This window comes from Polistes fuscatus, unplaced genomic scaffold (assembly GCF_010416935.1).
Source record: "Polistes fuscatus isolate 324 unplaced genomic scaffold, CU_Pfus_HIC Scaffold4, whole genome shotgun sequence".
NCBI lineage: Eukaryota > Metazoa > Arthropoda > Insecta > Hymenoptera > Vespidae > Polistes > Polistes fuscatus.
This window is the reverse complement of record NW_025113118.1, coordinates 3,121,989-3,266,167: the sequence shown is the minus strand read 5'-3', so window position 1 is coordinate 3,266,167 and position 144,179 is coordinate 3,121,989. Positions and strand designations below refer to the sequence as shown.

Genomic DNA, 144,179 nt, shown 5'->3' with positions numbered 1-144,179 from the left:
TACCTGTTCCCATCCCTTTCGCAATTTCACAATGCCTAAGGGAGAGTGTGGCCAATATTTGGAACCTCGGTCAAGACTTTTACTTCTTACACGTTTAATTTTCTTTTTTTTCTTCTTCTTTTTTCTTCTGTTAAAGGAAAAAGCAGAAAAGCCGGTAATGCTAACATGACGACCAATTATGTGGGTGTTTAGCTTCAACGAGTTCTATGTTGAAAGATAAGATACCCAACGAGGTCTTATTTGCGTTATACGTGTTTGTTTTATATTATTATACTATTAATATTTAACTATTTCATTAGTATAACACAATAAATTTGGTATATCAAATACGAAAAGAATCATTTTGTCGATATTTTTCATGATTGTTTTAGAAATCAGAATGTACGTAGAATAACTGCGAGTGCAGTAACGAACAAAAATAAGAAAAATCAGAAAATATTTTTATATTATTACTATTAACGTTTAATACCTAAAGTTTTGTCAACAAAGATTTATTTCATTGGTATAACAAAAATTTGTTAAATCAAATACGAACATATTAATCCTTTCGATGATTTTGATGATTGTTTTGAAACCATGAACGTACGAAAAATAACTGCAAGTGCAGTAACGAAAGAGAAAAAATCAGAGAAGAAAGCGAGCAAGAGAGAAAGAGAAAGAAAGAGAGAGAGAGAGAAAGAGAGAAAGAATTTAGTATAGTTATTTGACGAGGTGGTTTGCTCGTCCTCTATTCGTTGATCGTAGGCAGGTCGCAGGTTACAATAGGCTGATGAACACCTACAAGATGATGTTAAGTACACACCTATTATTGGTATTGAACACACCACACACCTACACACACACACACATACACAGAAACACATACGGAAGGGAACCGTTTAAACGGTCACGGACAAGGACAAGGTAAGGAAAGGCTTGGTCGGGTGCGCGCGAGCGCAACGCTTACGAACAAACCGCACGTGACGCACTCTCAGATAGGAACAAAAAAAGAAAAAATCAAAAGAAAAAAGTATAGGTGGGGCAAACGTGACGGCGATGGTAGAGGGGCCCACCAAATATAAGCTTAAGAGATTGCCCGATGGACCACACGAAATTTCACTACGCAACCGGTACGAGTTTCGAAAACTAGGAAAATAATAATAATAATAGTAATAATAATATAAAAAGGGTTTTCGATTTTATTGGTAATACTACTCCGTTTGAAAAGTATATTCGTTTCATTTGCTTTCCGACGCGCGGGAAAATTTTCTTTTTTCGTTTGCATTTCTTCTCAATCGATCGATCGTTCGGTGTGACAATTAATTGGTGAAAGAAAACCGGGCAGGGAAAAAAGAAATGACGAAGTTAATAGCATTCGTAATATATTTAATTACCATCGTTGTTCTCGTAAACGGTCAAACGTTGGACGAGTGTCTACAAAAGGACAGCATATCATGCGTGCAAAAGAGCATCTACAGAAAAGCAAAGGAATTCTTTGATAAGGACAGTTTGGAGATATTACCTGGTGTCAATTTGGTCAAGAGTCAGGATCCTAATTCGGAAGGAAGGAATGCAAGATCAAACAAAGATATTATTTACGATCGAGAGATCGATAGTGCCAATGACGTAGCCGAGAGGCAAAATCTTCTCGAGAATTTCGTCGGAGAGGAAGCCAGTAATTATTTAACCGGACGTAGTTTGAAGGTAATACGCGTTTAAATGATCGTATCATTCATTCAGAGATTTTCTTTTTACTTTTTTTCTCATTTCGATTCTCCCAATCAAGTTCGAACGATTCTTTTTTTTCTTTTTTAATTCATTAATATTATTGTAATGGAATTATATTGTTTATTCATATATACATATATATATATTTTTTTTCTTTTCTTTTCTTTTCGATAGATTAACTTTGCGCCAGTATTTGAAAAGATCGGCGAATCGGCACGCGTAATCACCGATACGATGCCACAAGAAATTCGTCAGGCAGCCGACGAGATTGTAGAAGGTAAAAAAGGCTTGCTTAATTACAGGCAGAATACGTTTTAAGTATTTTAACATGTTTTTCAAATGTATAATGAAAATTCTTTTGAAAATAATATTCTTATCATAGGTTGTATCTATTTTATAATCGATTTGTACATTTTCTTTTCAGGACGAGTAAGAAAGTTAAAACTTTTGAAAACGATATTACCTTTATTGATTGCTGCCAAAGTTAAAATCGGTGCACTGGCTACCGGGGCTTATTTGTTAATCGCATTGATTGCCAAAAAAGCCATAATCGCGTCACTCATTTCGATAGCAATATCTGCATTTATCGGTATGAGATATCTTTGGTCATCGAAATCTGGCGGTGGTTTTACACCATATAACAGTGGTTGGAGTGGTGGAATCAGCAGCATAGGTGGTGGTTGGGCACCGCCTGTTTCTTCCGGTGGATGGGCCACTTCCGGTTCAGGGGGTTGGGACGACGGACATTACGCTCAGAATCAAGCATATTCGAGTTATCATCATCGACGATAGTTTTATTCTTTTTTTTTTATTTCAACTGATTTGTCGATGATAACAATCCCCTCCCCTCCCCCATCTCATAATCTTATTATTATTATTATTATTTCGAGTATCTTTCGTTATTTCTGATTTATTTTGTTTGTTTGTTTGTCGACAAATTGCGACGGGAAAAGGAACAAAACAAAAAGAAAATTTATATTTTAATTTATTTATGTGTGTGTGAGAGCGGGAATCATCATCCATAGTAGAAAAAAGAAAAAAAAAATAAATTAAATCGTTAGGAAAGTAAACGATAATATTATATTCTTGTACATAATAATAAATGATATCAACATTTTTGATCTTATTATATAGCCACGTGAGCGTGTTCAACCAATCGGAACGGATCAATCGAAACGCATAAGTTACTCTCAAGTATTTTTTTTTTCTTTTTTTTTTCTCTATTTATCCACACGACGACACGAGTACGTATAGCTGTTGCATATTCCGAATGTGTGTAATAATCCATGCGAGAATTAACTTTTTCCTATTCTTTTTCTATTCTATCTCTCCTATCATCGATTTCCTTTCCTCTTCTTCTTTCTCTTCTTCTTCTTTTTCTTTCTACTCATCGTAACTCTCAAAACCATCTAGTCTACCATCATGGATGTACGCATGAATTCCGTTAACCTACTATAGCCGGTATACTAATCAATCTTGTAATGCTCACTGTAATTCTTATAATATAATTTATATGAAAAAAAAAAAAAAATAAGGAAAAAGAAAACAAAAATATACCATGCATTTATTTATAACCTTATACGTAATCCTGATATATATATATAAGTTTAATAGTTTTCCACGAAGATACTAATTGTAAGATTAAGTTGGAAAGTAAAGAAAGTATTTTTTCTTTTTTTTTTCTTTTATATATATTTTATTAGTTTCTTCATACTACAATCGGTTATGCATTTTAAATGTTATGAAATATAAATCGAATGTCGATTTTACACTTGCACTTTGCTTATGCTTCACTCGAGCGTAGAATACCGTAATAAGTATAAACGAAAATGAAAGGTTTTAAATTAAAGTGAGCACGACTGGAGTAATAGTGATTCACAATCTTATGTTTCACGCATTCTCGCGTGAAAGAACTTCGAAATTAATTTGAAACATCGTTAAAAGGAGTAAGTAGAAATAACGAAATAAAAAGAAAAGAAAAGAAAAGGAAAGAAAAAAAAGAGGAAAAGAAAAACAGAAAAACATTAAGAAACGAACGAATCGATGATAACGGGTCGTTATTTTTGAAACAGGTCGTTTCTTCTCCGATGCATCGAAATCTCCCTCCCGCGTGTCCGTGTAAAATCGAACTGGCCAGCTAAAAGAGAAATCATTCGTCTACCTCGCATCGAACTTTCCACTCTTCCGAGAACGCCCGAAACATATTTTTTATACGAGTGAAATTGCCATCCAATGAGAACGCGTTGTTCGTCAGTAGTCAGTATTATAAATGAAGAACAAACAAATAACGAATGAATTAACAAATGACTGTTATTCTCGATATTTACTTCAACTCCATCACGCTTCGTGAAATTAAATGTCCTTGAACTAGACCGACGTTAAAACACAAATACACTGTGAACAAATATTTTACGAACGAACATCGTTTCCAGAGATTGATATTATTCATATACGAATTTAAACATAAATATATATATTATATTTTTTTAAATTTATTAATATAATTATATATAATATAATATTTAATTATTATATTTTAAAAATTTTAATTTTAATATTATATATATATATATTTAAACAAAAATCGTACATACATACATATAAGTTTAAAACCAATACAATTTTAACGATGCAACTTTAAAATCAGCTCGAGAAAACTACGTTTTACCACGAAAGAGAGAGAGAGAGAGAGAGAGAGATCAATGAAATATTTTAATTACAAGAATTAATCTTTTAAGATTTGAGAATATTTTCACAAAGAAAAGAAAAGAAAAAATATGCATAATCAGGGAGTCTAATTGAACGGAAGAACGTCAGGTGGTCAACACGTATCGTATAATATAATCAGTAAAACGGTTTAAGAGGGGAGGTAAGGCGAAAGTGCATGCATGGTGGTCGTGCATCCGGGCTTAAACGTAAGAAGTACGGTGCTACTACCTACGTATATCTCTCGAGGTTGAGAGGTCGTGTTTCACATTTGTTGTTCTAAATAAAACGTCTAGAAAGAGTATACGTACGACGTTTTCGTAGTCTTCGTGTGCATCCTACTAAATCTTTTCGAAGACCAATGTTTCTCTCTTTCTCTCTCTCTTTCTTTCGTGACGGCACACGAGCAAGTCCCAGAGAGGACAAATAAATGGTTTGGAAAGGAGGTTGTTTGTTGGATCGAAACTCTCTTTCGTTCCTTCCTCTTTTCTTTTTCTTTTTCTTTTTTTTATATATTTAATTTCTTTCTCTCTCTCTCTCTCTCATTTTTTTTCTCTTTCATTCTTCCTTCTACTCCTCTTTTTCTTTCTTTTCTTTTTCTTTCCCCCTCTCTACCCCTCTCTCCCCCTTTCCCCCCTAATCTTCTTTCTTTTATTTATTTCTTTCCACGGACGTATTAAAGTCTACCCGTGTTCAGGTTACGGACAAAAACTATTATACTTGAACGATAGGTATGCGCGGCTTAGTAAGCGTTTTCTAGGACAGCACGACGAATAGCACTATGAGAAACGGTCGTTAGCCTTTTATATATGCGAAACAACAAACTGGTCAATTTATTGGCTCAAACTAATCGACTTTCCGAGAAATTGTCTTTCTTTTCTAACGAAACGTATATAGAAAGAAAATTTATGACAGATTCTGCATACAGAGGTGGGTATTATTAAATCTCGTAGAAGAAACAAAAAGAGGTAAATTTTTCAATCGTTAAAAGATAGATCGACATCAACCTCCCTGATTTGTTTTATCCTTTAGGGTGAATAAAAGATTCGTGAGTTTGTTGTATTATAAATTGCATAAATGTGCCCATAATTATGAAAGTGATTTAAGTCAAAATTAAAAAAAAAATAAGTTTATCAGTTATTTCACAGCACATTATATTTTAAACTCAATGAATTAAATGTAATTTTCACGATATTGTCAAAAATGAATGATCAGATAGTGGTTGTTATTTCAACATTATATGGAATTCATTCAGTGTTCAAATGTAATCTTTCAAATATCTCGAAACAAGAGATATATGACTTAGACCATTTTCATAATTATGGGCACAAATGGAAATTAATTTTGGAAATATTAATTGAACTTTTGTTACACCTTAATATAATAATGTATAATCATAACTCGTTCGAATATATGAAAACCGAAAGTACGATATTACGGCATTGCAAGTTTCTTTGGAATTTACTCGACCGAATAATCCATCCGAGCTTAGCACGATTACGACAAATACGGTCAGGAGCGTGTTTTTCTTGAAACGGTGAACGTTTTAGAAGAGGGAAAGGGTCGTCTTTTTCTTCTTCTTCCTCGTTGTCGTTGTTGTCGTACTGAATATCGATCGAATAGAGTAGGAAGAGTCGTCGTTTTCTTGGCGTGTAACGAACGCGGCACCAAATGAAAAAGGTGAATGTCACGCCTCGTTACGTTTTCTTCTTCTTCTTCTTCTTTTTCTTCTTCTTCTTCTTCTTCTTAGCCGGATGGATGGATCGTGCGAAGGAAGGAAGGACTTACGAGAAAAAAGAGACACTGGAATTACTTCGAAAGCAAGAGGAGTGAGTAAGTAGCAAGTAAGTTACTTTCATTCGCGGCGAATCTTCACGGATCGCGGATTCCCGTGTTGCTGCTGCTGCTGGCTGACTGCTACTCTTGCTGTTGTTTCATTATTTCGTTTTAAGTTTCGTGAGAAATCTTCTATTCGTTTTATAAACCTACTTGGTTAGTTGTAATCTTTGATCGCGTGTAAGTCGCGACGAAAAAATAAACCGAAGTAAAATCAAACGAGATATGAAATATGAAATAGGATCACGAGAAACGGTATAATAATTCATTTTTTCAAATGTAGTCATTTAACAATGAAGACGGATGAATACATTGAGGCACCTTTATTCGAGTTTTCTCCATTACCGAGTTTCTTTCAACGAGTTTTGCTATGCAAACGTTCATATTCATTACTCGAGTAGAGTCATAAAGTTCACGAAACTAAGAAAGAAACAGCCTTTTTACATTGTATCATACGTCACGATTCATATTCACAAGTAAGAAATTCAATCGGTGTCTGTTGATTCTGACAATGAGTTATTAGATTTTCCAATACTTATGCGTACATACCTGTAAACGTTAATATATTTTCGTCGTATTATACACACACATCGGTTATTTAATTTGAATAAAAATACCGGTAGGCATATTTGTTTGCTTTCTTTTCGGTACGACCGAATTCCCCGATTAAATCGGTCAAACCGATTCGCGAAAACGTACGGGGAAAGTCGTTTGATTTCCCAATTACCGTTTTTTTCAAATAAAATATTATATGTATATATATAAATATACGACGATAATGAGACGTTCATTAAGAAAAAAATATCTGACACGATTGATCTGAATTCAGTTAGAATTAATAATAAATATAGAAACGTGTCTGTCGTATTAAAAATGTTAAGAATAATACTTTTCAATAAATTTTGTGTTTTTTTTTTGTATCAACGTCTCGAAAACGGCCGAGACACCTTTCTCGGACACCTTGAACTTAACCGAGGCTACACAAGGCTTTCGAAACGTCGTCGTTGACGACGATCTTCGGCCCAGACCGTTACCTCTTCCGTAACTTTCAACGTTGGTTGCTGCGAAGGAGGTAAAGTAAGAGCTCGGATGTCGTTGAGAACGGGGACCTTGCATTTTCAACGTGTTTCAATTTAATTGATGTCAACACGGCTAATTGTTCCTTCACCGAGTTAACGTCTAATTGCTTTTTTCAAACTGCTATTTCTTTTATCATCTTATTTAACATTTAACTGTATTACCCTTCTATCAAAACATTTTATCGTATTTTTTCTTTTTCTTATTTATCACCGATACTCAAACTTATAATTTCCAAAATTCTTATACGATTGTTGTACTATTATTATTATTATTATTATTATTATTAATAAAAAAATAGAAGACGAAGAAGAAGAACACTTCTATGAGAAATTTATCGATCAATCCAATGCAAATTAAATATAAGTGAAAACTCTCGTAGAAAAATCGAGAGGAAAATTAATTCCATCGTACCGATTACTTTCTAAAAGAAAAACCCTCTTTTAGAGTTGTAATGTACGTTTCAAACGAGGTCTTCCCCAGCCCCTCCTTCTTCAGATGTTAACATTTAAACGCGTAATAATCGCAAATTCGTGGAAAGTGGAGGATAACGTTCGTCCGACACTAATGATTACCTCTACGCATGATGTGTGTTACGGCAAAATCTCCGGGAGAAAAGTGAGCCTAAAGTGAGATCGTTAATTGCTTTTCACGATCGTCGGGAAACGAGAAAGGTTTTCTTCTTTCTCATCAAACCTCCGATTCTTTAATATTTTTATTTCGCCCGATTTTCGAGATTAAATTTCGACGATATCAAAATTTTCGGAATTCTCGGATATCTCGTGAGTTCACCATTTTGAGATGACGAAAAATGTGAGGGAAAGGAAAAAAAAGAGAGTAGGGTAAGGAGAGAGGGAGGGAAGGGGGAGGGGGCAGGAGGGAGGAGACCGGTGTCGTGAGAGCAAGTGAATGAACCTCTAAGTGTGTAAGTTCGTGTCACGAGTAAGAGAGACGGAAAGCAAATCGGAGATGAAAAGCGAGAAGGAAAGAAAAAGAAAAAGAATGAGAGAAAGAGAGAGAGATAGAGAGAGAGAGAAAGACCAAATCGAACACCCAATGCTTGACCCAGTTGTAAATAGGTGACTGGCCTCGTTACCCGTGTAATATCTCGCATCCATCATCTTCCAAAGAATCTTTCGTTGTAGAAACGACACTACCCGAGACAATTAACTAATATCATAAGCTCAATTGGATAATTTGTAATAAGGACAATTTGATTTAATTGAATAAAAGTGAATATGTAAATATTTTCATATGATTTTTCGTATTTTATTCGATAGGTTACACGTTACGACGAAATTAACGATTGCAATTTATTGGAAAATGAATGCTTTTTTTTTCCCAACGAGGAAAGGTATCGTCACAATCGATAAATATTTGTCTCGGGAACGTTTGAAAGAGGTGGGAAAGTTCGTCATTGCGATTTGAACGGAACAAAATAGACGTACGAATCAACCGTATTTGATAAATTTTCAAAAAAAAAAGAAAAATAATCGTAGATTAATTTCTACGATTAAAACGATATAATCTCGCGAATAAGAGAATGAATAATACGAATGTGTATATTATAAAATCGTATGGGAATGTACTATATGTTATCAAAATAATTCCAAATGAACGAGTTGGTCCGTTAAAACCCGTGTGAAAGATCACACGGGAGCATCGTAGCTCGTTTGCGTCTACGTCGAATCATCGAGATTGTCCTCGTATCGTTGAATAAAACATCGAAGTAGGTAAGTGTCCCGGTATATCAGAGGGAAATAGCCGGATGAATAGAAATACGACTTTTATTTTTTTCTTCGCATTTACGTAGAGATATCAAGATGAACACGCATAGACAGGAGAGAAGGGGGGAGAAATATTTGCAAAAAGACATATACATATGTGTGTGTGTGTGTGTGTGTAAACAATATCCTGCAAATAATTTCTGAACAACGTTCAATTACAAAAGAAATGAAAAAGAAAGAAAAATTATCTTCCGTATAATTTTTTTCATAGAAATCGTAGAAATATATAATTCTAGAAAATAATAATAATAATAATAATAAAAGAAAGAAAAAAAAATGATGCTCTGCCGGCAATAACGCGTGTGTGGCACATTTCGGATCTCTTTTTTTCCCCCCCACCGCCACTTTCAACGTCAGCAGCACGTTGCGATGAAAGAGAGAGAGAGAGAGAGAGCTTGCCAAAAGTAAGGATAGAAGATAGGATATTAGAGTTTTATGGAAGTGGAAGGATCGAAAGATCCTCAGAGGTGAGGATCAGGTTGTGTAGTGGTGATGGTGATGGTGATGGTGATGGTGATGGTATGGTAGTGTTGGTGTTGGTGTGGTGGGGGATCGACGAAAGAATCATGTTGCATCGGTTGGAATTGAGGGAAAAGGAAGGAAGGAGGCAAAAGGAGGCAAGATCGGGTGGGGAGAAAGGGGAGGAAGTGAGAGAGCGTGTATTCGAGAATGAGAGAGAGAGAGAGAGAGAGAGAGAGGGAGGAAGGCCTAACTCCTGATGGCCCGAACGAACCGTGGGCCCCACGGATTCTTCTCCCCTTTCGTGTGCAATACTTCGGTATAAAAGCAAAGGAACCTCTTTTAGACGTAACACACGAGACAGAATCTGCGTTACTTGAAGATACGTCCTTCGTTCTCTTAAACGTTCATCGTCAAGGAAGTTAGACTGAGAGGAAAGAAGGAAGGAAGGATCAAGAATAAGAAGAAGAAGAAGAAAATAATAGGATCTTTATTGAAATTAGACGGAATTTAAAGGGAAAGTTCCGTCCCCTTCCACCTCCTGCCGAAATCGAGTTGGTTCGATAGGAAGGAAACTCGATAGAGAGAGAGAGAGAAAAAAAAAGAACGATGACGATGAAAAAATCAGTGACGATATTGTGCCTTATTTTGATGGCGTGCCTGAGTACGGCACTGCCGACTAGCGAGAAGAGTAACGGAAGTGAGAACGATTTAATGGCTACGATATACAACGATTGTCTCAAGAAAGAATCTATCAGTTGTATAAAATACAAGGTTTTCGCATACGTCGATAAAATGTTGGCAGACAAGGATGACATCACGTTGTCCGATGGGATCACCGTTGTTAAAACTTCCAACGCCGAGGAAGGAGCACCTAGGTCTGTTCGAAGTATCGTCATCGTGATCTTCATCATATATTATCATCGTGAAATTAGTTTTAATTTGAATGAAACATTTAATTACGAAGTGGCCAAACTAAAAGAATTTGTCGAGTTCGTTCGACGAACTCGAGTAACGTTCTATCTTAACCGTTATCGTTTTCTTTCATTCGCAGATCTATCGAATCTACGGATCTGGATACTCTCCTCTTCGACAGACTCGGCCGGTTCCTGAGGACTCATTCTGTCAAGGTTGACCTAAAAGGTACCGATATTTTGGGCGTCATAGAATCTGCTGGCCGTAGTCTCGAAGATTACAGTGACAATACTGTCGAGGGTCGTGGTAAAAAAAGTGAGTAAATAAAATCATTATCCAACGTATTTCATTTGATTTCATTTATTTATTAAGATGATTTAATATTATATCGATATTTAATTTACGTTAGACGAGATCTAACGCGCGTTCTCTTTTTATTTCTCTTTTGCTTCCTATTTTAATTTTTTTCTTTTTTTTTTTTTCTTTTCACGTGATATTTATAATTCAGACAACGTTAAACCGCAGTCTTGAAATACATTAGTCTTTTTAAGTTTATTTGAATATTATTATCGTATTTACAATCGTGAGATTGAAATGAAATGATCTATAATAAGAATAATAATCCATTAAGAGAATATTCAATTATCCTTTTATTATTCGTAAGAATCCTGTGGTTAGAACGGGATAACCGGTGTCAGCTGTATTACGCGAATATCTTATAGTAGCTTCCTTCTTTGTCTTGTGTTCATGCGATTCGAAAGATCCAAGAGGAAAGGAGGGAGTTGTTTGATGCCGGTCACAGACGTTGACCCACTGAGAAACTGGTTCCGTTTCCCCTTCAGGCAACTCTATGTAATATATATATATATATATATATATATAAAGAGAGGAGGGGGATTAGGAATCGATTGGGGGATCGATTGTAAGCAAGAAGATGCGATCGAGAGGGAGAAGAAAACATTTTTGACATACTTTTTTTCCTTCCGCGTAGTATTTCATCTTCATCTTTTGATTTTTTTGTTTTCTTTTAATTTTTTAATTACGATATTTCGTCGAGGAATTCACTCGAAGTTACGAGAAACGTGGCGACCTTGATTCGTTATGAACTTTGACCGGCAACTTACAAACCGTATTATATAGTAGAGACCATGATTTCTATCTGTTCTTTACCAAAGACTAGAAAAGATAAGATCGTTAGGGACCGTGAGAGAGCATTCTTGTTCGTGTAAAGGAAGTTACTTAAAACTAACCATTGATGTTTACGACTTTAGTTTATTCTCGTCCGAATAACAGTATTTGCAATCTAGTTGATCACCCGATGGAGCCGATTACACGTGAAAATAGTAGGACGATAAACTAGAGTTCGGAAAGTAGGCTTTAGACGAATAATAAGCTTTTTAAGATGATCATTGGGGTACCGTTTTGATGATAACCGAATGAAATTTATCAAATGACTATGGACGCGAATATATTTTCCAATTATTCTAGTTGAATTTTAAAATCAATCGATAATAAGTTTAATATAAATATGTTGTCGTTTATTTTTTGAATGTGTTACAAATCAATTTTCCGTTGTTTCGAGAAAATCAAAGGTTCGCGTATTGGTCGATTCAAAAATATTCATCAATTATTTCAAGTCTAACAATGTTTCTATTAATTAATTAATATGTAATTTGATTATATAAATTATTGTTAAGCAAATTTAATTCAAATAATGTATATTTACGGGCTACAAATGAACTTAAATCACTTTCAAAATAAACGATCCGTACAATTGGAAGTTCGATTAATTCGATTGACCGATAAATTTATTCGATTGATATCTAAATATATAATTAATAGAAATTGAAGTATTATACTTATTGTCTCCTATAAATTGAATGTTTTATTTCATTAAACTATATTATAATAATAATATTTATTTCAGGGAAAGCACAGAAAATCCTTGGACCGATTCTTATGGCAATGGCGTTCAAAGCTGCAGCATTGTTGCCACTTGCATTGGGTGCAATTGCATTGATAGCAGGCAAAGCACTTTTGGTTGGCAAAATAGCACTCGTTATCTCGGCTATAATTGGATTGAAGAAATTACTGAGTTCTCAGCAGAAACACGTGACGTATGAAGTAGTGGCACATCCCCATCACAGCAGCAGCCATGTTGTTAGTCACGACGACGGTGGACACGGTGGATATGGTGGTGGTGGTGGTGGAGCTGGTGACTATGGTGGTTACTCTGGTGGCAGTGGTCATGGATGGGCCAGAAGTCTTCCACAAGATGCACATGAAATTGCCTATCGTGCTCATCAACCTCAACAATCTCATGCTTGATACTGATATCGTACAAAAAACACCCTCTTGCCAATTTTTTTCTCATCCCACCCCCTCCACTCTTCCCCTTCTTTTTTCTTCTCGTCGTTTCTTTATTCCTTATTTTTTTTCAGGGATTCTCAATTTTTTCGTTACGCGAACGTTTTTCTTGCCATTATTTTTCCTTTTCCTTTCCTTTAATTTATCTTACTCGATCTACTTACTTCTATTTTATTTAATTATTATTTTCTTTTATTTTTTTTTTTTCATTCCTATTCTTATTGTTATTCTTCTTAATTTGATCTTATCTTTTATTTTTCTTCTCTTTCTCGGATTCTTTCTTTTCTAAACTTTTTCATGGGGGATCTCGTTAAATGAATTTACGGAAACGGAACGAACGTTAACGTTCAATATGAAGATCGTAATATGAAAAAGACAGAGAGAAAGAGAGAGAGAGAGAGAATCTCTTCTACCTTATCCTACAACATCTTTCTTTCTTTCTTTCTTTCTTACCTTTACTATCTTATTTTCTTTTTTTTTTTTTTCCATACCTTCCTCCAACGTTTTATGCGTACTGTTCGCTACACTGATCGGTAACCAGTATCGCCGTGAAATACTCGTTGTTACATGTAATATGTGTAAGTTTTAGACGAAGATTGTTATTTATTATTATTAATATTAATATTATTATTATTATTCGTTAATTGTATTATTAATGTCAGAAAAAAAAAGAAAAATATTTATTTATCTATACGATTGTTCGAAAATGATGATAATTGATAAATGTGATGATAACATTATGATGATTAGGAATGATGCTGATTCTTTCTTTTGTAATAAAAAAAAGAACAAAAAAAAAGAAAAGAAAAGAAAACCAAAAAACCAGAACAAAATTACACGCTTCTTCTCGAAAAGAACAAAACAAAAAAAGAAACGAACAACAAGTATTTAAATGAGGGGTGAGGGTGAGGGTGAGGGTGAGGGGTGTTGGGAGGGAGGTCTAAGGAAGAATCGTAATTACTAGATGCAGACGATTGTCCGGTATTCGCAGGAATGATCGACTATACTTCGAGAAGCGCCACTATTTATACGAACACCGTTTGCATTTTCGAGGTCACGTGGAGGCAGCCAACGATTGTACAGGAAATTCCAATTGAATGCACTTGCCAACATTTCCCATAAGATTTTTTTTTTTCTTCTTTTTCAATCTTACAATTAGAGAATTTTCAGGAATAAGCAAGTAGGATAGGTAGGTAGGTAGGTATGCGATCGCGATTATGTTTCATTATTAAAATGAATCTGTGCTACGGTGTAGAGTGTTCACTTATGTATACAATGGAATTCAATCGCATAGGAAATTTGTTTCATCGTAATGTACGATTAAGAGAAGAGAATCGTTTTGCATTTCGTTATTCGTACTATGTAATAAGAAAGAGAGAGAGAGAGAGAGAGAGAGAGAGAAAAGAAAAAAAAATAAAAGAAAAAGGAATTTCTCTCGAGTCATGTTGTTATTTGATTTCCAAAAAAAAAGGAAAAACTATCGATGAAAGAAAGTAAGAAAGGAGAAAGAAAAAGGTGGTTTCATAAGATGAAAGAAAAATTTCTGACTCGTTGTTGTGTGGCAGTCCTTTAATTATTAAAAATTGACGTATCGTGTGTCGTGCATTTAAAAAAAAAAAAATTAAATCAACTAACCCGACCTAAATGGGAATCGAAAGGTAACATCCGATAGGTTTAATTTTGATCAGAAAAATTATACGGACGGTATAAAAGATTAAAGAAGAAGAATAAGAAGAAGAAGATGATGATGATGAACAAGAAAATAAAATAGAATAAAAAAAAAAAGAACAACGACAAAAAAGAATATTTATACTCGCTTTCGCCAAGCGCGAAACACACAGGAGAGATCGTTTTCACGCAATAGCATTTGAGAAATCGATAATACGACGAAATCCTGTTAGCGATATCCGTGAAGGAAAGAGGAGAAACAGGTAAGATAATGTAGACCTTGATCTCTTATTTCCATGCCGAAAATTATACAGCATCCATTCGAGTGAAATATACATATATGTATACGTATATGTATATGTATATGTATATGTATACCAAGAATGTTTTTGATGTTACAACGTGAGTCCGTGAACTCGACTATTAACTCTCGAGTATTATTTTCTTTTCTCCTCTTACCACGGATCAACTGTGTGTATGTATCTTCGTTTACGTGCGTCGTGCGTTTTCACTTGGTGCGACCCAGTTTTACAAACTCGCATGCTCGCTCGCGCGCATCACAACAGAACGGAGACACGGATCTGTGAGGGAGGAAGTTCAACGAAAAGAGATGGATTTAAGTATCCTCGAAAGAACCGTAACGAAATTCCGCATATACATATACACACACACATATATATATATGTATATGTACATATTTTGATTCGTGTATGTGTGTGCGTACATGCGAGTTGTTAATTAATGCTAAGACTTCTTTGAGAAAACACATTGAAAATTTCTCTGGACAATTTAATCCCGCCTCCCTGCCCCCTGTCCTCCCCCCTTTCATTCAGCATCCTCTTTCCGCATATTTGTCTACTTTTCGCACACCGAAGTTCCTTTTTTCTTTAGATCCGCGTTTTAAAGTCAGGCAACAGTTTATCAAATTTTCTGGATGCATGCACGAATGCGATAGTTAACGAGCATGACAAAGCGTTTTCTCTACGCGAGGGAGCTTTTGTTTTTTTTTTTGTTTGTTTGTTTGTATCCGAGCGCGTGCATTTTTTTTCTTTTTTTTTTTAAATATTCAACGTTAAACTCGGTGAATATTTTTTCTTCAGTTAATTCAATTTTGTTTCTCTCTAACATATATTTATAATATTCCAAAACAGGTTAGAGAAAATAATATTCACCGATTGAAATCGAAATCGAAATCGAATGGAAAATATCCGTGTCAGAAATCGAGAAAATACTATCGCATGGATAAATACTAACATTAAAATGAATCCCCGCGAATAGAAAGAAGTCTACTTTCATCTCTCTCTCGAGAGGGAGAGATGCTGCTCATTTATTTATTTATTTATCTTTATTTTTCCGTCTAGGGGGAAGGGAGGGGGTGTGCGAGAGCGGAGAGAAAAAAAGGAATACGGATCTCCGGCACTCTCTAAAACAGATTCTACTACAGTTAACAGCTTCCCTCCTTTCGTTTTCGTTCCCTTTCGACGAATCGGAACAAATAGAAAAATTGTGAAAAATAGGGTTGGCGAATGCGACGCCGGTGGGTGGAGTCATTGTCGACCAGTCGCAAAGTCGGATTCAAATACGAATGGAAAAAGAAGAATAGAATGATCCATAAGGTAGGAGTTTACGAGCCGTTCAACCGGTCGGCTTTTAAAGCGAGTAGAAGTGAATAGAAGAGGATCGGTTTAATCGTGCGTGCTAAAGTAAAGACTAGAACGTATATTATGGTGGTGGTGGAGGTGGTGGGGGTTGGGGGGTTTATGGAGGATATTGAACATTCTCTTGAACAGGATTACTCCTCTCCGTTCAATATCCTCACTCCCCAACCCTCTGTGATCGTTGGTTCGTTAGAGTATCATAAGAATCGTGTTCCGGTGCAACGAGCAAACCATAAAAATGGTATTGCGTTAGATGGTGGTAAAGATGGTCTGTCTGTACGGGTTTAGAATTGAAAAAGTGGGGGGAATATAACCGAGTACGGAGGTACACCTGAACCAGATATATAGAGCTAGGGCAGGGCTTCCGTTACGTACAGTCCACGTAGTGTGTGCTCTCAAGATACACGCATCCCGGTGCGATAGTCGAAGTAAACCGGCTGCTTCTTTCTCATTTCCTCTACTCTCTGTGCTAACCGAGACCAAGTTTCAAGAGTCATTTACAAGGCGTTAGCGACAACGAAATCAACAACTAAGTAGTAGTGGGTGGGAGAAATAGTGGGGTCAAGAAGATAAAAACATAAGATTCGCGAGAGGATCAGATTATTTTCTTATTCGACACTGTGCGGTCGGAAATATCAACGACTACGAAAAGCGGAAACAGCGGAACAAGGGTAAGAATTTCATTAATTTACACATTAACGTTATATTGTTTTTTTTTTTTAAATAATTATTTCTTTTAATTTTAATATTAGATCGAAGAGTATATCCAACGAATTGATTTGAGTCTTGAATTTTTTCAGTCTAATAATATTTTACAACTCGAGTTTGTTAAGAATAGTTTTGATCGTTGCAGATAATACCAAAAGAGTCGATAGAAAATGAAAGACGTTGTACAAAGTCGAGTTGTCCTCCTATCCTGTATTGGTATCTTCCTGTTAGCCACGAACATGGCAAGGTCGGTCGAGGCAAACCCAACGTCCAATTCAATCGAGGAGGATACGGCTAGGTCTAGCATGAACAGCTTCTTCAACGAGATGCGTTACGTTTATCAGATTTACAAAGAGTGTTCAGGTGAAGACGCCGATATCAGTCCTTGCTTGAAATTGAGGTTACTTTCAGCAATGGATAGGGTTTCGAGGAGCGCCCAACTCGACGTTGCCGATGGCGTTACCTTTTTAAGGGAAGGTTCGGTGAAAAATGATGACGAAGAAGTACCGAAATCTTTGAAAGAAATCGAAGCTAATTTGCCGAGAGCTTTGGATGACAAAGAAGATGCACTTAACGGGATGATCTTTGACAGGATCGTCAAGTTTTTCAAAAGTCACACGTTGAAACTTAAATTAAACGACATCGAGGAACTTCAACGTAGTTTCAGCGAGGAAGGTAATAATATCTATGTAAATAATTGTTTCGCGTTATTTATTTTTAATACGATATTATTTTTATCATCACAGGTAGAAGGAAAAAGAATAAGATGGGTGGACTAATGGCGATACCTTTGTTGATCGGTGGAACTCTTGTACCATTGGCTCTCGGTGCTCTGGCACTTTTGGCTGGCAAAGCATTGATCGTCAGTAAATTGGCCCTAGTCTTGGCATCGATCATCGGTTTGAAGAAACTCGTATCTGGTGGACACGAACACGGACACGAGGTTGTTCAAGTTGCTGCTGGGGGACACGGATCTAGTGGTTGGGCGAGGTCGAGTCATGAACTTGCATATCCTGCATACAAACCATCACCGATATAAATTTAGTCCCCCCGACCGACGTTAATTTAAATCGTAAAATTACTTTCTAATCTCTTCGTCATTTTCTTCCTTTTCTTTTTTTTTTCTCTCTTAATATTTAACTTCCAACACATCTCTCATTTCTATAATATCTTTTTTTTTTTTTTGTATAGACATACACACTAATTATTTCCTGTACATCTCGTCCTACTTCCTTCATATTCTTTCCACGCACTTTAATTTCATCGATTATCATAATCATTTCGCAAATATTTATTATACTTAAACAACCATGCGTGGTGATAGCGGACCATCCATTTTCATGTCCATCGCGCTCGTGTAAAACACGTCATGTATATTTCGAATAGAAAAAAGAAAAAAAAAAGGAAAAAAGAAACCGAAAAACAAAACAAAAAAAACAAAATGAAAAAGAAAAAACGAATAAATCGATTAAAACATATATAAGATAAAAATTGATGATTAATTAAAACATTACAAATAATCTGTTTTTTCCTCCTGTTTCTAACATAACACCATTTTCTCATAATAGTCCATAATAAATTAAGTATAATTTCGTAAGTATGTCTATTGACCGATACTGTTTTCACGATTTATGTAAAAAAAAAAAAAAGAAAACACTTAACGCAATTATCCGTATAATGTAATCGTAAAATAATTAGAGCCTGACGAAAATAATATCAACCGAAGTCGTTATTTTCAAAATGTCAATGATCCTTGAACGAAACGGACAGACAGACAGACAGACAGACAGACAAACAAAAATAACAACAACGACATAAAAATATAAATCGATCGTTTGAGAAGAAATCTGTAAAGAAAAAACATTTTCCTTCAAAATTCCTGGAGACATCGATGCCGGATAAGAACGCATCGCGGAGACATCGATGCGGGATGAGAACACATCTCCGTCTCTGAGAAGTCTGGTCTCTCGTAGTCGTTTGAGAAAACGCGGAAGAAGGTTGAGAAACAAGCAACAGAGAGAGAGAGAGGGGGGGGAGGAGTGATAGAAAGAGAGGGAAAGATAACTCGTTACCTACATACGAGTTACGCGACCAGTCGACAAAGTTGCAGGAAAGACGGACGTACGAAACACACGCACCTTACGTTCGTCTGTCTCCATATCCGTCCCCATACACACACACACACACACATCTACATATATATACATTTACGATCATACATGAATATAGACGAAGAAGACGTAGGAGACAGAAACACACGTTGAGAAGTAAACCAGGCCGAGCAGCAGCGCGAATCCAGCAGCATGGTCAGCATCCATGGCGGGCTTGTATTCTTTTCAAGGTGCGCCTAACACTCTCTACCCATCGTTGGAGGCCTCACTTTGCCCCCCTCTCCTTATCCTCCTTCTTCTTTTTATTTTTCTTTCTCAACTTGACGCAACTCTCTCTCTCTCTTTCTTGTTTGCGCCTTCTCGTTCTTTAAGGTTCATCGATCTTCAAACGTTACTTACGGACCAACCGAAGTCCCCCTTTTTTCTTTTTTATTTTTTATTTTATTTCTTTTTTCTCTCTTTTTCTCTCTCTCTCTCTCTCTCTTGAAGTATAATCTTTCTCTCCTTTTTTAACATCCTCAGGCCCTTTCTCGTTCCATCTTTGAAAGTAGCTCTCCGATTACTTGTTTTAAAAACCATACGGCGATCAGTTTCTTTATTCGGTGAAACTTCGACGACGACGACGACGAAGACGACGACGAAGACGATGATTTTTTTTTTCGTTGCCAAGGAAGAATCGTTTTTTTTCTTCAGTCCCTTTTTACACGCTCGAAATATTCTACGATCGATGTTCTATAATTTAATGTTTATTTCATTATCTACGATATAATTATGTTATTTTCAATAAAAATATCTTTATTTATATATTTTTCATTTGTTTTTTAATATACGAAATATCTTTTTAATGTGTATCTTTTTTATCTACAATGTAGACAATTTTACTAAACATTATCGTAAAAAATATTTTTCTACGGGGATATTTACGATTTAATAAAATATCATTAATTGTTACGTTTTAATACGTACGAAAACACACACATGCGTAAGTATAATATATTAATTAACGAATATCCTAAATTATATCTTTGGATTGTAAAAATATAGTAAAACTTCGATACATAACGTTTGTATGAAATTCTTTGAAAGAAATTTGATATACTCGTTGAAGTTTCAATTCGTTTCTAACTAACATAGTTAAACAAACAATGTGTTTTAAAGAATACTTTTCAATATATATATATATGAATATATATATATATATATATACAATTTAAATTTCAATTCGCATATTACGATTTAAATGTCGCGTAATTTTCGTTGTTTCTTTTTTTTTTTACTTAAGCACGATATCTCAGTATTTTTATTATAGTCATTCATACGTATTCGTGTGTACGCCCATCCTTACTTCCATTTCGTTCATGGGATAGCAGCAGAAGTATCGTCGTCGTCGTCGTCGTCGTCATAAAACGCGAAAGTTCTTTCTTCGCGTGCAGATGAAAGACGGCAAGTGGAAACCAAAAGGAAAGGGGAAGAAGGAAAATAAGAATATATGGAGAGAGAGAGAAAGAGAGAGAGAGAGAGAGAGAGAAGGGAGAGATGAAGATCCGAGAAGGTAACGCGGAGTCCTCGCTTCGTGGGGGCCTTGACCTGACCTCGATCCTCGCTCGAGTTCACTCTCACCGGCGTCGTCGAGAGGAAAGTGTTCCATTACCAAGCTTACACATCGAGTATTCCACCACCGGATTGACATCTTCGAGATTAGCTTTTTCTTTTTCCTCTGCTTGTGTTTCCTTTTTTCGAAATTATTTCGTCTCTCTTTTTTGGTTTTTTTGTTTTTTTTTTTTCTTAACAATCATTTCTGACATCTCTGAATATTTCAATATTCGTAATAAAAATGATTACTAATTGTAAGTTATGAAAGGATATAATTTTCGAAAATACGTTACAGTGATTTTTTATTAGTGAGAAAAATATAATATACGGCAAAATTATGAAGTATAATAAAAGAATATAGTAGAAAGGAAAAGAAAATGAGGATGACACGAGAAATGTCGTCCGGTTCTAGTTTATTTAATCTATATAATTAATTATTTAATAATAGTATAATTATTTTTTATTATTTTATCTAGTTGAGAATTACACACTCACACACACACACACACACATACACACATACGATATGCGTCTAGTTATCGAGTCGTCGGAAAGAGTTAAAGAATCGAAAGTTTAATTATACCTCACAGAGAGACACACGTACACACACGCACACATATATCTTACTAACAATAAAAATTTCTCTGCTGTGAAAAATTAAATAAATACGCGAAAAAAATATGAAAAAAAATATAAATAAATAAATAAATAAATACAAACGATATAACACCAGATAGATAGATCGATATATTAGAATTCTAATTAATTTGAAAATTTCGTTGGTTAAATTTTTCAACGAAAATTTAAGGGGGGGGGTAGGATTAAAAAATATCTACGAGTATTCAGAGAAAGTCGATAATAAAAACGTTAGAGATTATGGTTCTTTTTTTCTATCTCTCTCTTTCTCTACAGATTTGGTGTGTTCCGTTACTATACATTAATATATTATTTTCTAACGCATCACCAATTCTAATGTCCATTGATATCGTACCGACTATTTTTAGAATAAGAACCGAATTAGAGAAGATGGAAGAGGAAAAGAAAAAGAAAAAGAAAAAAATAAGAAAGAAAAAAAAACAGGTGAGAAAGCGTTTGGAGGTCATGGGCGAGAAGCGGGCGCGGCTCTCATTCTCGAAGAGAGGTCTTCTCTTTGGCGTGGTCCCAACTTGTGTGTACGCGCGCGCGCACACGCGCACGAAGAAAAGAACGCGCGCGCGCTTTACATTCCATGGAAAACCGTTAAACGTTTCGCGCGCGACAGCTACCAATGAATATATTATATTTATTTCAAACGTCGTACATTATACTCCATGTCGAATTTGTGTCATTATGATTGGAAAAAGAACAAAAAAAAATGTATATATATATAAATAATATATAAAATAATATATATATATTATTATTATATATATATATGAAATTTTTATCATTTAAACGTTCAAAACGATGATCACAAATCGTGATCGTACGTACAACGAATTTCATCCCGATTACTTTTCTAAACGAGGATTTTAATATACCGGTCAAGGTTGTCAGGGTGAAATTAATTAAACGGAATGTCGAAATACTTGGGCCTCACCCTGGACCCCTCCCCCTATCGCCTTCCCATCTTCTCCTAATCGTGAATTACAGTTATTAGAAAAATTCATTTGATTATCTTGACGAGAGTTCGTATCTTTATTCGATGACCTACTTACCGTGGGGTGAGGGAGAGACGGGGGGATTAGATTATTTTTTAGTCCATATTAGGAATCTGTTGTATAATTTTGGAATTCCTATTTGACCTAGCCTAACGTTAATTTTCAAATTTATATTCTAATAAAAAAGAAAAGAAGAATGAAAGAAGGGGGAGAAGTTCAATCTCTTAGCATCGATTGGGAATTATTGTGAGAAACTTCGTTTCATATTTGGAACGGAACTCATCGATATATATTCGATATATCGATATATCGAAGATAGGTCATCGTCGTCTGACGAAATTTCTTTCTTTTTTTTAATTTAAACATTTTTTTTACGGATGTAATAAAACGTACGGGATGATCGTGAAACGATCGATGACGAAAAAATGTGCGTGCTTTCTCCGTTTAGCCCAAAGTAAACGTATGTAATATTCTATCGTTTGATCGTAAAAAAAAAGAAAAAGAAAATTATCGCGAAAAAATTTTTTTTATTCTCAATTAGACAAATCTGTTTAATTTGTTTTTTTTTTCTTTTCCTACGAGATAGATTCTTTATTTTTAGACTCCCACTTGTTTTCTCTTCCTTCAAAGTATAACGGAATGGTAAAAAGAAATGAAACGTTATCTTGTTCAATTGAAAAATAAATAATATTTATGCTAATATTATTGAAATTAATGTAATTCGTAAAACAATTTGAAAATTTGGGATCTCAATTCTGTATTATTTTAAATAAAAAATATATAAAAGTATATAACACGAACACAGACAATAGTTAAAAAAATAATTACTTTAAAAACGATCTGATCTATTCCTAATACAAAAGTATAATTATTATTATTATTATTATTATTATTCATAAAATCATATTGTCGATAGTTTTAAACATTGACAATGAGTGACGGTCGAACTCTTACCGGAAATGCCTGAGGAGGATTGGCAAGTGTTCACGGTTGTATCGTTTCGATATCTTTCGGTGCCTTTGACCTGCCTGCCTGCCTGCCGTCGCTTAGTCTCTCAACTTCAGATTCGACGAGACACTGTATTCGAGTTGGGAAAAAAAAGAAGAAGAAGAAGAAGAAGAAAAAAAAAAAAAGGACTGAGAAGAAGAAACTCGATGATGCGTGGGCACGAATACTTTTTCTTAGCTCCTCCTCCTTCTCCTCCCTTTCTCCTTCCCCCTATCTCTCTCTCTCTCTCCCTATTTATCATATTCACAGGTTTCTCTTCTGTAAGTTGAAGAAAGAAAGAAATATTGGTGTGCAGGGCATCCGTTGTATACACAAACGAGGAGCTAAGTGAGTATGCACACTGCAAAATGTGTAAAGAAGACGAGGCGGATGAAGATGAAAAATAAGAAGATGAAGATGAAGATGAAGATGAAGAAAAAGATGAAGATGAAGATGAGAAATAAGAATAAGAAGAATCGATGAAAGAGAGACGTTAAAACTGGTGGTGGAGGTGAGTTAAAAGTGATCCGAGCAGAGAGGATATTCGGTTGAGAACGCCTCGAGGAGAACCAATAGCTCGAATGGGTTGTAAAGTCGTCAGGTACAGTGGTAACGGCGGAGGTAGAGGTACCGGTGGCGGTACCTCTGGTAGTGGCGGCAAGGTACGAGGGGGGGTCCTCAGTGGGGGCCATCAAAATTTCAAAGACGTACGCGGACCCCTTTCGCGACGAGGATAAAAGGCAGCAATCGTGATTCTTTCGGGCAGTGTCGATACGATCGCCGTAGTAGTTCGAACATCTTTTCGAGGAACCATTCGGGTTGATACATTCAACATATTTCTAACAATTAGTAACAATAATAATAAGATAGGATCGGATTACCAGATTGAAAAGAAAAAAAAAAGAAACAGATAACGCGTCGCGAATAATTATTTTTCTCTGTGCGTTTATATTTTCTAATTTGTTGGTTGGTTCGACTGATTAAAAGAATCGAAGGGGAAAAATAAATATAATAGAAGATGTCGAGGATTTTCTTTTCGATCATTCTTGGAGCGTTTTTGACGGTAGTAGTCTATGGTGCACCAACTACAACGACACAGGAGGTGCCTCAAAATCCATCGATTCTCGAAGAAGCTTTAGACGTTTACGCGTCTTGTTCCGGTGAATCGGATCTTTCGGTTTGTCTCAAGTTAAAGGCGTTACGATTCGTCGATAGAGCTGCCAGAGCAGCTGACATCAATGTCATCGATGGATTCAGGATTGTACAGACAGAGGAAGCTAAGAGCAATAGGTAAGGGATTTTCTTTTTTTTTTTTTCTCGAAAGTTCCGGTGCTTTTCTTCAATTGTGTAACATACGAGAAACGAGAAGTTATTATAACACACGTAACATGGATTTTATTATATTATCGATATTTTTGCTTCCTTTTTTTCTTTTTTTTTTCCTAATGTTTAAACAATAATTATTCCGGGGCGGGGGAAGATTGATAACGTGTCTGTTACATGGATTTGATTATATTATTGATACTTTGTTTTTTTTCTTCTTTTTTTTTTAATGTTCAAACAATATAATCGTTCATTGATATTTAGTAATCGGAAGTGTTACGATGTGTTTTTTCTTTTTTTTCTTTTCTCATTTGCAGCCGTGCCGATAACGCGAGATCTTACAACGATATAGAAAGTACATTACCTAGCGAAATCGAAGCAAAGGAAGCTGCGATAGATCAGGCCATCGTTGACAGAGCATCCAAATTTCTTTCGACGCATACAATTGAATTAAGTCTTCCAGAAGATTTCTCACGTTCATTGGACGAAGGTAATTTATTAAATACAATTTATAAAATCATTTCAAATCGATCGATCAAAATATATATATACATATATATATACACACACACGCAGATTTTCATTAACGATATTATATTTTATTTGTTACAGCTCGTGGAAAGAAAAAGAAGATCGTGAAATCCCTGTTACCAATTTTGTTACTCCTCAAAGCCAAAGCAGCCATTTTGCTTCCGTTAGCATTAGGTGCTCTTGCATTGTTGGCATTCAAAGCTCTCGTAATCGGCAAGATTGCTCTTATTATCAGTGCTATTATCGGACTTCAAAAACTCTTGGCTAGCAAGAATCAAAGTTACGAGGTCGTAGCTCATCCGGTTCACAGTCATGCTCATTACGAAGCTGATCATGGTGATCATCATGGTTGGGCAAGATCCGGTGGATCTGATCTAGCCTACAGCGCTTATAAACCATCAGAATAGAATTCATTCGAGACTACATCACAAGTCACCAAAATCATTATTTTAAAAACGTAACGAAACAAAACAAAAAAACATTCATCTACCTTCGTACAAATGAAACGATAATCGCTGCTTAGTACTTGGCGATAAATCGTTCGAAACAAACAAAAAAAAGGGTTGCCTAAGCTGTGCTGCTCTTAAAATCCTTTCAACTTCAACTCATTACCATCGTCGAACACGTTACTTTCAAACATTTAATTAACACAAACGAACATTCGATGACGAATGTTAATTTCGAAAGGCGGATTATCAATCCAATTTTCTCTCTTTCCTATACTTGACATTTTTTCTTTTTCTTTTAATTCATTGGATTTTAAACACTCCATTACGTACGACTCGAACGAACTATTTCTATAGAAAAACAGAAAAATATCGAAGAAACATACACGACGTATCGTTAAATCGGTGTGCTAAATGATAAAATATTATCTATGATAGATTTAGGGTTATTTATTCGATCAGAGTACCGTGAGACACAGTGTATAGAACAAAATAATTGAAACGTTAAATGATAAAGAGAAAAAGGAAAGGAAAGAAAGGGAGATAAATGAGCAATAACGAGACCATAGGATGATTCAATTAATGATTTCGAGAAGCACGAACTTTAATATCATTCGCTTAGGAATAATGGCATTTGCCATTCGTCATTTCGTTGCGCGAAGTATCATCATCATTCATGGGTAAACTAAACTGCTTTTGAGGAAGATGATCAACAAGGGGATTATTCCTTGTATCTTCGTCAAATGTTGTTTTACTCAGTTGCAGTCAATACTTACGCAAAACCTCTCATCGCCACCACCCCCCACCCTCAGTTTTAATTTAATGAATAATTATTTATAAATCGACATAATCATGTGTGTCGGTTAATCCTCATGTAATTCACTTTCTCTCTCTTTTATCTCATTATTTATAAATAAATTGTTATTTTATATTAAGAAAACGTTACGAATATTATTTTATCATTTCTTTCTGGATTTTTTTCTCTTGTTCCCCCATCCCTCTTCCTTTACCTTAATTCCGAATAAAAACAAATTCCAATTGTAACTTAATGTATTATAATTATTATCATTATTTTTTTTACCGATGATCAGATGATCAATTAATCGTCCTATCTTTAGTCTTTTTTTTCTTTTTTACGTTTGACTCGCATGACAAAGTAACGAGCTCGTCCATATTATTGTTATGTTAATCTTCGAAATAAAAACGCACTCCTCTTCGGGTGCATCCGGTGTATCTGAGGCGTGCAACAACTTGCTCGAACGAAATAACAAACGAACGAACGAACGAACGAACCTATTGTACTTTCGCTTACTTTGAGAATCTACCAAGTGAAACCGATTGTTCTGTCTTATGGGAACACCCTTTTTCTCCCCCTTTTCATCTTCCCCCTTATTTCGTAGACTATATATCACGGTGATCCTACTCGTTAAATCGACAGTATTCTATGAGAATTCGACGACAAATTCTCTTTCATTTTTTTTTTTATAAATATCGCGAGTTTTCTCTTCTTCATCTTTTCTTTTTTTTTTTCTTTTTTTACCTAGAATCATAGAGATACTCGTTGCCATAATACCTGTGTATTTCTTACGTTTAACAACGAAATTAGCCTAGATACCGGATAATACGCGAGATCTACACATTGACACACGGTGTGTAAGAAACTTTTTATTATCATTATTATTGTATCGTATAATTCTTGTTCTCATTTCTTCTCTGAAGTAGAAGAAAAACTTTCGTTGTCTTCCCCAATACGTTTCTAATATCATCTACATACTTTCTCTCGAATAACGGGTAGAGGAAAAGAGAAAGAAATAAAAAAGAAAGAAAGAGAGAAAGAAACGAAGTAAAAGGATGAAGAATCATTTTCGTAATCTCTACTTGTTCGTTCTCGTGTCAACGGGAATCACGGTTATCATGGAACCCAATGAACATTTGGAGGATACCAAAGAGAATTTGTTGAATTTCAACGAGGCTTTCGGCACGTGTCTTTCGAATAAAGAATACGGTACCTTAGAGTGTGCGAATCGTGCCACACTCAGTGTTCTTCAATCTTTTAACGAGCAGGACGAGCTCAATTTTGGAAATTTTCGTTTGGAGAGAGCCGAAGGTTACGGGCGAGAGTTGCTCGAACTCGATTACGATCCGAACAATATTCAAAACATTTTTAAAGCGGCCGTCAGGCTCATCGAACGTAGAAATATGAAATGGAACTTGGATCGTTTGTATCCGGGATTACGGATGCGCGTAGGACCGATGATTAATGCAAACGGGGTTTTAGAATTTGTATTGGACGAAATATCACCTTCTTACGACGACAAGCAATCCGGGACAGGTTGGTAAGAGATGCAGTTAGCATTTCAAGTGTGTCCGAGTTTTTGGATCATCGGGTTACGTGTTTATTATTCATCATCTATCGTATATATATATGTCACCGATGATTTTTGATCAATCAAATTTTACCAATCATTTTGTAATATTATCTAAATCTCTCTCATATTATATTAAAATGATTACTTATTTTATTCAATTCGAATATTCGATTTGATTTTCGTTAAATTTGTACGATTAAAATACACGTAATTCGTTTGTCGTTCTAATCGTTAGTTAACTCTTACAATATATTTTAGCACGGACACGAACCCCGTTTCATTTCTAAGACTCGTGGGTTCGAGTCTCGGCTAACTTAACACCTGCTTTCGAGAATTACCTGCAGCAGGCAGCACGGTCAAGGCCACCGAGTTTCATGTACCATCATACACAAACGAGTTTTATTCCATTTACAGGAAGACAACTGACCAGACACCTGCTACCTTTCCTCATGGGGTTCAAGTTCAATCTTGTGTCCCTCATACCAATACTCTTCGGACTGTTGTTAATAGTTTCGAAAAAGGCTTTGCTATTGATTAAAGTGGCACTCCTAATAGGCAGTCTTTTAGGTTGGAATTCGATGTATAATACGTCACCTGTTCATAATCCGTCTATTTTTTATGGGTTTAACGGATACGATCATCCCTACGAGGATGGTCAAATCAATACAGGTGGACATTTTTACGATCATTATCATCATCATCATCATCATCCTAATTTTCAATATCGACCTTATCGCGTACCAACAGCTTCCAATTTTGAATTTACACCGTACGATCGACACGTTGTCAGAGAAGTGGTCAATGTTTACGATAACGTTGATAAGACGGATCAAAATACTAGGGCTAGTAAAAATTTTGCTTGGACGGCAAAAAGTTGATCGATTTCATTGCGGATTCTTTCTTTTTTTTTTTTCATTCTTTTTAAAAGCCAAGCCTGGTGATGATGATGATTATGATGATGCCACGCGTATTCCTTTTACGCGATGGAAGAATGCACGATGTAATATATTTGCTGTTTGACTGCACAAGTAAACGAACGCTTGTATCGCATAGCTACCGATCGTTGCTCGGTAATGTTTGCGCATAATAGACGCAGATAAGTGGGTAACTGTTTTAACTCGTGTTCTTATTTTTGCTTAAATATATATATATGATAGGGGAGAGCTTATTTTTCTTTTTTTTTTTTTATCATAGTACCGTTCAAACATTCATTTTCTCCAAACGTTACAAACAAGATGATATTACGTATTTTAAAATATATATATATGTGTATGTATGTATATATTTTACATTCGTAAATAATTGTAACATTCATTATATATGTTATATAATATTTTCGTATATATATATTTTACATTCGTTAATAATTATAATAAAAATAATTATATAAAATGAGAAGAATATTAATTATTGTTTCAATAATGATCCTTACTAGTAAAAATTAATATTTTACAATCCCCCAAAGGAAATGAAATAAATTATACTTGTTTAATTCTATACGAATACGTATATGACATAATTTTATTTTATGAAATGAAAATTAATCGAAAATTTGTTGACTCGACGATTAATAAACGATTGAACGTATTTTTGTTATAATTTTATTGTCGGTTTCCAGGTTTCTTTTTTTTTTTCTTTTTTCTTTTTTCATTGATAAGCAGGAAGGATCTCATCGAAGATATCCTTTCGCGTTTTCACTTGCAGGAAACATTTAGTTTCCTTTCGTTATTACTTCGTCCATTCTTTCGGTCATCTAACAGTACCACCTTTTATTTTTTTTCTCCTTTTTTTTTCGGCAGGAAATTACAGAATTGAATTGCCTCCCGGAAACGCTTGTTTTCTTTTCTTTTTCTTGTTTTTTTTTTTGGCAGGAAAAAAGCATACCATTACGACAAATAATCTTAAGCTTTTAACATAACAGTTAGTCCACGAAAAGTGGTGTTTTTGAAAAAAAAAAAAATAAATTAACGTAAATCTTTGTCTTGAATTAATATACGAACAGTCAATGATAAAAAATTCAATCATTGAAATCTAACTTAATTGTTAACTTTTAGAAATAAATCTTTTGTTTATTCGATTATTGATGATTATTTTCAGGTCGAACGAATTGAATGTTTTATCTCGGGAAAACAAAAGACGATTGGTAGTTACGATATATAATTAAAGTTAATCGAAAAGTTATGGGTTAAATGTAAGAATACAAAAAAGGAAAAGAAAAGAAAACTAGTAGTTAATCGTACAACATACAATTAGTATAGTTTATAATGTTTTAATAGGAATTCCGGATAGATAATGTATGGTTATCAAATAAAAAAAAATACAAGTGCGTATAATTGCTTATGGTTGTTTCAAGAATGTAGAACGTTACGGCGAATAATCGGTGTCGGTAATAAATTAACATTAGTTAAGAAATTCGAAAATTAATTGATTATAAATAAAAAGACCGAGATGGGGGATAAAACTTAATTACTATATTTACTCAGTGTGTTTGTATTAATTTTTTTTTGATTTAAAACATTTATAAAATTATACCCATTGACGTAATAAGAAAGAAAAAGAATTTATACGTATTATATATTATTTTATTCTAGAAATTTATGAATTGGCCTATAAAACGACGATACGAAAGTTCTCGTTAAAACGATACTAAACGATAATAGAAAAAAGAAAAAAAGAGAAAAGTATAATAATTCGACCGAGTTATACATACGCTCACCGAGCACAAGTATTTTTACTAAAATAGATATTATTATTATTATTATTATTGTCATTTTTTGAAAATAAAAAATACTTACATAGTCCCATTTTCTAAACAATTTAATATCCATTCCTATATATACGAAAATTAATTTCAAATACCGTTAAGTATCACATTTTCTTTCATAAATGAAACGTAAAATAAAAATAGATTGATAGTGAAATTAATCGAAAGAAAATATGGATTTGTTTTGTCCGATTGTTTCTACAAAGCGAAAAGTTTTGCTTATTCATTCATAAACGTTTTACATCTAAACAAAACAAAACAAAATAAAAATAAAAAGGAAAAGAGAGATAGATGATAAATCGAGTTAAACGTAGAATTGCAGTACTCTTCCGGAAAGTTTTAAGGCTTCGTTTGGTAAGAAGGTCGGAGGGATACTTATTTACGGGGCTGTACTAGAGATCGATCTGCTTCAAGGGGTTTTCCTCCCGTAGACGGGCGAGGCGTTAAACAGCGCGTGGATCGTGTACAACGATTCGTAAAAAGGAATTACGTTAGTGTGAGTGTAATTTAGTTGGTGTGTTGTACGGGTAGGAGAGAAAAGAAAATTTACATTCAACTCTTGGTTATATATAAGACCTAGACCGTTCAAGATCTCGTAGATTAGTTCACGTTATCGAGAACGAAGGAACGTTTGTTCGGCAAACGGATTTATTGTATAGTAAAAAAAAGGAAGTATTTGTATAATAATAATAATAATAAAAATAAATTAAGAGTTCGCGCGCACGATATTCGATCGCGATTTTTTGTTTTTGTTTGAAGTGTATTATTAAGAAAAAAAACAAAACAAAAAAATGAAGAAGAATCGTTACAACGATTTTATTATTATTTTCGTATTTTATCTCGTTGGTATTTGTCATCTCGTTAATGGGAAAAGCGAATACGCCAAATTATTCGAAAAGTGTACCAATGAGAAAAATACTTTCGATTGTTTGAAAAGGAGAGCATTGGATATACTCGACACTGCGATTGACGATGATTCCGTTTACGTTTTGAATGATTTCGTTACGATAGAAAGAGATCCTTCGTCTACGGTTAGAAGTAGCAGAGGATTGAAGACAGTTTTTAATAATGGTAGTCTAGATGAACAATTGGATAATAAATTTCACGAGTATTTGTCGTCGAGGAGTTTGCGTTTGACGATACCTGGAAACACCTTTGAAGGTATTCACGATAATTTTGTTCATTTGTTTTTCCTTTTTTTTTCTTTCTTTTTCATAATGATTAATTATAAATGTTTTTTTTCTTCTTATTTTGGAAAGTAGTGGATTGGTGAAAATAATTTTTCTTCTCTTTTCTTTTTTCGTTTACACAGGTAGAAGAAGGAAAGGAAATAGAAATGGTGGATTAATGATGATGGGTTTAGCTATGGCAGGTAAGACGATTGATTAGATTAATTCGTTTGTTTGATTAATACATTTTCACAGGGATTATTAATTGATGATAAATTGCAAATGATTATTTTTTATTTCTTTTGTAGGAATGTTGGCACAACTGGCTTACGGAAAAATTGCGTTTCTTGCCGGTACCGCATTGTTGACTGCTAAAATAGCGTTAGTTTTGAGCGCGATAATTGGCTTGAAAAAATTAGTATCTAGCGGGGGAGGAGGGCACGAGGTGATATACGCAACGGCCTCGGAACATCATGGTGGTTATGGCGGTGGTTACGGTGGCGGTTGGCAACGAGCTATGGAAGGAATTCCACCAACTTGATAATTTCAACACGATCAATTTGTTATTAAATATTTTCTGAATTATTTTTTTATACGCTAACAACAAAATCCGTTCGTTCGTTCGTTCTTTTTCAAATAATTATAATTAACAATACGTTCGTGTATTTATTTTTTTACAATATTTTTAATTATTTATACGAATTTAACCTGTAAATACTTGGTAGTGATTAGTGCAAATTTTTGTTAAGTATTTAATTAATAAATTATTTATTTATTTATTTATTTATATTCATTTGTAATAAGCGTTTATGATTTAGTTAACCGATACCTCATTTAAAAATGTTATATATTAAGTTTTTCTAACGCAACAAAATAAACTGAAAGAGAAATCGTATGTGTTTTTAATTTTTTTGATGAACCATAATTTTTTTTCTTTTTGAAGAAAAGAAAATTGTTATAAATATTTCTATTAATTGCATGTGCCTATATTATAAAACATTCTTTTGGCTTTTATTACTGTATATTTAAATATTATTTATTTGTGATTGAATAAAAATAAATATGCAGTTAATTTTTTGTTTATAAATCCACGATGAAAAATATGTTTTACGTGTATTATTTCTTTTATCAACAATTTTTCCGCTCTTTAATTTCTTATCTCTTTGTTATATTTTTCTCCTGAGGAAGTATAAAAAGAATATACGCTGTTACACCGTAGCACATATTTAATTAAGATAATAACAGTTTAATTAATGTAATTAGTAATCGGATACTTAGGATAATTATACAATCGATAAAAATCTGAATTTAGATATGTCATTTAATAAACGATTCTAATCAAATTGTATATCATTTGTTTCAACTATACCACCCAATTTTTTTCTAAATAAATAAATAAATAAATGTTTGTGTGAATAATCAATTTAATCAATCATACTTATTCTATAATTAGATTAATATTTTATGATAAATAATAGAACACATAAATTGATCGAATATTTACATTATATATTGTTAATAATAAATAATATATTTGTACTTTCTGTTAGATATATTCAATTAAATTTGAATGAAATGTAAATTAAATGTAAACGATGGATAAATATAATCTATCATATATATTGGTTTTTTATATTCTATATTTATAATTAATTATTATACTTTAATGGTGGGTAATATGAATATTGCACGCAATACAGTTACAAATATTATATTCAGTATATTCGGAAAGTAATTTCATTTCGTTAATTGCATTATACTGATACGAAATCTTAACCTAAATCTTAAAATCATTTGACGTTCTATCAACAGACATTTCAAACGTGATTTAAAATCTTCTCGTGTTTCAATCAATCAAATAGTTTATTTGTTCTTAACATTGTCAATATTGTTAGATAAACGCTAAATGTCAAAATGACATTAAAAATTTCAATTTGAAAGATGCATTACATTTGAAGATTGACAAAATAAAAAAAAGCACTTGATGAATGTTAACAGTCGCAAAAACAATGCGAGAAAAAATTAACTGAATTGACTACAATTTATTTATTTATTATCGAATTTATTAAATTAAAAAAAAAAGCCTCGAATATTAATTACGAAGAGAAAGATCTTCTCTTCCATTATTTATTTATTATTTGGAAATAAACGAAATTACTTTCCGTAGAATAAAATTATCGGCGAAAGACTCGTCGTCGTTTTCGATGACCGTATCCACTTTCATAACCACCATGATGATCATAATCAATACTCGAACTGTGAGTTTGTATGTAGCTATGGTGAGGATGTTTAACTATTTCGTAAGACGTTTTGTCGCTGTGGTCTGTAATAGAAATTAATTTCATAATAAATAAAATATAAAATGTAAACATTATAAAATGTGTTTTATAACACACAATATTAAATATCTTATTATTATTATTATTATTATTATTATTATTATACAAGAAACTTACCGGATGCTCTTTTCAAAGCAACAGCAGTTGCAACTGCTAATGCAACTTTAGCGACAACTAATGCTTTAGCAGCAATAACAGCTACAGCGTGTATAGTTATGTAAAGTATCGTAGCTTTGGCTGCACCGATCATGTACAATAATATTCTGCCATAACCCATTTTGTTCTTCTTTCTTCGTCCTTTACGGAAAATTACGTAAAACACATAACAAAACAAAATAACAATATAAGAAAAAAAGATAAAATAAAATAAACAACATTGTATCGATTAGTATCACATCTCTAATTTTTCTCGGGTATCTCGATTGATATTAATTTAACGTTCGATAATATATTTTTGTTATCTTTGTTAACAAAAAAACAAACAAACAAACAAATTAACTACTTATACGAATAATATAATTCAATTATAATAATATAATTAAACATATATACGAAAGAGTAACAAATTTAAATAACATAGATAAATCAATCGATTTTGAATATTCGAAAAGTGTTTCATAATTCTGACGTGTGTACCTACATATTATTTAACAGAAACAAAACGTTTCACCTTCGTCCACTTCGTCCACTTCGTCCCCGTCGAGAAATCTCGTGTCGTTATCCATACTTTGCACTTTCTTCATTTCCCGATCGTTGCAAATCTTAGCACCGATTTGTTCGTCGTATTTCAACGTTGTATTGCAATCGACAATAACATCATTGATATGTTTTTTCCGATCGATGTAATCGGTACGACATTCGACGATTAGTGTACCAAACGTTAGCAGGTAAAGAGCAATGAAGACTTGCAGTAGCATGTTTGAACAGAACTGAACGTTACCGTGGAAAATCATTTTTATAGAGGAACTCAAATGCAATTAGTCTTGACCGGTAATACACGCTCGTGTTACGCCATACAGAGCGTGAATGCATCCTATGAGTAAAAAATGCATCTCGCACGTAATATTATTTCTTTTGATTGCTCGGAATGGTTTATAACATTATGTACTTCCGTATGTTGTTTTGCTGTTTTTTCGTATTTTTCCCTCAACGTTATCGAATCGTGATAAGAATTAATGTCAGTTAATGATATAATTTAGGTTATGCATATTTTATTGTTTATATAATAGTTTTACTGTTTAAATAAACATTCGATTGCAAATATACATTTTGTTTGTTTCAGTGTGAATAAAAGTATATTAATTATACATAATATTTTTCGAATGATAGAGTAAATTGTTAAATATTTTATGTTCGTTTATGTTAAATAAACATCATATCGTATTTACCGGATTCGTAAACGGATGCGATAAAATAATTTACGCTCGGTTGATGTATTTAAAAAAAAAGAAATAATTGATTATTTGAATAAACGAAAGAGATTATATGCTCGCTTTCTAATCATTTGTTTATTAATTCAATGTAAGTATGTAAATATTGTTATACTCTCTTTTTTTTTTCTTTATTTATTTTTCTTTTTCAGCACCAATTCATTCTCGGATCTTTACTTTCTACACGAATTCGTATTAAAACTCAATTTATTTGTACCGGTGTATCAGATTTTTCTTTTTATTCATATTATTATTATTATTATTATTATTATTATTATTATTATTATTATTATCTTAAAATAATGACAAATTTTTTCTTTCTTTTCGTTTTCAAATAAAAAAAAAAAACGAAAATAAAAATGAATCTAAAGATTAATACAAACAGGAAGTAATTTGGTTTTAAATCTCGAATCGGGATTTTGTATTCGTTAACAGGTGCGACAGGTGCTCTTGACAAAGACGAATCAAGAAATACGCGCAAACAGATTGAATACGAGTACAGATGACTTATTCGAAATACCGAAACAATCATGACTTCAGATTTAAACCTTTTTCTTAGTTCTTTTTTTTTGTCTCTCTCTTTCTATTTCTTGACAACCCATAGACTTCTTCCGGTCTAACTTAGGCTACGTATGGATATATACACATACACACATATACGGTGGAAAGTAGAGAAGAAGGACTAAAAAAGCAAATATTCTTCTTCGACGAGCGTTTTGTGTGCCACTGGGCCGAGCATGTCCTCGACTCGTTTCTATCTTCGTAAAGCAAGGGGTTACATAGTTTCAAAAGATTTTAACTTCTTATTTTCTCTAGCAAGAATGCCATTATTGCAACTGTCATCAGATGTTTAACACGAATACTTTCAAATTCTTATTCTTATTGAAACACCGTACGATTTACGATTTAATTCTCACAGTCAGTTTAAATCATTCGTCGTAGTTTATTTAAATGTATTATCTTACGTTGAAAATCTTTTTTTTCTGTTTATTTCTTTTTATGTAGATAAATATAACGGTTAAATAATAATAATTAGAGCATCGTTAATAATGATTACAAAATTGCGATGATACCAATTTTTCCATAAAATAATATCATTGCATTTAAACTACTCTCTTGATTATATATATATAAATATTGTAATAGTCAATTTTCCGGGTCGTGTAGCGATTACCGGTGAAAAAACGGTTAAACTTCCATTATTTATTACGGTGTTATTTAGAAATTACGTATATGTAAACCGTAGTGTACGTGTGTCGGTAACGGTATATGGTGTAACTGCGTTCACTTAAATCTAACCTATTGTATGCATTTATGTCTATGTATGTATCTATCTATCTATCTATCTATCTATCTATCTATCTGCATTTTACATAAATGAAATTACATTCCACCAAAAGAATTTAATAAGAAATAATAATAGAATGGAATTTTCTCGTAAGTGTGGATGATTTTGAGAAAGTGGGATTTAAATTCTGAATTTTTTCGCGAATCAGAGCGAATCTCTCGATGACCAATGTGTTAGAAAATATTATATATATATATATATATGTATATATGAGTTTGTAACGTGATTTTGCACGTGCCGCGAACACAATTGTCGAAGCAGAAAATCAATGACCCGATTTATTAACGCTGAGCAACAAACAAAAAAAATCTCTACCGTATCTGCGAAATATCACCTGCAAAAAAAAATCACTCGATTTATACAATTCTTTTGTTCTCATTTCAAATCGAGATCGTTCGTTCGTAGTACGGGTAAAAGTTTGTTCTTTCTCGAACCTAATCAATTGGGCAACGTTTAAAATTTATATGTACGTAATATTAAAAATAAATTCGTAAATGATTATTCCAAAAAGAAAAAAAATTAAGTGTTACGAATATTTTTTCTTTTTTTTTTTTCAAATTATACAAAACACTTGTTGCAAATTTTTGTAATACGAGAGAAAATATTTTCGATTATTATTATGTTGAAAAAAAAAATAGATTTAACGAGATTCAGATCTATTCGAGAAAGTGTGCAGTTTACTGCATTAAATCTGGTGAGGAATTTGTCACGAGATTTTTATTCGTAAGATCTGTTATTCATCTTGTTAAAAAAAAAGAATTCGTGAGAATTTAGAACTGTCTGTATAGAATGTGGAACGAGAAATGCGTTAATAATGTTTAACTGTCATCCGTGGTAACGTACCAAGCCGATTACATGAGATATAATCGGCGAAGTAGGTAAGTGCATCGAGGATGCATCTAGTTACATCGTGTGAGATGCGCTAACCTCGATTGACCGTGTCGACTAGATTGCACGTGTACGGAATATGGAATACAGTACATTGCGTTTACGCTTCGTAGATCATTATTTGTTCAATTTAAAGTGTCCAAGAATTTGTGAACTAACGAGAAAATAATTAATTAAAGTCAAATTTATTAATCGTCTATTATCATTTTTAATTGATATTATTTAATATTGTTTTAGAGGAAACACTTAATTATTAATGATCAACGATATAATTTCTGAACTGATATTTGGGTTTCTAGGAAAAATCGTTACTGTTGTATTATTGACAGATAAAAATCGGTAGAATGCTATTTAAAATTGATTAACGATTAGATACAAATTTCTAAACAAAAATTTGTGTTTCTAGGATAGATTGATGTTGTATTGTTGATTAAAATTGATTAACAAATTTTTGAACCAAAATTATTGTTTCTAGGAAAGATTGCTGTTAGTATTATTAATTAAAATCAGTAGATCATTACTTAAAATTGACGATAAAGAGTATCGATTCTCTAATACCGAGAGAATGAAGAATCCAACGATCCGAATAAGTAAAGTAGATCATGTGGATGGAGTTAAATCCCACCCCGCTCTCGATAGAAAACTGAGAGGATAGGAGGAAGGTCTTCGTCGTGTTACTCGAATCGGGAGGTCAGTTAGGTCACTGTGCCAACCACGTATACTGATAAAGAGTTACAAAGTCATCGTAGTAGTAGTAGTAGTAGTAGTAGTAGTAGTGTAGTAGTATATCCCTTCTCTTAGCATCTCGATTCTGTCTACTTGAATTCTCTGTCTCTTTCTAAAGAGTTTTCGATTGGTCTATTTTATAATGCCTGTGTATGGTTTTTAACGAATCGGTAAAAGAAAGAAGAGAAATTGAATGAAACTCTATGGAAGAAAAAAAGATGCAACGTATCAACGGTTTCCTCTTCTCGAGTGGGTCTCTGTGTCAAGCAGGGTCACATGTAACTATTTATTCCCCTCTCTTTCTCTCTCTCGTAGCCTTGAGGATGTTCCTCAGCACGCTATTCGCGCGTTCGAGAATAATGGTAAAACGGTTTGGTTAGAAGAGGATAGCGAAAAAAAGACACATTAAGGAAGGAAGCACAGAGATGCGATCTGTGTGCTACGATGTTGGCAAGATCTCGTGTGGGAGCTAGCTCTCACCCCCTGTTTCTAGAGGATGCCCACCATCTGGTTGGTATATATCGACCCGGACCACTCGTCTTGTCGACAGTTGAGGTAATGTCGATTGAGGTAATGTCGGTACGTGGATAACTGACTTATACCTTGTCGTAATTCTCTGTTATTAATAAGAATATTTGATTCATTATAATACTCGGGAAATATTCGTGATTTTTGTACGAGTCTGAAAGGTGACGAGATCATTTTTGATACAAATTACGAGAGGATTGTTCTCGAGGAATCAAGGTTACACAGACAGAGAGAGAACGAACGAAATGGATTTGTTCAAGTGGACACTTGGAATTTTGGCATTGAGTGGCATGATCATCGTCAACCTGGCCAACGAGGAGTTCAGTTTATTCGACAATGGATACCGTGCTCTTTATCGAGTTTACGAGGAATGTCAACAACGCAACGTGGCTGTATCCCCGTGTTTAAAGAAGAAGGCTATATTTTTCTTCGACAGATTAGGTCGCATCGATACGTTACCGATCGGTGAGAATTTGGAATTGATCAAGGTACCAACCGTTGCCGGGAAAAACGAAACTTCGGGGAAAAGTTTGACGATAGATTTGGATAACCTTGGTCGTAACAACGGTGGCACGTCAAAGGAAGAATTCTTGAATGATATTTTATTTGACAAAATAGCCAATCTGTTGAACGGATACAACATACAAATACATTTACCAAAGACCAATTCTGTCGAATTGAAACGTAGCATAGAGGAGGGACGTGGAAAGATGAAGAAAATGATGGGTATGATGATGATGGGTATGGCCATGAAAATGGCTGCAATGGTACCGATCGCCATGGGCGTTCTATTCCTTCTGGCTGGGAAAGCACTGATCATCAGCAAAATAGCACTGGTACTGTCCCTGATAATTGGCTTGAAAAAACTACTCAGTCAAAAGCAAAGTCACGATTCTCATGGTGGTTGGCAACAAAGTGGCGGTGGATGGGACAGGAGCTTGAAAGATGTTACTGCAGTCACCGAAGCTGACAGGCAGTACGCTCACAATCTGGCGTACAAAAGTGCTAGAGTACAACAACAACAACAACAACAACAACAACAACAATATCAATGATTATGATGATGATGATATGATGATGATCTACCTGAGAGAGAATGAGTGGACAAACGAGGAAGAGGCTGACACGAGAATTATTTTAGAAAATTATCTTCTACTTGGAATTTTTTACTTCGTTCATACGACTCTTCGTATAAGATGCCTTTTTGTTTTTTTTTTTTAGCTAAAGACAAGATCTACTATGACGAAAAAATGAGCCTAACTCAAGAGACTGAATCCTGTTGATTATGATCTCGTGATTATCTTACCTTCGTATTCGTTAATTTTCTCATAATGACTTTAATTTGAATTTTTGTTCGTATATCCTAAATACTTTTTGATGACGAGTTAGAGCATCGTAAGATGAATTGTCGTTCGGAATTACGTTAACAGTATTTTCGCGTTAATCTACGGAATATAAAAGAAATGTTTTAAGCAAGCGTGATAATACTCATCGATCCAACGAAATGTCGGGTTGGATATAACAGAGTACTTATTTCGCGCACGCTAGATCATAACGGGATTTATTCGAGTACGTTTAAGAATTTTTCTACGCTACGTTAAACCTTCGAATTAACGTAATCGTCGAATTTTCGTTAATAACGTATCATAAGAATGTCGAATTATGAAATAATCTTATTTTGTAAGAATCTTATATTTATTATTTATATATATATTATTCTATTATTTTATATTATATTTATTATATATATATCTATTTGTGAATTACGTTTTACCGAATGTACGATAAAGAATCAAAAGTGTTTTTCTTATTTTTTTTTTTAAACTGCAACTCGTTAATTTAAATATTATCATCTTATAAGTCTGGTATAGTCTAATAATATCGAAATAATTTCATAATTTTTATTTTTGTAACTATTATATATAATGAAATAATAAAACATAATACCATTAATAATGAGTCATATTTAATTAACCATATTTTTTCCAATTGCACGTTATTAAATTTATAAATTTCTTAATTAAACGTAACTCGATCGTATTTTTAAATATTTTCCTTGCAACAGCATTTTAACAACGTGTTAGATTAAATCAATCGAAAGTTTTGCTTTGAAAAACTATTGTTAATCGAATTAATTGTTAATATTCACTATAAGTAATATGAAAAGTTATTGAATTATCAATAGAATACGAGTAGTCATATATCACCCGTTTTGATTGAATGAAATTACGTAATCCTCTTGATTTCTTCTTTATATCCTTTTTCATCCGACGAGTAGAGGACATTATTGAACGGATTTCAATGATTTTTGTCATCGTGTTCCACTTTAATGTGTTTTCAGACTTAGAACGGCAGCGAAAAGGGCGAAAAAGAATCCCGCTAATAGGGCCTTACCGATCAATAAGATAAAACCACCTAAAAGCGTTGGTATCAGTGCCATGAATTTCATTTTATATGCCAACAACAGTGCCATCAATGCTCGGTTTCTTCTACGACGTTTTTTCCTTTTCGGTCGACCTATAAAATCATTTCAAACGTTCAGAAAGATATAATATACACGGATACATTATTATATTTAATTTTTGTTTTTATTTAAGTTTGAAAAAATGGTCAAGAACAAAAAGAAAAAAAAAAAAGATAAAAAACGCTTCAAGATAAAATAATGAAAATTACCTCTGAACAGGTCGTTAGTTTTCTCTTTAACCGTATTCGCGTTAACGTTCAACTTATGATCCTTTTTCAAATGTTCCTTCCTGTTCTGTTGTAAACGATTTAAAAATAAAGTACCGTGAGTGACAATTTTATTATTTTCTTTAACAATTTTCCCAGCATCCGGGACACGCAATCTCGAACGTTCCTCTATCCGTTCGTTTGTTTGTTCATCCGATGATTCGATCACTTCGAATTTTTGCGATCCTCGAACGATATGACAAAAACAACTTGTTAGTAATAAAAACGCTATCAATTGATTCCCTTTTGTTTTCATCTTCTTTTCTCTTTATCTTTTTTAATACGACAGCATCATCGTGTTAGATCCTAAACGATCTTTTTTCGTAATAATATTTCACGAATCGTTCAATCATGTCGACAAATAAACACATTCAAACACGAATCTCGTTGCAATTATTATTTTATTACGTGAACGATCAAATTGATTTATTTAAATCGAAGACTTCAATTATATTTTGACTGGGGTTTTCCGTTTAATTCACCGTGGCTTGTTTTGATTAAAACAATTTTCGCGATTTATATTGCAAATTGGTGAATCGATAGAAGACCTACGGGTCTAACGAACGAACGAGAACTACTAACCGATCCGTTTTCTTGACGACGAGCTAAGAAGACAGGAGGCTCAGAGGGGTTCCGGGAGCATGCCGGGCACGCTTCAGTTGCCGAGAAGATCGACAGTCCGTAAAATAAAAAAAAAAATGAGAACCCAAGGGAGGAGTGTGGGAGAAGGGGGAGGGACGTACGGGGAATATATATGCGTGCATTAACCACTATAATCATCGACAAATGTCAGAGTCTATGTATGCATGTATGAATTCTCAACTGAATCTTTTGAATGTATTGATGAATTATAGTATGTGTGTGTGTGTGTGTTGACGTACAGACACCTATGTTACACACGTTTTGTGAAAATTCTTTGAGTTAGTGTATTTGTATCTTTGCTGTGTGTGTGTGTGTGTGTGTGTGTAGACTAAGAAGCAATGGGTAATGATGTGTACGACCATAACTAAACTGTGCTTCTTTTTGTTCCTCCCTTTTTAGGATATATTCACCGTAAATTCATGGTCAAACCTTTTCCTTTACTAGGAAATTACTGATATCTGGGTACTATTTACGAATTGGTGCTTATAATTCGATTTACTTGACGAGTTCACGTTCGGATGACATTGATCGTTCTTTTTCCACTGGTATTGTAAAATCATATACTCGGAACGTTACAACTTGCTTGGCTAACGTATTTTATATTTTATTTTTAGATTTCAGTTAGTTCGATTTATCGATGTCGGTTACTTATGCAATTATATTGTGAGTATCTTCATACGTAAATATTAAAAAGTAAATGAAGACATTAGGGTAGAATTTTACTTTTGGTTTGATTAAATGTTAGAGCGGGTGGTTTGGATTAAGTCCAATTAGTTCAATTGTTCGATTTTCTCACGAATTTTACGTTATATTCGCGCGCGTGTGTTTTTTTTTATTATTAATATTTTCAAAGTAAATTTTACAAAAAAAAAAACAATTCATTATGCAGTTTCAAAGTCAAATTTCCAATACAATAAACGTACGTTAATTTTTGGTTTACTCAAACAATATGATTACCTTTTATTATTAAGATTTTCGATGTTCTTTATTGGAATCGAAAGAGAAATGTTAAAATTTTGTTTCATTTAAAAAGCAAACAAAATTCGTGAATAACACACGCAAACGCACATACGGAAACTCTTACGGAGAGGGAGAGAGAGAGAGAGAGAGAGAGGAAAGGAAATTCAGAATCGTTGGAGAATGATCGTCGAATTAATCGAATCTCTCGTGTATGAAGCGAGCAACCTAGATATCGGTAGTTTTATTCACGTGCCACCCTGAAGGCATTTAGATTTGTTTGTCAAGGAAACGCCAAGTAATTTCGCTCATCCTCGGCGTATCTAGATCCGATATAATGATTCTTCTTTCCAGAGCTTGGGAAAATAATTTCAACGTCGAATTAAAAATAGTATAGGTAAGAAAAAAAAAGAAAAAAAAAAGAAAAGAAAAAGAAAGAAAAAACACATTTACTTAAAACGTTAGATAGAGGGAAATGACGAATCTCGATTATCGGCCAACTCTCTTTTTTTCCTAAGAGATAATAATAATTTCATTCGAAAGTTCGACTTTAATTCCGACGTAAGAACACAGTTATAATGACAGGGTTAACGAGAGGGTTCAGCAAACATTTTTTTGTTCGTTTAAATCAAATTCCCGTCTACTATTATCAAGATCGATAACGGAATCGAATTTAATTCGACCGTGTTTCGTATTGGATATATCATAAACGTGTTTTCAATTTGATTATAGAACGGATTGAAGTAAAACGCGTGTGCCAAAATCGTGTTACTTGATCAACGACTGTGACGAATTTTGATTAATGCACGAATTAATCTTACCCATCCAATCGTTTTATTTAATACGTCAATAGACGAGTGTTTTCAAGAGTTGGGGGATAAGTATTCAAATATTTGAATGAAAACTTTAATCGATGTTTCGTTCGTCAAATGATTGAAGACAGAAAAATGTAGCTATCACGAGTAAGCCGAACGTTTCGCAGTCTGGAAGTTAGGATCATAAACAGGCCGCTGCCGACTGATCGGCCGAAACGTTTTGTTGGTACACGGATTAACTCGAGTGTGAAACGAAGTGGATCGGCTAAATTACATTTTCCCAAGATGACGTCTCTTACGATGACGATGATGATGATGATGATGAGGAGTCGTTCGCTAGCTTATTCGTTCAGCACGAATCTGACTATGTTCTACTTGTCCTGGTTTAAATATTCGGGGGAAGATGTCTAGTCAAATGATTGAACAGACTGCTATTGGATGGCGGATCTTTCGTCACGCTTTGGTACCAACTTGGTGAACTCCTTCTCGAAGTCTTTTCCGTGGCACCCTATATAAACTAATGCTAAGACTGAACAGGACCATCAGTTGACATCTTATTTCCTTACGAGTTCGTACTGTTTTCAAAACCCTGAGATAAAACTGGGACTTTTGGGAGTTATTTATTTGTTGTTTCTTTTTATTAATTGGATCATTCCAAAAATGTTTTACATTTACGTGTTGTTAATATTTTTATCTTTGCTGGTTGGCACGGAAATGGTACAAGAGACTCAGGAACGAACCGTTACGACGAAAAAGTTCACAGTCAACGGAATCGGAAGTAATTCACGGCTAACCGATAGGATTTTAAACGTTGTCGAAAGGTTTATTCCGTATTCAAGATTATGCGATATAACGAAGGATCTTGAAGAAGGTAAGCGAAGAATTATTTCGACAGTATCAAAATATATTATTATCTAAACGTGAACATTTTCATTTTTACATAAATTTAAATATATCGGACGAAATAAAAATAAAAAAAGAAAAGAAAAAACCCCAAAACTAAAATTATCGATAAGAGTAAACGATGCGCGAACGCATATCCATCAATTTGATTATTATTTTATCGACATCGCGGAAGCGTGAAATTACCTTACCCCACCTATTTATTGTTATGATGTTTATCGCGATACGATACTTTAAACCGTTCACGGTATTCGCTTTCCTGGCACAAAAAAGAAGTAAAAGAAGAAGGAGAAAAAAAAAAAAGAGATAAAACACCATAAATACTTTATACTCGAGTTGATTTAATTAAACCTCACTCGTCACACTCGACGTGACTAACGAGGAATCCTCGTTATGGTACGTTTGTTTTTAAATGACTTCTGATCTTTTCTGTTTTTTTTTTTGTTTTTCTATCGATATGTTGCAGCAAGGAAAAAAAAGAAACACAAATTGAACAAATACGTGGTACCACTGATAGTAGGATTTTTATTAATAAAATCTATTCTATTGCCTATCGCTTTGAAAGCACTTGCCGTTTTAAGTGGCAAAGCTGTTGTACTAAGTCTGATGAGTTTGATTCTTGCTGCCATCGTAGGATTAAAAAAGGTCGCTCAAAGTTCATCAGGCAGTGGTTACGACGTTGTCAATGTACCATCTACCAAATACAGACGTAAGGATGCTTACGAAGTTGTCGATGATTTCGAAGAGGAAGAACCATACAGATTTTATAAAGAATATCGTAAGAAAAAGTAAATCATTCGTTTCATTATCATTCGTCGTAATTATATATATATAATAAAAGTACGTGAACAAAAAATGTGTCAACCCGCGGAATCATAATTTCAATCAATTTATAATAATATAACTTTTTGTTCATTTCGTAGTTAGTATAGATATAAAAAAAAATATGAATTTGCATGTGTAAACTTATTGTAAATAACTCCTTAGATATTTTTTATAATTAAATTAAAAAACAACAAACTGTCTCTTTTATATGTATAATTAAGTTTTTGTTCGGTACTAAAACGTGTTAATTGCAACGAAGAAATACCCGTTGATGAAGTGTTAATGATTTGTACACACAGATTTGTCGGTATTTTAAAGCCATTCGAAGAGTAAAGAAGAAACAAATATATCAAAGTTAATTACATATGTTAAAAATAGTTAATCATGTTCCTATTGTTATTACTTCTATAAAAAAAAAAACAAAAAAAAAACAGAAAAAAGTTTTCTACTAATTCGTTTGATATTTTTTCCTTTTATAAATTACCTTTATTAATATAATTTGTTATTTTATTATTTAGATTAAACGTAGTATAGAAATACCAACAACCGGATTTGGGAAGCAGCAGCAGCAGCAGCCTATAAAAATAAAAATAAAAAGATAAGCTTAGGATATAGGACGCGCACGTAAAGTTCATTGGCCCCGTTCTTCCGTGTTCTCTGACATAAAAAAAAAAGGAAACAAATTCTTTTAACTCATCCATTATAAAAAAAACGAAAAAATCCAACCTAAATCCTACGCGTCAAATATTTCCGAATATTTCGTAACATTTAATAATATAGTAGTAAAAATCTTTCAAAGAACGAATATGAATCGAAAAAAAAAGAAAAAAGTGTTCGCCATCTATTGTAGGACACAAAACTTTCACCATTTAGAGTACACTTTCCTTTTCTCGTTTTACGAAGCGTCACGCGTATTCGTTTTTTGTGAACAACTTTTTAGTTTTTGGGATGTCTCAATGAAATCGATGAATCAGACCCCGTTCGAATTATTCTCGAAAAATCTGCCATTGCGATCGGAAATCAAACATGGATTCCATACCTAACCTAGAAAAAAAGAAAAAGAAACAAATCAATCGCGCGAAATATTTCGTTTCTTGCGAGACCGGATGTCGTTTAAAAAAAGAAAAAATAAAAAAAGAAAAGAAAAGGAGAGAGAAAGAGTTAATGAGAAAGAAAGACGAGGAAGAAACTCTCACGACTCATAAAAGCGAACTGTTAAATATTTAAAGAGGCCCACCACCTAGTGTCGAGTACAATGGACTTCCATTCGCAAATATGGTGTCTCTCGTTTTCGAGCTTGTTTGTTATTCGAAAAATGACCCACATGCAGCAATGCTTGCGCCACATGCAAAATTGATGCATTAATGGGTCTTATTAATTAATCACGTATTTGTTTACAAATTTCTTCATCGAGTTAACTAAATGCATTCGGTTGTACTCAATTTTTACACGGAACTAACAGGTTACTCGTATTCGTGTGGTAAGATGACAAATTTGACAAAAGTACACCATAAAAATGAAATCTTTTTTTTTTTAACTATGGTAGCTTTTCATAATTTTATAAGCCAATATTTATAATGACACGTAAAAAATCGTAAGTATCTTAAAGTATAATAATAAGGAAGAATAAAATTGTATATATGGTTAACTTGGAATTTCATATGGATACCCACATGTATTATATAAGAAATCCCATCGAAGACGTAACACATAGGTCCACGCGTTTCCCTCGGAGCATTTCTTTGGGTCAAGGTGAACGACTTGACGATGCACGTGGACGCATCTTCTAGATGCACAAGGGTTTCAAACTACCTTCCAACTAAAAGGTTTCAAGGTAATAGGCAAGCTGAGAAAATTTTCTATGGAAGATTTAACAACCGCGCGGTGCGGCACGGCACGGCACTGCACGATACGATACGCACGCACATGCATGCATGCATATCTTTTTTTTACTTATTCTTTTTTTTATTTGACCTCTCTCGAAACAGAATATTACCTATGACGAGCTGCCAGAGATGCGGTTATGCAGCTTCCACGTATAAAACTCTTACAATGCGAAAGATAGTTACGAGCTAACTGTCCAATCGGCAAGAATTTATGCGACTCTCTTTGTTCCAACATATTCCTTTGTCAAAATTATTACTTTGTATGAGATCGTTGTAATCACGACGAGAGAGATAATTATTCGAGAGATGATTTATATATAGATATTTTCTTTTTTTTTGTTTTTTTACTTTATTTCAACCTTCTTGCATTTGTATCACATTTTAATCATTTCCTTTCTTTTTACGTCGTATTTACGAGAATACTAATCATAAGATTAATCGAAAGTAATTAGAAAAAAGAAAACAAAAAAAAGAAAGGGGGCATCCAAAAAAACAAAATCAAATGATTTCCAAAATCAATGGAATCCCTAATTGAAGTATATACAAAAAAAATAACGTAGCTCCCTTTAGTGACCTAAATAATAAGATACCAATAGAAGCCAACCAACGAGAGTGAGTTCTTCAACGACGAAAAACAACGACTAGGCGAGATAAGATCCGCCCAGATACTTTGGAGTACGACATAGGAGGTGCCAAGGCGTTTGTTTAAAAAATTATCGAAGAAAGTTTAGTCAAGGAGGTGGCATCTCGACCAACCAACCATCACACATTTGAGTGTGTACTAATGTCTATGACGAGTTTCAGTGAATACTTTAATGTTATGCGTTGTCGTCATCATCGTTGTCGTTGTCTTTTACACGCTTCGGCTTATTCATTGGTGGGGGAATATTGGGGGATCCTCCCTCTAGAATGCATGCCTATAAAGATCGAAGCTACTCGGAGGACCAGATCACAATCCGAAAATTTTCCGAAGGAAGATCTTCGCTCCGTACTTCAACAGTTCGACGATTCTCGTTCGTTTGGTTTATTTTGTTGGTTCATTTTCGTAATTCAATAAACGAATAGAAAAAGGGAAGGATGAAGAAATTATTGATCTTGGGATTCCTTGCCACCGCTACTATTGCAGTGCCAACGTCAAAAATACTTCTCAACAGAGATCTCGACTGTTTGGAACACGAGAATGAATTGTTCAGTTGCATTTTCGTTAAAGCTGCCACAACGTTGGACAGAGCAGCCAGGTCCAGTGATATTCAGCTTATCGATGGTGTAGTTTTTGTACGAGACAAACCCAGTAAGTTACTTTCAATTATTATCCTAAGTTTATTTTAACAAGACACAGATATTTCTAATTCGTATTATTTTTGTTTGTATTTATAGTGGAACGTAGCGCGAAAAGTTTGAAGACTGAATTAGACGTGATGAACGAATTACCAAAGGATACCTCCGAAAGGGCACTCAAACTTTTTAGCATGATCTACGATTCTGCTGTAGCCTTCATGAAAAGTCACAGCTTGAAGCTCAGCATACCGGAAGAATTCAATTCTCGTGCACTTACCGAAGGTACGTTTGAAATGATAACTTAAAGGAAATTTACGTTGATACGGGTGAACGGGTGTACGGTTCGTTTTCGATGATATAATCGTGCGATCCCTCTTTTCGCGATTGCCTGCGACTAAACTGACGTCACGGATTCACGGCGTCACAACTTACGAGTACGAACGAATAAAATCCGCCTTTCACCTTCGTGATATCTATACGCATCCAAGTTCTTTCAAGCCAGTTCCGGATAAACTTGTTCTCTCTCGGACACAACCACGCAACAATTCGCTTTCCTTTAACAAATTCTGACGATGATGATGATGATTATAATTAATAATAATAACAATAATAAACTTATTTTCTCACGGGTTAGCGCGGATTCTAACGAATTTCAAATGTTTTTTAACGATAATTACGACACGATGAGATTTTATTTTGTTTTGTTTTTGATTTCAGCTCGTGGTAAGATAAAGAAAGTAATCTTACCTTTGATCGCAGCAGTCGGATTGAAAATATTTGCCCTGGTTCCGATTCTTTTCGGTGGTTTGGGTCTGTTGGTACTGAAGGCAATCGTCATTGGCAAAATAGCCCTAATCTTAGCGGGCATATTATTTTTCCAAAAAATGTTTGGCAGCGGCAGCGGTAGCACGGTCAGCAACATTTTCGGAAAAACACCGTCGCTCGGTAACAATTGGTACGAACCAGCTACTCAAGGATGGCCCTCAGCTGCTGCAGGTGTTCAACAGCAAGGATATTACAGAAGAAGTTTCGACGATACGCCAGGAAAAATCGATGCTCATTCGCTCGCCTATTCGGCCCATGAACCAATAACAAATGCTGCCCAATAAACGACATGTTGTCGTTGTTGTTTTTGTTTCAATGAATTTTCCATTAGAGAAAATCGTTGAAAACTTTCGCTCGAATTGAGATAATCGTGATCCATGTCTACTCATCCACCGACAACGACTGTTAGACTAATATTTATATATGTAATATTTATAATAATAAATTTGATATACGTTATATGTAAATTATTTAAAAAATTAAAAAAAAAAAATCTTCAATGTAATAAATAATTTTTTTTACTCTCTAAATTATCTGTTTTTCTATTCGATCGAATTCTAACACGCACATATACACACGTTTTTGTCTCGTTCAAATCAAAATGAAAGTCATCGTTGTCGTAAGTTTTATAAAAATTCTTTGGGTAGTTCAGAAAACGCGATTTCTAGTTTGATGAAATAATTGTCACGCATATTCGTGAATGTGTTAGTACTAGAATACGATGCATAGAAAACATTGTACGTGATTAGTTTTACTATCGGTAGGTCAGATGTGATTTTAAAAAGCAATCGATCTGACTAACTCACCTATCATTGCAACTCAATTTTCATGCAACGCTAACAGACGAGACTCATATGCGATTCCAATTGGACACGGGCATAAGTCCACGAGGTCATTTCTTCTCCCACCTGTTAAATTCTTTGTCACACCTTTTTTCCTTTTCTTTTCTTTTTCTCTTATTATTCTATTTTCTTTCGTATTTTGCTTTTGCCTCTTACCTTTACACTTTCTCCCTTTATTTCTTTACTCTTCATTAAATTTCGATTATGGAATAGAAACTTTACGAAATTTAACGTACAATAATTTTATTATTTATATAAAAATATTTTTAATTTCGAATATTTTGAAATAATTTTCAATTAAATTTTATTCTTAAATACATTTTCCATTCAGATCAAATGTATTTGTTACAATCAAATTAAACCGTCCAATGTATAATTAATTATCTCTAAAAATATGATATCACAAATCTGTTTTCAAATAAATATCAAATAAATGAATATTATAGTATAATAAATCGATTATTTGCAAAATGCATACGATTTAAAAAGGAAAATTATATGCCGTTATTTGTGAACGTATCCTACGTCATCCAACGATCGTGCTCTGAACTTGGTTTAACACTTACTATTTAGGGAGCACGTTAAATTAAAATTCTTGACAACGCCTTGGTTGCATGTCAGCTTGCCAAATGGTTCAAACTGGCCCCACCATACATCTATGTTTGATATAAAAGAAAAAAATAGCCTTTGGGACAATCAGTCAAATTGTTAGCTTGGTACCTGTGATATCGAAATTTCACAGATGACAATGAAGGCAAAAGTTATAATATTTTTTCAATTGTTGACTATAGTTTTGGGGAATCCACAAAGGATCACAAATGATGACGATAACGTAGAACATTTAGAAATGAAATTAACCAAAGCTATGGACGCGTTGAACGAAAAGGATAACATCGATATTTATGGTAACATGATAACGTTGCAAAAAGTTGCAGCGGAAGAGGATTCCTCGGAGATTAAAAAAGACATCGTTGATCCATTGGTGGACAGGATCGAAAGATTTTTCGCAACCAGAAAAATTCACATCAATTTTCCTAATGACGGATCATCCGCGGATTTCTTTGGACGTGCTTTAGGATCAAAGAACATTGATATCGAACTCAAAAGTCTTGCTCGTGGTTCTTCAGAAGGTAAATATTATAATAATAAACATTAGAAATATCTTAATAGTAATATCGTTTTTTTTTCATTATTCTCCCTTTTTACGTATTCGAATTATTTTGTTTAAACTTTTTCTCCACGCATAACTCACATTTCCAAAGAGTTTTTATTACTAATATTATAGTTTTTGAAACGGCATAATACATTTAATTACTAATGGGTGATGATAAGTTTAACGATAAATTTAGTTTAATTCGTTAACATTGACTATTTCATTTATTAGCATCATTAAAGAAAAATAATATTCTTACGAGAAGATAAAACTAAACAATTAATCTCCTAATTGTTAAATTTGATTTGATCGTAAACGAAAATAAGATGTTTTATTTCGTAATTTCTTCGATCTTCCTAAAAAATAAAAAAAAACGTAATAACATTTGTTATAAAAAATTGTTGGCAATGAGATAGAAGACATTCCCAGCCGCGAAAGATAAAAATCATGTTCGTTGTCCGGTATTCCATTCGAATTTGAGATAATTCTCGTAGCCGAGCAGAATCTTATAGCATCACGCCTTTCTAAGATTGCTCCAATGAACGATAAGTAAGTCACGAAGGTATCTACCGATTGGTCGAAAAAGTAGAACTTCCGGTAACTTCTTTTCCGATTGGTTTTAAGAAAGGCAGAGAGAGAGAGAGAGAAAAAGAGAGAGAGAGAAAAAGAGAGAGAGAGAAAAAGAGAGAGAGAAAAAGAGAGAGAGAGACAGATCTGTTGGCCTACTTTTCGTTCGTTTCGAAATCCAAAAAATCGAGAAACTTTTTGGGGGATGAGAGAAACTTTTATCCCTATTCCCCCTCCCCCAAGTATTATTCGAATTTTTGTTGAAATTGTGGGTGGGGATTCATATTTTTTATTTTTTCAAATAGAAAATAATTTTGTCCATTTGATGTAAATGACCAAAAAAAAAACAAAAAAATAAAAAAATAAAAGGAAATAAGAAACCATTCGGGGTACGTTTAAGGTTTGACTCGTGCCGACGCGTGTCCCCCTTTTTTTCCTTACTTTTTTTTTCTATTAAAATTTATATCCGCGAAAACGGTGAGGAGAGAAGGGCACCCGAATAAAGTGGGACGTCATTTAGGTATGGGACGTGAACGCGTACGACGAGATTCCAGGTTTCTGGGACGAACGCCGCAGGAGGGCGATGACGGAGAGAGCTTTGTACGAGAGAAAGTAGATTCGATGATGAGAATCATCCATTAGACTCTCTTCCTTCCTTACCCCTTCTTCTTCTTCCTTTCTTCCTTCCTTTCTTCCTTCCTTTCTACCCCTCAACTTCTTTAACGGATTTACGTTTATTTTATTATACAAATTGTAAATAAATTGTTCGGTATCTGCCCTCCACCATCTGAAAGTATGAAAATTAAAACAATTTTTAAAAAATTAAAAACTTCTTTTCCTTTTATTCCAGCACGCACGAAATTGAAGAGAATGTTGCTGCCAATACTTTTGGCATTAAAATTGAAGGCTCTAATCGTTGTACCGATAATTATCACCTTGATTGCTTTTATTGGCTTCAATGGGCTCCAAGCTAGTTTGGTAGCACTTCTTATTTCTGGTGCGGTGGCATTGAAAGGTCTTTTAACACCACCGCCACCTCCCAGAGTTAGCTACGGTGTCGTAAAACCCTACGACGTACACGAACAATGGCATAGATCGCAAGAAGAAATTAATCAGCCCTACAGAGGATGGGCGCCGGAATACAATGGCGAACAATACCCTTATCAAGACATACCTTAAAGGATTTATCATTCCAAAGATCCGTTTGTTGATTCGACTCACCGGTTTCATTCATTTATTTATTTATGTCGCTATTAATATTATCACACTTGACTGTTATTATTTATAAAAAAAAAAAAACAAACAGAAACGAATAAGCTTCATTACCCCAACAATTTCTCTCTTCATTTCCTCATTCACATTTCTCTTTTCAATATCTCTCTTTCGACTTTTCATTATTACATATTATAAGTTATTCGTAAATGTATTCGTTTAAGGGTTGCCGAATAAGCCGAAGAAAATCCGCAAAAAAATATCGACGAATAGGAACGCAATATGAAATTGTCGTTAAAAAAGGAAAAAAAAGAAATGAATAAAGAAGTAGGGAAATAACAAAAAAAAAGAAAATATGGCGTAAGAAAAAGAAAAGAAAGAAAGAAAGATAGAAAGAGGAAGAGGAGAATGAGAAGAGGCAAAAGCGTAAGAAGGTTATCCAGTCAGTCAGACGAGAAGGCTAATAACCTAGATGGAAGGTCGTGGTGGATAAGGGGCATGGTTGTGGGAGGGGTAGGAGGAGGAAGAGAAATACGAGAGAGTAGAGTAACGTCCAGTAAATGGAGAGGGAAATAGTAGGAAACAACGTTGAGAGAAGGAATATCGGGGTCATTGTGTCGAGTCAAGTGGGAAAACCGGCCGTGACTCTGATTGGCGAGACGCCTTTCTCCCACCACTTTAGATACCAAGTATCAAGGTTAGTGGGCCATTGCCTGCTGCACACGTGGATTTCTTCCCCCACTCTTCCGCGTTCCACACGACGCGATCCTTCTCCAACTCGAAGTGGAAGGGGAAACGTTGGGATAAGGAGTGGGGGGGCGGCTAACGGTACTGGTTGTGATTAAGTCGGTTTCCTCAAGAGCAAAATGGTGGGGTTACCGGACTCACTTGGGTATATACGTGTTCATCCAAGAGACATTGCTCACCAGACGCACGCTGTTCAACGATGATCGTACACGAGTCCTTGAAGGAAAAAGATTTTCTACTTGATTATTATTGTTGTTCTTTGCACACACTTAGGATTTTATATACACTTACATATAGATTATTATTCATTCTTTTATAATAGAAATCGATCTAAGTTAAACATGTTATTTGTATTTTTGAAGTTCTGTTGTTTTTTTTCTTTTTCTCTTTTAGATAAAAAAAAAGCTAATACATTAGATCAGCTTCTTATAGATTTTGTTTTGTTTATATTATATAAAATAGAAATAAGATTAGGATTTTTTTGATCAATTCGATTTTATTTCGATTCAAATTACGTTCATAATTTTCATATTAGAATATATGAGAAAAATAGATCGTGGTTTACTTTCTTACATATGTCTGTTTAGTTTTATTGTTATCGAACGATTAATTAAAAAAAGGAAAACGAGTTGGTCAGAAATACGCAGTCGTAATTCGATCGTCTAGACGGTGTCCGATTTGCAAATTGAATCGGGTCGATCTAGAAATAAATAATTCGCGGATTTGATTATTCATACTACTGCGAAATGGAATAAATGCGAAAGTACGTGAATATGAAATGGCATTTCGAGTATGTAACGGATACTCGTTCCCCTATTTAAATACGTTTAAAAACGCGTGCTCATTCTTATGTTGGCGATGCCGTCAGAAATGATTACGTTGTTTTTTCTTTTCTCGTGAATTGGTCATTCACGCCTCGTTAAAACGTTTTCTTTCTTAAACACATCCTATCTGTAGGTGGTTTTAATTAATTAACACATTTTAAAACAGGATTTATTATAACGACGAAACACGACTATGTAGCGTTTATATCCGTTTATAAATCAGAACGGTGCATCAAATTTTGTTAAAAAAAATTCGTTATACTATAACAACGTGTCTTAACATTAAATAAAATCATTGTTTTAGAAAGAAAACAAATATGAGAGATATTTGATTATTTGAAATTACGAACAAATAGGTATGTTTGAATTTATTTACGTTCTTTTATTACATTTTACGTGCATTTATTTTGAAAACTGTACGGAGATATTATATCTATATGTGCAAAAGTGTTCGATTAGGATACAGAAACATAGATTATGCGGATATTTAGATTGAAACGCAATCTTTGATATTCGAATAACGGTTTAACTCGATGAAAGCTGTTACAAGATACTACTTTGATAGAAAATCGAAGGAACGAACTAATAACATAAATAAATAATTATGTAAATATGATTAACTTTCTTTTCGGATAGTTATCTATACTAGGGCCCCAGATACGACACTTTTTGTTGATCAATCATGCGGGAAAAATAAAAAGAGATTTATCGTGGGCAAAAGCGGCTAACTTTCATTAACTCTTTAGCGTGTCCAATTTGAATGGAAAATAGGATAACCACATGCTCGATCGGTTGAGATTGGAGAATAACGCTTACTATACTTTCGATGATAATCATTATTCAGAGCGTCGCGAATATTTAATATTTATTTATGTCCTTAGTTTTTTGTGATTAACGTTGGAAAAATAAAATATGAGAAATATCTTGAGAAAAATATTTCTAACGCGTCTGTGCACATGCATGTACGGCCCAATTACAATGCACGCATACTACTGCGTATAATGGCAGTAATTTGTAAAAGAAAAAAACGACTAATCTCACGTAAGTCTGATTCGTGTTCTTAATTATGCCAACGTGAAGGTTATCACGTCAATAATCATAGAAGATTCTTTATTTTCCATTAAAATGATTTAATTTGTAAAACGATATATAATTCTTACAAATATTACGTCTATTTTTCATTTTTCGTATCAAAGTTAACGACGTTGTTATTAAATTCGAATAAAAGTGGTACGAATAATCGAACGAATCGCGAATAAATTATTAGCAGAATGACGATTAATTTTGTGAGCACGGTAAGAAATTTCTTCGATTCAAATTACGACCAAAAATAAATTGAAATAATCGTACCGATTGTGTGTGTATGTGTGTGGGAAAAACGATTTACGGATCGAATATTACAATCGATTTTCCGAAGGATACAATATTGAAAACAAAAAATCCAAAAACCATTTGATGAATTATTAGGCCATTAAATTAGATCTAACATGATGAAATTCTGCTAATAACCTAAATGATAGAGGCGAATAGTTAAGAGTCACCGAAGCAGCGACTAGAAAGAAGAACGAACCGCTCTCCATCCGTTCGAGATCCGACAATCATTAGCGTGAAGGTGGGCTACTGAGAGACAAAAGGAAAGGGACTTTTCAACGAAATACATAACATATATATATTCATGCATGGAATAAAATACTTTGAACGATTATATTTCAAATCTAGGCATACTACACACATTCTGTTATGTTATCCGGCATGATGAGAATCTACGATGCGTACAACTGAACTGAACTGAACAGTCCAAGTCCGATACGTGTTAGAATGTATGAATGAGAATACGTGTGCTATAGCAAACTCGATAGGAAAAAGGATAAAGGAGCCACCCATAATCCTCGTGAAAATCAACTGCCGTACTTTCTCGTAGACCGATATATCCGTTTGAACTGGCTGTTGTTGCTGTTGCTGTTGGTTGTTACTGTTCGAGTATGGGGAGCACGAAAATCTAGAGATCGGGCACAACCTATTTTAAAGTAGATTTCATTTTTCTCTAAGCTCGATTTAACGCGTCTACTTTGTTCCTTTTTTTTTCTTCATCAAAATTCATTAACCGACAAATCGTTAAAAATTTTTTTCACAATCTATTCATTTCTTTTCCAATTTCTCCCCCTTTTTTTCTTTATCATCGATTTGCAATAGTTCGTCCTTTTGATCTCGTTTCGTCGAGATTGAAAGTAATATAAGTCATTTGAGCTTTATCGTAAAAAATCGAACGAAATTAAAATGTCAAATTACAATTAAAAAAAAAAAAAAGAAAAACATAATTAATTGTATTAATCTAATGGAAAGTTAATCAAAAACATGACACGTGAAAGATGCGTTTAAGAAAATCCGTTCTCTACCGACTTGGGAGGGTGGGGTGGAGGAGGGGGAAGATTGGAAATATGAAAGACCTCTGCCTCCTCTTCTGATTCCGTTGAGAAAACATTCAATCCGTTGATAATCCGTTGTTGGCATCTACGAGAAAGTTTTCTAGGATTTTATAAACATCATGCAGCAGAGAGAAAATCATCCATGCGAAGGAAATAAAACAGGATCTGTTAGATGATTGGAATATGTTTCTCGATTGAAAGTTAACAACTGAAATGAATTTTGTGTTTGTTTCGATTTATATTAGGATATGGTTGGGGAAAGGGGGTGGGGTTCCTACCATGCACTTTCGTATTTTATCCAGTGTGTCCCGAAATTGGTTAATTAAATTGAACGAATTAGAAAATAAGAAGAAAATGAAATTTAACGGGAATTTGATGATAGCGTGTTCGACGATAGGGGTCAGATAAAAGCAAATGATCGAAATAAATCGATATTGGGGATATCGAAAGATTATTTTCCAATGATTCCGACCTAAAACGAAACTAAACTAAACTAAAGGAAACTAAACGAATCGATCTATAGATCGATCTTCGCTCTCATCGAAACGTTCACTATGGGTTTAGTCATAGTTTTGCGATCTCCGTGTTTTTTTTCTTTCTTTTTTTCCTTTGCTGCCCGTAAATTCGACTGAGAGATTCGAATTCTCCGCTCTATTTGACGCTTCCTCTCACCGGGCGATAGCCGACAGTAGCCACACTAGGAAATAGATGAAAGAAAGAGAGGAAAAATGCGTTCCTCCTCTTCCTCCTCCACCTCCTCCACCTCCTCTGATGACCATGAAGTTGAAGTAGAAGTAGAAGAAGAAGAGAGTTAACGTTGGTTGATGCTACTCTAGAGTTAAGAGAATGTATGGAAACGGCCGAAAGGCAAAAAGGAAAAAGGACTACACGGTGGTAAGTCGCTCTATATAAACTGCAACTATCCGATGCAATAACCAGTGCAGTATACGCGCCTCGTCCGTCAGCTTCGAGAGGTCCTTTTCTTCATTTAACATTCAAGATCAACACATTCGATCGAGGAAGAAGGGACAGGGCAAATTTCGTTGTTATTTGTAAACAAAATTTCACGAAAATTAATCAATCTTTCTTTGAAATTTTGAATAGAAATATTTTAACAAAAAAAAGAAAAGAAGAAGATAAAGTAATAAATAAATAGTGAAATCAGTAGCATATCAAATAGTTTCAATATGAAGGGATTTGCCAAGATAGCTTACGAAAGTTCGATCAGTTATCATCGGATCTTGGTGATACTATTATTGTTAGGATGCGTTAGAGGGGAAATCGAAAGACGTAGTTCGAGACAAATGGTAGAGGAATCTCCCGAAACTTTGTCGTCGAGCTTGAGCAAGGATTGTGGAAAATCATACAGTACCACGTGTCTAAAATTGGACGTGGTATCATTTTTGGATAGATTGTGGGAACAGGATGAATTAGGATTACTTCCTGGATTGTCGGTGGTCAAGGAAAATGTAACGGATGATTTACCGGCAACCGAAATCGTTGCCACCCTTGCCAGAGATTTTCCTAACGACGTGGAAAAGAGATTGGACGCATATCTCCTACACAAAATCGGTAGTTATTTGAATTCTCATTCGATATCGATCAAATTGTTCGATCCTAAGACGTTCGAGGCTGCCAGAAGTTTCAACGAGGATGCATTGGCTCAATTGGGTTTGAATGGAAATCAAAATGCCGAAACAGGTTCATATATACCGTCTATTATAATAGTTTAGAAAAATGATTAATCGTTTGGAATCTAATTTGTTGGTTATTTATTTGTTTGTTTTTTTAGGACGTAAAAAGGGCAAAGGAGGAAACAATGGTTTGATGGCAGGTCTGATGATGATGAAAGGTACTCTCGGGGCTGTTGGTTTTGGCGCGTTGGCACTTCTCGCCGGTAAAGCTCTGATGACTGGTTTGATGGCACTCATGTTATCTGCGATCGTTGGATTGAAATCACTCGCAAGCGGTGGCGAAAAGAAGACCACTTATGAGATTGTTAGCAAGCCGGTTTACTCGAGCTCGCATACTCATAGTTCCGAGGAACATCACGGACACGGTTACGGACATTCGGGATACGGAAGATCTCTCGATTTGGTACAAGATACTATTCAGGAAGCTGTACGAAAATATGGGAATGCGCGTGATCGTCGAGCTATCAGACCAAATTAATTTCATTTTATTTTCATTACCGAGTACCTGGACTCGCCATTGCACGAGATCATTCAACAAACCTTTTTTTTTCTTCTTTTTCTTCTATCATTTTCTATTCTCTTCTTTTCTTTTCTTTATTCTTTTCTTATTCACGTTAAAACTAAACCGTTCTTCTTTATCACAGATAGTCATACCTCGTCGATATCCTTTGCATCATTTTCTCTCCTTTCTTCTTCTTCTTCTTCTTCTTTATTCCTTTCTCCGACCTCGCTTTCTAACCATTCGCTCATAAATTTTCAACTAATCACCCCTCGTTATCGGCACGTATCATTTTTCTTTACTCTAAGTCGCATCACTGTTATCGTATAGTTCGAATTTATTTTTTTTTCTTTTTTAAATTATTTAGATATTTATTGAGAACAATGCTCCTCCATCGGAGCGGCAATGAATTTATGTGACTGTTATTAATTATTATGAATACATCTCTAATTGTTATAAATATATATATGTATATTTATTTATTTCATTGGTAATTTCTTAAATAAAATGTATTTGTGATAACGTCCAATGGTTTTTATTATTATTGTTATTATTATTTTACCTGTTTATTCCATTTAAAAATTTCCAACGAGTCATTCGAAATTTGTTGATTCATTCATGCCGCATTATTTGTAATCATTTTCAACAACCTCATTGGCATTGATGTGAATGAAAGTATCGAATGTAAGATGTGTATCTAATAACTTTTGCGGTTGTGACCTACTATATCTAATATTTAAATTAATTATAATATTATAAGTGATATATGAAAAAAAAACGAAAAGGAAGTAGACGAACTTTTATATCCTGGACCGGGATGTGTTCCGTGTAGTTTTAGTTTTTTAAATAATATCTCGAATGCGAACAACATATTTTTTCCTTCGACATCGAGGTAGAGCAATTTGATATGCAAGCGTGAACGCGTGGTCAACATCTCTTAGGTGTTTTCTCTTCCCATAAAAGAATATTACACGTATCTTATTAACGTAATAATAAAAAAACAAAATTTTTATAATATATAACATGTGTAATAATTATTTAATAAAATTACAAAAGAAAGAATAATTTTGTATCGTATAAATAAATCATTTTTCATTAACCCTAAATATTTATAACACTTTTGTTTATTCGTAGCGTGTGTTGGATTAAATTAAAAATATTTGATTGAATAAAGATTTTAAAAATGAATCTTTACTTTAGAATAAAATTTGACACGTTAATCGGAAATCTTTCTAATTGAAATATAAAAATTAAAAATTAACAAAAAAGAAAAAAGAGGTATAGAAAAACATTGTTAAATAACAATTAGCGTTGATAAAACGAGGTCAGATTTTTGTTAGAAGTATTAAAACGCGTATCGGATAAACCAAGCGAATGATCTCTTCAAGGATCCGTCGATCTTAAGGTCAGGAAACTTATCATTACGCTATTGTCGCGAATAAGGTAAATGACAATCGTGACAGACTGTTGAAAAAATATCAACGGGTGACATAAATATCGTTGTATATAAGAGATCAACGTTTTCGAAATATTCAAAAGCAGTCAGTCGAGGTACGACTGAAGTGTCAGTAGTGAGTGACGACTTTTTCATCGTCACAGTAATCGTTATCGTCACGTAAACAAAGTGTTCATTATCGGATCGATGTTAACATCGAGAAATTGGAATAAAAACGAACGAATGTTCGTTCTATGTATTTTCATCGCAAACGTTATTCGCGTTAACGGGTTGAACGATGAGAAAATTAATCGCGTTAAAAATAATCAAATCGAATCTTACAACGATATTCGTCCGATCGAAAGATCGATTTTTAATTATCGAAGAGCGGGTTTACGATTGGACGTTAAAATAATAACGAATCCTTTGACGAATTCTACGGATAAATTAAAACACAAAGTTGATAATTTTCCGGATTTTCCGACCAAGGATTTAGGCCAATGCGTTCTCGATCTTTCATTGAATTGCATCAAGAAACGTTTTGCCAAATTATTCGATAGTATAGGTGATTTGAATGAGATCACATTGATTGGACAGAATGTTAAATTGGTTAAAATTAGAAAACCGCGGGACGATCGTAGATCGATCAACAACAACGACGTTGACAACGACGAAATTCGACGTAGCATCGATGATTTTTTCGACACTTTCGTGTTACGCATAACTTTGCCAAGATGGAATGGAAAACGTGAGAGGAGTCAGATCGATTTGATGTTCGATGAAACATCGAGTGGACCAATTATCGAAGGTTCTTCTAAAAATAATTCGTCTAATAATTCGTCTGATCTATTAACACTAGATTTACGGATGTTTCGTTCATTATTTTTTAATGATTTTCAAACATTGTTTGAATGAAGAAGTGGGTAGAGGGGAGGAATTAATATTCACGTATTAAATATTTCATTACGGTATTTAAAAAAAATCAAGATATATTTTTAAAAAATAATATTTAAGTTAAATTTTTAATGAGTCAAATTGGCTCATTGTCAGTCCGTAAATCTAGTGTTGAGAATAATTTTGTATTTTTTGGTCGAGATGAAAGATAATATTTTTGAAATCGTTTCAGGAAGAGGAATAAAAGGTGGAGGAGGAGGAGGAGGAGGTGGAAAAGGTGGAGGAGGAGGTCTCAAGGGTGGTGGTGGTGGAGGAAGATGCAAGATGATGATGATGGCTATGCTTATGCTTGCTAAAATGAAGATTATCGGTAATGTGAAAAATCGAGTATTTCTACTTTTAAATAGAAATAAGCATTTGTTAGTAAGTTGAATAAATTGTTACTTAATAAATCATTGTTTAAATGTTTTATACAGGTGTGATAGGAATGATGGCGATGAAAGGAATGATAATGGGAGCAATGTCACTGATGATTTCAACCGTGATGTTAATGATGAAATTTTTGAAAGGTGGAGGTGGAGGTGGTCCATGGAAAAGTGGTGGAGATGACGGAGGAAAAGGTGGTGGTGGCGGTGGTGGAGGAGGTGGAAGTAATAAATTATTTCAAATTAAATTAATATTCAAACGTTTTACACAAATGAAAAGCATAATTTTGATTAAATAAAAATCATTTTTACAGGTGTCAAGGAAATAATTTTACTGACAAAAATACCAAGCGGAGGTAATGGTGGCGGTGGAGGTTATGGTGGTAATGGTGGCGGTGGAGGTTATGGTGGAAATGGTGGCGGTGGAGGATACGGTGGAAATGGTGGCGGTGGAGGATACGGTGGAAATGGTGGGGGTGGAGGTTACGGTGGTGGTTATGGAGGAAATGGTGGCGGTGGCGGTTATGGTGGAGGAAACGGTGGAGGCTACGGAGGAGGAGGAAATGGTGGTTGTGGTGGTAATGGCGGAGGAGGGGGATGCGGTTATGGGGGAGGAGGTGATAGTTATAGTTTACCAGCACCCGTCTATGGTGTACCAAGTGGTGGTGGTGGCGGTTACGGAGGTGGTTGGGGTCGCAGTTTTAGTTCTTCTATCATATTACCGCAACTTCAAGCGAGTCGTAATAATATAAAATCAAAAAAACATTCTTCTAAGCCTTCACTGATGATCGGTGAATCAATCGACCATAAAGAGAGCTTAGATTACGAAGATTTTCAAGATTCGAATGATAATCTTACCACGATTCGACCTTATTTAAATCCATACAATTACACTACATTACCAAATTTTTTAAATATTAATAAATCCGTAAATGTTAATAATAATAATAATAATAATAATAAATTATCATTGAATTCTACTTCAATCAATAGAAAAGTCGAACAAGCTGATTCATCTAACGATCTCAATGTATTGCGACCTGTTTATACTAACCAGTGGCAATCTTTGGAAAATGCGAAAACGATTAATACGTCGAATAAGAAATTAAACGATGATCAATCCGAAGGAACAAACATAAATTTATTAAACACAGGATATGGTCCAACTTAGTGTACGGGATTTGTAATTTTAATGAATACAGAATTAGAATACTAAAGAATAAAATTAATTATAAAATATACACTTATATGTATTTGTTTAATTGTTAGTTGAGAATAATGCCATAGATTGTTTTAATTATTATGATAAGCTTGTGAAAAGTGATAGAGCGTCAAGTAAAAGCGCTCTCTGTTGCACGACGCTTGAACTTTCTAGGCACCATTTTTATTTAATTCATTGCTGGTTAGGTTGCAATCTACAAAAAATGATGATAAATGTATACGTTTAAAATATTCTTGTAATTATTTTCTATAAATGTTATTTTTAATAAAAAATCTTTATATCAAATATTTTTCACTATATTTGTTCATTTATTTGTCTCATTAAATAGAATTATTGAAATCCTTTCACCAGGAACCTTGGCATTGTGCCATAACCTTCATGAATTCATGACGAATACCGATTGGGAGATTTCAATGCTTGCAATGTACTACTGTTACTACTTAGTCGATCAAATAGTCAAGGAAAGAATTTAAGTCAATTCTAATATGGCATTATTATAATATAATATTTAATTGAAGAGAAAAAAAATTCTGATTAAATAAAATTTATTAAAGAACAAAAATTATGTTTGTGACATGTCATAGTGAAAGGAAAAAAAAGTGTGTTTTTTCATATTATATTATATTTATTTATTATTTAATAATAACGAATTGGAATGAAAAAAAAAGAAAAAAAAATTCTTTTAATTAGTTCTTCTTTCAAATATTTATGAAAATATTTGTTTAAATTTGATTCTGACGATCTCGAAAAAGAAATAATTAATATAAATCGTATTCCATTGGGTTTTCTTTTACTAACGATAAATAGACGACCTACATGCATAGTCGCGTGGCAGATGTTAGGTTTTTAAAATTCAAAACACGTTGAGTTTTCGGAGTCCACAACGCGATTGAATTTGAAAAGAGTAACGGGCATGCCAATTTATCGAACGAGCAAAGCGTGAAAGATCTAGGTACGAGAGAGTCTACTTATCAGTGTGCGTACATGGCCACGCATATTACTTTTTCGTCTATGTTCTCCTTCTTCATTGCAAGTTTATAGTGTTCGGATCACCGTTAGACAACCAAACGATTGGATCGCGATCGGGAAAGGATCGAAAGAGGAATCATGATCGGTTACCAATGCGGGATTGGTCAAGGAAAATCGGTGAAAGTTTTTCCTGTCTTGTAACAAAAAGGTAAAACACTGATCTATGTTCCAGAAATAAGTAGAGTTTGCGTTTTAGAATAGGTGTTTCACTTTCCTCCTTTACGTTGGAATGCATTTGAGAAGGGAAAATATTCATTGCATATAACTGGATAAATCTTCTATTATGCGACTTACTTAATCTAATTGAAATAATAACATGACTTCGATTAATATTAATTATTAAAGAGACATTTTTCTCTTTTTATATTGGAACAATCAATTTTTAGACAGCGTGAGAATATTCATCTCTGTTTACATTTATAGTACGTTGGAATTATAGGCGATTGATCATCGAAGAACAAAAAATAAAATAAAATTAACATATAATATTCACGGTAAGATTAACCGGTTTATCGATGAAGATGGATTTCACCACACTTTTGATAAAAAAAAAATAAAAAAGGAGAAGAAGAAGAAGAATTTATACGTGTGTATATACACACACACACGTTTGTTCTTTCTTTATTAAAAAAAATGTTTATCAGTATTACAAAAAAAAAAAAGAAAAACGTTACACGTCCCAATTCTTCATTTTATGATTGATTAATTTATTCCGAAATGAAACATTTTTCCTTTCACCATATCATTAATACCAAATACGTTCCAGTTACTTGGTCCATTTTAAAGCACGGTCAACGTGTTTCTCATGTTAAATATCATATTTGAAAAAACATTGATAAAAATGATCAAATTTACTTTCAAACGTACACTATGACATGTCACGATTGTTACTTACTTACTTTCGATTAACCACCTTGGTTGCATTGTCGGGGTTGGGGGAACATTGAATCGTGTAATTACAAAATTATAAATCAATTTTATTGAACAAAAATAGAAAGAAAAAAAAATGTAACGATTTATACTTCCAGTTGTTAATAACGAGGTTAAAGAACAACAAGAAACAAAAGATAATAAGTTAACGACATTTAAAATAAAGTATACCACTTTACACACTTAAATATTAATTTATGGGAAACAAACTGAAGAAAAAGTATTTAGTCGTTCTTTCATAAAAGCCATCTCACCTTTTGCTAAGTTTTCTCGCAAATATGGTATTCAGGCTACGTTTGAACGTAATGTACTTCTTACTCTTCCATGGGTAACGAGAATAAAAAAAATATCTTTAGGAAGATAAGAATAAGGTTAGGTTTCTTCTATAGAATAGACGTTTTTCTTTTTTTTTTTCGGCAAACAAGTTTCCCAAAGAATTTACTTCTTAAACGAAGATGGAAAGTCTAAGTGATCATATACATATATATATTTATTTTTGGTTAATATTCCAACGTTTAACCGAAACGAACGAGGAAGTAAACACGGGGCCGAGGTTACCTACATACCTAACAACTTAACTGATAAGTAGGTCAATGGAATTCATCCGGACAGAATGAACACTCGACCGGTTGGTTGGTTGGTTGGTTGGTTGGTTGGCCCACCATTGCATCTTCGATCACACGTTAAAAACTCTGTTCAAAAGTTTTTGGAAAATTCCTGCGAGCTCGACCAATATGGTAATAATGGTCATATTTATACTGAATTTTTCTCAATTGTTAGTAACTAAGTGTTTATTTTCGTATGATATCGTTAAAATACGATGTCAACGATGTTAGAAAGTTATCGTTTTGAATGATAATTATTCAATAAACAAAAAAGACAACGAGATAATAATATCGATCAACTGTTATCGTTGATTACGGTTGAATGAAAAAAAAAAAAAAAACAAAAAATATCATTCTAATCGTGAAAACAAAATTGACCGTTGTATAACAGTTTTAGAATTAAAATTGAAAGTGGTGTATCGGATAAGCGCGACGATTTTAATAGTAAATTCACTTTATAAACGAATACCTGTTTTAGCAACTTGATCTGATTTGATTAAAATTCAACTATGTTAGGTTGTGTGAGAACGTAGCAAATTTAAACGTCTAGCGTACCGTAGTCATTCATCCGATGAATGAGAACACCTTCACCGCGATTATATTAGTGAAAAGCTTCCGACCTCCGGAAGCCATCAATTTACGTTAAGAGAGATGCGAGCGTGTGTGTATTCCTATTCGTGTGATATAACTGTAAATTGAATGTAAACAAATTTAATCGTGTAAACGGTGACAACATTTCAAAGAATAATATAAATCAGTTATGATAATTATACTTCAATATTTTGGTTCAGTATAAAAATGTGTTAACGATTGTCATTAAAAATGTCGTGGAATACAAAATAAGAAATTCCCCCCTCCCCCTCCACCACAAAAAAAAGAAACAAATAGAAGAGAAATCCAATTAAATAGAAAATTCTTTTGATTTTTTCATATCGAATAAAAAAATAAAATTAATATCTATTTATAAAGAATTTTTTATTATATTTTATTATTTAATTATTATCGTTGAGAGAATTAAGGCTTATATCAATTTATCTAATTATTTTATTATAAATGATATGATGATTCTTTAAAAACAAATAAGCATTTAATGAAGAGTATAGAAGATGACAAGCGTACTATAGTTCGTTGAAAGATGGTAACCGGTCTATGCCCTTATAAGTGTTTAAAACTGTATCATACAACGGTCTGATGCAACACGCGGGTCCAGTAAGCGTGGAAGAAAGGCTTGGAAAAAATCGTTTGTAATTAATGCACACGTTATACGAAACAATAAAAATATACGATGAACCGATAAAAAAATTAATAAAATTCACGATAAGAAGTTATAGATTAAAACGAGAATAAAAAGATTCGTTATAGAAAAATCGTTTATAAAAATACAAGAGGAAACGTGATAAGTTAATCGTGGTAGTAAAAATAAACGATAAACACGTTGAATATAATGAACAGTAATACGGAATCATTGACATTGGTAATACAAATAATATAAATAAAACAAAAATAAATATAAATTAATAAAAAATAAATATAATTCTTCTTCTTCTTTTTATTAGGACTTTGTCCTTAATAATAGTTTATATTTATAAAAAAGCTATTATAAATATAATTAATAAAATTAAATATAAAAATAAAATAAATATATTAATTAATTAAAAATAAAGATATACCTAATAAAATTAAATATAATTAATTAAAAATAAAAATAAAAATAAAGAAATTAAAAAAAAAGAACGATAATATAAATAATGAAAAATTGAAAATAAAAATATTGTAACGTGTTTGCTATAAAAGTGATAGGGATATTAATATAAATAGATATTATGATTAAATAATAATGATAAGAATGATAATAAGAATAAGATGATTTGATTGAAATGAACTAACATGAAAATACAGGTGAACGTGAGACTGTCTGTTGGGAGAGGAAAGACGATAATGACCTTCCACGGAGCTGTACGTAGAAGGAGTAGGAGGGCCTTTGACATACTTGACGCTCCAGGTGAATTGTAACCAAGAACGGTGTGGTAGCTCGTGGTTAGTTTTAACCGGGAGATTGAACGGAACGCGTCTCAAGAGATCGAAAGATTTTGATAAGATTCAAAAATACGCGAGAGAGAGAGAGAAACAGAGAAGAAAGAAAGAAGGAAGGAAAGAGAGAGTAACAAATAGGTCGAGTTTACTCGATTAGTCCAACCAAATTAGTATATATGTGTCTCGAAAGTGATAAGAATGACAACGAGTGTGCCGATTCTCGTCTATTATGATGAAACCTTAACGCCACGATCGATAATCGATAATACGATTTTAATCTATTCCCGATGCTGTAATTTTATATATTTCGATTAAATTTCATTTCGTTATTTCATTCAATTTGAAAATTGGCACGAACACGGATGTGCCTACTTGCTTGAGTATTCCAAACAAAAAAAGAAAGAAAGAAGATTATTGTACTAAGAAAAACGGCAAAGTAACGTGAACAGTGTGTTTTATCGCTTGAATGAAAAGTGTTAAAAGAGAGAGAAAAAGATTACTGAATTTCTATAGAATATTATCTTAGAAAGTAGGTAATATAGGTTTGAAAAATGCATATTAGAAGATCAATAATGTTGGGAAATGTAATCTGGTTCGTTGGCATTTTCATGTTAATCGATTCAACTAGATCGGAATTATTGAACTACGATAAACTTTATTCTTTCGCTAAGACATTTCATTTCGATCAATTGATATCAACAACGAATACGACGGATAACGAACTTTGGCACGGTTTGTTGAAGGATTGTAAAAAGAAAGTGACCTTTTCGTGTATTCAAAAGAACGCGTACAGTTATTTGGACGGTACTTTCAGTGATCAAAATAATATCACGATATTCGATGGTTTAATACTTACGAAAAATAATTTAAATTATGGCACGTGTGGGATAAAAAATAATGATCGGAGGAGTATCGATGAGAATCTGATAGATGATGGATCGATGAACAAAAATTGCGAGTTGAAGGATGACGAAGATGATGACAAGGAAAACGATGCGAATGGTACGAGAAGACGTGGTAGAATGATGGATGAACGACCTAAATCACCGTTGGAAGAAATAACCGATGCACTTAGGCAAAAAGCTATGAGATTTTTGGTTACCAGAGATTACGAGATTCAATTGCCCAAAATTTTGTTCGAAGATACAACGATGAAGATAAGTCCACGGCAAATCGACGATACCGGTGCACTAATTAGATTAGATTTCAACCAAGGTAGTGGTGTCAGTAGCGAGGGAAGAATATTTAAGAAAATAAGTAAGTAAGAAAGTATTACATGAGTATTATATACATGTAATCTAGGTTATTATTACGTCAAATGGAAATAGTAATATTGACATACATTTTTTCGTTTCAGAAAAATTCATACAGAACAAATTGATATTTAGTTTTATAGCATTGATATTGATCATCAAGTTAATCAAAGTGAAATTTTTGTTCGTAATACCATTCCTATTCGGAGTCGGTGCTGCAAAGAAATTATTCTTAAAATTATTACTCTTCCTAATACCACCGTTTGCTCATATATTTAAATTATGCTCGAGTTTCTATACGTCACATGGACCGAAATATCATCATCATCATCATCAGGTATGCTAATCTTATATTATTATTATTATTATTATTATTATTATTATTTTTATTTATAACTTTATTAAGTAAACTATAATATCTATATTCTTAACAGATTGCCCATCATCACCACCACGTTCCCGTTCCAGTACCGGTACCAGCTTACTATGATCACCCTCATCACCACGAAGATGATTTCAATGGCTATGATTACACCCATCCCCATATACAATATCGCAAAGACGTGGAAGAATTGAAAGAGTGGGGTATCGAGCCGTACGATGATTTATACGAGGATACAACAAACAGACATGTTCCTGGTGTTTTACCAGCACCAATGAGTAATCCAATTTCTGAATATCCAACAGGAACTAATTACAATAATCCATATGGTATTCCCCAATATGCACCAAATGTCAGACCAGTTGTAGTTTCACCATCGTACAAAGACAAATATCCTCTTTCGATCTCAGCTCACGCACATAATTTGGCCTACTCGGGATACCTCGACGACAAATACAATCGTCGTGTTGTCGAACCCAATGGTATATCTACTTCCGTTAAGTCTGTTAACGTTCTACCGGGTGTTCCAGTAAAACAACCAATAACGAACGTGAAGAAAAATACTTACGGGATTCTAAGTCAAGCAAATGTTAGACAGGCTGCTACTGTACCGAGGATAAACAAGGCCGTTGCCACTTCGAAGAATTCAATCGTCTCGTCGTCGTCAGTTACGCAGACCTACGACGATGATTATTACGGACCTATAATGAATCGTTTGGAAGATATTTTTGCACAGTTAAGATTCTTAGATGAATCTTGCCGCGAGAGGCTCATTTGTAGCATGTACAAAAATCCAACCGTTTACTCACCTCACAGTAATCTAGTCTCGAACGAATTATCCAGGTAAACGTATATACATTTATAAAATTATATTTCATTTGATTTGATATCAATTGTTAATAAGTATAGTTAGGAGAAAGGCGGTAATAGAAATAACAATAATCGGGTCATCTCAGATCGGTGGATAATCACGTTCCGTTCGCTTCTTCATTTATATTTTCTTTCTTTATTTATTTATCATTCTTTTTTATTGATTATTTTCGTCAATGCTAATTGCTTTTATTTCATGTTTTTTTTTTGTTTTTTTATTAACTCTCATGTTAAAAGAGATTACAAACGATAATTATTCTTCGGATATATTTAGATTTAAATATACCATAAGTAATTAATAAAATTATTTCATAAAATCATCGTTTTGTTTTTCAGAGATCCGCAAGAATTGAAACGTGGCACGTTGGAGAGTGCTTCAAGTCAAAAGTTTCATAAATATTTGAACGCTGCTAGAATAGGTCAAGACCGTGGCGATTGCGTACGAACGTATCCCTGTCACATAAATACGGAATAAAATATTATTTAATTTTTTAATACACGTGTGGTTTATTATGATACAATAAATGGGGATGTGTGTGCATCTTATCTAGCGGTAATTAGATAGTCTGTGTGAGAAACTTATATGCGTGGCACGTTATTCTAACTTTCCATGAAGTTAGACGACATGTTTAAACCAGTGAAGTGTTTGCTCGTTCTTCGATACACGACGTTTTATATTTTAACAATATTGCCATGATTAATGTTAAGTGTGAAAATATTCATGTAAAAAAAAAAAGAAAAAAAATAATATTCTTTTCGTAACACCAGTTTCTATCGAATCTGACGATATTTAGATTCGATCCGTCATTGCAGCGATGTCTCACGTTATTTTTAATAATATCATTGTCAATGCCGAGTATTAAATAATTTCATTCGTCTAATTCGTTTTGTGTATAAATAAATAAATTTATAAATATTTAGCCTTGACAAGATATCGCTAACAGGTACATAATATTATGTGATTTTTATAATATAAGATTTGCAGTAAATTATATTATTAATTTAATGTTGCGTTTTTTTTTAGTATTTATTCCTTTTCAATTGTTTTTTTTTTCAATAATTTTGATTATTTATCTCTAATTTAAGTTATTATTATTAAAATTGATTAGCATTTACGTACTAGGGTGCCATACCCAATGTTTCTGAACAATCATTCAATAAGTCTCTCGACATTTGCATGTTTTACTTGTCCGATCTGTTGTACATTGTTAATTATTACGTCACATGAAAATCCTAAATGATAATTATACGCATTGTTGTGTTTCATTTTGTACAATAAATCATTGATCAAATATTTGCTTTTTCTATTGTTTCTGTTTCATCCTTAAATGATTAAACAAAATATATTTTGAGAATTTGTTTATTTCTATATTTTCGAAATATATGTATATTGTAATAATTACATCCTTATAGTGCAGTTTTATTTAAGAAATTGCATAAAAATTAAAAGAATGCAAAAATGAGAACGTTATAATCTTAAATTTTATGTATTAGGTGCATTATTACCTTTATACACATACGCAACATTCGGAAGGACATATAAACAACATTTAATAAAAGTAATTTGATACAGGACAATGTTTCATTTCAACGGTGGATTTCGAAGAAATGTTTTTTTGAATAGTTCGCGTCAATATTTTTTATACTTATAGCAAGCGGATTTTATTGATTTTTATATTAAATTAAATTACACTCTTTTTCCTACGTGTAGAATACTTTGTCGAGTTATAAATCGATCTGCAAAGGTTCATAAAATGTCAAAGAATGCAATGCTGTAAATTGTGCAACTTTGCCATTCCTTTGAAAAATTTCGGTAAATATTTTTTATACTAATAGTGAACAGATTTTAATGACTTTTATATTATAATTATTACAAAATATATGCATATATGTATATGTTACAGATAAAAATAAAGATATTGAGTTTAGTAATAAATAATAAATGGAATAATCGAAAGTAGCAATAACATACAGTTAGCCTAAATAATAATGAATGATCTATAGGATCGTATGAATGCGAGTATGAATGACGAAGATAGAATTTTAATTATTGTTAAGATGTTGTAAACGAATTCTTGACCGAGAACTTAAATAAATTTAATATATTACAATCTTGGAATGCAGGAAATCGTAAATGAAAAATAATCATAAATTAAAAAAGAAAAGTAGATTTATTAGCTTTCAAACAGGAGCATAATGCACCTGCAATAAAATAACCTGGTCAAACAACACTGGTAATAAAATCGTATCGTTTTTATATCAACTGATATAAAACAACACCTGACAAACTTTAACATTAATTTCATATTATTAAATTGGATGATCTAAGAGTAAAAATACTCGAAATTAAATAGACGATTGTTGATAATATTTAATTGTAATTTAAATTTACAAATAAAAAATGTTATATTAACGTATACTTGTGAAACAAATTCATACATCAGTTATCCTAAGTCGAGTTTTGCTTAACCTTACGTAAAATTGAAAAGGTGGATCTGTGGGTACGAAAATAAAACGAAAAGTATTTATTCCAGAGGGAAGGAATTAATCGAGTCGTGAAAACATTGGCACCCTAGATAACGAAGCTTTCTTCTTTCCTTTCGGCAAGCAACACGTCGTCGTCGTAGTCGTTGTCGTTGTCTTCGTTGTTCCCTGATCAAAATTCATCGTTCGTTCGTATGCTACCATCGGCTATAAAACCGCGTTGACTTCGTGTCGAAGTGGCATTCGGTGTTTAGTCTCGCAAATCGTTAGTATCAACCATGAGGATCGTGATCTCACTTGCTTATACTTTAACCCTACTTATCGCGTTAGGGCAAGCACAAAATGTTCCCACCACGGCTGAAGTTCTTACGAATATTTATTATAGGTAAGTAGTATAAGATAAAAAGAAACAAAAGAAAACGCGAAATCATCGAATTAAGTTGTTCATTTGAATTAAGAAAACAAAACAAAAGATTTAACCAATAACTTTAACGATCTTATATATTTTCTTACAGGTGTGCTGATAGCAAATCAATGTTGTCATGCGTAAAACCAAAAGTTTTGTCTTATCTGAGCGACGCTGCCAAACAAGAAAAACTTGCAATCACGGAAGATCTGTCGATAGTCAAGTCACGAGAAATAACCGAAGAAAACCCTGAAGAATATTACCCAACGAAGTATGACATCGTTGATCCAGCAAGGAAAGAATTACTTCGATCATTGATGCTCGAAAAGGTTGACGCTTATTTGTCCAGTCATACTCTCGAAGCTAAATTACCTGAAGCAATAGTTGGATCAAATATCGTGCCAAGATCGTTAGTCGAAAATGTACCTAAGAGTTTAACCGTACCACTCAGTGATTCCTCAAATGGACAAGGTAACGACAAATATTTTTTCGCAGTTAACATCAACGATTGGGGAAATAAAACTAAATTAACGGAAAAAAATGATAATGAATTGTTAACATTAAATATAATGTCATTTTCAGGACGTGGTTTCGTGAAGAAAGTGATGATTCCTTTCCTATTGGGTCTCAAGTTCAAGGCCACCGCATTGGTACCCCTGGCATTAGCTCTGATCGCAATGAAAACGTGGAAAGCTCTTACTCTCGGTCTTCTATCAATGGTTTTGAGCGGTGCAATGATGATATTCAAGTTAACCAAGCCTAAGGTTGCTTACGAAGTTGTACATTATGGACATCCACCAGTTGAACATCCACCTCATTGGGATACTTCAGCTCATGGTCCATACAGAGCCTATAGGAAATAGGAATTCACATTTTTTCTATTGACACACCTCATTAGATTGTTTATATATATTTAATATTATTTATTCATGCGATTCGCCTGTCCTTACCTTTTTTATTTATAAAAATTGAATAAAAAAAAAGAAAAAAAAAAAGCAACGTTACATTTTCTCATCGAATTTTTTGTCGTCCGTACTATTTTCTTTTTTCTTCTTCACCTTGCTGTATAAGTATTCCGGAACAAATTAAAAGTATTTCTTTTTTTCTCTTTTTTTTTTTGGCGAATGTATTCAATATTACGTATGTATACTCGAGATTATAGATGAAATGAGAAAGCGAAATCACGTCCCTTCCACCACGATTGGCTAGCGAAAGCTCATTATTGTTCTTTCGGTCAGGAAAGTTTGTGGAATCCCTTTTAAAACGTGCGTATAAACTCGTAAAACGTGATTCTATCTAACCTTGATACCAAATAACAATGTGGGACGATATACTAAAATGAGTTAAGTTCGACTAATATAAAAAAGGTTAATAATAAATTATAATAATGTTCGAACGTGAACGTAGAAAGTTGTTACTTTACACCTTTGTCGGTTTGAACAAAAAATTACTCGGAATAAAAATATATATTTATTTTCTCTAGAGTATGAATATTTCTTTTTTATTGAAATGTATCTCTTTTTTTCTTTTTTTTTCTTCTTGCTTTCTACTAACTTCGAGTAGCATTTTAACGATCATTTCAGGGGAAAATGAACGAACGATAATTAAAATTCGTTGTAACAATTGTCGTTTGTATACAGAAACAAACACCGTGATGACTCGGTGTTTCAATTGTCAATTTATTTCTCGACAACGAAATTAATTATTATTCGTGTAAGTAATAATCAAAAGTAGAGAATATATAATAAGCAGAAGATAGAAATAGAAATAGTAAGAAAAGAAAAGAAAAAAGAAAAGACAGAGGAATAGAAAAAAGAAAGAAAGGAAAGAAACAAAAGTGTCTCGCGTATCCTCGATATTCTCGTACGAGAAACTCATGCGCGACACGCATTTACGATAGTTAGGTCATACCTTCTCTCTCTCTCTCTCTCTCTCACTCTCTCTCTCTCTCTCTCTCTTTCTCTCTTTCTATTTCTTTTAAGTTGTTCCGCGTGAGACCGACGTGAAGAGACATTTTAATTATGCCTTTAGATGGGGGGTGAAATTAACACAACTATGACGGATTGTCACGCGTGGGCAAAACGGGGTGGGAAGGGCGGAAGAGGAAAGAGAGGAACGATGTTTTAACGGAGCAGACGCGTGGAAAGTCGTGTTCGTGTTGAGAATTAAAAATGATCGTTGTGTGCTTCAATGCCAATGTTACAACGGTGTTCATTTATGAGAGATACTCGAGTACTTATTTCCTACCCTTACAACACACGGATACCCGATTATATTTCCGTTCTCAATTGTTCCGTTTCGTGTATTCCACCGGATATAATTACCAATATATATATATAAATATATTTGACTATTTCATTAACATTTAATTAAAAATTTAAGAAATTTATTAATCATCGAGTATAATAATATATAATAAACATTTATACGATGTGAGAAAATTAGAGCAAGTTTAAATAATAACATTGAAAGTATATATACCTAACTTGATAATAATTAATTAAAAATAAAAAAAGTACTATGACATCGATCACGATTACTGTGCTATATTTAAATGATCGTACCTTACAGGTAAAAAGAAGATAATAATATATTCCTGATCGGAATGAATTATAACGGGCAGGACAGGGGGGCTCTGTGTCAAATTGGAATTTCGAATATCGTCACGTAGACGAGAGTAAACTTTCGTTAGAAATCGAAGAAAGGGTTTAACGGACAACAAAAAATCTTAATTAAGTAGTCGATTGACGAAGTAAGTCGGAAAGAAAATCGAATAATACTAGGGGAGGGGGGAGGAGGACCGTCGGGTTGCGTTAATCAGGTATGACGATCGTTGATAGAAAACAAATTTATCTGGGGGGACGGGGGACAAGTAACGGGGGTACATTTAATAGGTTTCGGATTCCATGGCGTAATTGGTGTATTAAAAAATGGGTCTGTATGTCCCATTGGCCCAGACAAATTCGTATCCCCCCCCCCCCGAGTAGGTGTTAAATAAATCGTAAGTATATTAATGTATTATTAGAGTTCATAGAGTGGATTCTCATTGGTTAATTGTTTATTCCATTCACGATCGAAGCCGAGGCCTCGATAATCGAAGACCATACTGAACGAAAAGAAAATTCGTGGTCATGCCGGTGAATTGGTTGGAGAGGTGGGGTGAAGTGGGGGTGGTAGGGGGCGTTCAGTGAGCGTACGTACGCATCGTGCATCCTGGACTTGCCGATGTTACGATTCGACGATTGGCCTGTCGTATAAATAGCGACATGCCCAACCCATTGGCATCAGTCGTGGTATAAACGTCTTTCTAAGACACTTCGAGGTCGAGGACGAGAACGAACGCGAGCCCCATCGTCCTATTATTATCATCATCTTCTATCTTTTATCTTTTTGGGATATATATATTTATAAGAATCCCTTATCGTCGTCATCGTAATCATCATGAAGTTCTTAATCATCTGTTCGTTGATAGCGTTGGCCGTGGCTCAGCCAGCGAAAAATGAACTCTGGAAGGGTACCAATTTGGATCAGATGGTCGATCAGACCAAAGCCGAGTGCACGCAGAAAAACGACGAGGTATCCTGCATGAAGTTCAAAGTTCTCAATCTTCTTGATCAATTATTCCGCAAGGACAGCTTCAAGGTAATAATTAAAAAGAAATTTTGTAGGACTAAAGATCATAGATATCAATCGGATTTTCTTTTCATTACACGTCGCATTTATTGTTTCATTATATTTTTTTGTTCGTTAAGGTATCCGAGTCAGTGGAGGTAACACGTAACTCGTATCCCGCTGAAGATGTGTCTGCACGCGGTGAAGGATCATTCATCGATACCGTACAATCCTATTTGACTACTCACGACGTAACATTCAAGTTGCCACTCGAATCTACCGTCAAAGTTAGTTCGAGAAACATCGACGACGACAGGATTACCTTTGATGTCCAGTTCGGTCAAGGTCGTGCCGTTGAAGAAGCTCGCAGATCTAAATTGAAGAAGGTCGTCATACCGATTCTCGTGTTCGTCCTGTTGAAGGCCATGACACTGATTCCATTGGCCATTGGTGTTCTTGGATTGAAAGCTTGGAATGCACTTCAATTGTCATTCTTCAGTTTCATCATTTCCGTAGGCATGGCCATTTTCCAACTTTGCAAAAAGATTGCAGCCGAAAACCACGCTGCACCGCTTGCCGCTCATGGTCCTTGGGAATATCAAGCTCAATACAGATCATTCTCGAATCAAGAACAAGAACCTTCCTCGCAATATGCGCAAAATCTCGCCTATTCGGGATACGCGCAATCGTAAAATGAAAAGAAAAACAAAAATAATTATTATCAGAATAATTACCAACTCGACTTTTGTAAAATAGCTACTTTCCTTTTTTTCGTTGTTGTAGAATTTATTTAATAAATTATTATTATTATTGCAACTTATATGTGATCTAATTTTTAATATGTTTTATTTTTCATCCTTTACCGAATACTTTTAACAATGCCAGACGTTATCGATTTTTATAAAATATCTACTTTCTTGTGTTTCTATGTTTTATTTTATTTATTTATTTATTATTAGCAGTATTCTATTGCAATCAAGTTATTTTTGAGATTTTCTTCTACTCACTTTTTGAAAATGATATCACATGTAATTTTGACATGTGTAAAATTACGACTTTCCTGTTGGTGTAATTTATTTAATAAATTATTATTATTGCAAATTGCATCGTGTAATTTGTAATTTACAAATACTATCTCCATCTAAAACTTTAATAAAAATGAAATAAAAAATATTATATACAATAATTATACGTCGTAATTATTATTTCGTTCAATTAAGAATTAAACTAATGAATGTATTACTTGTATGTGTTAATCAAACAAACGATATTGAATGTTTCTAATCATTTTTTATGTCATATAAAAATAATTTATTGTATTAAACGAATTAATTAAATATAGCTGTCATAATAATCAAGAATCGTTTTAATTTATTTTAATATGTAATAAAATAATAATTATTTTCATGAATACCAATGATAATTATTAACGATGCAATATATATTCTAATCGTAAAGTGTGATTAAAAATAATGATACAAAATATGTTAGAAATTATATGAAAAATATAATATACTTTATTAAATTATGTTAGTTTCTATGGAAATCTGAATTGAACGAACAGGTTTTATAAATGTCTCACACATTTTCTGTATATTCATTTTAACAAAATATGAAATGAAATATAAAATGATACCGAATATAATAAAAAAAAAAATAAAATTCTATTTGCTTGATCTACATACTACATGTGAGAAAGTTGTCAACGCGTTGTTATAAATGCGCTTTCAAATATAAATTCACTTTCACCGTTGTGTCAACGAAAACTGACAATAGGTTGGAATACCCGTGTAATAAAAAAAAAAAAAAAAGAAAAGAAAAACAAATTTACAGGAGGATAAAAAACAAAATAGTTGTAAAAGCATCATGGAAACGAGTAGAAAGTATCATAGTAAGCAATAGTTGAATTACATTCGACACGTAACGGGAACATATACATATGTGTAATATAAAATTCACATCTAACGAAAACAAAAACCTAACATCGTGCCGATGAATGAATGAATTAATGAATGAATGAATGAATGAATGAATGAACGAATGAATGAATGAATGAGATCAATTCATGTCACCCAACTCGACAAAATAATTTGTCATTTAACGAAACTATTTAGTGAAATTCATGAGGAATTTAAAACGAAAGAAAAAACGCAAATTAATGCTACTAAAAGGTATGGACAGAATTTGATGGGGGAAAGTAGAGAAAAACTTGATGTGTTTTTTGTTTGTTTTCAAATTTAAAGAAATAGTTTAGAAATAAACCGGACTTTGGGTGATAATGATGGATAAGTTTTATGGTCAGCTGGTGCAACTGGAGTCCAAGTAAGAACACTGATGTAAGAAAATACTTATGTTAAAGAGAAAAGGAGAAAGAGAAAGAGAAAGAAAGAAAGAGAGACGAAGGGGGTAAGTTCCGTTTCCCGTGTATCACCTAGTAGGTATCGCATGCCATAGTGTACGACGTACGCGACATTGTACGCGAGAAACAAGACGAAGACGAAGAAGAAAACGAAGACGAAGACAATTCCGACAAACGTAGGCGCGTTATTCGTGTACGTATAGGGACTGGTTGGTCTATGCCAGTGAAATTTGAATAATTTTCCTTCCATCGTTGATTCCCGGCATGCGCGACCGAATAACATAGATTCACGGGGGGCAAATTAAATAAAAGGGGCGGGCCACTCCTCCGTCAGTCGCAGTTCGATCGCCGATCGTTCGTACGCACGAGGAGGAGTCCACACAAACATTCATATTTTATTATTTTTTTTTATTTACAATCATTATTAGATCATAGATCATTTCGTCAGAGACGAAATCGATCGTATTAAAGTGTGAAACGTCGAAAGTGATTTTTTCGTTTTAGAAACAAGTCTGGTGCGCGAATTTAAAAAGAAGAACCAAAAAAAAACAAAGAAATAATGACGATCACGAGAGCGATACTACCGATTTTGTTGGTGGCAGGATCGATCGCATTAGGATCATCCAATCAGGATCTTCTGACGAATTCTTTGAACCACTGCATCCCGGCGGAATCTTGGTCTAATTGTTTAAAACACGAGATCCTCGAATACCTCGACGAAAAGTTGGGTACAGTAACGGAAGCAAGGTCTCTCGATACCGTTGACGAAGCCATCGTTGCTAGGACTTTCAAGTATCTCAAGAGTTTCGACTATGGCATGGATTTACCCTTCGTAGACGCCAGTTTGAAATATAGGCCTAGCAGAAGTTTGGCAGATCTCGACATAGAGTTTCAAGGGAACGACGTTGTTAACAATCAGGCTCGTGGATTACTTAAGAAGAAATTGTTACTGCCATTTTTGCTATTGTTGAAATTGAAACTAAAAGCGCTTATGCCAATATTCGTTGCTATTATTGGATTGAAAGCATTGAAGGCTTTAGTTCTATCTAAACTCGCTATATTATTGGTCATCGGATTCCTCGCTGTACAATTTTTAAAGAAGGGTGGCATGATGATGCCTATGGGTAAATGCGAAATAATAAAAATATCATTGAAATTCGCGTGTTAATAAATAATTATCGACAATGTCTATTATCTCGTTTAAAAATTCATTTTTTCTTTTCTTTTAGGTATGTCGATGGAACCGGCTACTCCCCCATACGGGGCTCCACCAATGCCCTCGACCACGTCGAGTTACGATCCAGCCAACACATGGGACGGAACCGGCCCGTATTCCCGCGTTTGGACCCCGACCAATGGTGTGGAGTCTCAGAATCTAGCGTACAGTTATTATTCACCTAGCAGTGGTTCCAGCTCGTATAGTTCTCTCGGTTCTCCTTCATCGTCATCATCTTCATCGTCATCTTCTTCATCGTCAAGTGCTGGAAGCTCGTCGAATTATTAAACGAGAAAAAAAACAAAACAAAAGAAAGGAAAAATGGCTAATAATTCAGAGCTATCAATTAGTTTCAATGCCGTATCGATCATTATTCGTCCAGACCAAAGATGTTTAATAACAAAATATCAATTGACACGCTAATCGATACGAAAATTCATATTTTCGATAAGCGTACCACCATTTCTCTCTCACTGCTTTTCTATTCTTCTTCTCTCTCGTAGATATTAACTTTCTGTTTATTTATTTTTTTTCTACTTCCTTGAAAGAAAAAGATCTTCTTCTCATCGATCATTTCACGCGTTGGACGTACTTTGATCTATCTGATCGAAGATCGGTAAATAAAGCCGATCGATAATTTTGATAATTGTTTTTTTAATTTTTTTTTCTCTTTTTTCAAATGATATTCGATGGATCATAACACGATTTATCTCACGATTTATATTTATTGTTCTCCGCGTGTGTGACATTTAATTATTTATTATTGTTATCACATTTGTTAATAAAAATGCATTTCTCTTCTGTAAAATTTGGAATCTTGTCTCATTTCATTTCTTTTAATCGTTTTAACGATACTATGCAATTGTTAGAATATAAATGCTGTGTTTAGATGAAAAGCTTATATTTAATTTGTTTGTTTGTTGGTTTGTTGTTCAATTTACAAGTTTGCAGTATGCAACGTGAGTATTCTTTTCAGACATTCATTCACCGTTCTTTGAAGTATGACGCCTGTACGAATGTTACTATACTTGCAACGAGTAACATGGGTTATCATAGTTATTAGTCAAACTTCAAAAATTGTGAATATATCAAGGAATCGGAAATTACGTTAATTAATTAAACATAATACATGAGTGGGTTGACAAATTTTAAGCCTGACAACAAATATTGCTAATTTATTTCTTTTTTTTGATAAAAATTAGTTTGACCGAAAAAGAAATTGTTTACGCGTTAGGCCAAATACTTTTCAATTCATCCATTTATATATTTTACACGCATACAGTTTAAATTTGTATAGGAAAAAAAAATCAACGACATATAAAATTAAAAATATAAAAGTAAAGATTTCGTTTCTTTTATATAAAATGCTGGAATATACATTTTTAGAATAAAACCATCGTTTATTTAATTTTATATGTTGCAATGAATTATTTTTTTGTTATTGTAATTACTCATCCTAATTGCAATAATTTATTGTAATAAAAAATATTCTTTTTTCATTGCACCGAATGATTAGACGAATTTGTGTTGATTATATTTAATACCATGCGACGTATATTCGCATAATTGTGAATTATTTGAATGTAATTTATAAATTATTGTTCGTCGGCAACGTAGGAAACGATAAATGATCGATAAAATGTTTTTCAAAAGTCCCGAGGATTAGAATCATTTTGTTGATTATATTTCTAAGGTTTAATTTTTCCTCTCATAATTTTTATACTTTTTAATAATAACGGTGTTATGATTCGTCGAAAAATCGTTAAAAGCTACATTGTTGACGGTCGGTGATGAGAAATAAAGTTTGCATAGATGTCGTCTTCGGTATGTGAAGATATTTACGTGCAAATTTTTACAAAATTTGCAAAATAGTTACATTATTTATTTATATAACGAAATCAAATAAATATTGTCTACTGTCATAGATTGAAGAAACTTTAATATAAAAAAAAGAAACAAGTTCTGTCGTTAATTAATTAAAATAAATTAAATTAAATATACAATTTGTCAAGATCGTTTAACGATAATGTTTATTAAAGCAAAAATATTTCAATAATATAAAAATCTTCATATAATATTTATCGTACGATTATAGGATAAAAATTTTGCATTCATTCGTTGGCTAATTCAATGACATAATTTCTTACGAAAAATATAACTCTAACACAAACGCGACGTTGATGATGCTCGAGTTTACGAGATTCTTTATTTTTTTTTTACTTTTAACATAGTAATATTTTTTGCGATACATTTATTATTACAAATATATAAAAGAAAAAAAAACAAAAAAGAAAACAAAACAAGTATCAGAATGATTGGAAAAAAGATAATAAAATAGATTTGCAAGTATAATCCAGGTAATTCGAAGGAGAATCATAGATACATACAATATAATCGAAAGAGTTTCGTTGTTGATAGAACTTCATTGCAATATGGTAGTAGAAGCTCCAATGCCCCACAAGGAAATCGACATAATCCGCTTTGGAGCCCTCGTCCCTTTAACCGCTTGACCACAGGATTTTCTACTCTAAGGATATCGACCTTTCTCAGGACATGAGATAGAAAGAATAAGTAAAAGAGATAGAAAACAAACTACCACGTCTATCTTCAAGTAGTTTCGTCATTGTAAAGCCACTTGACGTTTCTTACTAACCGTGAAAAGATTTGCAAATTATGTTTGGTTGAAAAAAGGAAATAACGAGTACAACTTGGGGATCTTACCGAGAAACGAAGAGAAAAGAAACAAAAACGTTCGTCATTACGTTCGACGAATTCACGTTGATTGTTTTTTTCTTTTCTTCCTTTATTTTTATTTTCATTTATTTTAATCGATCCGAAATTTATCAAGAAATTGACATCTCAATGGTTACGACGATGAAAAGGATTGAAGAAATTTTATTAACGTAAAACAGTTTATAACACATAACCTAAAACAGTTTATATTACATAACCTAAAATAATTTTTGATTTCGATCAAAATTAATTCAAAGTTTTTAACCTTTGAAATTCAAAACTTTTCAAATAATCCTATTCACATTGGATTCTTTCTAAATATTTGTCAATAATTGAATATACATAATATTTATTATTTCCCCGAGTAATATGTCCTGAAAAAAAATTACAAAATTTGCTCAATTAGTAAGAAAGAAAAAAGAAAAGGGAAGAAACATTTTAGAAAATTGATAAAATATATATATCGATCGTTTGATTATAAATGATAATCCTAAAGAGGTAATAATTAGTCAGTTAATGTAAACGTTCCATATTTGTTAGACAAAAATTTATGGTCGCGCCAGTCACGCACCTCGGAACGAAGAAAAGAAGACCTTTGCGTGTGACGCAATGTATATACGCTTTAACGATGGCATTCACTTCGCGCATGTAGATACACATACACACATATACGTGTGTATACATGTATGTTTAGTAAACGTACATACATATATATACACATATATACAAGGAACGTCTTGTTGCGTTATATTTATACCTGATTCTTATCCTTCATGCACTTTCTTCGAGATCATAGGCATTCGTACTTTCTTTCGAAAGGTGGGGAGATTCCATAATTTCGAAAAATAACGAAAATCACGATTATTAACTTTCCGCTTCTATTTCCAATCGATTAATTTAAAAAACATCAACATTATATACGATCGTTTCCCTTAACGAAAATATTTTTATTCAAGTTTTTATTTAATAAAATTCTATTCATATAATTTTATATTCAAACCCTCTAACGATTATACGGGGAAAATCAATTTTTTCTCCCGTAATATAATTAAACTTCGCATGAGCGGATAATTACGAGGATGGGTTCGATTCTCTATCTATTATCGATCGATAGAATCGAATCTATCGATTTCTTCAGAACGCGCAACGCGTTTCCTGTATACTCTTCTCGTAATAAAATAAAAAAAATAAAACTTCATCAACTATACGTACACAAGCGTATACGCACAAAGATGGAACAAGGGAGAATGCAATCGGAAAAAAAGAAACAAAAAAAAAAGAAAATTATAAAATAGATAAAAAAAAATGAAAGAAATAAAAACGTTTTACGCGTTTTCAGATCCAAGCTGCACCGTTCGTTTTTTTTCTATTTGTCCTTTTCCCTCTCTCTCTCTCTCTCGTTCAGGGGAGATTAAAAAAAAAAAAATGTTCTTCGAAAACTGGAGATCCTTTGTGGGCGTTTATTCGTATAAAGCAGGGCGTACGACTGCTTCTGATCGAGAAAATGAAAAAGAAAGAAATAAAGAAAGAAAGAAAGAAAGAAAGCAAGAAAAAAAAAGAAAAAAAAAAGAAAAGAAATAAATAAAGAAAGAAAGAGACAGGAAGAGGAAGAGAAAAAGGTGCAGAAGGAGGGGGTAGGGGGGAGAAAACTGTCTGGGGGTGCAACGTATGCCACGATGAGTGTAGGTGCCTGTTACACAACCGGAAGTACTTCTTCTCTCTACCGGGGATGGAAAAAGAAAGTTCTTCCTCGTGAACCAAAATCCGCTCCTCATTCTATCTCTCTCTCTCTCTCGTGATCCCCCTTTCACGTATACACTACGCCACCATTTTCTTTTCTTTTTTTTTTGTTCTCGATACATATCACGTAAGCTGTTCTTCCTCGTTCGTATGTTATATAGAACCGCTACATTTTTTTTCCTTTCTTCTTTTTATTTTCTAACACGACAATACATCATATTGTCGTATGCTATTTTATTACCTCGTTCGTAAGATTCTTTAGGTTTTTTAATAATTTTTATGAATGAATTAATTTGCAAAAGAAATGAACGTATAGTGTGTATTTAACATAAGTTCAATTATTTACGGACATATCGAATTTCATTTTTATCATCAATATTATATGATAATATATATAATTATTCTGAACTATGATTTTTTTAGATCAGCGAACTACATTAGTGTGAAATTAATTTCTTTTACCTTTTCTTTTTTTTCTGAAAAAATAGAAAGTACAAATATTAGTTAATTTAATTGATTTTAATGAAAGTATCGATCAATCGGTATTCTTGATAAGACATTTTTCTTGATAGCATAATGAATACTTTCTTTTTTTTACGATCGTAAGAGATAAACTCGTCGTAATTACCTGTTTTTAATTTATTTAACGATAATGATTCGATTCGTTTGATCACAGTTCGTTCAAATTTGCCCTAACTTGTTGCATTATGAAGTACTATATCTCTCTAAGTAAGAACAACGTCGTCTGTAACACACTTCATTGCGTATCGTTTGTGGTATTTACGTAATACCCATGTTTTTCCTCTTTTTATATAAATAGTTTATTTTAATAAATAAACATATCGTTCGCGTATCAACGCCCACGTTGATAACGATTCCGTGCAATAGAATATATCTAATAAAGTGTATAAATATGCATCTTTAAGTCTCGGTTATAAAGAAAAAGAAAAAAAAGAAATAAGAGAAAGAAAGAAAGAAAGAAGAAAAGAGAGAGAGAGAGAGAGAAAGAGAGATAGAAACTGCATTGCAATTACCATAATCATAGAACTACTTCGAGTTAAATGTGTGGCTACTTTGTTGCAAACGACTGACCGCTTCGATCGCGATACGCTGTGACATTTAATTTTCATTTTTTTTTCCCTTTTTTATCTTCTTCTTCTTCTTCTTCTTCTTCTTCTTCTTCTTCGATGAATTGCATATCCCGTTTCTTTTTCCTATACTTTTTTATATCGTATTTTTTCTTTTTTTTTTTTTATAATCTGTTCTTCTTCTTCTTATTCACTTGCCGTGGATCGTTTACGTTACTCCCTTGCGGCCATCCGTTAACATTTCTAACTTCTAACATCCCGGAGAAAGGAATAAACGACGATGAATTGTCGATAATCAAAATCTTACCTATCCTTCTATCATTCTCCTATCTCGTAACTTTAACAATTGGAATTAATCGATCGGATGACCTTTTGAGAAAAAAAGAAAAAAGAAGAGAAGAAAAAGAAACAAATTCGATATAAAAATGAACATTAAGGAACATTAAGAATTCTATAAGTATCATACCTGAAGTCATACCTAAACGTTAGACATAACTAACGAGATTATCTTTTTCTCTCATCGTCATCATCATCATCATCACCATCATCACGGTGACATCCCATTTTAAAAAGTCGGCAAAATATTCAAAGCGTTTATTTACCTGAGCGAAAGAGCAAGTGGTTTGAAATATTCAAAAAGAAAAAAAAAGAAAAAGAAAAGAAAAAAAAGAAAGCACATTTCTTTTATAGTAAATTATTATATCCTCTTTCTCTCCTCGTGGTCGAAAGATCCGATAATTCGATAAAAGGGAATAAACGACTTTTCTTTTGACGAAGAAAAGGGAATGGTGGAAAAAAGAATGATGATCCGGCAGGAGAAATGCGAGAGATGAGATGAGAGAAAGTAAAGAAAGTCGAACGATACGTACGAGAATGGAAGGAAGAAGAAAGGTAAAGGTAAGGAAAAGAAATGCAAAGGGAAAGGAAATAAATAAAAAGAATAAAAGATCACCGGCTTTTTCGAAAGTCACACGACACACACACATATAGACGCAAGCGGAAAGGGTCTGTTTAGGAGGACCCTTAAACGGTTCAAGTGCAAAAACATTTCTATTTGTCAAACGGGCCAACGACTTCATTATATCCCAACCAATATTTTCTAACTTAACCGCAATCATTTATAAAAAAAAGAAAACCCGATGGGTTGCTCGTAAACTACTACGAAAAGAGGAAAAATAAGAACAAGTCAACTTTCCCCATATTTAACGAATTTGCGATTAGACCGGGGCCGGTGGCAGGGGTGAGGGGGAGGGGGTAAAAGAAAAGCACGTATATCATCAACGAGAGAAGAGGAAACAGAAAAAGAGAGAAAGAGAAAAAAAAAAGGGCAGATCATCATTTGCCCTTTTATCTCTGACAGGGATCACACAGTTGGGACGCACTGTCCACGAAGTGCTGTTACGAATTTTAAAACGAGCCAAAAAAAAATCTCTACCATTGGTTCATCGCCGAATATAGAGAGAAAGCAACAAATTTTCCAAAAAAAAAAAAAAAGACAAAAGTGTCACACCGATTCGTATCGAAGGTTATCATCAATCTTGGAAAGAACATGAATTTATTTCGCTATGGTTTTTTCAGCGGTCGACTAAAATTTTGTCGTCGGTTATCGTTGATTTTTGAGATTAATCTGTTCTCCTCCCATCCCCCTCCCCTCACCACCCTTCTCCCACCATTGTGGATTGTTCCTGTTTTTTTCTTTTTCCTTTTTTCTACTACATTTCTAATAAATAAGAATAAAGTGTTTTTTTATGTAACGCGTTGTTGTACAGGATAAGAAGAAGAAGAAGAAGAAGAAAAACAAAAATGAAAGATAACGGAACGTACGATTTATCGATGCAGATAGAACAACAAAAATTCTTTTACCGTGGTAAAAATCAAATATCCATTTTCGTTATAAATTAAGAGATAAATATCGATAACCGTGATTTTTGGTCCTTGGCTGTTTGAGAAATAATTAAACGAAGATATTATATATTGGTTAAGTGGAAGAAGAAATAAATAACGAAAGAAAAAGGAGCAAAAGAAAGAGAGAGAGAAAGAGAGAAGGAAGGAAGGAAGGAAGGAAGGAAAAAAGGCAAATGGACGAAAAACTAAGATCGGAGGGGAGCGATCATTGAAGAATTCATTTCGTTTCGTTTCGTTTCGTTTTGTTTCTTCTTTTTTCTTTTTTTTGTTCGACTCTAATCTCGAAACGTCGAGACGTCATTCCAAGTCGGCGACACGGCCGATTTACGCGGTAGGACGCCATATTTACCCCACCGATCAATGGAACCTCGTGTTTGCTTAATGATGAAATTCGCATATTTAGAACCGGGGTTCCTCGTGTTTCTCGATTTATTTATTTCTTTTTCTCTTTTCGTTCAGAACGATTCGAATTGAGACCACCAATAACGCGAATCCCCTTTCCCCCTTCTGCCTCCTGCCCCCGCCCCCCGTACCCGAGCAAGCGTTGCTATTGATCGAGGATTTTTAACTTTTTGTTGCTATATTCGTCTTCGTCTGGTAGGATTGATTGAACTTAAAAGAAGAAACAAAAAAAGAAGAATAAAAAAATCAGTATCAATCGGAAAACACTGTAAGCATGGAAATTATAGTTCGGTCCCCGGATAGGTCATCGATAGGATTCGTTTTTTTTCTTCTTCGTAGTCGCCCCCCCCCCTCTGTCTACCCAACCTCCTCCTCCTCCCCCCCACCTGCCCCCTCCCCATATCTTCCTTCGTTAACTTCCGCCGTTTCTTCTCTCGGGCATCGGCCTAGCACGAGAAGATGTGCTTAGAAGAACACCGGAGGAATCTTCTCCTTATCCACATGTTTTCAAGGGTCAGTGAGCTCCTCGCTTGCAGAGGAGCCTCCAATCGCCGTCTTGCGATGCATTCTTACTTCGTAGAACTAGAAAATAAAGGAAACAGAGAAGGAGACTAATTTTATGATACTTAAACTAGCCTCCCCTTTCCATTGGTAGTAACCCAAAAGGAAAAAAAAAAACAAGGAAAAAAATAGCATATCCAATTAAATGAAAATAATATTACGAGATAATAATCTCGTCGTTTATTAGCGATTATTAATAAACGTCGTACACCCCTTCTACTTCTTCCGATAATATTTAACAAACTCGACAAAAGTATTATTACAACACGCAGCTCGAGAATTGCGTGTTGCTATTTTCTAATCGACTTCTTGATTAGAATTAAGTCAAATTTTATCTATCGATCGGTAAGAGTAATTATATTATGCATTCAAATACAATTTTAAGTAATTATATTATGCATTCAGACAGAATTTTATATACGTAAATGAAGTGCGTTGAAAATATTTTCCTCTCTAAACGATGATTACACCGTAAAAGTTATCATTTAATATTAGAATGAAAGAAAAGTTCATGAGTTAATTGTGTTATAAATTGCACGATTGATTGTTTTTTTGTCAAATTTATTTCGAAAATATTAATAAGAACAAAAATAAAAACCTCACGAACTTTTCATTCACCCTCATATATTAACAAGAAAAGCATGCTTTTCCCTTCCACCACCCACCTCCTCCTGAAAAATAAATTCAACGAGCAATAACTCAAAAATTTAATACATACATACATACACATACATTTCAATTAATTGACTTTTTGATCGTACACGTACGACACACATTAATTAAATTTAAAACCGTGTTTCTTTTTTTTTCGTTTTTACTTGATTAGAATACTTACTCAAAGATATATTTTATTAAACGAAAAGTTTACACATTTTCAAATAATAATAATTAAAAATGAGAACAATATTATATATATATATCATTATTTCTCGTTGGATAAAACGTGTAAGAAGAACAACAACTAATACTACTACCACTATTACTACTACTAATACTAAAGAACGAGCAGCGAACCTTTGAGCCTTCGACGTCCTCGCTCCTCGAGGATTCGAAAGGAGATTCCTTCGTGGTGTCGTCACGGATTTTATGCATTCCTACGCAGCTCGAACGTTGCGGGGCAGGGGGGTATGGCGGTAAAGGGGAGAAGGAGGGAGGTAGGGAAACTTCCTTAAAAACCGAAAGTGATAATACGGGGAAAGAAAGATGTTCTAGCGAGCCGTAGGAGAGAGGAGGAGCGGGAGCGGGGGGAAAAAGAAAAAAAAATGATTAATGATTTAGAATCGTGACATTCGGACCAATTATATGTTACCACCTACGGACACGTACAAATTTTCGTTCGCACGAGTTTGTGTATATTTAGTGTATATAGGAAATCTTTTATTTTTCAGGATTAAAATTTAAAACCGAGAGAAAAATGATGTCCATCCTTGAAAGTAATCGTCGTCTTATTAGTCGTAGTAGTCGTCGTCATCACCATTCGTTTATTCCACAAATAACACTTTACGAAATAGATTTGAGTTATATATACAAAGCTATAAAACTGTTCTCACTGTTACCTTGTATTTTCTTCGAAATATTTAAAGTATTGTATCCTACCAATATGTTACCGTATGATGTAAGAAAATGAAATAAAAAAAAAGTAAAAAAAAAAGATAAGGGAAAATAAAAAACGTCGTTTTCAAAAGCCGGAAGGGAAACGATCTGAAACTAAACTAAACTAAACTAAACGAATCGAATCGAAGAAGAAGAAGAAGAAGACAGCTGGCAAATTTCTAAGCAGCTGGGAAAAGGTGAAGAAAATCACCTTTATCCTTCAGTTAGACACCACCAACGTAATCTGGATGATAGTTTGAGAAAAAGGGTCTCTTTAAGATTGGGATAGGTAAAATGAATGATAGGTCTAGGGAAAGGTGGCTTTTTCCACGGAATATTGAATATACTCCTAGTATACGGAAGGGTTGAGGGTATTCTATGGGTTCTCTTTTTTTTCTTTTTTTTTTTTCATTCGCGTTTTTAATCCCCCTATTCTAAGTAAGGGCGGTTACAGGAATACCGTTAGGTCAGCCAAGTTCGTTCGCAAGCTGCCCTTAAGATCTTGTCCGTTGCTTCTGTTCCTCTTCCTCATCCTCCTCCTCCTCCTTCTTCTGCTGGTGGTGGTGGTGATGATGGTGTTGGTAGTGGTACTCCTTTTTTTTCATCTTTTTTTTTTCTTACCTTTCACTTCTTCCTCCTTCTTCTTTTTCCTGGCATTTCCTGAATACCCTCATCCTCATCTAACTGTGGTCCATGTAATCTACGCGCAGCTTCCGCGTTTCGGGGACCGCCGTTCTCAACAAACCTATTCGGTTCTTTTCCTTCTCATGGTACTCATAAGAAGTGGGTCGGCCCACCGGTACGAGGAATTACGTTAAAAACCAACCGACCAACCATCGAAATCGAACCTTTTTTTTTGACATCAAGTACCGCTAGACGAAATTTCTATGGGAAATAAACGAGATTCATTAGCACTGGAAACTATTTATATTTTTTTTCATCATTAATTTATGTTCTTTTTTTTTCATTCGTTGGAAAAATTTCTAATTTAAAAAAACGACGATTCGTTTTTGTTAAATGTATTTTACGAGAATGATGATAAAAATTGATCGATCATTTTAATTACTGTCTTGAAAATAAATTCAATATAAATTAATAAAATAAATTTGAGGGATTTTCAAACGAGAAAGAGAGAGAGTAGAAATCTGAAATTTTATGGAATAATGTTTAAAGACAAAGAGAATATGGTTCTGGTGATAATAACATTAAATTAATCACATTCGATATTAAACTTAGTTCACGTGAAAAAAAAATCATACGTTTGTGGTAGCGGAAAAACGTCTAGGATACGTCTCTAAGGAATAAATGTTAAAAAACTTTTCTTTTCCTTTTTCTTTTTCTTTTTCTTTTCTTTTTCTGTCGGTGAATGTTGAATACCAGTAAACTGGCACACCGTGACGAATTCGTGATCTATATCGGTTTTACGTGTGAAAGTTAGAAAGAGAAGGAACAACACCTCTGTAGATTCGTAATAATTTTATTTCTAACAATGAAGATATTGGAAAGTAATAGAAGAGAGGAAAAAAGAGAGGAAAGTTTGAAAAAAGAAGAAGAAAAAGAAAATACAAAAGGAAGAATAAAAAGGAGGAAGAAGAATAAATAGAAGAAGAAGAAGAAGAAGAAAAAGTATAACAAGGAATGGTTGCGAAAGAATGCACGATGATGCAAGGTCGTTGTTTGTCATGATTTATATATTGAAAAAAAAAAAACGTTGGTAAATTTAAAATTGACCTTTTACTTCATAGGCAGGACGGGGCGGGGGCGGGGGAGGGGGTCATTCAATTTACACGGCGGGAGGGGGACGGAGAGTATCTTGTTGCGACCTTCGAAAAACTGTTGTTCGACGAAAAATTGTCGAATATAACTGAAATATTATGTGATTAAAAAAAAATACTAGCCAACGATGCGCGAAGGTTGCAACGCGAGAAACAAGGACGTAATTCTTGGAGAGGAACGAAAAAAGTGAACATTTACGTTAGGAAAAAAAAAAAGGAAAACGTTAACGGGTTTTGTCAATCGTTCGTAAAATTTACGTTCATTTCGTTTCTGTCGGAACTAAATCATATCGTTTGTAATAAATAATTATTTCGAATGTTTTGGTGATTGTTATTATTGTTGTTGTTGTATATTTTGCAAAAGAAACTTAGTCGGGTAGGAAAGATTAACAATCCTACGATGTAATGAGAGAAAAATGTATACGCGTTTTCTTGTGCTTCTTTCCCCTTACCCCTGCTCCGAACAATAATTGAAAGAAAAACATCTCGCGATTTCTTGTTAGAATCTAGAATTACGTACATATTTCTCGAGTTAAATCAACCAATGCGATAATAGTTGGATACACAATAATCGTCTCGCTAAATAATAAAATATAAATGAGATAAATATTAATAAAGTAGAGTTAAATGTCACGTTGAAATAAAATAATAGTGTTTTCCGTTAGGTTCGTTGGATCCTTCCAGCATCTTTGGTTAATAACGATGACAAGAGTATGGCGTAGAGAGACAAACGGGAGGTAAAGGAAGAGGTTCGGAATATGTGAGATAAGGGAGAAGAAGAGTGGAAAAGAGAGAGAGAAAGAGGAGAGAGAGAATGAGTAGGGGGAGGTGGGGGGAGTCGAGTGATGAGAAGATAGTGGGGATTGCAGTTGTAGCAAGAGCAGTAGGGGAAAAGAGAACCGAGCAACTCGAGAAGAGAGAAGAACCTAGTAACCTAGTGCCGAGAGGAGATGCCTGCAGGTCTCTCTCTCTGCAAAAACAAAAGAGAAGAAGTGTATGGCACGTGGTGGGCCCGTTGCCCGATCGGCGCCGATACGTCGTGATTAGTAGCGCGACGTTCCCTACCACCTTGAAGAAGAACCTTTCCTATCTTCAGGGTATACCCCCATTACCTTCTTTGGGTACTTGATTCGGTTTACTAGCTGGTATTTCAAACTAAAGTATTTATCTTTCAATATTTCGATTGAAATTAATTTTATTGAACGAATAAAAAGAAGAAGAACCTTTCCTCTTCATGGTATATATCCTGAGTCATTTTTTTGGGTACTTGACTCGGTTTACTAACTGGTATTTGAAACAAAAGTATTTATCTTTCAATATTTCGATTTAAGTTAATTTTATTGAACGAATAAAAAAAGAAAAACCTTTCCTCTTCATGGTATATATGCTGAATAATTTCTTTGAGTACTTGACTCGGTTTACTAACTGGTATTTGAAACAAAAGTATTTATCTTTCAATATTCGATTTAAGTTATTTTATTGAACGAATAAAAAAAAGGAAAACCTTGAAGAAGAAACTTTCCTCTTAAGAAAAGAATTTGAGTTAATTTTATTGAACAAAAAAATAGAAAAAAAAGAAATCCATTTACTTACCATCGAGATACTTTGTTTATGGTGTATCACCAAAAAAACACGTCTTCTTCGAAGAAGACTTGTCGGTTGTCTTTGTACGAATGTTTAAATATACATCGTAACGTGTTTACTTATACGAAAACGTTTCGAAGAATTTGTTTTCATTACGACCTTCTTAACTTGCATCAGCATACGATTTTATTAACGAATACGATGCGACCTTTTTAAATAATATAAAATATATATATATATAATATTATATATGAGGATGAATCAAAAAAAAAATTCGTGCGTATTTTATATTTAATATTTCCAAAGTAAATTTAACAAAAAAAAACAATCAATCCATAATGTTCAAGTTAAAGTCAATGTCAAGTTAAAGTCAAATGTTCAAGTCAAATAATGCATCAGTCCATTATTTCAAAGTAAAAGTTTCAACGAGAATAAACGTACGAACCTTTTGTTTCTATCCTAATATGTTACGATAGTGGAATTAATTATTTTTCAAAATAATTCTAAATCGAGATTGTTTTTAAGTTAGATCAGTTAGCCGTTGGTAATATGAAAGAACTGTAAAATCTTCAAGGATCTAACGGTCGCGAACTAAGCGAAGTTACTTCTGCAAGTGAGTAGATTAACCTTTCTATTCATATTTCTATAGTACGTGCAATATGTCCAATGCGTTTACGTTTAGTTTAAAATAAACTAACGGCCTCTAGACCAAATGAAAATGTTTCTAGTATCGTAGAAAGTTGAGATGTCGTTCATGGACGACGAAATAGGAGGACACTAGACGACAAGTCGGTACGTTATCCTTGAAGGACGAGACAATGGAAGGTTGTGGCCTGACAATAATTGTAAAAAGGAAATAATATTTTTTTCTTATCTTTTTTATATTTACTTTTTATCCTCCTATTTTTATTTTTGCTTCATTTATATATATATATTTTCTTATATTACTCTCTATGCACTTACCATTTATTTATAACAAATTACGAATACCTATCACTTTATTAGGAAAAAGATCTAAGTCTTATAATAATTTCATGAAAATATTTCTTTCCACGCACAAAAAAGGCTGAACGAAGGAAAGAAATAAATCAAAAAAAAAAAAAAAGAAAAAGAGTGCAAAATGATGAATCCTTCTGTGTGTGTAACTACGGGTTAAAGTTTTAAGACACACCTTGCAACAACTACAAAGATGAATAAGAAGAACAAGAAGAAGAACAAGAAGAAGACGACTGCGAAAGGACGAGTCAATAATAGAAACAACGACTTGGCGGCTCTTGTTCGTAACGTAACCTCAAGTAACAAACTCTTACACGCGAACGTTGAGCTAGCACGCGCGCGAGTTTCTGCCGAGATAGAAAGGTCACGCTGTTGAGTCGAAAGAATCGTGACACGGCGGAATTAACGTTCGAAGACTTCGCAGACTCCGCGAATAACACGACTCCGTTCTACAAGAAACACTGAGAGAGAAAGAGAGAGAAAGAAAAGAGAGAGAAAGAGAGAGAGAAGTAGAAGAAAGATAGACATACATATACACGTACATATGTACATATAAATTTATACACACACTCACACACACACATATATATATATATATATATAAATACAATGAATTTGACCTCGCATCATCGGCTAACGATCTTCGTTCGATCTTTTGCTGATCGGTCGTCGTCTCTCTATCTCTCTCTCTCTCTCTCTTGAAATAAATAATTAAAAAAAAGGTATTAAAAATATGTATGACCATGTTTTGAATGCATTCGTGTTTGTTTATTAGAATTCTTTATTTTTTTCTTTTTTTTTTTTGTTCTTATATACGAACGTGTGTAGTTGCATTTCCATCCTACACATCTTTCTTTCTTTCTTTCTTCCTTTCTTTCATTCGTTCTTTCGTTCTTTCTTTCTCTTTCTACAAACAAAAGTTTCAAATATAAACGGCAGCGTAATATTACGCTTATTAGATTACACACACGTAGATAGATTTAACACTTTCATCCAAAAATCTTGATCATTTGTGGTTTTGATTATTTCGAAAATTTCGATGAATTTTACGTTCATTATGTTTTTCCGCTTAGATGATTCACAATGATGGAAAAGATAAAACAGATTGATGGATTATGCGTAATAATACAAATAGCAATGATATATAATATAATAATATTATAATATATATATATATATATATATAATATAATAAAATAAAAATAAAAATAATAATAATAATAATAATAATAATAATAATAATAATAATAATAATAATAATAATAATAATAATAAAGGTTACAAAATAAGAAAAAAAAAACTGATAAGGAAATAGAGAGGGATTTAAAAAGAGAATAAGTAAACGGGGAATAAAACGATAGGAATATTACAAATTATTAGCCCGAAGGATTAAAGTTTATCGGTCGGGGTCTTTTAAAAATAAGAACAAAAAAATACGGTAACTCGTACACATTGTCGTGTTTTCTCCTGTATATGTATAATCGTGCGTGCCACGTGTATATGTGTGTGTTTATGTGTATGTGTCGTCGTAGTTGTATACGCATACATATACGTACCTATATAAATATACATAAACATAAGGATAGCAAAAAATAAAAAAATAAAGAACCGATGGAAAATCGTTCTCGCAATTCCTTACGAGAAAAGAAAAAGAGAGAGAGAGAAATAAAATGCGAATGCAACGAATGGAGATACACGAGACGTATTTATACGCGTGCGTTCGCGCGCGCGCACACGTACACGCAGAGACCCATGTTTAATGTATAAACAAATGTGCGTAAGTAAGAAGAGACAGAAAGAGTAGCAACAGCGGCGGCCTTTTACTTGGCGAAGATGTTCGTATTGCGAGAAGAATGCAAAGTACGCGGTCGTCGTGGTTTTAAAACGCGTGGATCGCACGTTACAACACACCGCGAGACGCGATGTAAAGAAGTTATGTGTAACAATGCACGGGTGCACGGTTAACTGCTTCCTGACGACGCGAGAACTACTGCCGTACGGCCTTTACCTGTATATATATAAATATATATATATAACACGTATACATCTGTATTATACGTATGCGTATGCGTATACGTATACGCGTGCGACCACGCGTGCACGTGTATTTTTGCATGTACGTATGTACGTACATATGTATGTATGTATGTATGTATGTATGTATGTATGTATGTATGTATGCAAATATGCGTGTTGTGTGCGTGCACTCTTTTTCTTCATTTTTTATTCCATCTCAGGGATGAGAGCTTCGAGAGTGTGCGTGTGCGTGCGTGTGAACCGTACGTTCGTGCCGGTGTATAAATCCTCTCGCGTGTTCTCTCGCGTACGCTTGCTTTCGCGATCGGAAGAGTACGAACGAACGGGTCAATGAACACTCCTCAAGCGCGCGATTCTTACGTTTTATTTATTAAAAAAAAAAAAAAGAAAGAAAAAAAAAGAAAAAATAACTCGTACGAATTATTGAATAATAACAATGAAAAAACAAAAAGAACAATTTTGTGTTTTAAATCATTAGACACACGCGGGAGAGTATAATTATTGAATAATTACGAAGAATCTTTTTTATATTCGATATTGATTCGATTGAATAAAAGAATTAAAAAATACACAGTAGAAAGAAGATGTACGATAGAAAAAAATTACGAGTTAGTTGGTATCTCTATACGTTTATGCGCACGTATGTATGTGTGTGTGTGTGTGTGTGTGTGTGGGTGTCGTGTCTCATGTGACACGTATGAGCTATAAGTTAAAAGGATTTATATATGTGTATCTTCGCGTATGTATGTATGTACGTATACATATTTATACACACACAATATATATATATATAGTATGTCTATAGTATTTCTCGAATATCGCTTGTCGATAATCGCGTTGTCGTCGTTTTTGCTGGTGTGTGCGTGGCACTCGTTCCAGTAGCAAGAGAATAGTAAGTGAATACAGGCGCAACAACACAACATAACACAACAACGGCGCTTAGGTGCTTACAGAGACCGCAATAACGGTTGTAAAACAAAGTAGCAGGGAAAAGGTTAAGGACGAGGCTTCTCTCACACCCGGCAGTTTCTTGGTTGCAGGTTAATAAAAGCATCGCACGTAACTACTCGCGACATTTTCCCCTCCCCCCTCTCCCCTCTCCCCCACCCTCCTCCTCCTTCTTATCTATCAGGAGAGATACGATCTTGCCTAATATAACACGACTAAGATCTATACAACGAAAATCCTATTTACGATGGTATTAACTATCATTTAAATAATAAAAATAATAATAATAATAATAATAATAATAATAATAATAATAATAATAATAATAATAATAATAATAATAATAATAATATTAATAGAAAGAGAAAAAAACGAATAGTAACACATGTCGATCTTCAATACATCCGATAGAAGCACGTGGTGGATGATGTTGAACTCGTGGTTGACGACGAGTGACGTGCACTTAGGGCACGAACACATGATCGCAGGCAGGTATTTCTCGTGTCGAACATAATCGAGAAGAAACGACTAGATAGGTAGCCGATATCTCATTCGAATGGCAGTGCTAAGGGTTTCGTTCGTTTATTCCTTTTTTTTTCTTCGATTCCTATTTTTATTTTATTCGATTTGTTTGTTCCTATTTTTGTATATTTTCCGTTTTCTTGATTTTTCCTTGTTGTTGTTTCTTCGTTACAATATATTTCTTTCGGTTGCTTCCTTTTGTTAAGCCGAAGGATTCGTTTTATCCGAATATATAAATCAGATGAATTCTTCTCGATAGACGAAAACAATCGTCGGGGTCGTGAACCAATAATCCGAGGCTGCGTTCCACATTGGCAGTGCTGTTGTCGCTGGTTTGGCTTCTGTGAAAAAGAAAAAAGAAAACAGAAAGATTAAATTAATGATTAAGAATTTGTCAATTTTATAATATGACAGTTAAGCGATAAGTTAGTTCGAGGAAATTTATTAAAGGAACGCGACTCGCGTAAATATATAAGAGGTGAATCAAAAATTTGTGCGAGAACCCCGCATAAACGAATTTATTTTAGTAAAATGTACTTTTTGGAAATATTAATAAAATTTTCGTGGTGGAGTCAACGATCGTAAACCGTCCTTTTATTTTGGGACGAATGATCTCGAGCGAGCGAAAGGATAGAATCTAAAGTTCATGGAAACTATAATAATAGATGAACAATAATAACAAAAAGAACAACGACGGATCTAAAAAAGAATTTTTGTTGAATGCCGAAAGGTCTCTCCTACGGTACTGAAAACGTTCCGCTAGGTGTAGGCGGGGTAAGAGTGAACGACAAGAAGGAGGAGGAGGAGGGTGGGGTAAGGCGAAGTAAGAGCAGAATATATCCTGATCTTAGCGAAGGCCGCCTGGTGCATTCTAGGCGTGCAAAAAAAAAGGTGCATAGAGAAAACCACGCCCTAGCCTGGCAAACGCCAAGACGAGGAGAGATCGTGTGTCCCCGTCAGGGACACATTTCTCCGGTGGAAGTTCGTCCAGAGTTTTAGTCTCAAATTTCTCTTAGTTGACCAGTCAACGACCTTCGATAAAACGAGATCTTTGCTACCAAAGAATCGGATCTAAATAAATCGCCAATCTGTGTGTACGTGCGTGCGTTTGTATGTGTGTGTGTGTGTGTGTGTGTCAGCTGATCTTTCTATAGATGATGATGATGATAATGATGATTATGATCATGTTAATGATGATTATGACAATTCTTATTCTTATTCTTTGAATAATCGATCAATCGGTATCCAATGCACACGGATATAATATTTTACACAACACACGACCCACGTTATTCTACCTACTTTAAACCACCTACCCAACAAACCAACGACCAACCCACCGACCTACCTGTCTGTCTATGTCTATTCCGGCGCACTTTATATCGCTAATCGATATAATATATAACTCTTGACTCTAGCTCTGACATAGGCTCGCTGTAACGTTCGCTCATTCTCTCGCTCATTCTCTCGCTCATTCTTTCGATCATTCGTTTGCTCATTCGCTCGGCGTCCTTCGCGACGATTTCATCGAGGTCGCCTCGGCTAGGTAGGTAGGTAACTGCTTAGATCTTTTTGCTAATAACAACCTAAGTTTCGTTATATCCTTTTTTTTTATTATAATTAATGTATATATATATTACGATTCCTTCAATTAACGTAACTTCCTTATTTCCATATTTCATTCCTACTCGTTTACAATGAATACGACGTTATTGTGAATATTATAATGGATTTACGATCGAATTAAATAAATTTTATATTTTCGATGACTATGATGCCCCTCCCCCACCCCCTCAATGGAAACAATATCATTTTTGTTAACGAAATAATCGTAGAAAATGTTCGAGTTTTTTAAAATATCAAGGACGTTCTTTTATCTCTCTTTCTTCTTCTTCTTCTTCTTCTTATTCTGTTAAAGAAGAAAACGTTTGAAGAACGCGAGAAACTCGCTAGGATCGTTGAGCGTGTGCCACATAGAGAGAGAGACGATCGTTAGATTTCTAGAACGGTGAACGTTAGAGAGGAGGAAAGTTCACTTACACTTTCCACCACCATCACCATCACCATCACCATCACGACCACCTTCCTTATGCGTGTATATTTCTGGGCCAAGTTCGACCGAAAACGTGTCACGATGAAAAGAAACTTTTACCAATCTACTCTCTCTTTTAAATATAGATGGAAAAGTGGTTATGGTGTACCTAGGCTAACGCCGTTAGAAACATCATTCTCCATTTCCTCTTTCACTCGTTTCATTTACGATGAAAAAAGAAGAAGAAGAATAAGAAGAAGAAGAAGAAGAAGAAGAGAAAACGAAGGGATACCTTCATCCTCTTTCTCTTTCTATCTTTATTATATTTTTTTCTTTCTTTCTTTTTCCCCCCTTTGCTACGGACGTCACGCGAGTGCACGCGCGAGGACGAGGAGGAGGAGGAGGAGGACACGAATGGGCGTTTGGGTCTGGTTTAAAAAAAAACCAACAAGACAAGACAAGACAAGACAAGACAAGAAAGAAAGAAAGAAAGAAAGAAAGAAGGAAAGGAAAAAAAAAGTAAAACTAGGCAACCAGGAGAATAAAACCGTTAGATCGGTTAGTCTCTCTCTCTCTCTCTCTCTCTCTTTCTCTCTTTTTTTCTCAAAGGGAGAAAAAAAGAATGAGGAGGCAAACGGGGAAAGGGAGAGGGTGAGGGAGAGAGAGGGGAAAAAAAGGATGAAAGAGAGAAAGAGTAAGATATACCTAACCTAAGGCACGAGATAGTCCGTGCTTCGAGACGCCGCGGCGTGCTGCAGTGCTTGCCCCTGAACTTGCTTCTCCGTCTCTTGGCTGGCCGCTCTTAGCTGACCCACTTTCTTGCCCTACCGATATGTTATTCCCCAACCTTTTCCACGAGCCATACGCGACCAAGTCATTCTAAACGATTATTATACAAACGTCATCGTTTCTAACGTTGTTTCTTTCACGTTTTCTTTTCTTCTTCATTTTTTTTAATCAAACGTGAGCATAATTATGAAAGTGATCTAATGTAAGTGAAAATTAAAAAAAAAAAAAGAAAAAATGATTTTATCTGTTAGTTATTTCACATCACATTATTTTCAATTAAATGAATTCGATGTCATTTTCATGATATTGTCAAAAATCAACAGTTAGTGTTTGTTATTTTATATATTGTAAAGGAATTCATTTAGTATTGAAATGTAATCCTTTTTAAATATCTCGAAATAAGAAATATATACGACTTAGATAAATTTCATAATTATGGGCACAAATGTATCGTAGATACATGTGTTCGTTATCGTAAACGTATTACCGATCTATATTTTCGAATGTAACCTTTTCTTTCGTTGACTGGTACAGTGAAACGCATTCTATTAGGATGAATCGAAAAGTTTGTGCGTTTTTTTTTTATTAAAATTAATATCTCACTCGCATATAATGTTATTTTATTGACTTGACAAAAATTGCACTGTCTGAAACGATACAATAAATGTACGAACATTTGATTCATCCTAATAGAAAGTTCACTCTTACAAGTAATTGAACATAAAAAAAAGAAAAGAAGAAGAGAGAAAAAAATAAAATAAAAAAGAGAAAAAAAAATTATAATAAAAGATTATCAGACGTGAGTTAGATCGAAGAATAAATAGTTGGTATTGTATCGTTGATTTCATAACGATTTAGACGACTACAACGACGACAATGTTGGAGACGATTAATCTTGATTGAAATTTCATTGTCGTTTCCCGTTTTCCTTGGGCTGCTTCGATTTCCCACTACAGTTTAACGACGCGAGTTTCCTATTAGAAAACACAACGACAACGACAAAGACGACTAAGAGGAGAAGAGAAGAGTTGTTGAGTCTCGACAGACTTGTTGAGTCTATTAACGCAGACTTAAACCATGAGTGCATTCATTTATTGCGAGAAAACGACGTCTCGGGGGCGTTATCCGCTATCTCTCTCTCTCTCTCTCTCTCTCTCTCTCTCTTACTCTCTCATATTTTTCCTCTCTCTTTTTTCCTCTTAAGTTCCTACGCTAGAAAGAGAAATATACTTCTCATAATCGTATAAACGAGTTTTATATACTTGTAATTGAGATAACGCGTGTACTGACATGATACAAAAAATTCATCTATATATTTTTGCTCACGATTAACGTTCATAGATATTACTACTACTACACGAATACTTTTTATCTTGACCCGTTGTTCGTTAATATTTTTATTTATATTCCTGAACGTGTTGTGCGAGTGTGTGTGTGACAATATTGAATATGTATCAACACACACGGGATATTAATTAATTATAAATTTTCAATTGAAATAAATATTACTTTTATGGAAATCCATTAAACGATTCTACTAATAATATATTTAATCTTCGTATACGATATTTTTATATTAGTAATTAAAAAATATTTTCAATGTGATTATTTCTAAAAGATAATAAAATTGTTGTCGTTGTTGTTGTTGGCAATAGTTTCCGTAGAAATCTAATTGATAATATATTTTCTATTTTTAAACCTTTGACAGAAAGAGAGAGACAGGATATGTTGGTAGGTTCGTAGCGAAGTCACAGGACGCGTGGCGATTGGACGTGGCAATGTGTGCGTGAGTGTACTAGGATAATCGCGTTTATATAACGAGTCATTTCCCGCGTCCACGTGATTCTCTTGTCAAGGCGATCCGCTCACGACCACCACCGACAACACTTCTACCACCTTAGGCCACTAACGGTCACTGGTACAACCACCTAGACGCCTTGCCTTCTTTTCCTCGTTCACCTATATTTTTTCTTTTTCCCTCTCTCTCTCTCTCTCTATCTATCTATCTCTCACTTTTTTTTCATTCAATATGCCAAGATATGCGGTAGGTATGTTTTGTTGTGACTTCTGATCTCGTAGGAACGGAAAACGTTTTATTTTATATCGACTTGTCGGTTACTATTATTATTATTATTATTATTATTATTATTATTATTATTATAATTTCTTGTTATCTTTCATTAGTCGAATGAATAAAACTTTTCATACACATTATACCTTAAAAGGTATCGGATTGTTTTACTCCATTCGAAGAAACGGCCTTGCCGGGGAAACAAATCTTAATCGCACCAGAAGGTTCCTATTCCCGCGAACATAATTCCCGTTATTGGATCCTGTATCGATAGCGCGAACGACAAACGATATCTATCTCTCTATCTTTCTCTCTCTCTCTCTTCTTACCTTTACTTCACATCGTAGTGATAAGTGTGCCACGCGTCGTCGAGGGTATCCGCTATCCGGTTTGACGAGAGTACTACACGATCCCAATTAACTACTACGCGTAATGCGATCGAGAAAACCTCGTCGAGGTTGATCACAATTTTCGTCTGCAGATTGTTACAAAAAAATCTTTCCTTTTCTTTTTTCTTTTTTTCGTCGTCTTGGTACTCGCCGTCGTTCGATTGGTCGAACGGATTTCGCGGTATGGTATTAAACTTCGAACAACAAGGGCATTACCCAACGATACTACAAACGACTTGATTATTGTAATCGGACAATTCACGAAAAAAAAAAAGAAGGAAAGGTAGTGGTAGTGGTGGTGCAGCTGGTGCATTCCCTAAATTTTCATGATTCTTACAATTCTTTTCAAAATCTCACGGTAGCACTCTCTCTTTCTCTCTCTCTCTCTCTTTCTCTCTCGCTGTCGTTAATTATTTTACGGGTTTAATTTATTTCAAAGAAGAAAGATCATTTCAAATCTAAGACATTCAACCGAACGTAACACTTTGTACGTTCTTATTATACCTCCTGCATACGTATACATATATATACATACGTACATATATAGAATATAATAAGCGTTGCAACTTAATTGCATCGAAACTACCTCCCGTCGTTCGAGCGTTGAAAACTCATAAACGAAATTCAATTTACTCAACGTCTATTAGATACATCTATACATATACATATATATATATATCTAACACTGAAAACGACAACTTTATTAATTTCTATTGATCGACGAGTTCATTTTTATAAAACAAAACAAAAACAACAACAAAAAAGTTACATTACATCGCGAACATTTCGGGACTTGAAAGCAAATACAAAAGTGTGTCTCCCAAAAAGGAGGGGCGGGGAGGGGGGAGTGAGGGGGAAGATTTGAAAGAAGGATTTCGCGAAAGTATCGTGCAATGTTCGTAGGTGTTGCGAGAGACCGATGCATTCCACGGAACGCCGGTAATGGAACGCTAAAGAAGCTGCTGCTGCTGCTGCTGTTGCTGTTGCTGTTGCTGCTGGTGCCGGTGCTGGTGCTAGTGCTGGTGCTGGTGCTGCTGGCGTTGCTACCAGGAGTAAAAGAGAGGGAGAGAAAGAAAGATAGAACGGAGGAAGAAGAAGAAGAAGAAGAACTGGAGGAAAAGAGAAAGAGGAAGAGTGGTTGAGACGTTCGCGGAGAGAGAGAGAGAGAGAGAGAGAAACACCGAGAGAGGAAAGGAAAGAGAGAGAGAGAGAGAGAGGGAGAACTCAGGCAAAGGAGGTCTAACCGGCGTAAATGCCACTGGTTGGCATTATGCCGCTTGCCCGGCCAGACCTTCGATGCATCGAACACATCCTGAGATATGCCGTCCGTTGATGACTGACTCTCGATATAATAATCGTGATATCGTTCGTCTAACTCGACGATTAAATACTGTCCAAAGAGTGTATTACAAGTTGAAAGAAAATTTAGTTGGAACGTTACGTCCAATATACGTATACCACCTGGTTAGTTCTCATTTAATCCCTCGAAGTAAAGATAATCGCGTATAGATGATTTTACCATACTATCTCATCTTATTTAATCGTTATCTTCATCTGTCGTAGGTGTAATTGTCGTCGTTGTCGTTGTCGTAGTCGTAGTCGATATTGGCCTTTCAAAATTTCTTCTTCTTTTTATCCCATTTTCCTCGGCAATCCAATGAACGGAACGAGCACGATACGAAAGGTTAACATCGTTCGAAGGACGGTTAATACGATCTTTATTGTCGTTATTATAATCATTCTTATTGCAACGAGCCTATCGTTTCTTTCGGGACGTGGTTAAAAATAAACTATCGATCGATTAATCGATCGGATTGAATCTCTTTTACGATTTTTTCTTATTCTTATTCTTATTCTTGATCACGGATTAGGAATTTTGGAAGATAGTCGTTTCTCTTGGTCCACGGTGAGAAGGAATCTCGCGGGCGACTGTACAAGGACATCAAGAGTCTCCAGCGCGGAACTCGATCGACAAGAGACAGAAAGACAGAGAAAAAAGAGAGTGAGAGAGAGAATGGGAAAGAGAGAAGAGAGAGAGAGAGAGAGGACATTTCTACGAGGATTTTTCGAGGGTCGAGAGACAAACACAGCAAAGTAACGAAGTGCAAGAAACGATGGTAAGGTTGGGGTGGGGGGAGGTGAGGTGAGGTGAGGTGGGGTTGAGGTTGGGGTTGGGGTGGGGTGGGATGGTGCGGTGTGGTAAAGGAATATCATCCAAGGAATGTCGAATTAAACTCCGGTCGGTCCAGCAACGACGAAGACGACGTGCAAGCCTCGGTCGAGCGTGATCTTGGATAGGACAGGCTACGCGTTATTCTAGACAACTATATATATGTATATAGTTATATATATATATATATATATATATATATGCATGTATGTATGTATATATATATAAGCGCCAGAAGAAGTATATATACTCTATTATATACAAGCAGCTCCCATAGGAGAGGGAACCAAACGAGGTGAACGAACTTCCGAATCTCTCTTCCTCCACCGAAAGGATTGAGAAAAAGAAAATAAAAAGAAAGAAAGAAAGAAGAAAGAAGAAGAAGAAGAAGAAGAAGAAGAAGCAGAAGAAGAAGAAGAAGAAGAAGAGTTGAAATAAAATTGAAAAAAGAAGAGGAAAAAAAAGAAGAAGAAGAAGTAGAAGAAGGAGAAGGAGAATAAAAAAAAGAAAAAAAAAGGAGATGAGTCTCCGGACTCTTTCTACGTTCGAGAATTAAGTAAGAAAGGAAGGAAGAATGAAAGAAAGAAAGAAAGAACGGGTAGAGAAAAATTGGTGAAGAAATTTATAAACTGGTAAGGCATAGGATTAAATCGTTTCGTTAAATAAGAATGATGATAAATAACGAGGGATTAAAATACGTTTCAGGGTACATTTGGAGTCCATTATGTTCATCCACCGTACCGCTCTTCGAATCGAATTTTGTTTCTTTTTTTTTTGCGTAAATCGTTACGTTTGTTGGATATCATTAACGGGGTGGGGAGGAAGAGGAGGAGGGCGGCAGGCAGGGGTGGGGTAGACAAAAAAAAAGAAGCAGAAAATTAAATTGCAATTAATAATTTCGTCTATCATTCGAATAGGATTTATCCTCGGTATTTTCATTTTGACCGATTAATTTGCGGAACAAATATATCTCGTTGATATTGAACGAAGACGAGAACGAAGACGACGAATGAAAAAAAGAAAATATAAAAAAGAAAAAAAAAGAAAAAAAAGAAAAAAAAAGGAAAAGTACAATCGAATAAAATAATTTCGCGACCAAATCGATCTGCACAACGTTTAACCATCATCACACGTATATGCATTATCAAGATCGAACGATCTCACGGGTTTTAACGTTTAATCGCGGTAGTATTATTTGCTTGTCTATACCGTGTGCTCGGTTATTATTATTCTGCCGACGTGCTACAATGTAACACACTTGGTCCATCCTACGTAAGATATGTTGCTAATGTATTAGTGATTGTGTTGTGTTGTTGAAAACGACGAGAGCAGCTCAATAAAGGTAAATATACGTATATATGCGCACACTAACGTGTATGCAAGTACTCGCGACAACGAGAGAGAGAGAGAGAGAGAAAGAGAAGCTGATAAAATAAAAAGTAGTATCAATATATTTTTTTTCAAAATCATAGATACATAGATCATGAAGATGAAAAGAGAAGAAAAAGAAAAGAAAAAGCCTACGCTATAAAAACATAAGTATTCGATCGTTCGTGCTAGTTCTCGATCTTCGTATTTCAAGGACATTCATATTTCGTTCTTTTCAATTTGAATCCACCAATAAACTTATCTCAAAAAATAAAATGAGAGAGAGAAGCTCGTAAAACAAAAAGGAAGGAAGGAAGAATAAGAAAAAGAAGTATCGATTTTTTCGAACAGGCTATGAGAATGACGCGTCGATGAGAAGAAGGATGAGGACAGACTTAGCGAGTAGTAGTCGGACTCGTGCTACGTAACCAAATTCAAATTCGTGGAGGTCGATTGTTATGCAAGGTACGTGCCCCGGTAGATGCCTGCCTGCCAAAATCTGCCAGCCCCGGGTTCGATAGCCATCAAACGCTACTCGTACGACACACACTGACTCTCTCTCTCTCTTTCTTTCTCTTTCTCCCTCTCTCTCTCTCTTTCTCTCTCTCTTAATCTCTCTCTTTCTCTCATCGTTCTAAAATCACGACGATGCGTCACGATCGAGGAACGAGAATTTCATTCGATACGTCTATTGCCGGTAGAGACGACGAGGAGAAGGAGAGCCAATGAGAGATAGAAAGGAGAGAAAGGAAGAAAGAGAGATGTGAAAGAGAAGAAGAAGAAGAAGAAGGAGAAGAAGAAGGAGAAGAAGAAGAAGAAGAAGAAGAAGAAGAAGAAGAAGAAGAAAGAGAGAAAGAAAGAAAGAACGAACCGAGTGCACGCGCGAGAGTAAGAGAACCGATTGGCATGCAGGTCGCGCGGTATGTTGTCCTAGGTCACGCGTAATCTCTCCCCCCTCCCCTGCCCCATTCCCTCCCTCCCTCCTCCCCCTTCTCGACCTCCTCCTCCTCCTCCTCTCCCTCTGTACCCTCACGAATAGAGTTTTCCCTCTATTCCCTTGCCTCTTGGTCTATTCGTTCTAACTTCTATCAACGTTCATATTCCAAGTTAATCATAGTTTCTTTTTAACCGAATATACCGAATACTTTGTTAGCAATGGGGGAACCCTTGTTTAGACGAGTACAACAAATATTTTGAATTTCGTGTTTAAATAGTATAATCTTGGGATGGCGAGGACAAAGACGATGATAGCTATGACGATTACGTTGCAACGCGTAATTTCTATAGTCTATCATATCGGTCTATCTCACTCTTTCACTGTACGCGGAAGTAGCGGTCAGTATGTAGCCGTAGAATGCCGGTATTTCTTTCAACATGTTCCAGTGCAATCAGAGCGTGCAAAACTCGAAATGGTAACGTATATATATATGTACATATATATGTATATATGTATATATACATATATATATATATACATATATATATATATATATAATTTTTAGCCCCTTTTACGAACTAGTACCATTTGGAATTATTATTAAATTAGAAAGGACGCGTGTGCGTTTCTTACGATACGTGACGTAGTCCAGTTCCTTCTATGGAAAAAGAAACAGAGAAAGAGAGAGAGAGAGAGAAAGATAGTTTGCATGCATTATGCGAATGTTAGACCTAGGTCATCCCTCGGAAATGTCGTCGCGAGGAAGAAGGAAGGATAAATCGCAGAAACAGAGAAAGAGAGAAAGAATGAGAGAGAAAGAGAGACACGTTGACTGTCCGAGCAGGCTCGAAGGAACGAACGAACGAACGAACGAACGAGCGAACGAACGAACGAACGAGCGAACGAACAAACGAACGAACGAACTCTTGGACGAGGGAACGAAGAGGAAGGATCGTTTATTCCCAACGAAGAGAGAACGATTGGCCGAAGCTCGTGAGCGAGCGCGACGGTGAATGCCCAAAACTCAGGTGGTGTCAATGAACTCGGCCATGTGAGGAGGCCCCGACGAGGCCTCCTTGAGTATATACCCACAGCGGCTCTATCGGGGTCTTCTCTTTCCCATGGAACCGAAACTAATTTCGTGACTTTACACTGAAGCTTTGCCGAGCGAAATTCGATAACGATTGTCTAACATATTGCAAACAACCTAACCCCATCCCATCCCATTCCATTCTATACTATCCTATCCTGTGCTATCCTATCCTAAGGTCTAAACTTTTAGAGATTCCCTAATTACCTTTTATCTTTCACTTCCCTTTACGTCCTCGAACTCTTCCAAGAAATGTCAAGACCCTGTCTGTCTGTCTGTCTGTCTCTCTTTCTATCTTTTGCTTTTTCTCTTTAACTTCACTCGACGACCGTGACTGTGCTAACAAATCTCGGTTACGCGAATAGAAACGGAATCTTCTTTTCTCGTATTATCTCTAATCTATTTTTTTTATTTATTCTTTCTTTTTTCCTCTTTTTTTCTTGTTAAAAGGGAAAAATAATTATTTTTACTTATCAATTACTTTATGCAAATTTGATCATTATCTATTGGGAAAATTACCGTAAGCTCTATTTTTCTTCAATATATATATATGTATTATATCTTTGTGGTGTAACAATTAATTTGTTTTAGGGGGGGGGAACAGAGATGGAGGAACGGGTTAAACAAGCGCGACGAAAAGGTGCGACGAGAGAACATCATATTCGGGGGAGGAGGGTAGATGGGAGGGGGGACAGGTGAGGGGGGGACTGGGCTACCTGACGAGGATATACGAGGAGGTGAACGTTCTAGACTGACTTCCAAAGGCACCTGCTCGTTACCGCGACAGGAAAACAGCCGGTGAATAAGAAAACGTGATTCTATGCGAAACGAAGAGGACGGCGCCTGATTCTCTTCTTCTCGTTTACCCTGGCTACGAAATTATGGAATAGAAGAAGAAGATGAAGAAGAAGATGATGATGAAGAAGAAGAAGAAGAAGAAAACGAGTGAGGTGTCGCGGGAGTGACGTAAACGTCAAGAAATCGGAGAGAAGAGCCTTCCTTCTTCTTCTTCTCCTCTACTCTTTACCAGCTTCGATATTCTTCAAGAGGAGCAGCAGCAGCAACTCCTTCCTCCTTTTCAGACGTCGGTCATGCGCGGGTCAGCGAATCTTCCAAGAGGATTTGCTTTCTCTCTCTCTCTCTCTCTCTCTCTCTCTTTCTTACTCTTTCGTTTGCCGTGCGAGGAACATCGACACGACCACGGCTATGCCGAAGAAGGTAGAGGTTTGAATCGAACACGAGGAGGAGGAGGAGGAGGAGGAAGAAGAGGTGGATGAGGAGAGGGGGAGGATAAAGAAGAAGAGGTGGAAGAGGTTCGAACACCGAAAGAGAAGTTCGAACAGTTTCGTGTACACCGATTGGCCGAGAGTCACGCGTACGAGGACAACACCGCTCGCTCGTCTTCCACCGACGCACGCGGCGAACGAACCAAAACGCGCCAAATTGAGACGAACCGTAATTCTTGATAAAGCCACAACCACTGTGTTTTACCATAGATGATACTATAGAATCGCATAGAAAGAGAGAGAGAGAGAGAAAAGATTTATGTTTTACTATACTAACGATCAAAGTGCACGTGAACGTCATATATACACTCGACAAAGATGCAGATTAACGAGCCGATAAATAGATCAGACTGTGCTGATAGTCTTGGTCTACGTTTCATACTATAATGCGTTCATTCTCAAATTAGATAAGCCGAGGAATGACATAATAAAGAAGAACATAACAACGTAGATGACGATTAATAAAAAGAACGATAGTCTCTTAATGATCATAATGTAAAACGAGTGTTTCTAACTCTCGGATAGAAATGTTAAAGGAGCAAAGAAGAAGAAGAAGAAGAAGAAGAACGTTCCACGATCTCAAAAAAAAATAAAAAAAAGAAAACGACAGGTTTTAATAAACCCGAATCAAATATATATCCGTGCGGATCTTACAACGAAGCTCTCTACCTTAACGCGAGGAAAAACAATTTTAAATGTTTCTTTTTCTTTTTCTTTTTATATTTTTCAAGCTGAAAATACCTAACGTTGGTGAATAATAACGTTTAAAATGAAACGACGACTATCGCGAGTTCGCGATCGTCATTCTAACCGATGATATTTATCAAAATGCTCATGTAAGGGAAGCAAAATGGATTATGTTTTTTCTTATCCTTACCTTAGATCGGGACAACGATGATCCTCCGGGGTCCGCTTCATTGACGGGTCCGGTCGAATAAGTTGGTGTAATGTCTTCCTTTTCGAATGTTTATGCTCCATACCCATCTTCTCAGATTAGACGATGAAGTCTCTTCTCTTCCCCTAACCTCATCCATGATCGTTATCGATCGGGAATGTTGTTGTTGTCGTCGTCTTCGATGATTTCTCGTATCGCTATCCATCTGACTCGGGGGTTGGTGGGTGGGTGGGGAGGGGATAAAAAGAAGAAATGTCGTGTCGGAATTTTTAATACTGTCCGGTAGGATCGAGACCCGTACTGGCTGCCATGTCGCGACCTTGAGTTATCTTCTTCTTCTTCTTCTTCTTCTTCTCCTTCCTCCTCGCAATGCTTCCGGATTTCTTGATTCTCTCCCTCTCTCTCTCTTTTTCTCTCCTCGACCTACCTCTCGATTTTCTTCAGTACTGACCGGTGGGATCGAGTCCAGCCATGATTGCTTCGCTGTTTTTTCCTTTTCTGATCTATCCCAAGTCGAATCCACGAAAGGATCTTTTATTTTCTTCTCTTCTTTCCTTTTTTCTCTGTTTTCTGAGTCAGCGATAAGGGACACACTGATTTTAATACAGTCCGGTGGGATCCAATCCTCCTGCCATGTTGTCAAACAAATGGATTCCTCCAAAACGTTAATCGGTTGAAGGATCAATCGTTTTTTCCTTTTTTTTTTATTTTCTTAATCGTTAATCTTTGATTTATATCTTCAGTAAAGACCGGTCGGATCCAATTGAAAAGCCATATTATTAATCCGAGGAAGTTGCGTTATCAATTGAGCGAGCACTTTTACGATGGTGCGCGCGCTTTTTTTTTCTTTTTTTTCTTCTTCTTTTTTCTATTTTTCTTCCCCACGCGGCACGGAGATAAAAACTCGCAGATAAAAAAAGAAGAAAAAAAGATTCTTTTCGATCACTGACGACAAAATTGGATCATCGACGAACAAACAAACAAACTGTTTAATTAATTATTCAGTGTGTATACGTATCGCACGATCGACGTTTATCGTTGAATTAAATAAATTGAATAAAGAAAATATTCAAATAATTCTATCTATTCGTGTATATGAAACGTTAAAATTTCGCGTTACGTACTATTACTTCGGTTCTAAAGAAAAATGATATTACAGGATTAATAGAAAAATAAGTGAACGGCTGGTGTGTGCGTGACCGTGCCCCAGAGAGCTCTGACAGCTCGACGGCGAGTGGCCTCGCTTAAGTCTCGGCTGGCCCCCACCTGCTTGTGCGGGGCCACAGCCGATTGGTCGACGATGTCGGCTACACCGGCAATCGGCACACCGTCCCGAGCTTTCGGAAAATTTCCCCCTTTACGATCTATGGTCGAAATCCATTTGGTCGGGTTCCTTCGTCTTCTTCTTCTTCTTCTTCTTCTTCGTCCCCCATCTTTCGTGGGGGGGACGGGGAGGGTTACGAAGGGGGAGGGGGCTTACGGGACGGGACGGGACGGACGTCTTCTGTTGTTGTCGTAGTCGTGGTCGTTTTAACGTCGACCCAAAGTTAAAACCCCCACCCCCATCCCCATCTCCCCACACACAACGGTGTGACTCTTTCCTTAGGATCGAGGCGGACTTCACGTGGGGAAGAAACCAGGATTCGCCGTTCTCGGATAAAAGAAAAATGGAGGGAGTGACACGAGGAAAGGAGAGGAGGCGTCAACGAAACGATCCAGAAGAATATTTGACCCTCCGATTGGTTCTTCCATTACTACCATCCGGGATGGTATTGCTTCTGTATTAATTGGGATAGGGAATGTCAAAAAAATTGCCGCAACTCGACCCAAAGAGTCGAACTCTTCTTCTTTTTTCCTTTTCCTCTCCTCCTCCTCTCCTCTCCCGGTGCCCTTCCCATTGCCCCCGCCTTCCCTTTTTTCCTCTTCTTCTTCTTCTTCTTCTTCTTCTTACTCATTCCTTTCTTTCTCCCTCTTGTATTATGCTCTTCTCGCTCGTTCACCATCCTTCGATGCTACTCACGAGGGTCTTCTTAACAACCGGAACGCGTGTAACTGTGCCACGCTTCCCGTGGACACGTACCCGAGCCTCTCCGGGCTTTTCCGCGCGCGCGAGTTTACCTTAGAAAGAAAGAGAAAAAGGGAAAGAAAGAGAGAGAAAGATAGAGCTAGCTCTCTTAGTGATTTACGAATGCTGAATTCGCAAGAGCTCGCATTCATTCGAATGAGTAACTCTTATGCTTCCAGAAGTTCGCGATCTCTTCGTAGGGCACAGCTAAAGCTTCCAAGGATTGAAATATTCACGTATTCCGACTCTCGCACGAACGTGAGCGGTTTTTCTGAGGATTCCTCGTGCGTTCTTCTTTACTCGTATTTCTCGTATACAGAAGATAAGTAAGTAAGTAAGTAATATCGTAAAAACGATGATGAAGTTAGAGGGAAGATAATAGAAAACTATGATTTTCATATAAAGAGAACGACGAAGAATAATTCGTTAGTTTTGGATCTTTTTTTTTCTCTCTTTATTTTTTCTTTTTTATAGATTTTCACTTTCTTTCATTATCAAAAGTTAGATATGGCTACTAATAGTATGATGTATTAGTATATTTTTTATTTCTTACGTAACGAAAGGGATATTTTATTATCTTACTTTAATAAGACGATAATTAAAATCGTATTAAATTTAACGCATCCTAGTGTGACTAACGAAGTTCGGGAACGCGAGAATGGTCGGTCTGGTGTCTCTCTCGTTGAAATTTTTTCGAGGAAGGTAAGAAAGAAGGGAATGGTTTTTAAAACATTATTCCGTAGCACGTGCTTTCGGATCGTTATCGCTTTCGAAAGTTACTAAAGAATGAACTAAGAATTTCGCATAATTAGTGGATCATACGTGTTTTCTTCATTCTTAAACCATTAGCCAGCGAATTTTTTCACTTTTATCAATCTATGAAAAAAATAAAAATAAAGATATTTTGTAAATTAATTTAATTTATTCGGAATGATTGATAACTTTGTTGTAAGATATTGCAAAAATATATTATGAAATTGTTACTAAATTAATTCGAATTTAAAATTGTATTTATTTAAATTTTTTCTTTTCAAATTTGTAATATACACGGTCTTACTAATTTTATCGTGAAATATATCGAAATACACATGATCTTCTTTTATAAATTTTATTTTAATAAAAATGTACAAGACTGTGTGTTTTCTCTTTTTTTTTCTTTCTGTCTTTCTTTCTTTCTTTCTTTCTTTCTTTTTTTTTAACGTCGTTATATCATCTTATTTTTTACATCGTTGAAAAAAAACGCGTTTAGAAGAAAAAATTTATTGCCCATTCGAACTATTCTTTAGCGTTGTTTAAGATGTTTCAACCTTAATTGTAATTTCAATAACACCGCGTTTGAAAGAGGACCCTTGGCTTTTGTAAAAAAAGAAAAAAAAAGTTCAAAGAAAAAAAAAGTTCAAAGAAAAAAAATAAAAAAGAATTGCATTAGTTACAGATCTAAGGGGAGGTTCTCATGGTTCATACATTTCTGTGCGACTGTCACTGATCGACACCATTGTTATCAAATCTCTTCGTATTTTTTTTTCTTTGAAAAGTTAAAATATTTCTACCTGAGAGAGTGTCATAAAACAAGTCGAAAGAATAACTTCTGACAGATTTGCTTTAATTTCTCTGTATTTCGGGTTGCTTTGGTTCCTTTTTTTTCCTCTTTCATTGAGTCATATATTTTTTCTGTCTGTGTGTTAAAACTCTGAAATAAGTTTAACATTAGCCGGCAAATCTTTGAAATAGTTCGAAATTCATAGAAAATTCTAATAGAAAAAACTACAGTCTATATCGATGCTAGCATTAAAATGATCTCTAATTAAATTCCTTAAAAAAAATTACAAATAATATAAAATAATATAATCATTAATATATCAAAAAATCTTATACATTATGAGATATGTAATATATTATCAATGATATATTAAAATAATACAAAATTTGATTATCCTAAAATAGGATCGATAAATAAATGAAATAATGGATAGAGAGAAAGAGAGAAAAAATCGATCGATCGATCATTTGAAAGGATCGTCAAGTTCTGTCGTAGTATGTGAATATCGAAATGTAAAAGCAAGATGATGATGATGATGATGATGATGATGGAGTGGGGTGGGGAAGGGGGGAGTACAACGACGACTATCGATGATAGCTCGGTTGTAAGTTGGTCCGATCTAGCTTTATGGTTTCTATAGAAATAAAGCAATCACTATATATATATATGAATATATCTTTCTCTCTCTTTCTCTCTTTCGATTGGTCGAGTAGAGATATACTCTTGTGAGCAACGTGCAGTTTGTAGATTGTCGCCCGTCTTCGCTCGCGGCTACGACTTCGTGTTACTGGGATAAAAGGTGAACGACTCGTTGCTACTCCATGGCTGGTCGTCCCACCATCCCATCCCATCCCATCCTCCCAGCATCCCGCTCTTCATTTGGAGGGGTAGCGTCCTTCTGTTAAGCCAAAGTATAAATCTCCGTCTCTGTTTCTCTGTGATTCGTGAAGTATTATGAGAATATTACGAGATCGATTATTATTATTATTATTAATTATTTTCGAATTGAATTTTTTGAAAATATGTATGTCGAAGATTTTTGTTTCTTATTTTCAAACTTTTTTCTTTGTTTTCTCAACGTTGAAGAAAGTTATTTATTAAATACGAGGAAGTAAACGTTTAATTTTTGTTTAATAATTATCTCTTTTGTAGGAAGGATAATATGTTATTAGGTTTGCGTTAATGTTTGAAGAAATCTTTTTTCTATATATCTGAACGAAAACTTTTTGTAAATGATGATGATTCTTAACGACGTTCGAGTTAAGAAGATTCCGATGCCATTGAACAAAGAACCGTATAATGATGATTTAGATACGACAACTTATGCCTGTGCTAAATAATCTATTGAAATGTTATATCATTGGATCATATTAAAATTTGACAACACGTGTAATCTTCCAATAGTGAACGATGTTTACTGGTTAAATGATGAGAAAAGGTTCGAATTAAATTTAAAAAATTCGTGATACGTGATTATCTGATAATTTGTATACATCTTTTGTAAAAATAATAAACCTTTAAAAACACTAAAAATGAAAATAAATGACATTGTTCTATTCGATATATAATATTCAAAAGTTTTATTTTATCATTATGGGACTGATGTAAGTTTCAATATATTATAATCATTATTATTTTTCCTTTGGCATATCCATTAGGTAATTAAAAGAAAGAACGATATGCCTTTGGTTACATTTCGATATCCAAAATGTGTCTACGATAAAATTGAGACGTTCACTTTGTTGTTACGTGTATACGTAGTAAATAAATACCAACATACCGATGCTTCGATTCAGATAGATCTTTTTTCTCTCTCTTTAGCTGTGCGTCTATGTTGCAATGTACAAGGTGGATTGTGCAACGATCTGAAGAACCTCTGCCTACTTTATACCTACCTATCTAAAGTTTGCGCAACGGGGCAGGCTTCGAAACTAACCTTCCGATGTGTATCTTTTCTTTACGAGATGTTTCGAGTCAATACAAATACAACTTAGTCGAGATCACGAACAAAAATTCGTTTCGAATTCTACGCAACTTATCTATGGATTTTTAACTTTCTCCCCTGTCCCCCTTCCCCTCCCCTCCCCTCCTCCACCAGAGAGAGATATTCCCCCTTTTGCTCCTACCCAAACCGATCTAATTTCAAAACTGGGTTCTATTTTTAAAAACAACAAAAGAAAAAATGAACAAACAAATCCTACGTGTTTCTCCAATCGTGTCGTCGATTCCGGAAGTTTGGAACTATACTCCGGAAGGCTTTTAAAAGTACTCGAATAGACCATTTAACAAGTAATACGTTCCGGGTACACGACGATACTTGTCTAATTACCCGGCACTTCCTATGACACTGACTTCTTCTTCTTCTACGTTTATTCTGATATATACCTATACACATACATAAATGCACACGTGAACGTACAGACACGCACACGCATAAAGTTTTTCTTTTTCTTGATTTTTTGTTATTTTCTTTAAATCTTTCAGATCTATGAAAAGTCATCCTTTCCACAACGGGAAACGTGTTAACGAGGAAATAAGAAAAAAAAAACAAATGTCTATCGATTCGAACAAGGACGCGTAATAACGATGATAGAATAAGTCGAGGACGGTCAGGAGAACGCAACCCTGACGCAACACTAATACCACACTAAGTATTATTATTTTATAGAAAGACGAACCTTCGATATGATTGATCAACTAGGATAACGAAGATTATTCTTATTAAATTGGAAAGGTCCTGCCTGGATGAATTATTTCAAAGACACGAAAATTCTTTTCTTCAATATGAGAAACTTTTTGTTAGATAGTTATTCGCGTCTCGTGTTGCTCTACTAGGGGGGAAGGAGGAGGGAGGGGGGCTTGGGAAAAAGTGAAAGACACCAATGAGAAGGATGTGATAGAAGGAGAGAGGGGAAATAAAGAAAAAATAGAAAAAGAGAAAGAGAAAGAGAAAGAGAAGAAGGAGGAGGAGGAGGAGGGAGGGGGGAAGATAAAAGGAGAAGCAATGAGGAAGAGGAAAGGCGATTGCCTCCGGAGAGGGTGAACGACGTGGTGGAAAGGTGTGAAGGCGAGGGAGGACAAGAGGAAACAAGAAGGAAGACAGCTAACTCCAGAGAGAAAGAGAGAGAGAGAGAGAGAGAGAGAGGATACCTCTCGAGAGTTGTCGAGGCGATTGAGCCAATGTGCGTAGCGAACTTTTGCGTCCTCTCTCTGCATCATTCTCTCACTCTCCCTGACCTAACCACACTCCTCCGCGAGGTGACTCGTGCCACGATGACTTCGTTACCCAAGATCACCGATCGTGCCAATCGATGACGCGTTATTCTAATAAAATTTATCATTATCTTCTTGAGATAGAATAAAAAATTCATAACGATTGATATTTATTAATGTATATGTGTATATATAAGAATCGTTTTAAAAAAGGGGTATATTATTTATTTGATTCTTTTCAGTTAGTTATTCTAATAGAATAAATTATTATCTTCTACAGAAAAATTCATATCGAGTGATGTATTCTATTAGAATGTTTTCTTAAAAGGTTTTGCGTCTATTTTTTATTTTCTCTTTTTTTTTTTTTTACTAAGGTTTTCGTTAGACCTAGCAACATTTAATTCGATACCATTTTTTTACAGAAATTTTTAACATTTATTTATAATGTAATCCATACACCTGTTATTCTATGACATAGTTTTGCATTATCTTCGATTATTTTTTTCTAAATTAAGGTGAGAAATATTTGATGACAAAAATATATAAAGATTTTGATGCAATTAATTTAAATATCGAATTAACGATCTAAAACATTTACAATATATATTCTTTCTTATTTTATCGAATGATATTTTACTCTCGCAACATTTTTACAATATTGTATATTACTTCCGACAAAAATTATTCTACACAATTCTAACGGATACTTACGAGATATTGTACCGAAAATCACATACAATACACACGTCCCGAAAGATTATACGTGAACAACAGTGAATTAATAATAAACCGGCACAAATTTATCTGACAATAGTTCACCTATCGATGACAATACCTTTCATTTAAAAAGAATAAAAATAAAAAGAAAGAGAAGTTTGTGCCTCGTTATCGAAGTTCTTTGATCCGACAGAATGAATCATCGACATATTTCAGTTCTAAGCGTATCATATATATATATTAGCGTAGAAAAATGATGAACTAAAAGTTAGTAAAACCTCGAAGGAATTATGTGGAAGGAAGTAAACGATAGTATAAGAGAGTTTCAAGTTTATCATTCGATTCGCTTCGCTTCGTTCCCGTCGCCGGTTTGTTGAAACTCCCGCGAGCGGTCTCGCGGCCGCTCTCGGCACGACGCAATGTGCACAGGCAGCCTCTAGGTCGGCCGTTCACCCTATCCTGATGAGAGAGAAAGAAAGAGAAAGAAAGAAAGAGAAAGAGAGAGAAAGAGAAAGAGAGAGAGAGAGAGAAAGAGAGAGAGAGAGATCCGCACCCGACGCTTCTCAAACTCGATCGAATTTCGCTTATTTACATCGGACGTTTACACGAGCGTGCGAGAAAACCACCGGACCGGACCGGACCGGGCCGGACCGGGCCGGACGAGAATATGCGTTTAATAAAAGTGATTTTTCGAGAAATCGAAACTGTCGAAAGATCGTCGTTAACTTTTAACGCATTATCGAATGCGATCGCTTAAACTGATAATAAAAAAAGAAAAAAAAAGAAAAATAACGCATTTCTGATTTTTATCAAAATCCACGAACTCTGGTAGATCGAATCGACGATAAAAGAAACAAAATCGAAAAAGAATAAGAAGAAGAAAAAAATACATGCGTGTACGGGTCGGACGAGTCGTCGATGTTTCTACTGCGAAATTCGGTGGTTGGGAGGGGGAGGAGGAGGAGGAGGATATTTCGTCGTGTTGCTTTTATACTTAGCAGCAGCTCCCACTGATAAATAATAAATAATTCTATCGATTTAACGCGAGCCTATCCACAGCTCGGAAGTCAAACAGGTTTAGATATTCATCTCCCTGTACCGATCGATCTCGATCTCTTCTTTATCCTTTTTTTTTCTCTCTCTCTCTCTCTCGTACTATCTTCCTTTTTTTCCGTTTCTTCTCTTTTCAAATCGTCACTAACGATCGCGAATAATGAAGATATCCAGAACGAGGGTTACTAAGTGCGAGAATAAGGCAGAGAATGAATACATCATAAACGTCGTGGATAATTGAAAAACGTTGTACCAAGAAATCAGAGAGAGAGAGAGAGAGAAAGAGAGAGAGAGAGAGAGATAGAAAAGGAAAAAAAGGGTGAAAAGTGCGACTACGCCTGAGCATAACGAAGAAACTTTGAAATCCTGAATCATCATGCTCGTTGGGCGGTAACTCTTCATCCAGGTGAAGAAGACCATACGTAGAACGGTGCTAGTTGAACGTGTTAGAAGAAGGAGTGTGGGGAAGGGGGGACACCTACCTACCTACCTACTATTGGCTTTCTCGACGACTCACTTGCACCATTTCGCAATCTATCTTTCTGCATGAAATTTGTTTTTCATTGCTATGCTAATATCGTTAAACATTTCTCGAACGTGAACGGACATTTTAAACGAGTAGTCGAATATACCATTTGCTCGTGACATAAGTACTGTTTTCCTTTTTATTTTTTTCTTTTTTCTTTTTCCTCTTTTGCTAAGTATAATAAACATTTTTTTTATTTTTTTCTAGTTGTTCTTGTAATTTTGCAAAAATTGTATCGATTCTTTTTTTTCCCTTCGGGAAAAATTGAAAACTTTTGCAATTAGAAGTAGAAAAAGAAAAAGAAAAAGAAAAAAGAAAAAAGAAAAATTAGATAAAGTGCTGAGGAGAAACGATGAGATAAGCGAAATAAATCGGATTATAATACAAAAGTATGGAAGTAGCATCAAACTGAGGTGCTCGATTCGGTCACGATCGTCGAGTTCTCGCTCGTCGATCTCTCGAAAGGAGAAGTAAAAAAAGAAGAAGAGGTCGATCGTGCTCCTAGCTCTCTATCTCTTTTTCTCTTTCCCCCTCCCCCTCTTCCCCCTACCATCTTCTTCCTCGTATCTTCTTATTCTTCTCGCAAATCGATTTGGTTGGATCAGTGACCCGCCTAGAGGGGGCCCGGGTCTCGTGGCACCATCAACTATACGGAAAGAAAAATAATCGGTTTTACGAGTAAAATGCACTCGAGTTTGTTCGTTTCGTATCGTTTCGTTTCGTTGGAATATAATAAGAGGAGGTCTGGAAAATAAGAGGGGAAAAAAAAATAAAAATATAAGAGAAAGAAAATGAATATGAATGATAACGCGAAATGAGATGAACAAGTGCGATGAATAGATGACGATGATATTCACCAATTCGGAGTTGATGGTGTCAGTCAGTAGTCGAAGCAGCGAACTGTTCTCGGTGAATAAGTGACGATAAGTAGGTAGATGGGTAGGTAGGTAGGCAGAATAGATAGGTTGCTTGGCTGCTTGCTCGTTAGGCTAGGTGCGTTGACCCGCCCAGCATGTTCAGCGAGAAATAGAGAGAGGACAGAAAGAGAGACTAGAAAAGGAAAGAAAGAAAAAGAGAGAGAGAGAAAGAGAGAGAGAGAGAGATGCTCGGATAAACCAAGAACAACGAAGCGAGACAGAATAGGAGAACGGGAAGATATACTCTAAACGGAGTAAGATAGAAATAGAGAATGATAGAATGAGATAGTAGTAGTCAAGTTAGAATCCGCGATCCTAACTTCTGTCAATTGAACGTTCAATCGGCCAATAGTAAACCCGAAAACCGAGAACGTTGAACTCATTGTCGGGTAAGTCAGTTTCATACTATTCATTGATCATGATCGAGTTTGTAACGTTCGTGTTATCGGGTCATCGTGTCAGTACCAACGTGTTCCAATCCCGTTGACGTTTTATTCACTCGTTTTGTTGATTATTTTTTTTTTTTTTAAGAGAAACTACGTAGCTGTAAGAAGTACGTTGTCAACAAAAAGATCAACTTTCTAGGTTGGTCTTTGAAATCTAAACGAGAAAGTTGTTGGATCGGTCTTCCGTTCTTTTCTTTTTCTTTTCCTTTTTTTTTTTTTTTTTTAATTCTTCTTTCATTCATTTCGTACACTTCGATCGTAAAATTTAGAAGGTTAATAAAATCTCGCGTTTATCGGTTGCTTATCTCTTAGAATTACCGATGATAAAATATCGGCGAGCCACTTTTCTCTTAGACTGGTTCAATAAAAGTTGACTCGAAAGTGAACTATAACGAGGATAAGGATCATTTCCGAAGGAAACTAATGTAAGATGTCTTGGTATAAGACGCGTGTAGTTTCACGATTGAGTTTGGTTTAAATTGATTGTCATTTCATATTCGCATCGATAGGTGTTCGTAAAAAATTTTATTAGATATTTATGAAAATGTAAGAGTTTTTTATTCGTTATAAGAGAAATTCTAAGAGAATTTATTTATCGCGAACAGATAATAGTCGAGTGTGTAGGAAAAACTGTTGAATATATCCAGGGAGGGGAGGGGAGGAGAATGAACGAGACATTTAACGCCTTAAATGATCTCTCCTCGCATGTTTGCTAGCTTACTTTCCCCAGTTAAGAAAAATAAGACACAAACAAAAAGAAGAAAAATGAAAAAAGAAATAGAAAGATGAAATGAGAGAAAAGAAGAGAGGGAGGCCAACTTCCACGTCGGGGAAAGTGAAATCAGTCTTGGTGCGCTCGCGCTCACCTTGTTTTTTACTCTTACGTCTTTTACCTGTCGCGTAAATCAAAAAACGATCTTCGAATGTTGGTTGCCATAATTAATGGCAACAATCCAGCAAACGTTAATTCCTCTCGCTCGTGCACGTTTATGGAAATCAAGAAATTCGGAGAGAAAGTACACGAGTGTCGTAATTTAAACTAGCAAAACTCTTCTTCTTGCATATCGCTCGTCGTCGTGTTTAACAATTGCGATCGAAATATCTCTAGAAAATCAAATTTTAAATTATCAACAAGTTAGCGTTGAAAGTTTGATAATACGTGAACTAGTTCCAGTTATAATGTTAGTTTTAATAAATTCGAACAAACTGTGAGTATTAGTAACGAAAGTTGTCCTATCGATAAAAATGAAGATAATCATTTAAATTAAAATTGAATGCGAACGAGTTAATAAAAAAGGAGAACAATCAAATTTCAATCGAAATAATAATTTTACAAAATGTCAACGTATATAGAACCCGTATACGGATATTATTTAAATACAATTAATTTCACAAATATTTATAATATTTATATGTCGAGAAAAATCAGATAAAAATATAAGAATAAAAAGGAATAGAATTTCCGTATCCTTCGTAAAAGAAGTTAAGAATAAAGGAGAGATAGAAGGACACCGCCAGCCGGTCAAGCGAAACTGGTACAGTGTCAAGGTGTCTTGACGGGCAGGCCCAACGTTTACGAGTTACGAGAGGTAAAGCACGAAGAAACGTCAGAGAACGTCAGTGAATGTTCAGAGCACAACTCGGTTGGCAATCCCTTCTCCTTCCCTCAACGAAAGTTCACCTTAACACCCCCCACCCTACCCCACCCCACCCCACCAGTTAACTTTTCGTTCGGCCACAGTAAAGACATGGAAGTCAACAACTTCCTTGGCGACTTTCACGAGGCTTTCTTTCGCGACCGACTTGTTGAGAGGAGAAGAGAGTACTTCTTTTTAGATAACAAGCTCGACATTTACGGCTCTAAACCTCGGGATTCTCGACATCCGGGGTGAAAGGCAATAAGAACATCGAAAGAAGAGAAGCAATTTTCCAAAGGAAATTAATGGACCCTAGGATACGCGGAATGTTTGATTAATTATCGGGGAGAGTATAATCTCACATACAATTACAAATTTATTTCAATGAATTAATGAAAAAAAAGGTCGCTTTTATTTTCTAATATCGATCGTTGTATTAATGTACGTTGTTTCCTATATGTGAATATATATTTTGTAAATCAAATAATATTTAAATAAACTTAGAGATCGCTAATATACGAAGGAATGATATGCTAACAATTATGATTTCACATTACAATATTCTTTATATATTTATTGTTTTCTATACGCTAATATTTGTCTGAAAGTTCAAATAAAAAATAATTCAAAGGATTTCTCTATTGTCGTTTCTTTTTCCTAACGTGTTCGCAACACTGTGGATGGTCTTGTACTAATTTTACAACAGATGAATCGTTACGAAAAGTAGGTGTTAGTTCCTGACGACATAACAACGAACATTGTCGATAACGATAATGACGCGATGTAGATGAGGAAAGAAGAGGACAGGTGAGGTATATTGGTAAGAAAAGAAGGTATATATATATATTGGTAAAGTTGCGTTGGCTCCCGCAACCGAACGAAATGAAATTCAGTCGAGTGTTTCGACAGGCCGGGTGTCGTTAACCTCCCGTGTGTGTGTGTATGTGTTTGTGTGTGTGTGTGGCTTCGTTCGTTAGGAGTGGCAAAACAATTGTCCGTTCTAGGACTAGCCTTATGGAAGAAGAACGCCCACTCCCATAGGACTATTTCAATTCCGTTCCGGCATCCCGTAGGTTGCAAATTGGGCGTTGGCCTCCGCGCCTTTCCTCTCGAGAGAAACATGAAGACGTTTGGAATGTCACGCGGAGCCCTTCATTCAGGGGCGGGCGGGGTTGGGGAGGAGGTGGGGATGGGGTAGGGGGGGACGACAGACACGTAAACTTTTTTCAATTCATATTATTTTTTTATTTTCCTTTGATTCACCTGTCATTCTAATTTTCGATGAAAATTTTGGCACGAACCAGGATAGATCTATAAGTGACAAGTGGCTAAAACTAATCTTGCAGTCGTCTCCATACGTTAGAACGTGTTACCAAAGAAGAATGTCTCTTCATCGTTATTCGATACGAGGAAATGAAAGCTATCATCGATCGCTAGATACATATATCAGTCATAGAAAATACGAAAGTATATATACGGTGTATTCCACGTACACATGTTTGAACAAGTGAATATCGAGAGTGGGTTGAAAATCTAGAAATAGACTACGAGTTACAATACGAATGTATACCCTTTTACCCGATAATCGAACTCTCTAAATTCAAAAGTTGATCTAAATTGATCGAGTTGCAAAAAAGAAAAGAAAGAAGAAACAAAATAAAACAACGCGGAAGAAAACAATAGGATTACGTACACTATTACTAGAAGACGCGAGAGGAGACAGCAAAAAAAGAACGAAATAATCCTTTTTTCGAAAAAAAAGAAAGCAAAAACAGTCTAATTCTATAAATGTCTATAAACGCATGTTAAGTGTCGTTAGAATTATTTATTTGTTTATTTGTTTATTCAAACATTGACGGGAATTACCCATTGTACTATAACCAGAATAAATATTGAAAGATAAAGATAATATAAATATAATACTGTAATAAATAAAATAATATAAATATAAATAAATAAATAAATTATATAAAATATATATAAAAAAGAGAAAAATAAAATTAAAAGAAAAAAAGAATACATACAAATAAATATAAATAAATAGATACTATATACGTAGAAATATTAATAATAAATAAAAGGACTAAAAATAAATATTTTTACAAAATTACTGAAGATTTAAATAAAAAATATACAATAAGTAGCAATGAAAACGATTAAAGAGAAAAGAAGGAAAAACAAAGTTATACAATTAAAGTGAGTTTAGATCAAATTGAATGGAGTATATAGATTGGTCGAAAGGATCGATGAATTGATGGAAATGGTTAAATGATATTTGCATCTAACGTAAGATCGATGGTAATAGCGGACATTGACCGAATATTTGGTTGGTTCGATCGGTTGCGTCGCACTCGGAAACGCCGATCGTCGAAAGCTTATTTTCTTTCTTCCTTTATTCGTGGTGCCGCCGCTTACTTCGAAGCAACTTTTGCTGAGGAGGGCCCACTCTGAGAAAGGGAGAGAGGAAGGAGGAGGAGGAGGAGGAGGAGGAGGAGGAGGAGGAGGTTGGTAAGCGAAGGAACGAATCGACTCGCGGACGTGCGCGTGCACGTACTCTACAAATTCGAAGAGATCCACGTGGATGGCCCGGCGAGTGTTCCCAAGAGAGTGTTGCAATCTTGCATCGCCTTCTTACCCTTCCTACCTCTCTCTTTCTCTCTCTCTCTCTCTCTTTCCTCGGAACCAACCTCGGTATCACCTCAGATTCTTTTCCAAAGCATCCGACACAAACACAACCGAGAACAAACTCTTCTTTCGCTCTCTTTCCGTTTTCTTTTGTCCCTCCCTTCTTTCTCCTCCCACGGGATAAAGAATTCTCGTTAACCTCGTTTCCTAAATTACGCTAACTAGTTAACTATGGAAACTGCATGACTCAACATTAACGATATTACACATTTCCTTTGAACATTCTCGATATACACATCAATATATATTTATTCCAAACACATCGCAAAATACATGCGAATGTTCTCTGTTCCGTTAAAACCAGGCTAGTGTTACAATGTATTGTATTATATTATATTATATTTGATTATTTTTTCGAATGTTCCGAGAGCTGGTTTAAAAAGTTTCATCAATTACGAGAATTTAGTCGAGATCTTATTTACACGTCGTTTAAATATATAGGTTTATGGATCACGTTTAAAAAAAAAAGAAAAAAGGAAAAGCAATGACGTTTATTCTTCGAAATCGTCAAAGTCAAAAATCTCGTTCGAAGATTGGTCTAGAAACAAAATCCCATAAGGATGTCATCGATGAAGCATGCGAAGGATCTCCGGGTTGCACGATAGGATGTATCTTGGGAGTGCAACTAGGTTTACAGCCGGATGCTTCGAGGTCGCGAGGAGGGTATGGATGAGGAGGATAAGGAGGAGGAGGAGGGGGAGGAGTAGCCGGATTTCTTTTTTCGTGCTCGAACGGCTCTCGCACGCGGCCGCGGCTAACTGTATTTTGACTTTGTGGCCTGAATTGCGGTAACACGGTAACTGGCTCCTCCGCGCGACACCCCAGAAGTAACGGGCCATATCTCGAAGGCACGGTTCAGCCGCTTACGCATGTAAGTACCTACGTAAAAGGCGCTCTCTCACGATCACAGAGGAGCAACAGCACCAGCAACAACAACAACAGCAGCAACAGCAGCAGCAACAGCAATAGCAACAGCAGTAGGAGCAATAACAACATCACAGCTGTAAGAGGAGAATTCGCACGTGCGAGAGGTAACGCGAATGGAGAACGAGAGAACGTAAGAGAGAGAAAGAGAGAAAGAAACATAGATAGGAAAAGGGAGAGAAGGGCCACGTAGAAAGAGGAGGAGGAGGAGGAGGAATAAGAAAAAGAAAATAAAGGTGGAAGAACGGAGAAACGGGCGAACTCGATTCGTCGATGTCCTCTCCCTCCCTTTCACCTTGGAAGCATCCGCTTGTTCATCGGTTTGCGTCGCGACGTAACCGCGCGACGTAGGGTACAGTTAGGTTAAGGTATAAGGTGCCGACCGTCTACCAAGCGGATCGTCTGTAGGTCGGACGGGGGCGCCGCACCGCGCGTATATCCTTCGCGTTCATCCAGGAATCTTCTTGTCGCGGCGATGCCAGGACCTTGGGCCTTAACCCACTCTTGCCTCTTCGAAAGGGACTAAGCGCCGGCCGGCCGGTCGGTCGGCCGGCCTACCGGCCAGTTGCCCGGCTGCCTGTTGCCCGTAACCCGCTACCCGCACAACCCGCTACTCGCTGCACACTCGCACGCTCCTTGTTACATCCTATTCGCCTCGTTCCACCGTTCTTCCTTTTTCCTTTCTCTTACGCTACTTTATTTTCCAAACGATAAACTATGATTATTAGAAAATCATGATCGTTACTTTTTACTTTTTTATTATTTTTGTTTGTTATGATTAATCGTTAAAAATTTCAATCGAGATCGTCGGTTAATCATTTACAATTTTGTTGAAATTATTTTGTTCATGAAACACGAATTTCAATGATATATATATATATAAGGATGTATCGAAATTCCTTGACTAATGTTTCTCACTCGACAAACGAAGGAATACAATAGAGGACTACTAAGGATAATAAAAGATTTGTCGTGTGTTAAAAAAAAGAGAGAAGGAAAAAGAAAGAAAGAAAAAAGAAAAATATGATGTAAACCACAAAAGATTACGATCGCGTTGTCCTCAAGTTCCTTTCACTCGGAGACACGCTTCCTTTCGAGGAGGCGTAGACGATTTTCGGGGCGCGTGCCGGATATACGAGAGACACGTGCCACCAGGAACGGCGGCACGCGACGAGCTGCTGCTGCTGCTGCTGCCCCGACCTTCGAGAGAAAGATGCATCAGGTAGGTTGTTCAGTGGCGAATCGAGGGAGACGTTAGATCATACTAACGTTGATTGCATTCACGATCCAAAGAAAGAATAAGAAGAAGAAGAAAAATGGGAAGAAGAAAGATGGTATGATGGGGAGGTAGTGGGGAAGGGTGGGAGGAAGGGAGGTTAAGGAAAACGTCTCTTCTTTCCCGCTTTCATTTTTCTTTCTTTTTTCTTCCTCTTCCACCACAACCTCGCCCAACCCCCTCTCTCTTACTCTCTTTTCTTTTTTCATCACTTTCATCTCATCCTTTCACCCCTTTCTATTCGAAGAAGCACGTCTTCCTGCTGCCATCGAACGAAGAAAGCGCAGCTGCTGTTTCTGCTTCTGCTTCTGCTGCTGCTGCTGTGCTGTCTCTCCGTGCCGTGTAATTCGTTGCGTCTTTCTCGAAAACCCTTTTTCGAGTTTTTCGCTCTTTACAATCTGTCGACTGCGATAAAACGAGAAAGAAAATGTGCGTACGCGAGAAAGAAAAAACGAGAGAGAAAGAGAGAGAGAGAGAGAGAGAGAGGGTTCTTCTTCCGGGTTTCTCGTATCAAACATTGCATCTAGCCTCGAACTGGTTTTCTGGTAAAAAAAAGATGCGATAGGAGGGGGGTCGAGATTGAGAAGGAAAGAAAGAGAGAGAGAGAGAGATATGCGAGAAGGAGACCGATTATTCATCGAGATACTTTAAAGATTTTCCTTTGTCGACCATATGGCATCTTCGAGCACCGGTTGTTGGTTACTTTGGTTCCTCGCAATGCATTTCGCGATCGTTACTTTCTTCTTTCCTACCGTTCTGTTTTTTCTCTCTGTCTTTATCTCTCTTTCTTTCTATTCAACGATCAACGGAGATCAATTTCGAATGGGAAAAAATTTCGAATTTGATCTAAAAAAAGATCGGTAGACGCAAGGAGAGACCCGGAAGTCTGACCGTGACTTGCGTCCCACGCGAGCGCACCGTATCGTTCAGGCCCGTCGTCGTTCCTCTCTCCTGGGTTCTCGTCGACGCCTCGGAGAGGAAAAAGAGGAAGAAGAAAAGGAAGAAGAAGAAAAATAAGAAGAAGAGGAGGAGGAGGTGGAACGCGATCGGCAGCTGGAAATCAACAAGAATGTCCGTTCATTTGCCTTTTACACGTGTTTCCCATTTTTATCAAATAAAATCCAACGTTTACTTTCATCTGTCAGAAAAAAAAAATCAAATAAAAAAATCAAATAAAATGTTCATACGTCTTTACTTTTATCAATCCATATCAATATTCATATATAAAAGCAAACATGGCATAGAAATAAAATATAACAAACACAATTTTTGTCTCGTATGGTATCGGTAGCAAAAGCAAACCCCTGCCGGGGGGTATGCATATGCATGCAGATGTTCAAAAGAAATCCTTCGATGGGTCTTCACAAAACGATAAATGTATTTTTAATTGGCAATTAGATGCGTGGTAAACGTCCACGCGCGTGAACGAACATCAGCTGTTGACGAATACAATTCTCCTTAGGAAAGGATATGTGTAAAGAGAAACTAGAAACTCTTGGTTACTTTGCCACTACTCGAGCGTGTAGGTAACCTATCGGTCAATAGGAGCAGAGGGGGGAGGGGAGTGAAAAATGTAAAAGGTTGGCCGGCGAACTAAAAAGGCCCGTTTAAAAGCAACGATGGTCACCTTGATGCCTTTATTATAATCCTTGCATTCTATTATAATCCTTCTGGACATAGATTTTTCCGATTGAGAGGCGTCGTGTTGAACATCTCGATCCATTGAGGATTGACCACGCGAAGTGGTTTGAAAAGGACAACAAGAGAGAGAGAAAGAAATATGTGAATTGTAAAATATAATAGGAAAAAAGGTAGGCGCGAGCCAAGCTGACAGAAAAATCGGACGTTGAAGGATGAATCGAAGTGACCGAGAACATTTTTCATACCCTAATTCGACGTTCAATTCGTATTATACTACTCGCCATATAGGATTTTTCTGGACCGAAACATCGTCGTCCTCCTTTTCGTTTTTCGTCTATCCGCGTTTTTACTCGACGAGTAAAAAGATGCAGCTGCCCCCCGGAAAAACGATATCGGATCTGTTCTCTCTCTCTCTCTCTCTCTCGTTTCGTACGTACGTATTATATTTACGTACGTACGAGAATCTGGTACCTATACGTATGCGTCTCTATGTATCCTAACAACTCCGAAGAGGAAGAGAAATATTGTCGGACGAACAATGGGAGCGTGCGTTTCTTAGGAGGTGATAACAGAATCTCTCTACGTCGTATCGCCTTGTTTGAATCGCCCTAAGGGACACACCTCCGCGCTTGTCGTTTCGAGCAAGACCTTCCGGAACGACGTTGTTCATCGGTTACGAACGTTCGAGCTATGCACGGTGGAAAATAAAGAATACATACGTAAAAGAAACAGAGAAAGAGAAAGAGAAAGAGAGAGAGAGAGAAGGAAACAAAGATAGAAGTAGAAAAAGAATAAGAAATCAACAAAGAAAAGGTTCCTTTCTCTCTTTTTCTCTCTATTTTATCGGATAGAAAACGATACCATGGATGAGTAAGAAAGAAAGAGAAGGATAGAGAATAGAAATTGTTATGTTAGTTCGTTTACGTCTATTTCACTCCTTTCTCTTATTCTTTATTCTATCTCTTTTTCTATATCTGTCTTCTTCTTTCTCTCTATCGGTTACACACTCGCTACTTTCTTTCTTCAGGCACAGCGTGACTGACTCGCGCTGACTGCCGATGATGTTTCGAGAACAGTTATGTGGGAGTCTGGGTCACGAGGCGGGGCTTCTATGGGGACACCGTCTACTGTCCCATAGAACCACAGTTCCATTGGCCAAGAAACGTTCCCGAGGCACGGCCGGAATAATTATGTAACCCGCGCACCGCCAACATCCCGACGCATTCGTGATCGCGCGAATAGTGGACAAGTAGAGAAGGTGAGAACGCAACGTGGGTAAAAGAAAAAGAGAGAGAGAGAGAGAGAGAGAGAGAGAGAGATTAGAAGGAAGAAGAAAGAAAGAGGAAAAGGATAGTAATGTGTTCGAGACTCTTCGTGTTTTAAAACAAACTATCTGTCTTTTTTTGTTTTGTTTTTTTTTCTTTCTTTCTTTTCTTCAGGAAAATCTTCCTTCGAGTTCTCGTTCGACGAAATTTTTCGTTGCGATCAACGACGAATCAATTTTTTAATTTTTTAATTTATAACATACCTACTTTAAATATTTATTTTGTTTTCTTTTTGGATATTTTCAATAATAATTATTAAAAAAGCTAAAGAATTCTAATAAAATTTAAACGACAATCTCAATGTGTAATAATATAATTCAATAAATCATTTTCATTCATATTATGCGAACATGGAACGTCAATCATTGACCCAACAGTTCTTACGTTGCATCATAAAAATTCTATAGATACCGTAAGCAAGTATCGATTACTGGATTTCACCAGGAGGAAATTGCTGCATCGAATTAAAGAAAAGAAATATTTGCAAGTATGTACTTACATACTCTATTATTTATTAGTATGATTTCAATGGTACCATAGATTTACAATAGTTTTTTTGATACCATAAAAAGAATCAGATGATGGTGAATGTCTTTCTCAAATAATAAAAAAAAAAGATAGAATAATAATAAACGTCTTTTTTAAAACCATAAAAAGAATGAGACTGTGGTGAAAATCTTTCTGAGAAATCTTAAAAAAATATAAGATTATTTATTAAACATATAAGATTATTATAATACCGGTTATAAATTATTTAAATTAATTACAAGACATTCACACTATGGATAATGATTGCATAATTTTGTTAATCAAATTATCTTTATAATTAGAGGTATAAAATTATTTATTAAAATATTTAATTACAAAAGAAATCAATACTTACGCGGAGAGTGAATGTATAGCGTCTTGTCTGTACGCAGTTCGAAATAATAATAAGACGTGTATATAAGAGTCACCTCTCTCGTCACCTCACTCTTCCTCAATCTCTCTCTCTCACTCTCTTAGCTTACCCGGTTGTTCGAAAATGTTTTTCTACGTGTACTTGATAAAGGATGAATTTCTTGGAATTCGCAATCCAATATAAACATAGTCGTTACACGCTCGTTTTTCTTTGACCCCTTCCCCTTTCACCTCTCTCACTCACACACTCACTCTCTTACTCTCTCTCTTTTTCTCTTTATACATTCAATCGTATTATCAAGTTTATCTTTTTTCTTTTCTAACTTAAAGAAGTGTGATTGAAAGAGTATGCGTATGGCAAAGAGAGAAAACGAGAAACAGTGAATAAGAAACAAAACATTTTCGACCTATAGGTAATTATCCATGTGTATGTATGTTTTCAAAGTATTCTCGACTTGAAAATAAAACAAAACAACCGAACGTTACTCTCAAGGATAAACAGTCTCAGTCCCCTTCCATCTGTCGACGCGTTAACATTAACAAAAATGAGACGTATTAAATTATTGAATAATTTTGTTTCTAACGTTATCACGGATAAATTTAATATTATAAGAAGTTTTTATTACTAACAATAAGTATAATATAATAATTGATATACTTGTTAGGTTATTTTTCATTGAATTTACTGCTACAGTTATTGTTTTATATTTAGACAATTTTAAAGATTTTTATTAATATTACATATATTACATGCAATTTTATATAAGTAGTGAGACCTATATGCAATTGGTATTGCTTGAGTTTGTATAATAAAATACAAAGCAAGTGCTATCAAACAAATAGTTGCATACTTTGATACATTACACAAATGTTTGTTAACTTTTACTTTAATTAATTTCAATTCTGATAGATTATTACTTTTTCTTTGTATATTTAATATTAATTCTTTATGATTAAATATCTTTTAAGGGGTTATATCCACTTGTGATTTTCAAAAAAAATTTTTTTTTTTTTTTCATTTTTTGAATGTAAATATATTCAAGAATATTCTCTGAAAATTTCAAATCGATCCGACAATTAGTTTCGGAGATATGAGCGTATTAGTAAGAACGTCTCCGAGCGTTCGAAAGTAAGCGGAGCACGAGCCGGAGTAGCAGCTGTTTCTGGTAGCCGCTATACTTTTGATCTCGACTTATATTGTGTTTGGGACCCTAAGATAATAATACAAAAGGTCTAGTTTATACGTGAAACCTATGTTGAGGAATTTTAAGTTAAAAATATGTGAACTCATCAGTTAAAAGTGATCTTCCACGTGGACAAGTTGTGTTTTTGCTCAGTTTGTGTATTTCTCAGTGTGTATAGTTTAATTAATTAAAGTAAAAAATGCCTCGTAAAATTAGCAGAGAAACTCGTAGAACTTCCAGTGAACAGTTGTCTCGAAGAAATAAACGGAAGAACGTTTTTAGTCCGAAAACCGTGGAATATGATGATAGCAGTTTGATTATGAGGCCTTACCACCTGATGTTGCAACAGCTATTTTTCCAATTTACGAAGATCTAAGTAACAAAAAATTATTGGAACGATGCGTTGGTGGTTTTACCCAGAACAATAATGAAAGTTATAATCAGCTGATATGGAAAATAACTCCAAAAATTATTCCAGCTGGCTCTAAAATTGTGGAAATAGCAGCAAACATTGCAGCCGGGGTCTTTAATGAAGGTAAAACATCTCTTCTTTATTATATGAGTGCTATGGGATTATCACTTGGACCCAATGCTCATTCCTTCGTGAGTAAAGAGGACGCAGAGCGCATCTCAATTTCGGACGCAAGAGCGCAAGGGTCGACGCGCGAGGGGAGAATGGCTCGTAGACAACAACAACTAAACATTTTGGATGCAAACGACGAAGTAGAGGGTTCCTCTTATGGTACTGGAATAGATGACACGATGTAAGTTGAAAAAAAAAATTTTTAATTTAGTGTAAATCATTCCCGAAACTTTAAACGCGTTTATCTCGAAACCGTGTTTTCAGAGTCGGTGTACAAAATTTCTCCGAAACCGCTAAACCGATCGGTTTGAAATTTTCACACGACTTACTCAGATATATTTTTCAGGTAATGATCGAAGGAATAAGGTTTTGGACAATAATTTCGATTTTTTAAGCCACTTTGAAGTGAAAAATTTTCATGAAAAACTGAATTTTTTTTTTGAACAGCCGCCATTTTGTCAAAAATCAAAATTTTGACTAGACCTTCGATCATTACCTGTATTTATTTATTATAAAACTAAATATTTTTGGTTTTTGGTTTTCAGATAATTTGGACCAGAGATATCTTGTACACCGCCAAGCACTTTTTTTTGGAGGTCTCTCCGCAGATCATCAACAGGAGCTAGGGGATCCAATATTTTTTTAAATAAACCGCTGATTGTTAAAGTACATTAAATTCTCTTTAAGTACATTTTTCAATTAATGTATAAAATAAAATGCCTCGTCGGAAAAAATTCACAAAAAAACGCGTTTTTTCTGCCTCGCAAGTGGATATAACCCCTTAATGCGTCTTACTTTCAGAAATGATTTACAAGAAATATCGTTCTTTAATCTATAGTATCTTCAAGAGCTTTTCAGATTTTTTATTTAATTTTATTTAATTCATCGTCATCCTAAGGGTAGGATACCCATCCTGCAATCATCATTGAAGATTAAAAGTAAGTATATTTTCTATTAAACATTTCTATGATAATTTCAATAGATTTTTATTACAACAATGATATTAATTGTTCTTTTTCTTTTTCTGTTTTCAGAACATCATTGCAATCGTGCGCGTAGGCAATGAAGTATTCGTGTGTTGCATCGTTCAAATAAAATATTAGAGTCAGTGTTGTTTGCCGCAAGTAAAAGTTCCGTTTTTTTTTCGGGTTAAGAAACTCGTAAGTTTCTTTTATTCGGTTTAAACGTGTGCTCATCGTCATCCTAAGGGTAGGATACCCATCATGCATTCATCAAAGAAGAATAAACGTAAGTCAATTTTTATTTTAAACATTTTCTCAATAATTATATTAATTTGTTCTGCTCTAACCATGATATTCATAATTTTGTTATTATTTCTGTTTCAGATCATCGTTCCAAAAGTGCGCGAAGTAGAAGTAGTGTTCGTTAACACATTTTTTCGTGTTTTATTAATTAAATTTCTTTTGAAATTCGTTTAATTTAATTGACTGCATGCAATGTAGTTGTAGAGTCAGTATTAGTGCATTGTCATCGTCATCCTAAGGGTAGGAGACCCATCGTGCATTCATCAACGAAGATTCGAAGTGAGTATATTTTTGTATTCAATAATTCCACAAACATTTCAATTGTTTTCAATTATTATAATGATATTAATTGTATTGTTTTTTATTTTTGTTTCAGATTGCAGTCGTGCGCGTAGCAATGCACGGGAGTGTAGTTGTATCGTCTAAAAATAATTAAAATCACGAATTAGAAGCACGTTTGTTCGTTCATTTCAATTTCGTCGTATATCGCGAATTATTTTGGAAATTTATATATTAAATTAACTGCGACCAATGCAGTAATGAGATTAGAGTTTGTTCGAGTGAAGTTGTATTTTTATCATTAAACAGTCGCACAGACTGTTCGCGTATTTGAGTCAGTGCATCAATGAAGATTTAAAATTTACCGCGTTTTCGCGTATTAAAATAAAGTGTAAAATTTGTTTGTTCCAATGGACTGTGTGCAAAGCAGTCTTTGAATTAGTTGTAGAGTCAGTGATCGGGCGAGTAATGAATTAAGATCAAACGCGAATTAGAGTCAATGTTGTTCGCCGTATAATTAAAATTTCGGTTTCGCGATAAGAAACTCATCTATAGTTTCTTATTTTCGTTTATGCCGCGTTATTAAATTCACGCGAGGTGCATCACCATGGTGCCATTGAGCTTCATCCCATAAGAACGCATTGTAAGTATTCATTTTAATAAATATTTGATTTGATTTTATTTGACACGATTTTGGATCATATTGCAGATAACTTATCGTTTTGTTCTATTTTGTATAACAGATGTGACGACTGATTTTCTTCCTTTCCAAAGATGTGGAATATATTCTTCGATGCTGATCTTCGATGGATCTTCTTTAACAGCAAATCGAGAAACTTTATGATCGTCACACTGCAATACTTGCTGCGAAGTAGGAGTGTTTTGGAGCCATCGCAGAACTTCTAATGCTAGCTGCTCATGTTTCATATATGCAACATAACAGGTAGTAATGAGTGAGTACAAAATTTAAAGTCCCTCCGGTGCTCAATCATGCCGAGGATGAAATATCATAATCGGCACGAGCTACTGGTTGTAATTATTTAAATTATTTAAATTAATTATTTACGAACACACGAGAAATTCCTTTTTTTGGAATTACTCATGAAAGCTGTATATTCTATCGTATATTTTATTAGTTCGAGAATAGGTCTTCTTGTCTCGTCGTTTAAATTAATTTAATTTACAGTGCAATTAATAAATACACTTTTTTTTACACTTCTACCTTTTTACAATTTCGAGTATTAATTTATTAGACTTCGTCAAGAAAAGTATGCAATAATATCTTACATGCATTGCTTCGTACGTAGTTTATTTAATCGTGATTTTATTATAAATAAATGAATAAGAAGACTAATCCATTCGCGAAAGATCTACTCCTATTTTTTCCCTCGCTATTTTTCCATCGCTTAAATAACGTGCTCCCTATTGAAACCTTTCACTTTTCGTGTAGGCTGAAAATTTTTGGTACCCTATCAAAAGAAATTTCACTTCAAAATGATTAGATAACAAACAGCATTGTATTCATTCGTATTTCATCGTTGCAATTGAGAACGAATCAATTTATTTTTTACCAATGATTTCTAAAAAAAAAAACAAAAATGTTTAAACAATTACGGTATTGTATGAATTCCTTTACAATGTTATCACATTACAGAGATGACGAGATATTTTAATCATTATTCTTGAACGTATATCAACATTTTAAAAAATCAAATGTTTCGACAGAGAAATTGTGTCGTTCGCATAATGAATAAGAATGAAGAGAATTCGTTTAAGTTTGTTCTCGGTAAAACAAGAACGGCAAAATTTCCATCGGTGAGGTTATGATTAATCGCGTTCGCGCGTACCGCGGCGAGTATTATACGCTTGTCTTACGTCATACCGGGAAATTGATTCCATCTCTTCATGGCGAAAGAGTTCAGGGAACTGTGGAAGGTTCTTCCGTGGCGCATCTCGGATTCGCTCGAGCATTCTCGTTCCTTTGATATATATGTATGCACCTACGTACCGTGATGCGACGTAATGCTCACGTAAGAAAGAGATACGCGTGTGTTGGCTGATTCGTCAGGTGAACATTAGAATTTCATTAATTTCCTCTCATTCTAACTTCTTTTCTTTTCTTTTTTTTCTTTTCTTTTTATTTTCTATTCGACCATATTAAAATACGCTTTACATTTCTTGCATCGTTTATTTAATTTTTCATCTATTTAAAGTAAGTATGTTTCTGTAACGATAAAATGTATCGATCAAACAATTTAGGAATTAAAGATTGACTAACTTGATGACGAAGCAAGAAATACGGATGTTTTTATATTTGCCGAAGAAAAAGCCTATTGCCCCGGTAACAGAGAAAAGGATTCTCTTCTTCTCTTTCGTTCGGAACGAATTTGCAAGTCAAATAATTAGCGAAAAACCGGGTGGTACGGTTAGCAAGGTAAAAGAAAGAGAAAGAGAGAAAAAGAGAGAGAAGGAGAGAGAAAGAAAAAGATGAGTAAGTGTATATGTAGATAGACTCGTAACATTGAGAGACAGAGACGAAAACGAAGTCGGATCCTTCAGGTCTCAAGCAAAAGACTGGACTGGACAACGACGAGCGATACACGCCGGCTCTCTCGGTGACTTTTCGACCTAAATTCTTTAACGACCAGTACCGTTGACGTCATAGAGTCCTTGACCGTAACCGCCAATCACCTATACTTGGCTACCTTCCTGGAATTATCGGTGACCCCGCACGGAATTCGATTCAACTCGCACCTTTCTCTTGCTCAAGCTCGTGAACTAACCCAACGTTTCTCTACGATTCTATTTTATGTATCTATCTGTGTGTGTGTGTGTGTGTATTGTACGTAAATGCATATAAAACATATACATGCAAGTTGAATTTCCTTAGCGACCGCGCCTTACGCTTTCCCGTTCTTTTCGATTTCTACTCGTTTCGTTTGTCATGGAAGAAAGTCAAATGAACTAACTCAACAATGAAGAAATCCACTATTATATTACGAGATGATCTATGAGATTCATGGGTACGTTCTCATGACAAGAGTTATCCGTGGTCATTGAATTTTTCGCGATCGAATAGTACTTAATAGAAATAGCAAGGATGCGAAATAAGTACACGAAGGAGGTTCGTCTTTAATGACGTCGTTAACCCCGAATGTTTTATTGCCGACGAGACGGCGCATTCCGCGCGTTTCGCTACTTCGAAAGGAAAAGACTCTCGACTCGGTTCGGTTCGGTTCGGTTTGGTTTGCGAGCCAAGCATCCGCTTTGGATTTTATTCCATCCTTCAAATGGAAATTTTGTGGACCATTATCTATCGTCTTCCTAAAATCGTTAAATCATAGAATCAAAGAGTTAGAATTAAGTTTAGACGGAGTTTCATCTACTCTAACTGGTTAGTATCGGCATGTAAGGGTATATAAAATAAGTGTTATTATTGATTTCTAAGTAGAATCGAACGAAGAGAATTTGCAATATTAACGATTCTCACGAAGGAAACTTACGACCTAGGTATTATGATTATGGCATATGTCTTAACCATGGCTCTGGATATTTACTTTTTAAACTCGCATATTCACCGAACGATCACCAAAAGAATCTACCAAAACCGGTTCCGATTGTATAGCTATTTTGGGAGCTTCGTAAACTCGTAAAAGTCTTTTGCCAAGAACGAACAGCCTCACGGTAGCGATTCTTGCTTGGTGTAAGCCAATCGTAGAGAAGAACAACCCCTCTTTTAGTCTACCCTTGCACGAAGCTAAAACCCAGAATCACGGTGTTTCAATCATTTCAACATATTTAACCCGAATAATACAGCAATCAATTAACATATATATATATATAATAGATTTTTGATTATTTCATATATTTACTGAATAAATTTTCAAAATTACATTAAAAAGATAAAGTTTAATTGTAACACAAATCTATATATATATCTATCTATTTTTCACGTAAAAATAATCCATCCCAAGTAATATGAAAACGCAGGAACATAGTTAAAGCCACGATCGCGTAACACGAGACTCGGGGTAATCGAATACGTGCTCGCGCGTGTACAAAGAGACCTAAGAGGGATAAGAGTAGGAGGGGGAAGAAGAGCGGGTGTAAAAAAGAGAAACACAGTTGTCCCGGGGTAGCTCGTATGGACCGTAGCCAACGTATGATGCAACGATCGAAGAAAAGTATACCGGGCAATCTCGATTGGACGGACGAACGGACGGACGGACGGACGGATGGATCGGACGGCACACATCCGCGAGAGACTCCGAAATGGGACCTTTCTGGAAAAGAGTACGGAGGGGGTCAGCCGTACAGGATGCGTCAATTCACGTTTTTTATTTACGCTCTTTTTTTTCTTTTTTTTTTCACCCCACCCATCGCCAATATACTTTTCCCTTTTTTTTCCTTTTTTCGTTCCCCATTTATCTGTTTTTTCTCATTCTTTCTTTCTTTTTTTTTCTTTCTCTCTCTCTCTCTCTCTCTCTCTCTCTCTCTCTCTGTCTGCCAACAGAAAATGCATAACGGTATACGATTATACATCGTAGCAAAGAACTACAAGAGTGAGTGCCGAGTGAAGAAACGACAAGCCCAGGGCTCGTGAACGTGCACGGCATCGACCGACGAAATTCACTCGGGCCTGACATCAACGTCCGTTCGAAAACTCCCGCCCCTCTTTATCTCTTTCTCTTTCTTTTCTTTTTTATTTTTTTTTTTTTACCTATAGCAACGTACATCTTTCTCTCTCTTTCTTTCGTTCTTTCATTCACACATCTCATTTATTATTATTAATATTATAATTTGCAACATCGGTTATAGACAGCTGTAAATACGCTGCATCATTCTGCTTAGATTACTCGCTAAATCGTAGTTAGATGATTAGTGATTGACCATCTAATCAAATTTCATTATCTTAAATTTGATTCCCGAAAGATTTGTTTCCTTTTCCTTTTCCCCGTGTTACCTGTTTAGAACTGCGATAAATTATATCCATTTGCCTATCTTCCCTTCGCACACTTCGTTATTTATACCAAAGGGAAACCAAATTTTCGTGCGTCGAAAAAAAAAGAACAAAAGAAAGAAAGAAATATAAAGAGAGAGAGAGAGAGAGAGAGAGAGGAGCTTTAGCTTTTGGAATTCACAATTTGTATACCGAGCGAGTCCCGCGCGCGCTTTCGGTCCGACAAGCGAATGGAAAAAGAGGAAACGAGACGAAGAAGAAGAAGAAGAAGAAGAAAAGTAGTAGGTGGAGTAGAGGAGGAGGAGGAGGAGGAGGAGGAGGAGAAGCGAGGGGCGGCAGGGTTCGTGTCGATGCGCACGAAGAGAACGTGAGGCGAAAGCCGAGACGCGGTCCTTTTCCGTGCATCTCATTAGGACACTCTCCTGAGGCAGGACCTCTCTTTCTCTTATCACGATGGATGGATTTTACGATCGGGAAGTTGAAGTGGGGTGGGACCATGGCTTCCTGTTCGCGGCTACCTAATTGGACGACTCGCTTCCTGGTACGATTAACTTACACCCTCTCTCTCTCTCTTTCTCTATACTTATCCAATAAATTTCTATCACCAATAACAAAGTCCTCGGTCTCGTTGCATTCTAATGCTTAATATTTTCTTTTTCTTATCTCACTTTTATTGGACATTTAACGATCAAATTATATTCGTCGTCTTGACCGTAGACTAATCGATGACTATTTTTTATTTTCTTATTTATTCGCGAATAATAATTTCGATTGATTAAAAGTACGCGTCAAAATACCCGGAAATCGATATCGATTGTGCCAATAATTAATACGAATCTTGAAATAAATCATTCTGTGCTTTTTTTTCTTCTTTTTTTTAATATAATACATTCATTCGGTTACTTAAACTGAATATTGATTTATCTATGGATTTTCTTTTTTTTTTGGTTAATCTTGTTTCATAGCGTACTAGCTTCTTTCTCTCTCTTTCTTTCTCTCTCTCTCTCTTTCTCTCTTTCTTTCTTTCACTCGACCTCGTCTCTTTTCTCTTCGCCGACCTTCCTTTCCACGGCTTCCCTCTTCTCCTCTCCTCTCCTCTCCTCGCACGTCGCCGCACGGAAGTTTAACGCCGGCGTGGTGCGGCATAGTGTTGTAGCTTGTGTTCGCCGCGCATCCGTGAAAGTGAAACGGAGAAAATCAGGTTTCGAAGACAAGCGTTCGACGATGCCTCCCTCCTGGAGAACGTATGTGTATGTACGAGACGGCGAGAATCGCGCCGCGATCCTCCTCCTCCTCCCACTACCCCTCCCCCTCCCACTTACCCTTTCCTCCTTCACCACCTTTTCATACACATCTTCCTCCAACTCTTCCTCGTCTTTCGCTACGGTCTTCCAAATTTTCGTGACTTTCTATACTTCCGGTAGGAACGAAACTTCTTCTTCGATAGGTGGCTCACTTTAAGTTTTTCCTTTTTTTTTTTAGAATTAGACCCGTTCGCGTAACTCTAGTCGTGAGTAATCAGTATGTAATTGATACAAAAATATATATAGGTATGTATATATATATATATATTTGCAAAAGTGGACAGCTCATTGAACTCGGATGATATCACCGTGATAAAATGAAAAATTATATGGAAAAGATATTGTTGTTGTTTTTATCTTTTTTTCTTTTTTTTTTTTTATCGCGCCAACGTAGTCGCAAGTAAAAATAAAAGTTTATAGGAATCGAAAAGTATATCGTACGTAAGAAAAAAGAATTCATGGTTCTTTTCCATACTTCAAGCCCACGCGTCTTACCTCATAACCGTTTCGAACGAATAAACTTAAGCCTATAAAAGTGTTGGAGGGAGAAAGGGGTGAGGGGAGGGGGTAGGGAGGAATTAAATTATTATTCATAAATTAGGAAGATTTATTCGATCGGTCGAGTTTTTCGTAGCTAGGAATATCGGCAAAACTCGAAGGTAGAAATCCGTGTTTGCTGGGTGTGACAATGCGTGAAATGTATTTGATTACCAAGGCATCGGTCTCTATGTATGTTTTGTTTCGAGTATAAAAAGAAAGAGACAGCAGCGTGATCGATCCTTATCGAACGATTAATCTCGATAAGCCAGTCTTTCAGAAGCACCGATACAACACGTCGTCGTCCTGCGAGCTGAGAACTCGAATTCGCATCAGCTGACTTTGTTTCGTACGACGTTTGATCATGGTCCCTCCCCGCGTCCCTCCCAGCGTCCCACCTAGCTTCCTAGTTCTTTGGCATCTATATATTATACTCGTAGTTAGTCCATCTTATTTCTTTTTCTTTCTCATTCTCATTTATCTGTTCGTTTAAACTAATGGACCACACATTCGTTTACTTATTTTTTTATAATTTATTTTCTGCAAGAATGAAATCTTAGATCTCATTATCATTTCGAGATTTCATTTCGTTTGTTATTTTTATTGCGAGTCTATTTTTTATTTCCTTTTTTTTTTTGCGAAGCTACAGATTATTTATTTCATTTGCTTATATTTTCTTCGATCGTTCAGTCCAATAATTTTAATTTCTAGCACAAATATAATTTTAATTTGCAAGTACTAATATTTCGCGAATAATTTAAAAAAAAACTTTCAGTGCTTCGACGCGAAAAAATAATATCGTTCAATTTTTTGTCCATACAACATTTTAATATCAGTAGCGAAATTTATTTATAAATCGTCACATATTTTATACACAATATCTAATAATATTTCTGTTAGACATTTATAAAATGAAAGAAAATAAATGATTCGAATACGGTTAACGTCTTTGTGTGGTAAATGATGATAATAATCGACGTACGTCGAGTAATCAGGACAGACGAGAATATAGTGATACGATAGCACGCAAAACTAGTTTGGTATATATGCGATTGTAGCTTTGACCAGAACCGAGAGAACACGGAAAAGGAATGAAAGAAAAGATACATAAAGATAAACAGCTTATTCCGTAGATGAGATAGCAATAAATAAAGGGTTATTTCTTTTTGAGAGTATATCTCGGTTAAAGGATGAGAATAAAGTTATTGTCAATGAGGAACGATTAGAGTA

The 144,179-nt window shown here is 35.0% G+C and overlaps 15 protein-coding genes and 1 long non-coding RNA gene across 16 annotated transcripts; 15 read left to right on the top strand and 1 right to left on the bottom strand.

Moving 5' to 3' along the window:
* Window positions 1–1,335: 1,335 nt before the first annotated feature.
* Window positions 1,336–2,499, top strand: LOC122520856. The gene is made up of 3 exons (XM_043641169.1): window positions 1,336–1,683; window positions 1,882–1,984; window positions 2,132–2,499. Exons 1-3 carry the CDS (start codon window positions 1,336–1,338, stop codon window positions 2,497–2,499), a joined length of 819 nt encoding a protein of 272 aa, XP_043497104.1.
* A 7,724-nt stretch (window positions 2,500–10,223) lies between these two features.
* On the top strand, window positions 10,224–12,815 carry LOC122520855. Its single transcript, XM_043641167.1, has 3 exons — window positions 10,224–10,450; window positions 10,627–10,802; window positions 12,415–12,815. Exons 1-3 carry the CDS (start codon window positions 10,224–10,226, stop codon window positions 12,813–12,815), a joined length of 804 nt encoding a protein of 267 aa, XP_043497102.1.
* A 4,243-nt stretch (window positions 12,816–17,058) lies between these two features.
* On the top strand, window positions 17,059–25,480 carry LOC122520851. The gene is made up of 5 exons (XM_043641156.1): window positions 17,059–17,563; window positions 17,635–17,925; window positions 24,287–24,509; window positions 24,860–25,032; window positions 25,155–25,480. The coding sequence occupies exons 1-5, from the start codon at window positions 17,059–17,061 to the stop codon at window positions 25,478–25,480; spliced, it is 1,518 nt and encodes a 505-aa protein (XP_043497091.1).
* Window positions 25,481–31,479: 5,999 nt separating this feature from the next.
* Window positions 31,480–32,362, top strand: LOC122521506 (the record flags this gene model as incomplete). The annotated part of the gene is made up of 3 exons (XM_043642315.1): window positions 31,480–31,813; window positions 31,965–32,024; window positions 32,130–32,362. Coding segments are annotated over 3 exons (627 nt in total), but the record flags the coding sequence as incomplete, so codon positions are not given.
* Window positions 32,363–33,995: 1,633 nt separating this feature from the next.
* LOC122520850 lies at window positions 33,996–35,077 on the bottom strand. The gene is made up of 3 exons (XM_043641155.1): window positions 34,831–35,077; window positions 34,278–34,457; window positions 33,996–34,144 (listed from the first exon to the last, which is right to left on the bottom strand). Exons 1-3 carry the CDS (start codon window positions 35,075–35,077, stop codon window positions 33,996–33,998), a joined length of 576 nt encoding a protein of 191 aa, XP_043497090.1.
* A 4,248-nt stretch (window positions 35,078–39,325) lies between these two features.
* LOC122520849 lies at window positions 39,326–40,334 on the top strand. Its single transcript, XM_043641154.1, has 2 exons — window positions 39,326–40,090; window positions 40,302–40,334. The coding sequence occupies exons 1-2, from the start codon at window positions 39,326–39,328 to the stop codon at window positions 40,332–40,334; spliced, it is 798 nt and encodes a 265-aa protein (XP_043497089.1).
* Window positions 40,335–44,938: 4,604 nt separating this feature from the next.
* Window positions 44,939–45,919, top strand: LOC122520848. The gene is made up of 2 exons (XM_043641153.1): window positions 44,939–45,095; window positions 45,594–45,919. The coding sequence occupies exons 1-2, from the start codon at window positions 44,939–44,941 to the stop codon at window positions 45,917–45,919; spliced, it is 483 nt and encodes a 160-aa protein (XP_043497088.1).
* A 2,996-nt stretch (window positions 45,920–48,915) lies between these two features.
* On the top strand, window positions 48,916–50,225 carry LOC122520834. Its single transcript, XM_043641122.1, has 3 exons — window positions 48,916–49,129; window positions 49,216–49,398; window positions 49,834–50,225. Exons 1-3 carry the CDS (start codon window positions 48,916–48,918, stop codon window positions 50,223–50,225), a joined length of 789 nt encoding a protein of 262 aa, XP_043497057.1.
* Window positions 50,226–51,531: 1,306 nt separating this feature from the next.
* LOC122520833 lies at window positions 51,532–53,682 on the top strand. The gene is made up of 2 exons (XM_043641121.1): window positions 51,532–51,913; window positions 53,354–53,682. The coding sequence occupies exons 1-2, from the start codon at window positions 51,532–51,534 to the stop codon at window positions 53,680–53,682; spliced, it is 711 nt and encodes a 236-aa protein (XP_043497056.1).
* Window positions 53,683–58,899: 5,217 nt separating this feature from the next.
* On the top strand, window positions 58,900–59,884 carry LOC122520832. Its single transcript, XM_043641120.1, has 2 exons — window positions 58,900–59,413; window positions 59,505–59,884. The coding sequence occupies exons 1-2, from the start codon at window positions 58,900–58,902 to the stop codon at window positions 59,882–59,884; spliced, it is 894 nt and encodes a 297-aa protein (XP_043497055.1).
* Window positions 59,885–62,558: 2,674 nt separating this feature from the next.
* Window positions 62,559–63,830, top strand: LOC122520831 (glycine-rich protein 5-like). The gene is made up of 4 exons (XM_043641119.1): window positions 62,559–62,604; window positions 62,711–62,854; window positions 62,974–63,392; window positions 63,717–63,830. The coding sequence occupies exons 1-4, from the start codon at window positions 62,559–62,561 to the stop codon at window positions 63,828–63,830; spliced, it is 723 nt and encodes a 240-aa protein (XP_043497054.1).
* A 5,221-nt stretch (window positions 63,831–69,051) lies between these two features.
* On the top strand, window positions 69,052–71,459 carry LOC122520830. The gene is made up of 4 exons (XM_043641116.1): window positions 69,052–69,736; window positions 69,837–70,069; window positions 70,167–70,957; window positions 71,321–71,459. The coding sequence occupies exons 1-4, from the start codon at window positions 69,052–69,054 to the stop codon at window positions 71,457–71,459; spliced, it is 1,848 nt and encodes a 615-aa protein (XP_043497051.1).
* Window positions 71,460–73,746: 2,287 nt separating this feature from the next.
* LOC122520829 lies at window positions 73,747–74,737 on the top strand. Its single transcript, XM_043641115.1, has 3 exons — window positions 73,747–73,853; window positions 73,984–74,345; window positions 74,457–74,737. The coding sequence occupies exons 1-3, from the start codon at window positions 73,747–73,749 to the stop codon at window positions 74,735–74,737; spliced, it is 750 nt and encodes a 249-aa protein (XP_043497050.1).
* A 2,578-nt stretch (window positions 74,738–77,315) lies between these two features.
* LOC122521175 lies at window positions 77,316–78,178 on the top strand. Its single transcript, XM_043641674.1, has 2 exons — window positions 77,316–77,516; window positions 77,627–78,178. The coding sequence occupies exons 1-2, from the start codon at window positions 77,316–77,318 to the stop codon at window positions 78,176–78,178; spliced, it is 753 nt and encodes a 250-aa protein (XP_043497609.1).
* A 2,226-nt stretch (window positions 78,179–80,404) lies between these two features.
* LOC122521181 lies at window positions 80,405–81,349 on the top strand. Its single transcript, XM_043641683.1, has 2 exons — window positions 80,405–80,969; window positions 81,075–81,349. Exons 1-2 carry the CDS (start codon window positions 80,405–80,407, stop codon window positions 81,347–81,349), a joined length of 840 nt encoding a protein of 279 aa, XP_043497618.1.
* Window positions 81,350–133,839: 52,490 nt separating this feature from the next.
* LOC122520663 lies at window positions 133,840–135,295 on the top strand. The gene is made up of 2 exons (XR_006304588.1): window positions 133,840–134,785; window positions 135,150–135,295. It is a non-coding gene; the product is annotated as an uncharacterized LOC122520663 (long non-coding RNA).
* Window positions 135,296–144,179: the final 8,884 nt, after the last annotated feature.

Bases quoted from the DNA above. Each gene is read 5' to 3' on its own strand.
- LOC122520856 (XM_043641169.1), top strand. From the start codon at position 1,336: ATGACGAAGTTAATAGCATTCGTAATATATTTAATTACCATCGTTGTT. The intron at 1,684-1,881 runs GTAATACGCGTT...TCTTTTCGATAG, and splicing joins TAACCGGACGTAGTTTGAAG to ATTAACTTTGCGCCAGTATT. The intron at 1,985-2,131 runs GTAAAAAAGGCT...TTTTCTTTTCAG, and splicing joins AGCCGACGAGATTGTAGAAG to GACGAGTAAGAAAGTTAAAA.
- LOC122520855 (XM_043641167.1), top strand. From the start codon at position 10,224: ATGGCGTGCCTGAGTACGGCACTGCCGACTAGCGAGAAGAGTAACGGA. The intron at 10,451-10,626 runs GTCTGTTCGAAG...TTTCATTCGCAG, and splicing joins GCCGAGGAAGGAGCACCTAG to ATCTATCGAATCTACGGATC. The intron at 10,803-12,414 runs GTGAGTAAATAA...TATTTATTTCAG, and splicing joins CGAGGGTCGTGGTAAAAAAA to GGAAAGCACAGAAAATCCTT.
- LOC122520851 (XM_043641156.1), top strand. From the start codon at position 17,059: ATGAAAGACGTTGTACAAAGTCGAGTTGTCCTCCTATCCTGTATTGGT. The intron at 17,926-24,286 runs AAATTTAGTCCC...TTTTGACGGTAG, and splicing joins ATACAAACCATCACCGATAT to TAGTCTATGGTGCACCAACT. The intron at 24,510-24,859 runs GTAAGGGATTTT...TCTCATTTGCAG, and splicing joins GAGGAAGCTAAGAGCAATAG to CCGTGCCGATAACGCGAGAT.
- LOC122520850 (XM_043641155.1), bottom strand. From the start codon at position 35,077: ATGCTACTGCAAGTCTTCATTGCTCTTTACCTGCTAACGTTTGGTACA. The intron at 34,458-34,830 runs GTGAAACGTTTT...TTTTCCGTAAAG, and splicing joins AGTGGACGAAGTGGACGAAG to GACGAAGAAAGAAGAACAAA. The intron at 34,145-34,277 runs GTAAGTTTCTTG...TTTCTATTACAG, and splicing joins TGCTTTGAAAAGAGCATCCG to ACCACAGCGACAAAACGTCT.
- LOC122520849 (XM_043641154.1), top strand. From the start codon at position 39,326: ATGGATTTGTTCAAGTGGACACTTGGAATTTTGGCATTGAGTGGCATG. The intron at 40,091-40,301 runs GTACAACAACAA...TTTTTTTTTTAG, and splicing joins TGGCGTACAAAAGTGCTAGA to CTAAAGACAAGATCTACTAT.
- LOC122520848 (XM_043641153.1), top strand. From the start codon at position 44,939: ATGGTACAAGAGACTCAGGAACGAACCGTTACGACGAAAAAGTTCACA. The intron at 45,096-45,593 runs GTAAGCGAAGAA...GATATGTTGCAG, and splicing joins AACGAAGGATCTTGAAGAAG to CAAGGAAAAAAAAGAAACAC.
- LOC122520834 (XM_043641122.1), top strand. From the start codon at position 48,916: ATGAAGAAATTATTGATCTTGGGATTCCTTGCCACCGCTACTATTGCA. The intron at 49,130-49,215 runs GTAAGTTACTTT...TTGTATTTATAG, and splicing joins TTTTGTACGAGACAAACCCA to TGGAACGTAGCGCGAAAAGT. The intron at 49,399-49,833 runs GTACGTTTGAAA...TTTTGATTTCAG, and splicing joins TTCTCGTGCACTTACCGAAG to CTCGTGGTAAGATAAAGAAA.
- LOC122520833 (XM_043641121.1), top strand. From the start codon at position 51,532: ATGAAGGCAAAAGTTATAATATTTTTTCAATTGTTGACTATAGTTTTG. The intron at 51,914-53,353 runs GTAAATATTATA...CTTTTATTCCAG, and splicing joins TGCTCGTGGTTCTTCAGAAG to CACGCACGAAATTGAAGAGA.
- LOC122520832 (XM_043641120.1), top strand. From the start codon at position 58,900: ATGAAGGGATTTGCCAAGATAGCTTACGAAAGTTCGATCAGTTATCAT. The intron at 59,414-59,504 runs GTTCATATATAC...TTGTTTTTTTAG, and splicing joins AAATCAAAATGCCGAAACAG to GACGTAAAAAGGGCAAAGGA.
- LOC122520831 (XM_043641119.1), top strand. From the start codon at position 62,559: ATGATGATGATGGCTATGCTTATGCTTGCTAAAATGAAGATTATCG. The intron at 62,605-62,710 runs GTAATGTGAAAA...TGTTTTATACAG, and splicing joins TGCTAAAATGAAGATTATCG to GTGTGATAGGAATGATGGCG. The intron at 62,855-62,973 runs GTGGTGGTGGCG...TCATTTTTACAG, and splicing joins TGGAGATGACGGAGGAAAAG to GTGTCAAGGAAATAATTTTA.
- LOC122520830 (XM_043641116.1), top strand. From the start codon at position 69,052: ATGTTGGGAAATGTAATCTGGTTCGTTGGCATTTTCATGTTAATCGAT. The intron at 70,070-70,166 runs GTATGCTAATCT...TATTCTTAACAG, and splicing joins ATCATCATCATCATCATCAG to ATTGCCCATCATCACCACCA. The intron at 70,958-71,320 runs GTAAACGTATAT...TTTGTTTTTCAG, and splicing joins GTCTCGAACGAATTATCCAG to AGATCCGCAAGAATTGAAAC.
- LOC122520829 (XM_043641115.1), top strand. From the start codon at position 73,747: ATGAGGATCGTGATCTCACTTGCTTATACTTTAACCCTACTTATCGCG. The intron at 73,854-73,983 runs GTAAGTAGTATA...ATTTTCTTACAG, and splicing joins CTTACGAATATTTATTATAG to GTGTGCTGATAGCAAATCAA. The intron at 74,346-74,456 runs GTAACGACAAAT...TGTCATTTTCAG, and splicing joins TGATTCCTCAAATGGACAAG to GACGTGGTTTCGTGAAGAAA.
- LOC122521175 (XM_043641674.1), top strand. From the start codon at position 77,316: ATGAAGTTCTTAATCATCTGTTCGTTGATAGCGTTGGCCGTGGCTCAG. The intron at 77,517-77,626 runs GTAATAATTAAA...TTGTTCGTTAAG, and splicing joins TCCGCAAGGACAGCTTCAAG to GTATCCGAGTCAGTGGAGGT.
- LOC122521181 (XM_043641683.1), top strand. From the start codon at position 80,405: ATGACGATCACGAGAGCGATACTACCGATTTTGTTGGTGGCAGGATCG. The intron at 80,970-81,074 runs GTAAATGCGAAA...CTTTTCTTTTAG, and splicing joins TGGCATGATGATGCCTATGG to GTATGTCGATGGAACCGGCT.